This window comes from Aethina tumida, chromosome 3 (assembly GCF_024364675.1).
Source record: "Aethina tumida isolate Nest 87 chromosome 3, icAetTumi1.1, whole genome shotgun sequence".
Classification (NCBI taxonomy): domain Eukaryota; kingdom Metazoa; phylum Arthropoda; class Insecta; order Coleoptera; family Nitidulidae; genus Aethina; species Aethina tumida.
In genome coordinates, this window is record NC_065437.1 from 1,391,628 (window position 1) to 1,531,875 (window position 140,248).

Below are 140,248 nucleotides of genomic sequence, written 5' to 3' on the forward strand. Positions count from 1 at the left end.
ATTTAAACATTTATTAAACATCAAAAACGTGTTTTTTATAGTATTTTAAAGGTTACTTTACTGATTAATTAAAAAAATTTAAATAGTATCTGTTAAAAATGGATCTACAGGGGATAAAATAAATTACTTTTAATATAATCAACTTATTCTTAGAATTTATTTAATAATAATTAATTATCGGATTTGTTGCGCATTCGCCATTTTTAACAACAGTTGTAAAAATGGTGGATGCGCAACAAAAAACTTAAATAAAATATTCAAATGAATTAGGATAAGATATTTGAATACATAAAATTAATTGCCTTTTGAATGCAATTGTAATTATATAATTTGGTTGGGCATTCACGATGTTTAAACATTTATTAAACATCAAAAACGTATTTTTTATAGTATTTTAAAGGTTACTTTACTGATTAATTAAAAAAATTAAATAGTATTTGTTAAAAATGGATCTAACAGTGGATAAAATAAATTACTTTTAATATAATCAACTTATTCTTAGAATTTATTTAATAGTAATTAATTATTGGATTGGTTGCGCATTCGCCATTTTTAACAACAGTTGTAAAAATGGTCGATGCGCAACAAAAAACTTAAATAAAATATTCAAATGAATTAGGATAAGATATTTGAAAACATAAAATTAATTGTCTTTTGGATGCAATTGTAATTATACAACAGTGGTTAAAATAAATTACTTTTAATATAATCAACTTATTCTTAGAATTTGTTTAATAGTAATTAATTATTGGATTTGTTGCGCATTCACCATTTTTATAAGAAACTTATTGTATAGGTTAGATTAGGTTACTTCAATAATAATCAAGTGATTTGAAATGTTTACTTGATAAAATAACAGAGAAATAAAAAACCAATTTGCTGTAACAATACGTTATATTTAATAGATCCTGGTATATGAATATTATTACAGAATTATAATTCTGAATGTATAATAAAATAGTAATAACTATTGTATACAAAAATATAAAAAAAATAATTGATAAAATAGATATTTGCAGGTATGACAGATACTTTAAAATAACATTAAATAAATGTAACATGTACATTTAATTGGTAAAATAAGCTTGACTATTTTCAATAAATTCAACATACTATAATTTTTATCTTACACTACTTAATCAAACATAACTTGAAAACGCCAAACAAAATATCAATTTATAAAGTCACATATTCTTGCAATTGTGTTAGAGTATCTGCGTCGACAGTCTGTAACAATTGTTGATAGGGTTGGATTCCAATTTGATTTCTTAATTCACAAAGCTAAAACAGGGATAAACATGTAATTTATACAACTTAACATACACAATATAACACTTACCTGAGATTGCAAGTAGTCTCTGAGGATCACAGTATGAACTGGATCGGATAAAGTTAATTGTTTTTTTCTTTGATCATGGTCAGTTATGAAAAACCTAGTCCTATCATTCCCCTCATCGAATTGACTAGGGCTTTGACCATCAGATAAGACCAAAGAGTCGATTATTTGGCCGTCCTCCCATTTATTAGTTATATCATTTAGGGACTCGATTATGTTGATCATAATCTTGGCGAACCTTTCCAGGACTGGCCTACTTTGTGTGGTCAGTAAATTTGTTAACGCCATAGCTAAAGAACAGCAAAGTATTTGTAACAATTCCCACAACCAAACCATCAGTTAGTTACCTAATAATTTAGTATAGTCCCGTTGGGAAACGTTGGGCATCTTCTGCAGCCACTGGTCTAATAAATTACCAAGCACAACTTCTTCAGTCTTATTGTGTTTCAGTGCCACACTACTCAAAGCCCTACTAAACACGTCCTGAGACGACAATAGAACCCTAGACATAATTGCTAAATACATGGACATAACTAATGGATATTCATCAGCCAAACACACTTTTCTACAATTAATACATTAAAATTATTATCATATTTAGTGCCTTTAATCACAGATCTTACTCGAGTATTCTGGGGAGAATTGGCAAAACCGTTTCGGAGCCCATTATGGGATTGGACTTGACCAAAGCCTCCAGGAACTGTATCACCATAATGACCCCTTCGTTTTTCAAATCCGACAGCAAGTTGTCGCATATCGTCACTATTTCAATACCGTGCGTACGTATGAATATTTCCGGGTCTATCAATAGCTGCACAACGCATATATACATGCAGGTCCTGAAATTTTCAGTGGATTGATCTGAAAACATCCAATTTAGGGGGGTGTAATTAAGTTAATAATTGAGCAGTACCAAGCAAGAGCTTCATGTTGTTGAACAACTGAAGCAAGTCGGGGGTCATGGAGCTGGTGTACTCCAAAACAATGACCCACAGCTCCAAACAATCTTCCAGCATATAAACTATAGCTCCCTGTGAAGGGTCAGTGCCCAACTGGATGATGGGCAACAAAAACTGGTACAGCTCAGGCCTGACACCCTCCAAAGCTTTAACAAGCTGCACCAAGGTGGACACGATGCAGCACCTCAGCATGTTGTGGTCGTTGGACTCCTCCCATAAGTGGGGCAGGTATTGGATCAGGGTGTCAGCGTAGGGGGCCAACGAGTGCCCAATACGTTCCAGCATCAGGGTCATCACGTTCAGCACGTGCATCTAAACAACGACTTATTGTAGTCTTGTGTACAATGGTAAAATTTAATGAAGTACCTTAGTTTCACACTCGGAGGCATCACACAATAGGTTGTACAAAAGGCTGAACGTGGTGTGCAAGTACTTCTTGAACTGTTCCCCGTTGAACTCGAAGTCGTCGACGGCGTGCTTTAAGGTGGTGCACGCCATTAATCTAACTGCCATGTTCTCCTCAGGCCCCAATAAGTTAATGATACATTCGTACAAGGTTGGCCTTAGTTCGCAGGACAATTTGACACTTGTCCACTTGCCTATCATTGAGGACACCCTCCGGCGTATTACCCTGTAGTTGTTGTGCTTGATTTTAACCTCTTGGAGCAAGGTGTTGGTGAACCAGGCGTCGAAATCCACCTAGTTAATAAACAACCGGTAACATAACCACAAAATTACAAAATTAAGGTTTTACCTCGTCGTACAAGTCGAAGGCGCAAAGCCCCACCGCGTTATAGACGGCGTCCTTCTTCAAAATCCCCTGCATGTCGTCGGGGGACACCAGGACGTTTGTCTCGCTGATCAGCTCCAGCATAACTGGGGTCAGTATGTTCTTGTACTTGTGGAAAATTGTTACGAACACCGTCTCCATGCTTGGCTACAACAAACAACTTAAGTATCCCAAGCTAGAGACACAGTTAGGACTTACTCGTAAGCTATACTTCCACCCATCACCGGTTTCGTCGTTGGAGAAGGCCTCCGGGTCCTCGTCCCAGGCCAGCAGTTCCTCAGGCGTTAAAATGAAGTAGTGCCCCACTAATTTGCGGCACATTCCGGTCAGCACATCGGGCTGGAAGAACGCCTGGGTGATCTGATGGGCCTTGAGTGTGGCCTCGTGCCTGGTGGTCTCCACCACTTTAGCTGCCCTATACTCTACGCACACTAGTATGTTCTTGATCAGGTTGAAGCACTGTATGATGAAGCGTTCGAACAAATACTGGGCGCCATCATCTGTGAACAGGTAGTACACGGAAAACTCCAAGCTAGGGTGTATTAAATCAACGAAGGAAAAGGGGTAGACGTCCAGCAAGGATAGTAGGACTTTAGTTAGGTGAATTATGAACTTTTCGCACATCTCAGTGACTTGGAAACCCTTGAGTTGTTTGCGGCACTGCAGGGCGATTTTGCCCTTTTCAAACACTTGCTTTAGGAACGACATGCAGTCGGTGTTTGTCTGGGGCTGGTTGGTGCCGTTAATCGTCAACTTTCTTAAAATCCTGAGGCACAGTAACGCCTTCTCTAAGTTCACCATTATGATGTCGTTACTGTTGTTTTGAATTATGTCGTTGACGAAAGCTTCACTAAAACCGTTCCATAGGTTCAGCACGAACCTGTATATTTTGGAGGTTAGGTCTTGAAAATTTCTTCTATCACCTACAATCAGCAATTAGTTACACCCAAATGTGGCTAATTAGATGGTTTAAGTACCAGGTAATCGTTTTGTAGCGCATGATTTGATGGTGTGATGTAATGTCAACAAAGCTCTGTGTTGAATAACTGTGTCAGAACTTTCGATAGCTTGTATAATCACAGGAAACAATTGTGGCCACTCCTTGGGGAAGTCGTGCCTCGCTATTTTAGATACTAGGACTGCCCTTTGAACTGCTATTTGACTCACTGGTTCACTGAAGTTGCTCAACAGTCCTTGCCTTATACATTCCTTTTCTTCCTCGGACATTGCCCTAAAAATAAAGCTTGTGAGTTGTTGCTGTGGTTGTTGTTTTGCACAGTTGTTACCCTGGTGAATTTTTCCTCCAGTACTTGTCGATTCCATTCTTCAGATACAAAACAGCCATCCACCTGACATTTACTTCTAAATTGTGATTGGAAAACACCGTCTGCAATTGGATCAACATTAACGTTAATAAAGTCAACTTTATAATCCACTTACAAGTAGTGTACTATAGAACCCGGGTTGCTTCTCCCATTCCCTGAGCTTGGCCTCGGCAGGCTTTAGGATGTCTGGGTTTTGACTAGACGCCCGCTGAAGTATGTCCAGTATCCAAGTTTCCGGACCCTCGATATCCATTTTCGACGAATTTTAACATAAGACCGCTCAAAATTTCAAACAAAAAACACCTGCAAAACGGAACATGTCAAAGCGAGAACATGTGAGGTTATGTTTTGTTGTTGGCAACCGTAAAATTCGTCATTTTATTTTTGCGTGCGCGTTTAAGGGTCCCAATTTCACCGGTCCGGTTTTGTGTCTTTTAACACTCTTATTTAGTCTACACCGTTAATTGTTAAGTCAACATTAGCAAATGAGCACTTCGGTACAGCAACAGCGCCATCTATACGTTGCACGTCGAAGCAGTGTGACGTTCGGCAAACCGACGTTCTGGAATCCGAATTTCGAGTGGTCGTTTTCGGTCGCCACGTTCGGGGCGTATCGGTTTCCGAATCGAAAAGCGACTGTCGTACAGTGTGTTGCGTTACAAATATTCTATAAGAAAACGACAAAATACTTGGAAAAAATGGAAGCCTTTTTCCGATTCACAAACCGAGCCCTGCCGAACATGTTTAACGAAAACAATCAGTCCACAGAAAGTTAGTTTGCAGATTGGCCACATGCGTTTTGACAGTTGTCCAACTGTCAGGCAATGACGTTGATCAACACCTAAAATTTAACAATTTAAATTAATATTTTTGTAAAGTTAAACCATGGTAATACCCCTAGTTATTATTAAATAATTAAGGTAATTTTAACGTCTGTTTTAGTCAGCCATATTCAATTTCCAAAGCCTGTTAACCTGCATTTTGTTGCTCATTTGTACTTGTACGTACCTCAGAGGAATCATTCCCGGTGTAATGGACAGGAAAAAGACTGGGTAAGTTCATTGTATGTAACTAAGTAGTTGTGGCATTTAATAGATATCATTTTAGGATTATGGGAACGTTTTGGAAGTGTGCTAGGATTGGCGAAAGAAAGTCCCCCTGGATAGCAGCCAGTTGCCTACTGATGGCCATATCGATACTGTTCTTTAACTAACCTTTTTGTACATATAATTTTTTAATAATAAAAATACTTTTTTAGGAACTAACAGAAAAACTAATTAAAATTAATAAAGTCTTTAATATAAAAGTACAGATTTATAATAAAAGAAATAGTGTACAGCTCTACTATACTTGGTTACATATATTTTCTACAAAGGTAAATAAGCATAATCGCTTTAATATGAATGTATAAAACTATAAACTCTGTTGCTGAATTTTTAACAGATGCAACCTTTTTCTGAGCATATGAGTACAACAAATTATAATTTTAACGTAACAACAGCAAATACAAACTGTGCATAATAAGCTTAGAATAAAATATATTTAAGAGGATGCTGCAGGTAAATCAAACGAGCAATTGTTTTGGCACTTAGGAGGGGAACGGAACAAAAATGTGCATGAACATTAATAGTGCCAGATTTTTAAAAATTTGTTCAAAATATCACAGTTAACAAATAAACTCTCGAAAGGTTGCAATAACTGTTTTGATTTACCCACACTTTATATTCATGTCACAAATATAAGACATTGTCTATTAAATGTGTGCACAATTGAACGAATAAAATCAAATCTCGTCCTATGTGACTAGAGAACGAAGGTGCATTAAATTTTTTTAGGGTTTTCTAACTTAATGATACAACATCAGCGGTTTGTGATAAAAAACATGCACCTTTTTATAAAAATAGTTGTATAAAATACGGGGTAGTATACAAATTTTACTGGTGCAAACTAAGCGAACAGTTTATGATGCACCATGCATGAAAAATAATAAATAAAATATACTATACAAAAATCTATAATGAATGTTAATGCATTATTACAAATAATCTACCGTTATGAGATACCTACTGACTTAGAGATACTTTTTTTGAACAGTCTTTTAACGAAAGGAATACAGTCTAGATTAAATTACTTTTGATTCTAAATGAAACAAAATTAATCCCACTCATGGTTTAAAGGAGTATTTGAAACTTTTGATTACGTATACAAATGTACTGTGGTGACTAGTTGATGAATTTTTAAAAACCAATCAATGGAATTAACTCCATGTCAACTAAAATAAACTTGTACATTTCTCAACTAAAACTGGTGTTCATTAGTTTATCGCAGAGACGTTTTGCCCGTACGTCCACGTTGGTCGTCATAGCAACAAAACAAACAACTGTCAAACGGTTTTTTTTTTAGGTTAGGACACCAACATGAACGTATTTTTCAAAACAGCTCCGGTTCTCGCCGAAACCTTAATCTGTCTGTAGTATGGCCATCACATGTTTCCTCTCCTGAGTATGAATATGTATGAAGTTCACAACTTGGTATCGTACAAAGGTGTGTGAGAATAAAACGAATCCCTAGAAATATATATGTTTTGCCTTAAACTAAAGATTATGTCCATGACTTAGGTTTTTGTTTGTGTAACTGTTACCCTGTACGACGACTTTAGTTGCAACTCTACTCTGAAACAACACAACCATTAATCAAGTCACTTAATTAATGGTTCAGCCGAAGGCATACCTATCGACTATTATCTGATCATTTCAAGGTATTTCTGCTTGTGCTTCGCCAACATGTCAGTGACCGTGACCAAAGTCTTGATGTTCGGGTTGATTTTGGCCACGGCCTGCAGCTGGGTGAGGTGCGCCACGCAGATGTGATGTAGAGTGGCCAGCTCCTTGGCAGTGTCCGGTTTGCTGGTTATCCTGGGCTCCCCTGGGTCCCCTATCATGGACAGTTGATCCAAAAACACCACCATCCTCTCCTTGTTCTTCAAAATGAAAGGGTTGACCACCTCCATGTACGGCTCCTTGCCCCCGAACTCCACCAGATTGGCCAGGTTTTGCAGGCACTTGGCCACCATGACGAGGCTCCGGGTGGCCGCCGGAGAAGGTTGCTCGCTGACCAGGCCGAACTGGCGCGGGTTCAACAAGGCTGGGCACAGAAGACGAAGGAATATGAAGCCGGAGACCACGCGGGTGCGTACGAAGCGTTCGTCCGGCCATTTACCAACGACGGCCTTCTGGAGGCAGCCGCAGATGTAGCGCACGGAGCGGGGACAGGCGTCCGGCGACATGAAAATACTCAAGGTGACCTGAAACGATTGATTATTAATTATTAAAGCATATTAAAAAATTAATTTGATGTGTGTGAAATTACCTGATCTAAAATCTGGAGCAAAAATTCGGCGTTACTGCAGGCGTCGTCCAGCGATTCCATCTTGGCCGGGTTCAGTTCAGCGCTCTGCTTGCTCTCCAGCAATCGCAGGACGGTTTCCAGAACGGCGGCCTGGAGGAAGCCGCCGCATTCCGCCCTCATGTACAGGTCCATCAATGTCGTGGCCAGGGAGGCGGCCCTGAACAACGTCGACGTCTCCGTTTCTCTTGCAATCTGATTAACAATAATTCATTAAACACAATAAAGAAATGAGTTAAGTAGGTGGTTACCTCTGCAGAGTTTAGTTCCCTTAACAGCTCAGTTTCCCGTCCCTCAGCCCGGAAGACTCTCAACAGGGCGGTGGCCAGCGGCGCCCTGTCCGCATGGCAAATTTCCGCCAAGGTTTTCACCGACGCCAGCCCCGGTTCCAATAACAATTGTTGCAACGGGCTGTACTCTTCAGCCGGCATCACCAAGTCGTGTAAATATCTGAAAGGGTTACATTAAATAAACTTATATACGCTTTAGTTTAATTTACTATTACCTAGTTCTTAGTCTAAGTGAGCCCCATTCACCCATGGGTGTGAGGCCGGACAGTGTGTACCACTCTTCCCGTTCCTCGCCGTTGCCTAAGGTGGACAGTTCCACGTGCAGCTCGGCCACTTCGGTTTCTTTCCCACGTTTCCCCTTGTTATGTACAGTTAGAGTAAACGAAACAATATCACATGGCACGTCGCTGAAACAGAACAAATTTCATTCTTAATCTATCTCACTACTCTACACTTTAAATTGTCTGTATTCTGCATTTGTAGTTATACAGATTTCCTTCAGAACTGCTGGGAAAGTTTCGGAACTATCTAAATTTTTATAAAAACTGTTGGAGGAGCTTTACTTCTATCTGGATGTTGTTCAGAACTTTTTGAGGTTAGATTAGGTTAGTTAAGAGTGTTCTATCTATCCATAGCGATACAGATTTGTCTTCATTTCCTTCAGAACTGTCATAATTTTATAAAAAAACTGTTAGAGATGCTTTACGACTGTCTGGATATTGCTCAAAACTTTTTGAGGTTAGGTTAGGTTAGTTAAATGTGTTCTATCTATCTGTAGTGATACAGATTTGTCTTTATTTTCTTCAGAACTGCTGGGGAAGTTTCAGAAGTGTCTTAATTTTATAAAAAAACTGTTGGAGAAGCTTTACGACTGTCTGGTTATTGCTCAGAACTTTTGGAGGTTAGGTTAGGTTAGCTAAATGTGTTCTATCTATCTGTAGCGATACAGATTTGTCTTTACTTTCTTCAGAACTGTTGGAGAAGCTTTACGACTGTCCGGATGTTGTTCAGAACATTTTGAGGTTAAGTTAGGTTAGTTAACTATGCTATATCTATATGTAGTGATGCAAATTTGTATTTATTTCCTTTAGAACTGCTGAGAAAGTATAAGAAGCTGTTGAAATAGCTTTTCGATTGTCTGTTAGGTTAGTTTCTATATGCATCTTCTTAATATTTCATCACATCATGCTTGAAATTGATCAAAATCTCTAAACTAATTTAATTTACTCACTCGAAAACGAACTCCTCGTCCCAGACTGGGTCGGGGCCGGACTTGGTGCGGGTGCGGGCAATCCTGACCTGATTGTTCAGCTGTATGGTGACGTACGGCTGCGGCACCAGCTTGAAAGGCAGCCGATGCGCGTCCAAGATGTGCAACGTCAGACAGCGCAGCTCCCTCAGCCGAGGCACCTTGCAGGTGGCGCGGCTCAGTTGCGGCACGCACAGCGGCTTCAGCGAGTTCACCCACTCCTGGCACTCCTCGGTGGAGCGTGCAGCCAAGTGGGTGACGGTGGCTAGGCACGGTAGGGCCCGCTCCACCAGCTGGAGACAGTGGGAGCGCTCCCACAGGCTGTCGTGCACCTGATACAGGTACGCGCATGACAAGTCGATCAATCCCTTCGGCTTGGTGCGTTTCGGGTTCTCGTACAAGTACAGGTGGGTGTCGGTGCCGTCCACCAGTAGTACGAAGTACAGGAGCTTCCACTTTTTGGCCGCCTTGTCCGACTTGCGGTGCAGGTAGCCCTGGTGCTTGATGCCACGCATCTTCTTGAGACCGGCCTGGTCGCGGCACTCGCGCAGTGTGGCGTAGATCTTCTCGGCCTCGCATTTCGCCTTTTGGTTCTCTGGCACCCAGTCCAATTGCTTGCTTCCGTCCACCACCAACTGCATTATAATAATAATAATAGTTAACATGTAAAACATGTATTTTTAATTGAGGTTCTTACCGGGTGTTGTAGAGTGTATCCCTCGACGATTTGCTCCTTTCTATATCTATTGATCACAGCATCTAAACATTCAAATATCCTCCCACCCATCAGATACCTGACACCCTTCTTTTCGATTCTGAATCGTTGAATTTGATTGTTAATGTGGAAGAACAACGAATAATCGCCCGGCGAGTTGTCGCTAGGCCTGACCAGGAAACTGCCCGGTCCAGCTACAACACCACAAACAAATTAGCAACAAAACCATCAACATTAACACACCCTTACCCTTGACAAGCAGGTCCACCGCCTCGTTTTTGGTGCAGTTAGGGTGGAACCACGGGAAGACGGTGTTCGGATCGATGCTGTCGTCCAAGTCTTCGACCAGTTCACGGAATATCATGCCCTGCTCGCCCGTACGATGGGCGGTCACCCACAACCAGCCGTTGCCCATGTCGTTGTGCACGAAGAATATGTCGCCCTTTTTGAACGTCAGCTCGTCGGTGTCCGGCATCTTTGTGTAGGGCAGAATGGCCACCACCCTCTGAAATTGACATAAGAATTTGGAATAAGGCTTTAACTTCACCTAACTTTAACCTAACTTAACCTAACTTTTAAATTTAGCTGTGTTTATATATAAAATGTATAAAAGACTTTATTTTATACAATATTACTGAAATTTTATAACAATTTTATGTTCTACATTGAGTTTTGCACATTTTAAGTCATTATTTATGATAGTCGAATGATAGATAAAAAAATGAGGTTTTGTACAATCTAAAGGAACATTGAGTAATTAACTAATAAAATATGTAGAATAGAATCGCCACTACCCCCTGAAATCATCAAAAGAATTTGAAATAAGACTTCTATAAGTGACCTAACCTAACCTCACATAACATAACCTTGAAATATAGTTGAGATTATGTATACATTGTATGAATTCCTTTATTTTATATAAAATTACTGAAATTTCATAACAATTATACCTTTTACATGGAGTTTTGTCTATTTTAAGATATTATTGATGATAATCGAATGATAAATAAAAAATTATGTTTTTTCCTGTGTATGTACAGTATCTAGAGGAACGTTGAGTAATTAACTAATAAAATATGTAGAACAGAATTGCCACCACCCCCTGAAATCATCAAAAGAATTTGAAATAAGACTTCTATAAGTGACCTAACCTAACCTCACCTAATATAGCCTTGAAATCTAATTGAAATTATGTACACATTGTGTACAATAGGGCAGAACCGCCATCACCCTTTGATATCGTCAAAAAAATTTGGTATAAGACTTCTATATGAAACCTAACCTAACCTAACTTAAACCTAATCTAACCTAACTTAACTTTCACCTAACCTAACCTTTAAATCTAGTTATGTATATATATACATTGTATAAAAACCTTTATTTTGTACAAAAATACTGCAATTTCATAATTATTTACATATGGTTTAATTTCAGGTAACAATTTATGTTCTACAAGAAAGTTTTGAACCATTTTAAGTCATTATTCATATAATCGAATGATAAATAAGGAAATAGGATGGTTTTCCCTGTGTGTACGGTATTCGGAGGAACGTTAAGTAATTAACTAATAAAATATGATAATTTATGCATTAATGACAACTAATAAAATTCATAATTTGCAAATTAAAATTAAAATATACTCGTAAAATATTGACACACGTTTCCCATGAACAAATCAGTCTAATAGGAAAAACCAGTTATTTAAAGAATCCGAAAATACCGCAGGATCCCGCCAGTAACCCTGACTCATCCCAAGACGATGTCACACAACGGGGTTAGTGACTGCTTATCAATCTGCCATTAATTCACCAAGTTCTACGCAAAAAAGTGGCCGTAATTATTTTTGTTTTCGTTCAATTGCGGCTAATTGAATGTTTACAAACAATCGGCATTGTTAAGATTTTCATGAGTCATTCGTGGCAACAAACGCTTTTGATTAGTTCAAAGGTTTTATTACCGCACAAATTACGTGAAATTTAAATTGTTGTGCCTCACTGGTCGCGGAATTTTGCGTTCGACGAATTGTTTTTGATACTTTCTACGGTTCTGAATAAAATTAATCACTTAGAAACTGCTTGGAGGCGATATAGTTGGCTTTCAAATTGGCAATTAACGTAATCTAGTCGGAAATTATTGTTAATCACTCGTTTATTTATCAATAACTAGAAACAGGACAAAAGTAAATATGAGAAATATAATTTAATCGATTTTCTGCTGACAAATTAGGTAAGTAATGTTGGCTTTCTTGATAAATAATAAATAAATACTTGAAGTACACATTTGTAATTATACTTTTAAGTACACAATAACATTAATTGTTCAATTGATAACTGTTTAACACGGCAATTTTCCACAACAACCGATAATTATCTACTTGATCTTCAACCTACGATGAAACTGGTTATTAGATCATCCCTAAACGTGTCGAAACTAGTATTTAATCAACTATATAAATAGGAAACTTGTGAGTAGGCAGTATAATAATAATCAAGAAAATCTAAATAAAATTTTCTTCCAAAGTTACTCCTGAAGAAAATACAAATTTTAAAAGCTGTTTTTTCCTCATAATTCCGTAACCTTTTGTTCTATTGTGCTCAAACTTGGTATATATTATGCTAAAATACGTACCTACAACTTACTTAAATAAACTTTTTCCAGAATTATACAGTGGCGTAGTTTTAGGGGGGAGGTTCCTCTCTTTTACATACTCTATTTTCTACACCACAGGATATTTATACAAACTATTCAGTTCCTCAATTTCTTTACACAATTTACAAGGAAAAAGTACTCTTGAATAATTTTTATTATCGCAACCATTTTTGAGATATTTAGTATTAATGATCGAAGATAATCTAAAGTGGTTTCATTAAAGCTGAAATATCTTAAAAACGACTTAGACAATTGAAATTAATCAAGAGTAATTTTTTCTTCTAAATTTTACAAGGAATATAAAATGTTTAATAGTTTTAAAAAATACTCAGTGGCGTAGAAAATAGGGCCAGAAAAACAAGGAAATCCCCCATAATCTACGCCACTGTATTATTATAGAAAAAGCTTATTTAATTAAATTGTGGGTGTATATTTTAGTATAATACATATCAAGTTTAAACAAGATTGAACCAAATATAACGAAAATATGAGGAAAAAACAGTTTTTGAAATTTAGATTCCCCTCTTTTTCACACCCCATTTTCTACGTCACTGAATATTTGTTAAAACTATTAAGCCTTTTACATTATTTGCACGATTTGGAAGAAAAAAGTACTCTTAATTAATTTTGATTATCACAGCCATTTTGGAGATATTTCAGTTTTAGTGACTGAAGAAAGTATTTCACTTAAACTGAAATATCTTGAAAACGGTTGTGATAATTGAAATTAATCAAGAGCACTTTTTGTTTATAAATTGTTCAAGGAATATGAAAAGTTATAATAATAATTTTGAAAAATATTCAGTGACGTAGAAAATGGGACGAGAAAGAGGGGAATCCCTCAGAATCTACGCCACTGTATCAATATGGAAAAACTATTACTTTGAATTGTAGATATGTATTACATACCAAACATAAAAGTGATTGGACCAAAGATTACGAAAATGAGGAAAATACAATTTTTGACATTTGAATTAGAAGGGCTGTATTTTCTTCAGGAGTAACTTTAGACAAAAATTTTATTTAGATTTTCTTCATTATTGGACGTGTTCTAATTGTTCCCAAATTTTTACCATCTATTTTAGTAACGGTTTTTTATATAAGAAAATTAAATCCTAATTCTAGATAAATTGATATGATAATTATAATGTAGTTTGTTGAATTTTAAAAGCAATTTGCCAACTTATATGGCAGTAATATCTCACAAACTTATTACAGATAAGAACATAAATATTTACTTAGGGCAATACTATCTACTTATTTAAATAGTTTGTTAAATAGATTTGAATATTTTCATCAATTTTTAGTACAAATAATGATTTTCTGAGATAAGAATTTAAGTATTCATTTACATCAAACAGATTTTAAATATTATTAACCAATTTTTACTTTGTTTCAATTTTAAAACTGTATCTTACCTTTTTATCATTCACTGGTTCTGGAGGTGCCACAGGGATCACCAACCGTTCCCTCTTCAGCAAGTCACTACATTCCGTGTAATACCCCACTAAATCATTCAGAGAGACGAACTGTCTGCCTCCAATGTAAAAGTCGCCACACACCGCCGTTATCCTGAAATGGTTCATGCCTGTCCGTCCCAAGTAAGACAGTACATAGGAGCCCGGTTTGCGGTCGCTCTCCCTCACCAAATAACACCCCAGCTTGTTGCATTGCCACAGCCGCTCCTCCGCCTGATATCTGCAAACAAAAACATCGGGAACAATTAGCCGCGTCCACATCCGGCCCCGATAAAACAACGAACGCGACAAACCTGTCGAGCCTGCCGTGGTACCACAGCGTCTCCGAGGGCGCATAGTGCGCCGAGTCCCCCAAGTCCTGTTCCTCGTGTTCCGGCTTCGCCGGACCCTGGGCATCCTGCTCGTTCCCGTCCTCGCTGCCCGTCGACGGCGAGCCCAGCTTATCCTTCATCACGCCAGCACCTTGTTGACTTCCTGTGCGTATCAGATCGGCCATCGCGGCAACACACCCTTCTAAAACGAACGTCGTACACAACAAACACGATCGACTCGTCCCGTTCCCACGTCGTATGCAATTGTCGCACGCACTAACCTAGGCCATTGTCCGGTTTTTAATTTGCGCTCTCGGTCTGCGGTCTGTTATTGACGTTTCCGACCGTTCACTCGTTCCGTCTGTTGGCGAATGCGAACTGTAATGTGAATGACTCAGCCGGTATACACTGCACTTTTATTTGTTTTGTAAACACTGGCTGGCGAGGCGGTTTTGATTGGTCGCCGGAGGTGGCGCCAAGTTTAAAAATCAGTGCACCGGACGTCTTTTGAGGATTTTACTGGTTTTTACTGTGTATAGTCTTTGGTTTTAAGTATACCAAGCTGTCCAAGACACGCACTGTATTTTTTTAAAGACTACATAGTCCCAATTTTAGGGAAATGATCATTTATTTATGAATTACGAAAGATTTCCTGATTTTTCTACCTTATTAACCTCTATATCAATCATATCTTTAATATTTCTGTTAATTTATTAATAATAAACGGGAATAAAACACAATACTTAACATATATTAATAATAAATTTGAATAAAGCACAATAATTTACATAAAAGTGATTTAATTGATGCAAAACTGGTCATTTTATTGAATAAAGACTATACAGGATAAAAATTATCCTGCTTGAACCAAACTATTAAGTTTTGTTTAACATTTTTTGAACAATTTAGAAAAACAAAGTACTCTTGGTTAATTTTGATTATTAAAGCCTTTTGTGAGACATTTTTGTTTCAATAATTGTTGAAGAAAGTTAAAGTGAATATCTCAAAAATGGCTAAGGTAATCAAAATTAATCAAGAGTACTTTTATGTTCTAAATTGTGCAAGGAATATAAAAAGCTTGATAGTTTTAAAAAATATTCAGTGGTGTAGTAAATAGGACGAAAAAAGAGAGAAATCCTCCAGAATCTAGGCTAATGTATCATTGCGAAAAAAATTTATGTAATTAAACTGTAGACTTGTACCTTAGGATAATATATATCAAATTTAAACATAATTGGACCGAAGCTTTGGAAAATATGAGGAAAAAATGACTAAGACTAAAACTTTAGAACAAAAATGTATTTATATTTTTTTCATTATTGTACCTGTTGTAAGCTCCCAAATTGTAACTATCTACTTTGAACTTATTACTGTATTTGTTGTATAAATAACCAAATTATGTCATCAAATCCATCGTACTCAAAACACAGCCGATAAATAATTGCAAAATCGTGTTGCACTGATAAAAATAACGTTTCTACTTGTTTACTTCAGTATATTTTAATTTAAAAAGATAATGTACAACAATTGCTAGTGACTTCCAACAGTTTACTTCTTCTTGGGCTTGGCAACGAAGTAGGTGATGATGAGACCAACGCTAACGTAGGTGGCAAGGGCGACCTAAAAGAATAAACGTCGATAAGTTAAAATTTGAAAAATTCTGTTGTGTAACAATATCTCACATTAGCCCTTCCCCTCATGGTTTGTCCGTTGAAAATGCGGCTCATGCCGGTAAGTTTGCTTTCATCTACTGGTGAGTCTCCGGCCATTTTCTGTTAATTAAAACGATTAATAGCACGTATTCGTTTAGTTTTAATATTAATAATTGACTTACGAAGTTCTGCTGCTGTCAAGTCCAAAAGGTAACCTCTAAACTGCTGATGACTTACTCAAGTAAAGACGTACGGCGTATTTTCTGTTTTTAATTAGTGTGCGGGTGAGAACGAGACGAGAATATAAACGTATGTCTTTGATATCTTTTAGTTATGTAAGTTGTCAAGCATACCAACCTTTAAAAGTGGCGCCAAACTTTAAATTGGGATCTAATTGGATTCATTATTAATTAAAACTAAAAAGCTTTACTGGTATAAATGTATTATTAAGCATTATTTATCTGACCCGGAATTCTTATCTGACTCAGATAATTTAGTTACAAACTTCTTCATAGCATAAAGAATTCCAATAACAGTAAAAGTTGCTATTGACACCTTCAAAAACGAAAATAATAAACACTAGTAGCTGCGTTAGTTATTTATTAATTACTTACATTGGCCCTCCCTCGAATAGTGTCTGGGTTAAAGTATTCGGTTACAAACTTTGGTGCCATTACTTTTAAATTTAACATTTAGTACAATTTATACAAATTATGGTTTCTTATCTGAAGAAGCTGGTTCAAGGCTGGCCAACTCCTGAGAGTTGATTCTTTTGGCAAGTTGTCGATATACGAAGAACAAAGCAACAAATCCGAAAGTTGCTAGTGTTACCTGCAATAAATGGTGTAGTAGCACTTTATTATTAAATTAGGTGACTTACATTAGCCCTGCCTCTTATAGTCTTGTTGTTGAAGTACCTTGATAAACCCTTAAGATTTGGATCGTCATAGGGCTCGTTAGCACCGGCCATAGAAATTAGAAGATGTAAAATTTATGTCAGAAATTGTCACATTGGGTGCTTAGCAACAAATAGTTTTTTAAATCGTTTATTTATTAAATATATGACTAGATACAGTGAAAAATATAAATTACATTTTTAACATAATACTTATTAAATAATTTGTAGTACCGCAAAACAACAATAAGCTCGTTACAATTTTTTGAAGTGCCCTAGCCTTATATACAGCTGCCTGTATATTAATACACAAGTTTCGAGTTGAAAAGTGTTAATTTAAACTACATAGACGAAGCAATATAATAATAGTTTATCTCATAGAGACTAAATGCAGACATAATAATGAGTATACAATTTCCGTCATGGCACATTGACAAGATCCTCGTGAACAAGCATAACATTAAAATTGACATTGTTTAAATAGGAATGTTTGATAATAAACAATTCAAATCCTTCATGGAAACAATACAACAATAAGTAAAAAGTAATTCTATCGACAGCAATCAAAGTACCCATTTTATCAACAAGCTGAAGCTCCGTGGTGTGGAATTTTGTTCGGGCCATCCAGCAAAACCCCCTTTTTCAAGCGTTCCAGTTTTGCCAACCTCCAAACAGTGATCACAGTTACAGTCGATAAAGTAGGGAACGTCACAAAAATCTAGTCCGGGGAACCACCAAACAAAAGTCCACGCCAGTCACGAAAGCGCCCGAAATGAAATAGACAAAATCGAATAACATTTTATAAACAGTAACTACAAAATGATTGATAAATATGTGTGTGTATATACCTACACTGCCATCACATTACTTAGTAGTAACACATCAATTGAATGAGACACGTAGTGTGTACACAAATGGACGGGTGGTTGTTGCTGATGGTTCAGTTGCTGCCGTCCATTTCGGGGTCGCTTTCCGCGTCCGAGCTCGAGCTCACCGTCAAATCGCCGGCAATCGCGACCCTCGCATACTCGTCTTTGTCTATCGACTTGCAAAAGTGTATGGCGTATTTCAATTTTTGCTGCAGCACATGCTAAAACAAAACCAATGGTGATCACATTAACTTAACAGTTAAACGTGGTTACCTTGCACGAATATCGCGGCATTTTAAGCAGGAAAAAGCAGGTGTAACTCTCGGGTAGGAAGTGGTCGGGCGGGCTGTACTTGTCGAGTATTTGAATGACGAAATCCCGTCCACGGAAATCGGGTATCGTCCTTGGAAGTCTAGTCCTGCCCCACACGAAACGCAGGAACAATGACCGTTCTTGGTTGGTGAACTCCTCCATCACGTCCCAGAACCACTGGATAAGTGGGGCGCTGGCGTCAATTCCTAACGAAATAACTGGTGTTAAACTTAGGTTGTTAAAAAGCAAGACCGTTACCTTTATAAGTTGCCACGGACTTTAATAATGGTAGGGGTATGTCCGGGGAACCACAGACCATCGTTTCCAACTCGTACCCACTGAATAGTGACAACAGGGGAACCGGCACCACTTTGGACATTCCGTCTCTTACAGCCTTTATCTGTTCGTCAAATTCTGTAAGCCTGAAACGGGTACTGGGGTCAAAAACTGTCTTCTTTTACGGCACCTTAACTTACCGAAAGTTTAAAGCTAGTTTTACGTATTCCAGTCTATTCTCGTAGGTGATCCTCTTGTACCTGGTGCTTAAAGGAACGTCAGTACCGCACGACGACGGTGTGGAGAAGGGCATCTCCAAATTCTGGAACAGAGGCTCCTCAGGCCCCATGTCCCTGATGCACAACAACCCGGGCACGTAATCCCTGTCGATTTCAGTTAAATCAGCAGGCGTCAACTCGATGCCCGCCAGCTGTTTCCAGACCGGTTCGGCCAGGTTCAAACTGAGGGGGGAACCGGTGCGTATGGCAATTCCCATGAGCACACCCAGGAATCGGAACATGTTGAGGTGGAGGCAAGTTTTGGCTGACGGGTTGAGGATGAAGCAGTCCCTGTTGGCGCCCGCCTCGTCCCGACCGTTGGGCGTGGGTATCAAAAGAGGCAGGGAACCGTTCTGCAGTTCGTCACACATTTCGGCTATGCTCTCGCTGTAGCCGCCCCCACAATCGTCCACACTCTCACCTGAAGTTTTTATTTATTTGTAATTGAGTTTGCTGACTTTCCTGTAGAAAACTTACCGACAAACTCCACCTTCCACACGCGATGTGGCAACGCCAAAGTTTCAGACGTTAATAGAGGTAGTTTGGTCACCATTTGGCCGAACACCGACTTCATGCCGTCCACCCCGGCTAAACCACCCCTAGACCTAGACCTTTTGACCTGGATTCTATTCAATTCGATAACCGGCCCGTGATGCTTGTCGCGTACCATAGTGGCCTGGACCACCTTCCTGAACGTTCCCTCTTTGATGTTGTAGATCAAAATGCTGCGCAGCTCGTGCAGGGAGTCAGGGCCGGTGATGGGGAACATGGTGATGCAGGGACAAATGAGTTCCGCAAAGTGGTGCAGCAGCACAAGGCGTTGGTGCAGTACCTGGGTCGGTATGTCTTGGAGGAGGTCGTATTCTATGGGTGCCACAGTTGGCAGTTTGGCACAGGCAGAGCTGGCGTTACTCGTGGACCAGGCCAGGGTGTGGGCGGAGCCACATGCTACGTTCGTTATCTTTTTACCCTAAAACGTGGACATTTCAAGTCACATTCATTTAACAATGATTAAACCTACTTGAAGTGATGAAACTAATCTGGGTCTTTGAATGGCGTTGGTCGTCCCGTCTCCTAGTTGTCCTTCATCGTTGTCACCCCACGTGTACACCTCCCCTTCGTCGGAGCAGGCGACGCAGTGGAGGGATCCAGTGGCGATGCTTATGATCTTCTTGCCCTGCAACGCAGCCACCTTCTTTGGTCGCCTAATGTGATCTCCATTACCGTGGCCCAACCGGTGATAATCCCCTTTACCCCTGGAACAATAAAACTATTTACTGACTGTCTGTGCAAGTTACAACGTGAGCGTACCATGTGTAGACGCTTCCTGATCTTGTCAATGCTACTGAAAATTGGGAACCACATTCCACCTTGACGACGCCCAGGCCTGCGAGGCTTTCGATCTTCATGGGTATTTTACAGCCGTCGGAGCCTCCACGCCCCAGTTTGCCGTAGTCCCCGTCGCCCCACGACCACACGTTGTCGTCGTCGGTGATGCACAGTGTTTGGGCATCGCCGGAGCCGCATGCCACGTCAATTACTCTGGAAATAACTCGTATATTTCGGTTCAAGTACAAAAATAATATAAAATTGGTACCTGTATCCTAACAGGGCTTCAACTAATTTAGGTTTTAGCTGGTCCTCGCTTTCGCCAAGTCCTAAACGTCCATATCTGCCCTTGCCCCATATATAAAGTTGGCCGGAACTGGTTATGGCAGCTGAGTGGGCCCCACCACAGGCTATATCCACAATTTCGAAGCCCTGAAGGGCTTCAATCAGTTTGGGGGTTTCGCACGACCTGCAAATCAATTGTTTTTTCCTTGTTATTAATTTGTTAGTTAGTTCTTACGTTCTCAACCCGTGTCCAAGCTTTCCGTCGTCTCCCTCGCCCCACGAGTACACATCATTATCGGCCGACAAGGCCAGACAGTGTTTGCCGCCCGAATTAACGGCAACCTTCTTCACAAACACGTGCTGTATCGACTCCAGCAAGGTGGGCACCAACACGGAGTCCGTGCCTCCAATCCCTAATCTTCCACCGGCTCCGTAACCTGTGGCGTACACCTTCCCGTCCGCCGTGACGGCGAACAACGTCTGCTCCCCGCCCACCAACTGGACCGGCCTCAAGCTGGACAACGCCTCACAAGCGGTAGGCTGCTTCACTTTGGCGCCCTCTACGCCACCTAATTGGCCACGGTGATTATGACCCCAGCCGTAGATAGTACCCGAACCGCCCCACGACAACGTCCAGTCATCGGGGCGACGGTTAAGCCATATTAGTAGCTGTTCGTCGTGCTCTTTGTGGAACACCGAGTGCTTCTCGTGCTCCATGTACTTGCCCGGGGGACAGTCGATGTGGTCGCTGAGCTTCTTACGCACCTCTTCGCAAAACGTCATCGGCAGAGGGGTGCGATGGATTAGTGATTTGGCCACGCGAGCTGCGTGGCAGTACCGCCTGAACCACGACCACTTGTGGTTCTCGGTTAGGCCTATCATCTTGTCCAGCTCAAGGTCACAAGCCAGAGCAACCAACACCTTAAATTAATAAAGTAAGTATTTGAGAATACAATGATGGTTCTAAAATTACTTTGAAGAAGTCGGAATGCATTAGATGTAGTCCGGCCCGGACGGAGCTGTCCTCGTACTCGTATTGTCTCAGCAAGGCTTGAGGTAGTTCTTCCAGTAATATGCCGAGGGCGCTGTCCGGTGCCTTCAGTTGTTGGAGCTGTTGGGTGACCGCCTCGGCTTTCGTGTCTTCACCCACCAACAGTCGGTGCAACTTCTGCAACGCCCACATGCGTTGCGCAGGCGCTGTAACAACCCCACATCGTACCTTGTCATTACTACTGTTAAATTAAAGAGTTTTACCGAGAAAGCTGAGTTGGGAACAGGAGGCCAACGCCGCCGCCAATCGGGACATCAAAGCTGAATCCGCAGATCTATACAGACGTGCGTCTAGAAGGCACATCACCATGTCTATAGACGGTTGACTCAGTACAGCACGGTCGGACCCGATTTCTTTGGGTCCGTGGTTGGACATCACGGGGTAAACGGTGAAGCGCCACCCCCAGCCATTCACTGAGCTGTCGCTTTGGAACGACCATCTCAGTTCGTCACCCGGTATTCTGAGTTCCGAAGACCAGTCGGACCACTCCCGGCCCGACCTGGTGGCGAAAACTCTTCCGGTACTGTCGGTGATCTGCAGAGGGTCGTGCCGCCTCTCTGTGGAACATCGTCGATCGAACTCTACGCGTAGGGCGTCCGCCCCAGGCAACTTTACTTGTCCTACAACAAAACAGCTTTAGTCCCACGGACTTGTACGATAACCTTTGTTTACCTCTGAGGGTGACATCGTCGATGTACGGGTGATTTGATTCTTGCACCACCGGATGGGGAGTACTGGTCAGAGTTTGTGTACTGTTGGAGATGTCCTCCAGTTCAGTCACGCACAGCTCTAGCAACATGGCCCCAATTGAACTGTTACTGCTACCCATTGCTTAAGAAAACATTACTTTATTATTGAGTTACGAGAACTTTATAATAAAGACTTACAAATTAAGACAGAAGACAAGATGTCAACGGACTGTTCGTCTTCGATTCTATCAGCTACGGCCAGTTTGAGCAAGTCAACGAGCAGCCTAGCATCGTTCTCGCTTAGAAGGCTGGTGAACTCATCCAAACCGGATATGTCACCGTCACCAATAACTTCAGCGTGTGAGGTTAAAGTGGCTGCAATAACCGACATGGCACTCGTCGACATTCTAGAATGTTTGGAGCTCATGCTGGCCGAACAACTGCTGGCGGTCATCGACTGCATCAGTGCCAGAGGGTTCTCTTCGGCTTCCGGCGTTGTTTGATGGCTCTAGAATTAATATTTAGATGAACTTATGAATTTATTTTATAGAGGGCGTGGTGCTTACGTTGATTCCAGTGATTTCAGTCAGTGACACCGGAGCTTCTCCTCCACCAAAGGCGATTTCTCCTTCTTTGTTTACCAAGGAACCATTTTCCACTGATCTGTCGTGTGGTGTTGTGTCAGGGGTGCTTGATTGCTGCTGGAAACAATTAAATTACACACAACATTGGTGACCAGTACCGCACTTGTAGTACCTTAACGTTGTTTTTGATGTTGGTGTGACTGCACAAGGCCTTAACAAGGGCTTGCCTGAGTTGCTGGATGTGCATGGCGTTCAGGATGTGCTGCAAGGCTTGTTGTTTAGCCGTGTTGCTTTCCAACGACATAACAATGCTGCTCAACGATGGGGCGTTCTTGTTGACCGTGGAAGTGGGCGCCTTCTCACCATCGTACAGACCTAAAATGGAGGACCCCAAAGGATCTTTCGCCACGGGGAATATCACCGGCTCAATTTTAGACACCGTTTGGATGTCTTGCAGTGTCCAGGCTATTGAGTGGGAGCTGCCACAGGCTACTCTGTTGATGTGTACGTCTTCCAAACCATGCACCAAGGCGGGCTTTCGATTGACAACTGTCGAACCGTTGCCTTGCTGGCCGTGGTCGTTGTCACCCCAGGCATACACCTGTCCTGACTCCGTTACAGCCAAACAGTGTAGAGCACCGACAGCAACGTGTATCACCTTCTTGTCCTTGAGTGATTCGATCATGGTGGGTTTTCTGACGTGCTGATCCGACCCGTGCCCTAATCGGAAGTAGTCGCCCTTCCCCCACGTCCAAACCTCCCCCGCCTTGGTCAAGGCTAGGGAAAACTGGGCGCCACACTCAATCTGGATAACACCCAGAGAGTTCAGACGTTCGATGTTGTGAGGGACGGTGCAGCCCTCCGAGCCACCCCGCCCCAGCTTGCCAAAGTCCCCGTCGCCCCACGAGAACACCAGCCCCTCGTCCGACAAGGCCAACGTCTGGGCGTCGCGGCTCCCGCACGCTACCTGCACGATCCTGTGCCCCACCAACGCCTTCACCTGCTTAGGCTTCAGCTGCGTGACGTTGTCCCCGTGTCCCAGCCTTCCGTACTCCCCCAAACCCCACGTGTACAGCTCCCCGCTGCTGGTAATGGCGGCGGAATGTGAGCTGCCGCACGCAATGTCCCTGATTTTCTTGCTCCTCAACACCTCGATCAGCTTGGGCTTGTCCAAGTTTAGTCGATTGCCGTGTCCCAACTTGCCGTCCTCGCCCTCGCCCCACGAGAACACCTTGCCGTCCAGCGTGAGGGCCATGGCGTGCTTGCCGCCCGAATGCACGGCCACCTTTTTGATCACGTACTGGCTTAGGAACGGTATGGGGCGGGGTACGGGTACGTTATTGTTGTGGCCCAGACCCAGGCGTCCGTTGGTACCCTCTCCGCACGCGTACAACTGTAAATTAATCATTTTTAAGTAGTGTAATTATAAAATATGATTAAGACTTGATTACTTTTCCTTCCTGCGACACAACGAACAAGGATTTAGACCCTCCCGCTATGAATGTGGGACGTAGATGGTTTAGGAAGTCCGACTGGACGGGCAGCTTGACCTTGGAGCCTTTCATGCCACCCAATTGATCTTTGTCATTCAGACCCCAGACGAATACTCGGCAGCCGTTGGATTGGCTGGAAGATATGTGTGGGCTGGGTTCCTGAACTACAAAAATTAAACTTTGCAGTTTTGATCAGCTTTCAATGAATTGAATATACGTACACATTGATACCATGCATGGACCTAAGGTTTGCTCTTGACTTAAATCCCAGTCATTAGCCAAAAATGAGACTGAAGTTTTAAGTTCACCGAAGAAGTGCTTCTTCATTCCCATTATGGACATGCCATGAACTTTACAGTCTATTCCGTTATTTCGACATTTAATTATGTTAATTTCTATGATGGGGTAGTACTGGAACACAATGTGAATTAACGAAATACTCAATTAGACTCTTTAATTTACCTTATCCATGTTGGTTAAAAGTAATACACTAGTGTCTTGACTTTTTACGTTAATTATGCTCAATTCTTGCAACGTTTTCAAAGAAGTACCTCCATTAACAACAATAACAGAAGGCATGTAACTATTATCAGACGGATCCACCCCCATTCTTAAACTTTTTATCAAAATATCAGGATAAATTTCTAGTCTAATCCAATGCTGCAAGCAAATACTATAATAAAGTACAAAGTAAAAAATACATTAAGATCAGTTTACTTTTCCCTGAGTGCCCCAACTTTGCCACAAGAAGTTGGGAATTTCGAATTTGGCCACGTGCTGAGACGACACAGTAACATTTTTAACACATTGATTCCATTCAGTTATAATTTCTCCCTCTAGATCGAGTGTGTCGTGCCTGTAGTAACGTCCCGGCTTTCCAGCACAAATTTCGGGCGACCCTAAGGAACATGTTGTTAGTTAGGCAACCAACAAGGTAACAAATTAAATTACCAGGCTCGTTTATTCTGTTGAAGGCGTGCCTGTGTATTTTTCTGGTGTAGAAGCAGTTCTCGCAGTGGTCGTAGTTCTCGCACACTTTGCACTTGAATCTGGGACCCCGGATGGGGCTGACGCCGCAGCCGCTGCAGTAGATGCCCTCGTGGCAGGACGGGACTATCTCCATTTCGGAGATCAGGCCGGTCCAGTTCAGCTGTTTGGGGAAGTCGACCGTCAGGTCGTGGCCGTTGGGGGATATACCTGAAATAATTTGTATCAACCAGTTTTAATAATAAGGAACTTGTCTGTACTTACTGGTAACAATTCCAATGCTGTCATGTGTGACGTACCCCCACTTATACCTGGGGGTCGTTACGTTAGGTTTGACTCGGACCTTGTCTCCTATTTTTATGGAGTTGGGCGTAGGCACAGAAGGAGGGAATCCCAGTAGTTCCACATGTATAAACCTGACCCAATAAGTACTAACTTTATGGTGCCAATTTACCTGTAATTTTAACTTTGTAGGACGGTACCAAGGTACTGTGTTACTAGCCTTACTTGTAAATTAAGGTCGTGCAGGCCTTCCCTGTCAATTTTTGTGACTTTTCCAATATCTCCTAGTTGTACCTCTTCGTATCCTTTACAGCATCTAACCAACATTCCAACTTCAACGTTGTCCCTTACGTACATGGCGTACTCATCGTTGGACAAAAACTGAGACCTTCGGCAGTACGTTTGTGGCTTAACCGAGTCTTCTCCCTACAAAAATGATTTAATAACCACTTATTCATGGTAATCTTAACTGTAGGTTTAAGGTAATAAATAAGTACGACTTAATAATCAGTAAGCTTACAAAAGGAGCCAGTGCCTGCGCCCCAATGGCATTATCATAAGACAACGACTCGGTATCACTGTCGTAGACAGAGCTGACCGAATCGCTCTCTTCCGCCACAAAATCTGGATGCTCCAACAACCAGCCCACCACCGCCTCCGGCGTCATCAAAGACTCGGGCCCAATCGCCAACGTTTTCATGGCGTTCTCCACGGCACGTTTGGTGAAACCCATCTCGATAATCTGGGTGACTATGGGATGTGCGGGCGTCTCGTCCTCCAGCTCCGTTTGCTTCTTCGTCTTCTCGTCCACCACGCTTTTGACCGAGTACTCGCTGTTCGGGGTGGCCACCTCGCTCGTCGTGCACTTGGTGTTGTTCTTCGGCGTCGGCTTCTCGTTATTAATCGCAGACGTCGTCTCGAAGTTGCCTTCGGAAGCCAAATATTGGCTCAGGTTTAGGGCTGCCAGCTGCATCTCTTGCAGATTGAAACCTTAAACGTCACTCACGTTAATAATTACCTCAACAAATACTTGGGGTAGTACCTGGCTTCAAAGGGCTGGGCTGCGTGGCCTTGGCAAGCAGCTTCTGCACCAACAACACCGGTTGTTGATTCAGCTCTTCCTCAATCGACTGTTGCTCCTGCGACTGGTCCATGCCGTTGATGGGGTGCCTCATAATCTTCCTCAACTTGTACTGATTGCCGTGCAAAATCCTCGTCGCATTCAACGCACTGAGGATGATCTGCTGCGTCCTCAAATAGGCGGCGTTCACCTGTCCGTGGAACGACTTCCTGTCGTGATTACTGAAAGGGTTTTGACGGATTAACAGCAGGCTGGCCCACGTTTTGATGAAGTTCTCGCTCAGCAACATCTTGTCGAAGTTGAACTCTACGGGGGCGGCCAATTTTAGGTTGTTGACGGCCACCTTTTTTGTTTCGCCGGTTCCGTGAATTTGCAGGCACAGTTTGCCCTTGGGCGACACCCTGGTGACAGTGCCTTGGACGTTGTCCACTTCTGCGGTGGCTCCCACTCGTGGGCGATCGTCCCAAGCTCCTAAAATAACCCAGTAATTACCAATTTCAATTATGGAAACCACCTATTTGGTTGGTTTACTGACCTATAACGTTCAAACAGGCGGTGATCATAAAGTGTTGCTGATCCGGTACTATTCCATCATTGATTATATTCATCTGACAAGCATCACTCAAGAAGTAGGCGCCAATGTTCAACTTTTGTACCAAAATGGCGTTCAACACTTGATTCCAGCCGACTAAACCGTGCAGGTTCCTCAGGAGAGCAATTATTTCTTGCGCCAAGGTACTACTGTGTGATTGAGTGAGAAGCACCAAAGATTTGGACGAGGATAGAGGCTTGTTACCGGTGTCGTAGGAACAAGTCAAGATGATCTTGCCCAAAATTCCAAGAAGCTTCTCGACGATTGTAGGTATTTCCGGATTGTCCATGTCCCACATTTGCAAAACCGTTTGCAGGAGTCGTACCGTGAGAATCTGCAACGAACAATTAAAGGTTGTTGTCGCAAGAACTTAAAGCATCCTTAGTTCATACTTGTTTAGGTAAATTCAATTCATTTCCGCTTGTTGGTGCTGACAAAAATCCCAGGAACATGTTAATCCAAGGTTTGGTACTGAAGGCACAACATAACTGTTGGGTTTTCGATATGCTTTTGATTAAAGTTAAGCTGCACCACTCGGAATTGTTGGACGATAGGGCTGAGCAAAACAAGCTGCTTAAACCATGAACTGTTGTGGGGTGAAGATTGTCTGTTGAAAGGCCAGCACTTATAGCTATGTTTCTTAGGAAATTGATGCTTGAGTTTCGTAATAGTTTAATCAATTGATTGTCTTTCACCAGTTGAGAACCTGAAACGTAATTAAGGAGAGATTAATCAGGCAATTTAGTTAAGGGTACTTCCTGTATTTACTTTGATCACTGGGTTCTTCAGTGTCGGTGTCTGAAGTGACGGGAGACGGAGGGGAGGCCAAAGTTAAGTCGTATTTCCCCTCAATGCCCATTCTGTAACTGTTGGTGGTACCGTTACTCCACTCCACTCGTACCCAACCATCGTCCCCTAGTTGTCCAATTACTCTACCCTCACCTGGAGGGTTACCATCCTAAAAAAGTTCCCAAAATAATGTCTCATCATTTTAAATATAATAATTATATTACTTGGTCACCCCATTTCCAGTCAGCACCCCTGACGACCCTTGTACCCAATTTCATGAGGCTGGCTAACTCTGGTCCGGTAACAAAGGCATATTTGGGCTTGTTATTCTCAACCATGTCAGCATACAGGACGTAAAATTCCGACACTTTTCTGACGATACTCTGATCCGAGCCAGCCTGCTTTAACAAAGCCAAAACTGAGCTTATCACCCCGCTGTTAACGACAGGCCCCAGCTCCAAGGCGTTGTATCTATTCGAGGACAAAATGCCCAGAATGGCCAGCAACATCCTGGCTCTAGGAATGTCCCTTAAGAGCGTATAGGTGCCCAAATTGAGGCTGACTTTGGCGTTTGTTCCCTTCATTTTGCTCGACTTATTCGGTATGTCACGCAGGATGTAGTTGCGTAAGGTCTCAATGCACCATTCGGTTATGGAGAGCTGGGAGAGCAGCATTTCGGTCTTCAAAAACGGAGTTACTAGCTGTATGTCGTCTAAGCAATGGCACATGAACTCCTCACGTTTGTCCACGCCTAAATATCCGTTTATTATGGAGTATCTGACTGAACTAAGGAAGTTGTTGCTGTTCAGCAGGTGCTTGATCATGTCCAGACCTTGTTTTCTTATCTTGCAACGTTTCACCTAAACAAATACAAAATGGTAAACGGTATAGTTGGTGTATTTATTTTGCCTACCTAACAGGAGTTGATGTATAAGTTTTGCCTACCTGATAGTACATAACCTTCCTAAGTGTCTCGACGTCACAACTAGAGTGCAAAATGAAGTCCATCAAAGAGTTCATCATGTCCATGTTTTCGTAAGTGACTTTCTTCATTTTCTTTTCGGTTAATTTAAAAATAATATTGTTCAAGGCGATTTGTGATTCCAATTTCTTGGCCTTGTCTTCTTCGACTTTGTCTTGTTCCTGCCTGGTTTCGTTCTCCAGTTTTTCCACCGTCCACTTTTCGTCCAATTCGCTCTTCAACTCCGCATTACAGTTCTTCACACCTTTGGACGTATTCGTGTTGTTAGAATCTGCAGTCCTACCCTCAGCTGCAGCTTTGTGAGTTCCGTTCTTGATCTCGTTATTGACGTCGTCGGTTTCGCTTTTGGATTCGGAGATTTTGCCGTCGGACGTGGTCTTTTTCATGGCACTTTTGCCGCTGCTCACGTCTTCGGTGGACTTGTGGCGGTCGCTACTCTGCGATTGTATCGTCGCGTTCACTATGTCCTCCGGTTTTTGTATTTCCGAAGTGTGTCGGCCGCATTTCAGGTCCTTTATCACCTTCCTCACTAGAGTGCGCACCCTCGGCTCTTTGTACAGCACGTTCACCCTTTTGTAAGCCTCGGTTTCTATGCTGATGGCCGGTTTTACGTCGTACAAGAGGAACCGGCACTTCTCCAGCAGGGGGATACATATTTCCTTGTAACTTTTGTTTACCTCCTGGCGCAGCTTGATCAGGTTCCACTTGGTGGTGTGCACCAGCTTGATCAGTTCCACCACCGCTTTGGGTATCTTCAATGTGGGTTGGCTGCCGTCTGTTAACATGGGGGTTGACATTACTGTTAATGCAACTTTAATAAGTGTTTATAAGTTAATATTTAATAAGACCGGTTCCATTTAAAATTGACCAACCATGATTTTATAATTTAATTTGATGGACTGGTCAATTAGAAATGGATCAAACATGAGACAATTAATGTCTATAAACTATGTACTATCCTAGTACCTATAGAAAAAATCTAGATGAACTTACATGCATCTAAAATCGGCAATAAAACATAGCCCAGTCCTAAATGCTTCAACAAAGTGGCGTACAACACCCTACCGATCTCCTCTATTGGATGTTCAAAAGAGAAATCCACCCTTTGCAAAAAATTATTCTGCTTTGAATGCTGTTCTACGATAGCCAGAAACGCTATTACATAAGAATCCTGACGGGGGGAAAAAAGTCAAAAGTAAATAAACCATCTAGTTAGTATATTAGGTGTTGAATCGAAGGCACTTACTGACAGACGACTTTCGGCCAAGGCGTTTATGAAGCCGTTGATGCGGTCGCAGGGCGTCTGCACGTTCTTGAACACCTTCTGCGTGATGTTGGTGCTCATGGCTTCGGTGGGCGTGTTCTCCGCCGTCGAGTTGGTACTGCGTGACTCCCCCTTCTCTTCCCCGAAGGGATTGGGAGGCTGGTCCACCTCAAAAACGCATTAACAGTAACAAAAACACTTTTATTTATTTAATTATATTACTTGTAAGCCTCCGGTTAGGAACGGGGCATTCAACCACTGTCCCGCATTCATCTCCTCGGCCTGCAGGGGCAGGCTCTGACGTAAGTTGAAGGCGTGCAGCCCCAGCAAGTAGCCGATGTTCCTTTCGGCGTCCAACAGGGCGGTACACACGTACATTGCGTCCAAATTTATTTGGGGGACGTCGGGCTCGGGTTGACAGTAGTTCCCGACGATGTAGTTCTCCATTTGTTGCAGCAGATTTTGGTGCTGCGTTGAACTGTTGAAAATGTGACTGGCGTCTTTTCCTGCGTACTTTTGAAGGAGCTCTGTCATTGCTGAGTTATCACATCTAAAAGTTAATTAATTAAATATTTGTTATTAGGATTATATATATAAGATTTTCTGAACTAAAGGTGGTTAAAATTTGTCCAAAAATGAAGAAAATTTGAGGGGCTTCTTCATTATTAGACGTGTTCCACCTATTTGACATTTATTCATACCTAAAATCTTGTATATCATAAACCCTGTTGTGTATAATAAGCCACAACCCCCCATCCAAGTTGTGATTGTCGATGTCAGCCTTCCTGATTAGAGGCAAGTCGTCGTGGATTTTGTGGGAGTAATTGTTGGGCCTGGTTTGTGTGATGCCAGGCCAGGCAATGTCGTCGCTATCGAAGATTTCGATGTCTGGGGAAAGTTTACACAACTTGTCCAGGGATTTTAGTACGTCGTCGAAGATGTCCAGCCAGTTTAGGGACGTCAGGAACATGGGAACTTCTTGTTCCAGAAGGATGAGGCTTACAATCAACTCGGGAAGTAATAAACCTATAAAATAATATTATAATGTACATGTTTTATCAGATAATTGGGCCATTTTCAGTACAACAATTAACTTTATCACCTGGGTAGCTTATCAAGTTACACATTAAACTACAACAGTCATTCTAATTAAGTAGTGCAGCCTTGTTAGAATACAGTAAGTAAAACAATAGTATTGTCTTGAGAATTAAATCAATTTACAGTTTTAGGTCAAAAAATGGCTTCATCTTTGACTCCTTTGATCCCAGTAAAGATCCCACAAGTCCTATTACTAATAGCAACAAAATACAGTTACTGGGGTATCAAGATTTTATTCAAAGTAGTGAGAGTACCCTTCAGGTTTTCAGAACTATTATTTTTGCCTCTAAGACTCGTACTATTTCCATTTAAGCTTATTTTAAAACTAATTTAACCAATGTACCAATAAAGCAACTCACCAATAACATCGTTTTTTAATATCTGCATCACTGAAAGAAAGTTTCTCGTTGACGTTAAGGCAATGTCGAAGCACATGTTGAGGGTGGAACAGATGTGATTGGTGAAACAATCCAAATATTTAATAAGTAGGGTTTCGGCTGCGTCCTGACACTCCGGGTTTTTCTGGTAGATCTTCCCTATGAGCAGTCTTTGGAAACGCTTCAAAAGCTTCAAGCTTGGAGACGGTAGGTTCTTTTGGGCTGGCACCTTGCCGGACGTGGAGAACTCCTTCAGCGACGACTGGGACAAGGTACTACTATTTCTAGAACAAACAAAACATGTATTTAATTGTTACAATTCTAAAACTGTTGAGTTACCTAACGAGCTGACGGACTAGGTACAACAAGGGAATGTTAATGTGGGATGACTGGTCGAAATTCTCGTCAGAATTGGCTAGTTCACTGATATCAACACCTAGGGCTTCGTTTAAAGCTTGTTCTAGCCCACCATCAGCCATCAGGCTCCAAACCAAAAGGTCAGTCATAAAACGATGACCGGACCTACACATTTTGGGCTCCATATCCGTGTTTAACAACAAGGAACTAAGAGTCCTTGCCCTTCCGTTAGCTGTTGGAAGTAGGACAGACCAACCAGCTTGCAAGGCAGCCTGAGCAGCCTGTTGGACTGTGGGCAAGATGTTTACTGCACTTGCCAGGTAAACCACTTGGCTTTTTAAGCTACACAACAGCTTACTGTTTGGACCTAGTCCCACCGATTTTGCGTCGATGGCATTGCTTATAATACTGTGTAGCTGTAAAATTAATGCAATAAAAAAGGGAATTGAAGCCTACACATTTATGATTTACCTGCAGATGTAATAAATTTAATGCAGATATGGCCAGACACTCCTTGTCCTGGGTGGAAGGACTGGACGCCACCACAATTTCTAATATCTGATCAATATGCTTGAACGTATTTTCCGTCAAATCGATAACAAACGGCACAGACATCTTAGGAATGTAGGAATTAACGTCGGTCCACGCCAGACTCTGGTTCCTGCCGCAACAAACCCCCACCGCCTTCTGGCCCTTGAGCTGCTCCACCAGTCTTGGTTGTTGTATGAAAGCGTCGGATGTGTCGCAGATCTGACGCTTATCGTTGGCACCCCAGCCGTAAATCTCACCCTCGTCGGTCAAAGCCAAGACGTGGCTCATGCCCACACTTACTGAGACGATTCTTTTGTCTTTTAGGGCCTCCACCTGCTGAGGAAAACGGACGTGTTCTTCCGTGGCGTGCCCCAGCTTCCAACCTTCTCCCTACATATACAAAAAATTAAAACGTTAGTGGGGAAACAAGGAGGAACAACATAATTCCAACCTTCCCCCAGGTGTAAAGCTGCCCTTCTTTCGACAAGGCGACGCTGAAATGCGTGCCACAGTAAACCTCAGTGATCTCCACGTTCTGCAGCTTGTCCACGACGCGGGGCAACTTGGAACCGTCCGAGCCACCCCTGCCCAGCTTGCCGTAGTCGCCGTCCCCCCAACTGTACACCTTGCCCTGCAGCGTGACGCACAAAGTGTGGGCGTCGCCCGCCCCGCACGCCACCTTCGTCACGAACTCTCCGGACAGCGCCAGCACCATCGTGGGCACCGAACAGTCTTCGGAAGTGCCGTGACCCAGTCGGCCGTAGTTGCCCCGCCCCCATGTGTACAGACTGCCGTTGGCTGTGATTGCGGCACTGTAGGTGGCGCCGCACTCGATGTCCACCACGTCTTTGTTCTTTAAGGCTTCTATGAGGGTCGGTTCTTCTTTGAATGAGTTGTCGCCGTGGCCCAGTCGGCCGCCATCGCCTATGCCCCACGAGTAAACTTCGAAGTCGGACGTGAGGGCCATGAAGTGTTTGCCTTCGATGTGGCTCGATATTTTGATGACTTCTTTGTCTTTTAAACCTGAGGCACATCGATCACACATTAAAGCTGACATCTCAAAAACAGTTTTGACAATTAAAATTATTCACTTCTAAATTATACAAGGAATAAAACTCATTTGGTTGATCACACATCAAAATTGACATATCTCAAAAACGGCTTTGACAATCAAAATTAATCAAGAGTGCTTTTTTCTTCTAAATTATGCAAAGAATGTAAAAAAGTATGATTAATTTTGATTATCGCAGACGTTTTTGAGATATTTCAGTTTTAGTGAAATGCCTTATCTTTCTTCAAGCATTAAAACTTCTATCCCCATAGAATTACCTTCCACAAACTGAGGACACTGCAACTCCGACGTGTAATACATAAAATAAACGGTCCCTGATCTGGTCAGAATCAGCAGTCGTCTGTCAGAGCAGCATATTTGTTTTATCGTCAGCTCGGAGAGGGAGTCGCAGTTTTGGGGCCCGGGGCCCTGCAGCCACGACAACGACCCCCAGCCCCAGGCCCTTTGGCCGGAGTAGAAGGACGTCGACTGCAAAATTAACACTGTTAACCACCCGAACGTCACCACCTTTAGGTGTTTTACCTTCGTAAACGATAGAGGAGGTATATGCGGTAATGCCAGTCTGTCTAAGTGGGCTATGATGAAGACGGCAGCCTGTCGAAGGTCAATTTCGACCCCGTCTTCGTCGGGCAGTTCTAGCAGATCTAAAAATATTTTGGTGCAAGATGGAAGCTCTTCAGACTCATCCTTGGGGAACATATTCGACTTTTCTGGTTGGATGTCTGAGAAACGTTTAATGAAAGGTAGTAGAGGGGCACTGGGGTCATCGAGGTTTGATCTGGAAACGGAGGCTATAAAATTTAAGATAATTTGTGGCCAAATTACAAAACCTATTGTCATTAAGGTGTGATCTTTTCTCCCAGATGTTCAGTAGTAAAAGTACCATTTCTAAAATGCTGCTCAGACTTCCTTTTTGCAAGGCAAACTCCAGTAACAAATTCAAGGATGTGTGTTGATCCTCTAAAGGTACATTGCAGTATTGTCTCCCACTTGTTACATCTCTATAAAGTCACACATATTAAATTGAATTGAAAATTAAGTATTTCCCTTGTACCCTGTGATAACTTGTCGTAAAAATTTCGAGGATCTCTCCACGACTTCCAACCAGACTGGTGACACATTAACCTGCCCAAACAAGGTGGCCACAGGCAACATTCTTAGTGCCTCAAGTGATTCGCTCAGAAGTTCACTACACAGGTCAGTATCTTCCCCTAAGTTTAAAATAATTAATAATGCTATAAATATGGACGTAAATTAATGTACCTAATCTCCAGGCCCTCCTTAGGAATGCAAAGGAAAAGTTTAAGGCTGCTCTAGACCCAACCCTGGCCAAACCAATGGCCGGATCATGCTGTGGCTGTTTATGCCTTTCATCCTTGGCAACTACTTTGGTCTCTGTTTCTATACTAGCCTTGCGTTTGTATATTCCATTCTCAAACTCAGGGGAATTAGGCACTCTGTTTAAAGCAATGAAGTACCTTTTATATATGGACAGCCTGTAAGATAATCGAGTGGCTGATAGAGTCGAACTAGCTGCCTCATAACAGAGGGTTTTTTGTTCATTGTTCAAGCTCAACAAGCACAATGATAATTGTTCAAGTGCTGCAAAGTTACCAGTTAGTTTATTTATTAAAACAACCAAGAACAGCTTACATGGTTGAGGCCCCCAAGCCCATTTATTCAACAGACTTTCCATAGAAGGAATCGGCACTTTCTCTTGTGTTTTCTGCGCCGATTCCTCGGCATCCAGTTTTTGACAAGGCTGGCAATTGCAACCGCTGTCCGGGCCGCAGATTCCATCGCAGCACGTACAAGTTAACACCTGACAAACAACAGTTATTAACTAACACTTCAATTGTTGTTGGTGCGGCGTACCCTCTGTCCGCAGTAGTACTTGCCGAATTCCCCCTGCTTGGCCGTAACGCCCGCGCTGTTCAACAGGCCCACCGAAAAGTTACCAGTGAGCTCTCCGTCCGTTATGAGGCCGTTCCAGCAGTTCGCCAGGCTGTCGTGGCCGTTGAACAGCGACTGCAGGTCGGTCTTCAGCCATTTCAGGTCCAGACGGGGCTGCGGCCTCAGCGTGGTCTCGCAGTGAGACATGGTTTACCTAGAAATCTGATAGGATGCATGAAGTCTTCACTTCTTTCCCCATTGACAGCTGACTGACAATAACAAATTTGACATATGGGTGCAATGTACCGGATTTTTCGACTTTGTTAAATTAAATGGGGGTGGTATTTTATGGTGGTGCAAACTTTGTGCTGTTACGTGCGTCCCTAGTGCCATCTAATTGGATATTTACCGGAACTGATGGACTTTTTTAAACATTATTTATTGACAGAGCCGACAATGCCGCCATATTTTCTAAACAATTATGGGGCACGTTCCGAAAACATTTTCTAAATAATCACCGCTGAACAGTCTTATTGGACAAAATTGCATAAACTGTTTTTATTATTGTTAATCAAATGTATAAACCTAATTATCCTAATAATTATCGAAATAAAGCCTAATTATCGAAATAAAGCAGACCAAAGTCTAGTAAGGTAATGTTAAGTCATGCAACCAGGATTACACCAATAGTTAATGTCAAAACATTTTCATTAAATCAAATTTAAATGTTGTTAAGTATGTGTATTATAATAAACATAATTATAATTACAAAATTAAATGTATCTATGTAATTTATTTCGTTTTAAACAATAAAAACTAATAGTAAAGTAATGTTATGGTATGCAACCAACATTACGCCAATAATAAAAGTCACAAAACATCGTTATTAAATCAAATTTAAACGTTATTAAGTAATGGATGGTTAAAATTTACGGCACACAAGTCGAGACAAATAAAATTCGTAAAACCGGCGTAAGGCGCGTTTCGCCATCAATTCGAATTTGTCAGAAGCCCGCGCCTTTGAACAAACAAAATGGCACGCGCAAACTAACAGATACGATGTGTTTATACGGGCCCATAAATCGATTTTCCTTCAGTCACCTAAAAGTCGTGTGCGGGCGTGTTGTAACATGACCGGAACGTACACGGAGATCTTCTTCGCCGTCTGCATTTTAATATTGCCGTTCTTGTACGAGTCCAGCCATGTATTTAGGTACCATTTGAAATTTTTCCTTTATTATGGGATTACGATGGTCAATTCGGTCATACTCATACCGGTGTTTTGCTTTCGGCCCAAGGATGTGAAGAATTTATTGTAAGTCGGCTGTCGTAGGGGTTAGTCGAGTTATTGATGGTTTGTTGTTGTTAGGCTGGCGTCAACCTTTTGTCGCATCTGTTCTACGTTAATTGGCATACGATGGATTCTCAAGGGACAGGAGAACTTGGAAAAGGATCAGTCCTGCGTTATCGTGGCAAATCACCAAAGCTCACTGGATATTTTGGGTGAGTGTAGGCACATTATAACAATGACGTTGAGTGAGACAAAGGAAACCACCAATAAAAGATCTAAATTTAATCTCTTGGGCATTTCCTAATCTGGAAATTATCAAATACAAAGAAAAAACAACTATTTGTCCTAGAATAATTGTTGCACTGTTGAGAAATGTGTGTGGAAGGGAAATATTAACAAGTTTCAATGTTAAATAACTAATAACTAATAATCTACAGAAACTTTAAGTTAGATAATATATAATTACCCAGTTTAAAATGTTAAAAGTTGAACTAGAGCATTTAAATATTAATAATAAAATATAAATATGACAAATTATCATAAATTTAACAATAATTTTTATAAATATTCAATGGTATATTAATTTACTTTCATCATTTTTAAGGGTGCAATTAGTTTTCAATAGAAAAATTATCTAATTATCACAATTATGTTCAAAATTTGGTGGTACTTTTAATAATTACATAAAAGTTACTTTGTATTTTAACTTTAACTTTAATATAACATAACAATCATATATTTACACAAAATATTGTTTGAAAGACGATAAAAAATAAGACTGAAGGTATTTTAATAAGGAAAATAAGGTCGAAATATGTTTTAAATTTAATTAGAGTCTAATCATTAATTTTTTATGTGTATTTGGTGCATTTTTTAAGTATATAATCAATTAGAATATTTAATTTAGTTAATGGATAAAATTGTTAATGTAATTTTAAACATTTTAAGGTGACACATGATTATTGTCACAATGGCCAGTGAAAGTAAAAACAACAGAAAATAATTAATAATTTTCACAATTATTTGTAATATTCAATAACAAATTCATGTTCCTTCATCATTTTTTAGGATTCAATTACTCTGAAAGCCACAAATTATCTAATTACCATAATTATGTTCAAAATTTTGTGGTTTCTTTATCATTTTTAAGGATTCAATTACTTTAAAAGCCAAAAAGTATCTAATTACCATAATTATGTTCAAAATTTGATGGTACCTTTAATAATTACATAAAGTTATTTTGTTTCCTTAACTTTAAACAGGTAAATAAAGGAAAAAATTCAAATAAATTTGTTTATTGATAAGATCATAATATTTTTATAACAGAACAAACATTTATTTTCACAGAGTATTGTTTGAAACGCAATAAAAAATAAGATCTGGAGGTATTTTAATAAGAAAAATTTGTTTCTTAATTAAATTCTTGAAACTTAATGAATAACAATAATCATAGAGTATTCAATTTGTTTAAAAACTTTCGGATATATTATATTTTAATTACCTACTTGAAAAAGTTAAAGGTCGAAATATGTTTTAAATTTAATTAATATTTAATCACTTAATTTTTGTGAGTAATTGGAGCATACTATAAATACCTAATCTATTATAATATGTAGATATCTCGTCAGATTAATGGTTAATTTTAAAGATTTAAAGCTGATAGATGATTATTATCATTGTAGTGAGTGAAAGTAAAAAACTGTATAAACAGTCCCTGTTAAATAATTAATGTGCATGCTTAGAATGATAAAATATTCAGTGACAGTCACAGAAAAGTAACTCAATACATTGAAATTATCATTTATTGATTTTTTAACAGTTTTAATTTCATGTAAATTTAGTTTTCAACTAATCTAATCTCAAGTTATTAAAAACACTAAAGCAAAAACTATAAAAATTACGTATTTACGTAATATAACCCAGTTAAAATCTAAACAAATAATAATAACTTGGGGTTTATGATAAAATGGGATAAAATTATCAGCTTAATCTTAAATACTATTTACTTCACTACATTTATTTGTCAATTTTATCAATTTAATGAGCAAAACAAAAGAGCCACGTTTGATTGTTAGGGAATTATCAGCAAAAATTACTATAAAAGTAATTTTTATTGACTTTCTTAGTTTAAATATGTATAAATATGACGTTTCAAGGTAATACACACAAATTGCTATTTTACCTAAAATTTCTTGATAATTTTTTATGTTTACCAGCCATTAATTACGTAAATTGGCACAATTAAGAAATTTTAGCTTGGCAAAAATTGTCGTGTGTTACAACAGTGTCGAAACAAAAAGTATTGTTCATTGTTTGTAATAAACACTTCAAAATTTCAGATTTTGTACTTGAATTCAATCTGATATTAAATTCTAATAAGCAAAAATTATTCTAATTATAGTTGTAGTGGTTTAAGTTTATTTTTGTTCAACTTTGCACTTTTCGATATCGTTTAATCTGGGACACGATTTATTTTTTGATTGCTTGTCGTTAATTTAATAAATTATACTATAAAATTCTTTGTGGCAGATTAAATCAAATAATAATTTAATTTTTAAAGGTCCTAAATTTGTATATTTTTTTCAAGCTAATTTATTTATTATTTTGATAAATATTTCGTCAATTAATTAATTACACAAATTAGAACGACATGAGATTTAATTTTAATATACAAACATGACATTTAATTTTAATTTACAAACATGAGATTTAATTTTAATTTACAAACATAAGATCAAAATATTTTTATTTAAGAATATAAATAAGACATTTAGTATAAAATTATACACAAAATTATATATATTTTTAATTGTAACAATTTTTGAAAGTCAGTAAAATGATTGAAATAAAATGTAATGGTTAAAACTTAAATTTAGACCAACTAAATTCTAATAATTTTGAATTTTGTCTATTATGTTCAACTTTGTACTTTTCGATGTCATTAATTTAATCTAGAACACGATTCATCTGATTACTTGTCATTAATTTAATAAATTAAAACAAAAGAATATAACAATTAAATGGTCAACAACGTTATGAAGTATAAATATCAATTACTAATAATAATCACCCTTTTGAAACGGTTAAAAGTTGAAGTATATTTTTCCTTCAGTATTTACACATTAATAATTTATTTTGTGTACTTTGTCCAATGCTTTAATGTGGACATTTCATTAATACCAGGCCAAGGTATAACTTTGTACTGATTTATAAACATAAATGGTCGAAGTTCTGGAGGAAATTTAACAAAACTAACGTTTCAAATTAGATAATAGCCACAGAGAATAATTATTTTCGTAGTTAATGAAAGTTAAAATATTGTGCCAAAATTTAATAATAAATATTTATAATTAGAACAGTTAAAATGTGCAGTGGCAGCTTCAGTAAAACAATAATTTAATTTTTAAGGGTATAAAATATAAAGTATAAAGTATAAAGTATAAAGTATAAAGTATAAAGTATAAAGTATAAAGTATAAAGTATAAAGTATAAAGTATAAAGTATAAAGTATAAAGTATAAAGTATAAAGTATAAAGTATAAAGTATAAAGTATAAAGTATAAAGTATAAAGTATAAAGTATAAAGTATGAAATATAAAATAAATATGTATGAATATTTTTTCAAGGAATTCAAATACTGAAAAATGATTTAAATCAAATCGAATCAATTAATTTCTAATAGTTTTGATTTTTGTGTATTTATTCTATTTTGTACTTTGTAATTTAATCTTGAACACGATTTATATTTACCTGTTGAATTTTTATCATAAACTTAATCAATAGTAATAAATTTGTATAAATATATTTTTACGTTTGAAATTAATCAATCCAGTTTTAAATTGTCAATATCTTCTTTAATATTTTTCCATGTTTTTAATAACATTAATTGACAAATTACCAAAAAAAGGGAGCAGCTAAATCCAGACAAATATAAGTTGATGATTGATGGATTAACCAAAATATTTTCCCCAAGGTGCTAAAATAAAACTTACATAAACATTTCTACATAACAAAATCAATGTTTATTTATTTTATTTCAGGCATGTTCGAGCTGTGGCCCCACATGAACAAGTGCACCGTAATAGCCAAGCGGGAGCTCTTCTACATGTGGCCCTTCGGCCTGGCCGCCTGGCTGTGCGGCCTCATCTTCATTCCGAGGGTGCAAAAGGACAAGGCGAAGTCCGTCATGAACGAGGCGGCCGAGGGGATCAAACAGACCAATGTGAGTGGGTCACCTGATTGATGTTTTATTCAGGGTTTTAAAAAACGATTTTATTGTTTGCCGACATTGATTTTTATCTATGTTGACCAACCCACGGCGAATCTGGTCTAGAATGTCGCACGAGATAACACGTTTTGTCGACTCACAGTGTAAACACAAGAAGTTATGAACAATAAAACATTAGTCGTCAAAAAAATATTAATAATAAAATCAATATCACAGTTTAAACACAATTAATCAACAATTAATTATGTGTTGCATGTAACAAAGCTCCAATCATTAATGTGATAATGAGTATTGAACTTGAATAAAATTAGACGTAATTCATTTAATGATTTTGCTTTAAATAACCGTTCCAAAATAGTGTTTGGCAGACCACCAACCAAGGAATGCAGCAATCAACTCCCAAAAGGTGCCTTATAGATAAATCTTATCCACCCAGGCACTTTTTAAAAAAACATTGAAGGGGGTGGAAGATTATACAATTAACAGTGATTTAAACAAAGAAGGCTGACAACCATTATTAAGCACATCCTGTGTAGATACATCTTTCAATTAACGGCATAAAACAAGTGTTCCGATTTGTTGCACATGTTCAACGTGTAGTTTTCATTTGAATTAACGTTATTTGTTTAACTTGTGCTTTGATTAGTCAGATAAAAATGATTGATTTTGACGTAAGACCGTAAAAAATTGGGTTAATGCCTGACTTAATAATTTATTTATCTTTTATTTTGCTTGTAATGGAATATTGATTATTAATTCGATGAAATATTAAATGTATTTCAGACCAAATTATGGATATTTCCTGAAGGAACTAGGAGGAACACAGGTGAAATCCACCCTTTTAAAAAGGGGGCCTTTCACCTGGCCATAACGTCCCAACTACCCATCGTACCGGTGGTTTACAGTCAGTATTACTTCTTAAACAAGCCAGCGAAGAGGTTCGACCACGGTAACGACGTCATTGCTCACATGTATGGCACAATCTAATGGTTTTTTTCTTGGTTTCAGGTAAAGTGATTATAAACGCATTACCGCAGATCGAAACCAAAGGCCTGACCGTCAATGACATAGACAAACTGATGGACCAAGTCAGGGACGTGATGACGACCACATTCCACGAAAACAACAAATTCCTCAAAGAGTCCCTGAAGAATCCGGCAATCTGTCGGAGTTAGTGCCCATTAAACAGTATTAATTTGTAAGGGCCTAACTGTATCAAGCAATCGAAACTTGTTGGAACATTTTTTGTACTGTTGTTGTTTAAATTTTAATCGGTGATGATTTTAGCCACTGTTTAAAACAAGAAACATTGCTCACCTTTTTATTTTTTAAATATTGAACACGTAAGGTAAATGTGCAGGCATTTACCTCAATTATCTAACACTGAATTGCTTTAATTACGTTCCGGACACACCACAAGATGTGTAAGTGATGTAATTGAATGAGCACCAAAGAAAACTCGCAGCAAAACTACAGTTTTGTGATATTTAAAATGTTTTTATATTTATTATGAAATTGGCTATTTAGTTTGTATACAAATATATTTTTACATTTATCCTTTATGTATTTTTATATTTAAACGTGCCATATTCTTCTAAATTACCAAACTGAAATTACATGTGTCAAAGCAGTGTTACAAAGAGTAAATTCGGTTCTAGTGTAGGACAAATGTGATTACATTTTATTATTATATTTTTATTATTTTTGTCACACTTTTGTTAGTTATAAAACCATGAATTTTGAAAAGTACTATAATAAATGAAGTCTGTGAAGTGTCTTATAAATTTTTGTACTCTTTATATCGCCACTATTGAAGTATTGACTTGTATTTTTTACATATCAGTCAGTTTTAGCTATGAACACCAAATAAACTTCAGTTTTTGCCTAGATTTATAATTAAATGCTATGTAAAATGTATTAAATTAACAATAAATGAGTGCAAGACATATAGAAACTCTCATTCTATCTTTTAGCGTTCATTCAACTTACCTAAGCAAGTTTATGAAGACTTTAAGCAGAATATTTTCATTCCACCGAATTTAAATGACTATTAAATAGTGTAAATATTTTGATCATGTCCTTTGGAAACACATTCAAATTTAGCTCGTTGTTGTTATTTCAAATTTATTTATTTATTTAAATATATATCAATTTTTTAAATATCAAATATCAAGTTTAACTTAAATTACTCCACAATTTTATAGGTTATGTGTTTAATTATTTTTATTATTATCTTACCTTTGATACAGTTTATAACTTTGATCCCAACAACAGTAGTACAAATAGACGAAAAAGTAGCAAATTACGTTAGTTTTCAACATATTAACAGCAAAAATTAAACAACATTAACATAAATAAATAAAGGTAGCAAGTAATATGGATCTATGCAACTAACATCACACCGAAGTCTCCAAACATTGTATTCAAACCTGCCGACCGTTTGCAACACTGCAATTAGCCTAACATAACCTATTAACACAACAGAACAATTAATTTAAACTTTCCGTTTTTCTATGGAACCTCATAATTAAACCGTCTCAAAGCCACACGATGAAATCTCAAACCGAATACAAACTAAAGTCGGCGCCCGAGGACGCCGTCTCGTCCGTCAAGTTCGGCCCCAACAGCAACCAGTTTTTGTTGGTGGGCGCCTGGGACGGCTACGTACGATTGTACGACGTTACCGCCAACAATTTGCGGCACAAGTACCACCTGGACGCGCCCGTTTTGGACTGCTGTTTCACTGTAAGTGTGAGTTGTGTTGGTACGATGAAGTAACTACAATGTTTATGTGGTTTTAGGACGCCGTTCATTCATACTCGGGGGGCCTGGACAGTAAGCTCAGGACGTTCGACTTTAACACAACCACAGGTTAATTAATTATAAGTCACTTGTTTACTTTAGTTACTGACTGACATGTTTTTACCCCCCAGAGAGCACCATCGGAAGCCACAACGACGCAATTAAATGTGTGGAGTACTGCAGCGACGTGAACGGCATACTGACGGGCAGCTGGGACCACCATATAAAGCTGTGGGACCCGCGAACGCCGATGTGCAACGGCAACTACAACCAAGGCGACAAAGTCTATGCCATGAGTGTGTGCGGTGAAAAACTGGTGGTCGGGACTGCGGGTCGCAAAATATTAGTGTGGGACATACGGAACATGACCTACGCCTTGCAAAAACGCGAGTCCTCGCTCAAATACCAGACCAGGGCCATCAGGTGTTTCCCCAACAAGCAGGGCTTTGTGCTCAGCAGCATCGAGGGGAGGGTGGCCGTCGAATACCTGGACACGAGTCCAGAAATACAAAAGAAGAAGTACGCCTTCAAGTGCCACAGGATTAAGGAGGATGGGACTGAGAAAATATACCCAGTTAACGCCATTAGGTGGGTGAAATTAATACATGTTGGGTGGGTTAGTGTTTTAATTGTTTATTCGGTTTTAGTTTTCACCCCATTCACAACACGTTCGCCACTGGGGGCTCGGACGGGTACGTCAACGTGTGGGACGGCTTCAACAAGAAGAGGTTGTGCCAGTTTCATCAGTACTCAACTTCCATCACGTCCCTTAGTTTTAGTCATAATGGTATGGTGTTTACTGTGGGCATTTTACAAATCTAATCTTGTTGTTGTTGTTGTTGTTGTAGGTTCTGTGCTGGCTATTGCCTGCTCATATTTCTTAGAAGAAGACAATCCTCCGAACCCGCTTCCGGAGAACGCAATTTACGTACGAACAGTGACTGATCAAGAAACAAAACCCAAATACAATAGTTCATAGTTTATTTTATAAATTTTATCCATTTACGTTTCGATTGCATTTTAGTTAAGTATTTATATTTTTACTTATTTGTATCTTGAGTTGTATTATAAAATGTGTATAATTAAATCTAACACAAGAGACTTATTATTGTACAGATGAAGAAAGTTATTGCTGGAAAACTCATTGCTGAGCCTTTATTGCAGGCGTCTGCGTCGTCGCAGCTTTGTACGCAGCCTCTGACGTATCTACAACAACGTGAAAAACATTTTTATACTTGGATATAAGGGAATATTATTTTGTCCACCTGTCTCCATAGAAAAATCCACCACAATGCGACATTCTGACTATTTCTGTGTCGGTTGTTAACGTTCCACTGTCTAAGGCACACCCCCTAAGAGTTATTGTATCTTGATTGTCATCTAAAATATAATTATATATAAAACAAAAACAGTATTTTATTTATATTTGGGCATGATTAACAATATACAATTCGAATTATCAGTTGTTTAATACACACAATCAAATAGTATTTGAAACTGAAGTATCGGCAATGTTCGGGAACGAGTTACCTCATTGGCCAAAGACAAGCCACACCTCCCTTACAATTTTGAAACAATCTGCGCATGCGCAGATGTCGGCACCAAATAGGAACATTCAAAATTTACTTACGAAACGAATAGGTGCACAAAACATTCGTTGGAATTTAATATAAAACTGTTTAATTGTCGGTTTTTACCCTTCAACGGTTGTTTAATTACTATTTTAATGAATAAAAGTGTAAAAAATGGATTGTTTTATTTACATACCAAATACTCCTGTTATTTTAATACAAGAAGTTGCTGGAAACAAACCGTCCCGTCCTTTCCTTCCACCCATACAAGGTGATTGAAAAATATCAGTCGTATAGTTGTTATGAAAAGGATCCTCGCAAGCTTGATAGTCGTTATTAATTGATATACACTTAAAACAATCAATGCCAACGACTAAAAATAGGAATTAGACTTGTTAAATTTAAAAAAACTTACATGTAAACATTAAATATTTGCCCACTCACCTGCAATAAACGAATTAATAAATATTAAAAGCAGAACGCTCAACCAACCCATTTTATAATCGAAATGAAAAGTAATATCATTAATTATTAAATGAGCAGCATGGTGAGGTTCAAGGTTTGAAAACGGTCAAGAATATGTGTGCCACAGCGGAATATCGAACGCCGTTTCCTCAAAATAATCAATAATTTTCCGTGGAACGCTCGTTAATTTATTTTTAGACGCATCCTTGGTTGCATACTTTAAAAATATTAATCGAGATCAAGTAATTAAGCGGTGCTCATTAAATCAGCGGCGCATATTTTAGGTTTTTATTATTTAAAATAATATAAAACTTTAATATTTAAATTAAAATAGAACAATAATATGTCGTAAATTCGATAAATAACTGTATTATATTCAATTTCAATGTGCGCTCTTTTAAATGTGGCTTTTCGCGCCATAAGTAAATCTTAGGTTTTTGATTGGTTCGAACATTTGCGCATTAAGGCCGGGCTATTCTTTTAATGGGAGAGTTGAGGCGTGCCTCTAGCCAGTGAAATAACTCCAAACAAAGTTCCCGAACATTGCCAATTCTTCAGTTTCAAAAAATACTTGTTCGTCTGTATAAAAACAAGAATTGTATTGTTGTTAATATTATTTTTGTGTTTTATACATAAACGAATCACCATAACTGCATAAGTTATAGCATAGAGTTTAAAATAAAACTTTACGAGCAATGTAACTCAAATCTTTGACGTTTAACTATTTAATTATTATAAAAGATTAATTAATCTGTTTTAAGTTTGCTAGATAAAGTTACAGTCGACAAAGGAAAACGAAATGGAACTTGTTTGGGATGGAATTTCATGCTCGACCACGAATTACCTTCGTTTACGCTCTTTTGTCCATGATACCAATAAAAACATGTGCTCAACGTAAAATTAATTTATTTACGACAATCAATTGTGCCAATGGTCGAATTACAGTTATAAAACTGTTCATAGTCTATTTATTTTTACTTATTTAATATAATAAGTCAGTTAATTAAAACAGTTTACTTAAAAGAGCAATTTTTACTAGGAAGACATTGGTTCGTCATGGCAGCACAATTTATTTTTTTACCTTGAATGCGTCGTGATTCAGATTCTTCTGCGTCACTTTAAAGCTGTACGATTTCCGCGTAATACGAAATGATTAATCCAAATCCATTCAGCATTCAAAGGTCGGTGAAAAAAGAAAGTGACATTCATTCATGCCGAATACGTTTTTGACACGTCCATTTGCTGCACAATAAATTAATCTACGTAATAAATTGGATGTTATAAAATCGATCTACAATCGCACAGTTATTTTTACAGCTAATTTAAGTGGGCAAAACTAATGATGGTGAACAGTTTTTTAAAATAATCATAGTTACTAAATAAATGTTACAATAATACAATATTAAAGACAAAATGTTAGGTTAGTTTAGGTTAAAAGTTTTAAATACAATATTAAAGACAAAATGTTAGGTTAGTTTAGGTTAAAAGTTTTAAATTCAATATTAAAGACAAAATCAAAAATGTTTCAGGATAATTTTGTTTATTTATCATTATAAAATAGATCTACAACCACATAGTTGTTTTTAAAGTGGGTAAAAATAATTATAATGTTTACCTACACAAAAACTCTCATATTAAATGAGCAGAACAAGTAGGATAATGTACTTTATCGACAGATTATAAATTAGTGATTCCAAATAACCAATTAAAATCCGGCTAAAATTACAGTTTTCCTGGAATTTATTAATAGTTATATATCCCATGGGAACTGCTTATTATGCAGTGTGTATGGAAGTAATCTTGTTGTTTTAGTTTGCAATATTTATGGTGTTATTTATACTGACGTTACACATCCTCTCTAAATTATAGTATTCAATTACAGATTAAAATGTATGTTATTTTATCTATATGTGGAGATAACTAAATGTTTAATAGTTGTGTGTTTCTTCCTGCAGCACTAGAAAAGTTATTGTTGAATATTTGTTAATATTATCTTGTCTAGCAACAAAAACCAATGTAAATTTCATTGTTTAGGAATGTTTTACCCATTTATCAGTGTCTTCTTCGCTGATAACAAATCGGGTTTTAAAATGGCACGTAGCCTCTGATAATTAACAGTTTGCTCACGTTTTTTATCTGCAACGTTTTCTTGAGGAACTGAAAACATCAAATAACATTCGATTATATTACATTATTATTTTTTATTACAGTTACGTAAGTTTATTTACTTTTAATTTATGTTATGCCATCCCGTATATAAAAAAACATCAAACGGATAATTAATAAGTCGTATCACTATTCAATCACAAATTATTATAATAAAAAAAAACGTGTCGAAGGCCGAAAAAATGTTTGATTTATCTGCAACATGCCAGAAGTTAATGTCGAATAGCATATGCAGTCATCTGGAAATCTTGTCGATCACTTTCGAATTAAGTGAGTTTTTATGAAATTCAATCTGTTATATCATATATAAACTAATAAAAATAATTAATATTCATACATGTATAAATTATATATAAAACTTAATTAATTACTTCTTTATTTAAGTTTTATTCGGTAACAATTAATTAATTAATGTAATAACATGTTCCTAATTATAAATTATACTATATTTAATAGTAATAAATGTTAGGTTAGATTAGGTTAAGTGTCATAAATTATAAATGAAAGGCAACACATCAATAATTTAGTTAAACACCATCAGGTTTATTAAAATACTTACTTCTTTATTTGTGCATGTAAAAACAAGTTCCAGGTTATAAATAAAAGACAACACTTGTATATTTAATAGTAATAAATGTTAGGTTAGTTTAGGTTAAATGTTTTAAATACAGTATTAAACACAGAATCAAAAATATTTCGGAGACTTTATTTTTCATTATATTTTATTGTCGAGGAAAGTAGAAAGAATAAACCTTCATTTATTTTGTTACTCCAACTTATATTTTGTATTTGAAGTTTGTATAGTATGTTACAAATTATAAATGAAACACTACACATAAATAATTTATTTAAATACTATTGGCTTTATTGAAATATTTATTTCTTCATTTGTGCACCTAAAAACAGGTTCTGGGTTATAAATAAAAGACAACACTTGTATATTTAATAGTAATAAATGTTAGGTTACTTTAGGTTTAATGTTTTAAATACAGTATTAAAGACAGAATAAAAAATATTTAGGAGACTTTATTTTTCATTATATTTTATTGTGGAGGAAAATAGAAAAAATAAACCTTCATTTATTATGTTACTCCAACTTATATTTTGTATTTGAAGTTTCTATAGTATGTTACAAATTATAAATGAAACACTACACATAAATAATTTATTTAAATACTATTGGCTTTATTGAAATATTTATTTCTTCATTTGTGCACCTAAAAACAGGTTCTGGGTTAAAAATAAAAGACAACGCTTGTATATTTAATAGTAATAAATGTTAGGTTAGTTTAGGTTTAATGTTTTAAATACAATATTAAAGGCAAAATCAAAATTGTTTTAGAGTCTTCATGATTTATTATACTTTATTATAGAAGAAACTACAAAAAATAAATTCCAGTTTTATTTATAACCCTATTTAATTAAATATGAATTGATTTGTAGACAACCAATAAAATAAACCAACAATATCAAGATCTAACAAGTAGAGATTCAACATAATAAGGGCAAAATAAACCGTTACGATTAAATCCCCACAATTGAACGATCGTTAGGGGATGAAACAGGGTGACATATATCACGGCGTCCAATCGGCTGCCGTGCAAACCGTCCCCACTAAACCAGTGAATGGTTCGTCGTCGAATCAACCATCGCAACACTACGAAGTGATTCAGCGTAGCGCAAACATTTCAAAATTTCGAGCGCGATCATCGGTTTCACTTACTGTGATGTGAATAATTAATTATTATTTTGGTGTACGAGTGTTTTTGTGTGTGGTTTGTGCCTTTGTTTATTTAGATTTCTTGGATTATTTATAACTTGCGGTGAGTATTTTAATGATGTAATTACTTATTGTTATAAAAATGTTTAAAAATAAATTTTAAAATTGTTTATTAACATAAGAACTAGCTAAAATTAATTAATAACTAAAACTATTTTTATTAAATTTTAAAATTTAATATTAATAGAATTTAATATTAATAAAATTTACTAACAATTTATAATAATTTCTAAGCATATTGAGGAAAATGGCGTTTAAAAATGTTGTTATTGAGTTTTTAATAAATTATTCAAAAAAAGCTTTAAAAAATCCCTTAATATTATTAGAAAATTGTGGGAGAAGATTAAATATACAAATAAAATGTTTCTCCATTAAAAAATTATAAAATTTATTAATAATTTATAATAATTTCTATGTTTATTCATGGAAATGGCATTTAAAAATGTTGTTATTGAATTTGAAATAAATTATTCAAATAAAAGCTTTAAAAATTCCCTTTATAATATTAGAAAATTATGGGAGAAAATTAAATATACAAATAAAATGTTTCTCCATTAAAAAAGTTATAAAATTTACTATTAATTTATAATAATTTCTATGTTTATTAATGGAAATGGCATTTAGAAATGTGGTTATTGAGTTTTTAATAAATTATTCAAGTAAAAGCTTTAAAAATTCTTTTAATATTATTAGAAAATTATGGGAGAAGATTAAATATACAAATAAAATGTTTCTCCATTAAAAAAGTTATAAAATTTATTAACAATTTATAATAATTTCTATGTTTATTCATGGAAGTGGCATTTAAAAATGTTGTTATTGAGTTTTTAATAAATTATTCAAGTAAAAGCTTCAAAAATTCCCTTAATATTATTAGAAAATTATGGGAGAAGATATAAGTATCCATCAAAAAAGTAATAAAATTTATTAATAATTTATAATAATTTCTATATTTATTGAGGGAAAGATTCCATCATTAAAAAAGTTACAAAATTTATTAATAATTTATAATAATTTCTATGTATATTAAGGTATTTAAAATTTTTTTATTAAGTTTATTGAAGCATTTAAAAAAGCTTCAGGTACAGTTTGCAGTAATATTGTTTATCTTTACCAAATGAAAAAAGTATAAAGTCATAAAGTCATGTATTAACTAACAAATGAATAGACAAATAAATCAATGGGGATGCCAATTTCAAAATCGACCAAAAACTAACAATAAAATCATCCACAAAATGGACAAACATGAAAACACAGTGGATTGTGTACTAATAAAAACACCAGGTGGACACGTGTGGCACACGTGCCTGGAAAAAGTAATGCACCCGCGCACACCCCTATGATTTTGCCCCTGAAACATCTGTCCCACGCTCCCATATGCCACTGCCTCAATGTTTTGAATTTTAATCGTGTTTCGGACTCTTCTTACTGTTAAAGATAGGAATATTGTTTGAAACACATAAATTGATTCAGTACGAACTAATTAATGCAAAATTAATCTGTGAGGCGTTCAATTTATGTAAATCCGTTGATTATTTGCAGATTTCAGATTATTAAATCTCAATTAGAGGTTAATTAATAACTTATGCAACGTTCCTTTTGTTTGTGCTTTGTATAATATGAGTGTATGTAAACGTGAGACTTGTTTAGTTGCAAAAACTAAAGCAATAAATATTAAAATGTTGTTCTTTCCTCTTCCAGTATATTTAAATGAAACAAAATTGCAGAGAAATATGTTTCATTCTGTTGGTAATCAACCTTCTACCCAAACTAACCTAACTTACTGCGGTCAAATAATAAACGTCAGTTTTAACTAGCTTTGGAGAATTTAACACATAACATTTAAATAATTGATAGGCACATGAACAAATATCAGGATTATGTGGTGGATGAGGCAAAACTTCCCATTTAACAGTTTGGAGGTACCCAACCTAACCTAACTTTCTACAGTCAAAGGATAAACGTCCATTTTGTCTTGAACAGGAATATTTAATTAATATTTATATATAATTAAGTCTCTTGATACACACATGGCCCAATAATAACATTAATAGTCTATTAATATTTCAAGTATTTAAAAGCTTCCTTTCCGTTCAATTACTGCATTGATAACGGTCACAAGAGCCTCTTCAAAATCATTTTAATACGCACAAATACAGTCCAATTACTTTGGAACGACTAATATTAGTCAAAGATTGAATCTGATAATAACTGAAATAAAACTAATGGAAGTTTTGAACATACTTTTGATGTGACCACACATTCATAAACACAAAATCGTTGATTACTCAATCGAATCACCGATTTAATAACGACACACCGTCGTACAAGTCAATTATAACAGTTCAAGGCATATGGGTATATCGGCCCATTGTGCACTGTTCGACTGGTCCATTGAACGCGTGTAAAAAGGAACACACACACAATCGTCGATCGGAACGTCTCAAGCCTCTCGCAGCTGTCCCGATGTTCTCGCGGTGGTTCCAGGTGCGAGATGCCGATTACAGATGTTCCGGGGATGAATCGATACCTTCTCGGAGTGTGCTGAGATTTTGAATTTTAATCTTTATGCCTATTGTTTGGTTTTGCATATCCTGGGATCATTTTTAACTGTGATAAATTTATATTTTTTATGATTATTCTTTTATTTATCAACGTTTTTTATATTCTTCACACAATGTGGGACGTTTTTAATATTATATTTATTGGATTGTCTGTTAAAAAGACAGTAGTAACTATACTTCTCTAATAAGTGATACATTCTATACATTTTTAATGATATAACATTTTGTATTTCATCTTCTCCCATAATTTTCTAATAATATTAAGAGAATTTTTAAAGCTTTTACTTGAATATTTTATTAAAAACTCAATAACAACATATTTAAATGCCATTTCTGTGAATAAACATAGAAATTATTATAAATTATTAATAAATTTGTAATTTTTTTAAAGGAGAAACATTTTATTTGTATACATATTTAATATTCTCCCACAAAATTAAAGGAATTTTTAAAGGTTTTACTTGAATATTTTATTAAAAACTGAATAACAACTTTTTTAAATGCCATTTTTATGAATAAACATAGGAATTATTAATAAATTTGTAACTTTTTTAATAGAGAAACGTTTTATTTGTATATTTAGTCTTCTCCCATAATTTTCTAATAATATTAAGGGAATTTTTACAGCTTTTACTTGAATATTTTATTAACAACTCAATGACAACAATTTTAAATGATATTTCAGTGAATAAACATAGAAATTATTATAAATTGTTAATAAATTTTATAATTTTTTAATGGAGGAAAATTTTATTAGTATATTTCATCTTCTTCCATAATTTTCTAATAATATTAAAGGAATTTTTAAAGCTTTTACTTGAATATTTTATTAAAAACTCAATAACAACAATTTTAAATGATATTTTCTTGAATAAACATAGAAATTATTATAAATTGTTAATAAGTTTTGTAATTTTTTTAATGGAGGAACATTTTATTTGTATATTTAATATTCTCCCACAATTTTCTAATAATATTAAGGGAATTATTAAAGCTTTTACTTGAATATTTTATTAAAAACTCAATAACAACAATTTTAAATGATATTTCCTTGAATAAACATAGAAATTATTATAAATTGATAATAAGTTTTATAATTTTTTTAATGGAAGAACATTTTATTTGTATATTTAATCTTCTCCCACAATTTTCTAATAATATTAAGGGAATTATTAAAGCTTTTACTTGAATATTTTATTAAAAAATCAATAACAACAATTTTAACTGATATTTCCATGAATAAACATAGAAATTATTATAAATTGTTAATAATTTTTATTATTTTTTTAATGGAGGAACATTCTATTTGTATATTTTATCTTCTCCCATAATTTTCTAATAATATTAAAGGAATTTTTAAAGCTTTTTCTTGAATATTTTATTAAAAACTCAATAACAACAATTTTAAATGATATTTCCATGAATAAACATAAAAATTATTATAAATTGTTAATAAATTTTATAATTTTTTTAATGGAGGAACATTTTATTTATATATTTCATCTTCTCCCATAATTTTCTAATAATATTAAAGAAATTTTTAAAGCTTTTACTTGAATATTTTATTAAAAACTCAAAAACAACAATTTTAAATATCATTTGCCTAAATAAACACAGAAATTATTAATAAATTTTATAATTTTTTAATGGAGAAACCTTTATAACTATAGTTTTCACTTTTGTCCATTTTGTGGACGATTTTAGTTGGTTAAAACGTCAAACAATATTATTAAAAATTTAAAACATTTCTTTAATATTAGTAATCAACCTCAAAATTAACTCCTGACTCGACTAATGACGAATAAATGTCTTTCCCCGGCGAATTATTAAGAAACAATTAAATTTCTTTCAACTCTTACCAAGAACATTAAGTTAATAATTAATTGGAAATCGTTTCGATCATCATTAAAATCGTATTTTTACAATAAACGTCAGGAATGCGAAAACGTAACTGTGTCATCCAGTTATTGGCCGAAGTGATGGAAAATCGACGAATTTTACGTAGACAGTTGCCTTGAAGTGCCTGTAATGCAATTACGCTAATAAGAATAACCGCGGTGTTAAATTAGACCGTTGTGCAACTGTCGGATTCAATTACTAAGCAGTTGACACAATTTTTGTTTGTTCGTGTTGAATCACTGAAGCAATTTGTTACTAATCAACATTTTTCGATCACACCTTCCACACTGCATAATATAATTGTGTTTTTTCATCAGTTTTGAAACACCAGCAGATTATTTATATATAAATATTTATTTAAACACGAACGTAACGTATTTTACAAAGTCATACGGGCGTTGATTATGAACCATTAATTAAGGTGCTCTTGATACGGGTGGTGAGTACGTTTAACCGATGGCTCGTGCTTAAGAGCAAGACAAACTTTACAGACACGCGTCCACCCCATTTGAAAGTTCACGGACTCCGACCACAGGACCGGAAGGATGTCCCAAACGTCGGGGAAGCACCCAGCCATAACCTCCTAACTTTCTTCTTAATATTTTATACCAAAATTATGGTTGTTTTTGTAGTAATATGCCACAAAATCTTACTTTTTATTTAGGTTTGTAGATAATAAATTTGTGTGTGTACTAAAATTTCTCTTTCACAGTGATATTTAATCGTAAAAGTGAACCTAACGAGATATCATAATTGTTCAACAGTTTTAAATAATTATGTTAATGTGATTTCACTTTTTTTTTTTAAATTAGTATTATTATTAGACAGACAATATTTTATTATTAACTTTCAGATAAAAAATGAATCATGTTTGTTTTATGCTTTACTTTAATTATATTTATGGTTTAGTTTAGGCGTGTCAAGAATAAATAAATCACTATCATTTAAGTGGTTTATTGATAAATAAATACCTACCTTGCATTCCGATGTATTACACAACTTTATCAAGTTGTCAATATTATATTGTTTTAGAGCAATTCGTGTTGGATTTATCACAAGTCAAGAATTTTATGATTATCGATTTCATTTTTAGTATTTATGTCGTTACATGTACAGCTGTTTGAAAGTTTGTCGGTTGTAAAATGAAAAACTTACAAGTTTATGCCAGATTGGTAAGTTTTTCTTCAGTTTAAACACATATTAACATCAATACATAAAAAATAAGGTTGAAATTAATAATAATCTATGCTTAAATACATCTAAATACTTATTTTTATTATTAATTTCTTAGAAAATTTGTAGTTTATTGTTAATTTATTGAATTTGCAACAATAAACTGACAATGCCTTACTTTAGTTAATGATTTGTTGTTAAATTTTACTTAATTTAAGTCCAAATTTCAGAAAATTAATGTTGTTTCTAAATAATAATTTGTCATTTTTGAATATTTGACAATAAACTGACAACGACTTACTTTGGTTACTGATTTATTGTTAATTTTTACTTAATTTAAGTCCAAAGTTAAGAAAATTAACATTGTAATTGAATAATAATTTGTCATTTTTGAATATTTGACAATAAACTGACAACGACTTACTTTGGTTACTGATTTATTGTTAATTTTTACTTAATTTAAGTCCAAAGTTAAGAAAATTAACATTGTAATTGAATAATAATTTATCATTTTTGAATATTTGACAATAAACTGACAATGACTTACTTTGGTTACTGATTTATTGTTAATTTTTACTTAATTTAAGTCCAAAGTTAAGAAAATTAACATTGTAATTGAATAATAATTTGTCATTTTTGAATATTTGACAATAAACTGACAACGACTTACTTTGGTTACTGATTTATTGTTAATTTTTACTTAATTTAAGTCCAAAGTTAAGAAAATTAACATTGTAATTGAATAATAATTTGTCATTTTTGAATATTTGACAATAAACTGACAACGACTTACTTTGGTTACTGATTTATTGTTAATTTTTACTTAATTTAAGTCCAAAGTTAAGAAAATTAACATTGTAATTGAATAATAATTTGTCATTTTTGAATATTTGACAATAAACTGACAACGACTTACTTTGGTTACTGATTTATTGTTAATTTTTACTTAATTTAAGTCCAAAGTTAAGAAAATTAACATTGTAATTGAATAATAATTTGTCATTTTTGAATATTTGACAATAAACTGACAACGACTTACTTTGGTTACTGATTTATTGTTAATTTTTACTTAATTTAAGTCCTAAGTTAAGGAAATTAACATTGTAACTGAATAATAATTTGTCATTTCTGAATATTTAACAATAAACTGACAATGACTTACTTTGGTAACTGATTTATTGTTACTTTTTACTTAATTTAAGTCAAAATTTAAGAAAATTAACATTGTAACTGAATAATAATTTGTCATTTCTGAATATTTAACAATAAACTGACAATGACTTACTTTGGTTATTGATTTATTATTAATTTTTATTTAATTTAAATCCAAAGTTAAGAAAATTAGCATTGTAATTGAATAATAATTTGTCATTTCTGAATATTTAACAATAAACTGACAATGACTTACTTTGGTTATTAATTTATTGTTAATTTTTATTTAATATAAGTCCAAAGTTAAGAAAATTAACATTGTAACTGAATAATAATTTGTCATTTCTGAATATTTAACAATAAATTGACAATGACTTAATTTGGTTACTGATTTATTATCAATTTTTACTTAATTTAAGTCGAAAGTTAAGAAAATTGATATTGTAACTGAATAATAATTTGTCATTTCTGAATATTTATCAATAAACTGACAATGACTTACTTTGGTTACTGATTTATTGTTCATTCTGACTTAATTTAAGTCCAAAGTTAGACAATGAATATTGTAACTGAATAATAATTTGTAATTTAAATTCTAAATTAAGAAAATTAATACTTTTACTAAATAATAATTTGTCGTTTCTGAGTATTTAAAAAAAAATGACAATTTCTTATATTGGTTATTGATTAAATGTTAATCTTTAATATAAATTAAATTCAATTAGGTGAATTAATATTAAATTACTGATTAATTAAGTTAATTGTTCATCTAAAAAATTGAAAATTAATGACAGGTACATTTTTTTATTTATTAACTATCATTCAGTTAATTAAATCGTCAAAATAAATATTGTTAATACATTGTTAAACTAAATTATTCAACACGTGTGCTTAATTGCTCACATTTATAAAAAATCTGAGAAATTAATGACTAAGTTAACCAAGTGAATAATTGTTTACCATAAAATAAATTATAAAAAATAATTTGGCCTAATATCAACAGGTTTCCATCGGTTAACGGACCACAAAAATAATATGTATGTAAAATAACGGAGCTGTTAAAAATTTCAAATCAAATTATTGCATATTGTTCCCATAACTGAATTACCAATTATTGTTAATTATTTCTATTTAAATTCACAGTCATCCGAATGATTCAGAACTGATTAAATTAAAACAACCGGTGTTTATCTACACCTGACGATGATAATGGTAAACAAATATTGACTAATTATTTATGAATGTTCGATATAGATTTATGAAAATATTCAGTTATTGGATCAGTGTTCACCATTCCATTTTATAACAGTAAGTTTATTTAATTTAATTCGCCTTTAAACGTTTCACGGATTGTTGTTTTAAATGGCATGACTGAACCAGTAAACAATAGTAAATGTTTATAAGCCACGAATAATTAAGAAAAGTAATTAATACACAACGTTACCGGATTTAAAACAAATAAAACAATACAGTTACACCAAAGATTTAAGTTTAATTTTTTACAATTTTCTCATCTGGTACTAATTAGAGGTTGACCCAAGTTGATACAATTTTTAAGTGGTCCAACAATAACAATAACCCACATTATAAATAAGTTGGTGAGGTTCTTGAACTGGTAGATGCATGTTTTTACTAAGTGTTTGTTTAATGATAATGGAATGTTTATGTTAACTTAACAATTACATTGTACACTACGAAGATGTCAAAGAGTTGTGTCGTAGAAAGTTATGTACAATGTTTATAGTGAAATTAGTTCATTAAAACAAAACAGTTAGACTACTTTTGCTGGTTAATCTAAAGTAAATTGCATCTTATCAGTACGGTACTCAAAGGGTACCATTCAATAAACCTGGGGGACTGTTATACGGCAGCTGTGCAAATTCAAAACATGTCAAACGTTTGATTTTAGTAAACATTCCCGTTACAGAACAACATGGGAGAGTTCCAAAGGAGCCCCAGCAAAGTCTGGTGGGGCAGCGAGGCCCTGGAATGGCGTGAACACTCGGCCAGTCCCGGAAGCCAAGACTCCGGGTTTTCGGACACCGAAAGCTCCAACAACTCCGAAAACCAACAAAAGAAGGAAACCCCAGCCAAACGCATACCCAAGGAGATCTTCAAAGAACTGAAATCCGACGAGAACTTGTCCAGCAACTTCAAGGAAAAGACTACGCCCAGCAAAGTACTACTCAACGGCACCACCCGCCTGGCAAAAACCGAAATTAAGAAAGACCCACTCCCGGTGGGCACCAACAGTGAGCCCAGCAAGAAGCACAGGTACACGAAACATTCACCCAAAGTCAGCCGGAACTTGTTCAACACGAAACCGAAGGAATCCTCGAGGAACGCGACGGATAATCAGTATGCAGGCGACGTCACCACGAACACATGCGACGACAGCATCGAATTACAAACCCAGAGTTTACCCATCGTCGAATCGGACAAGTACTTCGTCCGTGTCGTTAACAAATCGGCGCCGCCCGACCTGGACGCGGAGGATGAGGCGGTCACCTCCTTCAACAGTCTGTCCAGCGATGACGAGAGCGAGCTCGAGTGTCTCTTCGGTCCGGACTCCCCCAAGCACACGTCCACGCCCAAGGCGCCGAACATGAGGCACTTCAGGCAGAAGCTGCCCTTGAATCTCTATCTCAAATACCAGGAGGAGAGGTGAGTCTAATTAAAACCATCACCGCTTAATTGACCGTAAAATTGATTCCACTACAATTGTGTTCAAGGACTCCACACACAAAAACGTGAGTTGTGTAATCGTGATTGAATTGGAATTAATTTTGTTTTCAGGGTACCACCGATAAAAACAGAAACTGACTTACCAGACAACAAGGCGGTACTGAAGTGGATGGAGGAGGCTAAGTACAGCTACGAACAGGAGTGCATGACAACCCTCCAATGTAAATCGATAATGAGTGACCTGGGGCACAAGGTGTCCCAACTGGCCGCCGCCACCACCGAAAACATCCGCGACATCCTGCAGCACGCCCGGACCATCGAACTTGAGTACCAAAACCTCAACAGGTAAATTTAACACCAACACCCCAACTAAGGTACTAATTAGCTTCATTTTTAGTGAGACAATCCACCTGGAGCCCCTGATACAAAGCCTGGCGGGCAACATTTTGGACTTCCTCAAACGCCACACTCAGCACATCAGCTCCAACATCTTAGTCCTGCACGACACCATCAAAAAACCAAAGACGGTGGAAACCCTGAAGCTGGTGTCCAAGTTGTTCACCTCCTGGCAGGACGTCTTGTCCGAGTTACTAACGTCAGCAGTCAAAGACCTAGTTGACAAGCTCGAGTGCCCCAAATCCGACCTAGACCTAAGAGCCACCACCACAGGGATCACTTCCATAGCCCTGCGACACGAAGAACTCATCGAAACCTTCACAAAGCTGGACGTGATCCCCATATTGGTGATCCTGTGCGAGAAGTGCGAGGGCTCATCCCTCAGGAGTCTCCTGCTCCGCTCCCTGACGACGATGTGCATGAACGCCTCGGCGGTACGGCAGTTCGAAAAGTACTCGGGGGTGGAACTGATTGCTGATACGGTAGAGGAGGAGTCCAGGCCTGAGCCGGAACGTTCGGAGGCCGTGGCTCTGTTGGCCCAGGTCACCGCCCCTTGGATCGAGGACAACCACAACGTCAAGGGCCTGGCCGAGTACTCCCACCGACTGGTGGAGTCGTTGACTAAGTTTGCGGGTGCCACCAAGTGTTGCCAGAACTTGCTCCTGTGTGCTGCCGCCTTAGCCAACCTCTCCTCGATGGACCCCACCAGCATCATCTACATGGTGGAGGCCGGTACCATCGATGTGTTTTTGATGGCTGTTAAAGTACGGGGACCCGGGGCTTCGTTGTATTTGCTGGAGCAGGTCGCCACTTTGATAGCGAACATGTCGGCTGTGGAGTCGGCCAGGAGGCACCTCAGCCAACTGGACACGTCGGCCGCCTTGTTGTACTGCCTGCAGGCGTGCAGGTCCGGCGAGGACGTCGAGAGGAGGCTGCAGCAGAAGACGATGATCGCCCTGTCCAGGCTGTGCGGAGACCCGGACGTCGCCGGACAGATTGTCAGCATGGGGGGCGTGGACAAGTTGGTGAACATGTGCAGGGAGAAGAAGGACCGATTCGACAGCGACGCCGTCTTGGTCGCCGCTCTGGTACGTTGATTCCTTATTGGGTCGGTGTTGTATCGTTCTGTAATAACCGAATGGACGTAAAAAATACGATTATAACTGAATGCGGCATTAAACCGGTGCAAAGTGCTGAGGAATTTTCTTTTACTGGTTACATCATAAAGCTATAATAAATTACGGGGAAATTAAACTGAATGGGAATATGTAGTGCTTTTTACTCCATCAATTATAACAGGATACGCTTCAAACTCGGATATTATTAAAACCGTGTATACAACGTTGAACTATATTACTCAGTAGAAAAATAAGCTGTTTATTAACTGAACGTTTTTATTTTACAGGCGACTCTACGTAAAATCGTAGACATCTGCGGCACCGACATATTGAGTGCCCAGGACGCCCAAGAGTTGGTTGAACCGAAGCTGTTGGACTCGTTTTTGGCATACTCGACGCAAAACGAAAGCTACGTCTAGATGCCAAAAGACAAACCTTCTTGTGAATCTGTACGTTGATGTGTTCCCTTACAAATTTGTTACAGTACTTCAAACTTACAGTTAATACATAATTTCACACATTTTTCTTACATATTATTATGTAAATTTATTAATTATATTAATTTTTAGTACTGTAATAAAAATACTTTCTAGTCTCAAATACATTTTATGTATTATATAATTTAGAACCAATAAGTTTCCCCTGAATATATTATACAATATATTCTTACAGGATTAACTGAATCAACTAAATGATTTACATACTACAAAACTACAAACATATGTAAATCCTTTAATTATAAACTTGGTTCTAATTTATGTACTTTTCCAGTATTTGTAATAATTACAATTTATACTAGTTATAGTTTGTTTATTAGTATTAAACACTAATTATTTATTAACAATTTTATGCCAATTGTATAATTTGAGAATATATTAACTTTTATAAATGTTTATTGTTTTCTTTATTTATTTATGATATTTTAATTGACCATGTATAATAATTATTATTTTTAAAATGCGTTTAAATTTTATGTTTTCTACTTAAGGCATAAATTACATGTAATTTACATAATGTAATGAAGTTATTATAATTTGAAACTGTGTTTCCAAAATATAGTAACTCCGTTCTTTTAATTACGTGTGAATTGTATTAATTAAGATGTTACCATATGTGTAGTTTAATAAATACATATCTAATATATTTGATTGTTTTATTTAATTAATATAATCTTTAACAAATATTTAAATGGATCAGCATCAGATCATATAAGGAACACTTCTTGTTGGGGTTAATCACTTAAAGTCGATGAGAAAGCTTCTTGAACATCTTAAAATTTAAAAGAAACCCACTATATTTTATAACCATTTCTTTGGGCTATTCTACTGCCCTTAAGTACTCAGAGATTTCTATTATATTTCTGCACCTTGAACCTTGAATACGATGTATTGTGCTCAAAGGTATTATTAAACAGAATAAGAATAATCTATAATATCTATAATAAATAGCTACTAACACCAAGAGTCTTGTCCGGAGTCAAAATTTAAATGAGGAGGAGCTTGGATCCTTGGATCAGCATCAGATCATATATGGAAGACTTCTTGTTAGGATTAATCATTTAAAATCAATGAGAAAGCTTCTTGAACATCTTAAAATTTAAAAGAAACTCACTATATTTTATAGCCATTTCTTTGGGCTATTCTACTGCCCTTAAATACTCAGAGATTTCTATTATATTTCTGCACATTGAACCTTGAATATGATGTATTGTGCTCAAAGGTATTATTAAAACAAAATAAGAATAATCTATAATATCTGTAATAAATAGTTACTAAAACCTAGAGTCTTGTTGAGGGCCAAAACTTAAATGAGGAGGAGCTTGGATCCTTGGATCAGCATCAGATTATATATGGAAGACTTCTTGTCAGGATTAATGAGTTAAAATCAATGAGAAAACTGCTTGAAATAAAAAAAATACCTACTATGTTTTATAAGCATTTATTTTAGCTTCCATACAGCTCTTAAAAGCTCAGAAGTTTCTATTACATCTGTGCCATGAACCATGAATAACACATATTGTATTCAAAGGTAGACAAACCAGATCTCACCTTTAAAAAATGCTTTGTCTAAAAATAACACAATACTCTAGTTACAGTTTGCTGTCGCTTCTACGTTATACATTACATCACAAAATAAATACAAATAAGAAAACATGTTTTTGTTGCTTCGCAAGTTTATCACATGTGACCTCTGACTATTGCTTAAACAATACAAATAAAAGTTCGCGGGAGATCGACCCCTACTCACTTATAATTAAGCAATTGCTTCGAGTAGTGAACCTTTCAGTGATCAGTGTTGAGTGTTCTTAAGTGTACTAATTGTTACAGCAACCATGGCAACAGGTGGAAATCTCGGTAAGCACGTGTATAACCTCATAAATTTAATATTTTACATAAAATATTATTAATATTTCAGTAACAAGCCGGAATATTTGTTTATAGTAACATAATTTAATTGATAAATGTTTTAATAGACCGGAAAATAATGATTTTGATCATTTTAAATTTATGTTTAAGCACCTAAGCACTTTTAAAAATATCAATTTTAATTTATTAACTAAGAGTTTTGAATTTGGTACATGATTTTAATTAATATTAATGGAAATTTTCAGCTTTGATCTCAGTGTCAAATAAAACTGGCCTCCTGAACTTGGGAAAGAACCTCTCAAACTTGGGATTCACACTTGTGGCCAGTGGTGGTACCGCAAAGAGTCTTCGTGATGCCGGCTTGGCCGTTAAAGACGTGTCAGACATTTCTGGGGCCCCTGAAATCCTTGGGGGAAGAGTCAAAACCCTCCACCCTGCTGTGCATGGTGGAATTCTTTCCAGGTAACTGTCACAATCAATATTCTAATAGGATTCTAATTGTATTAACTGTTACAGATTGATCCCATCAGATTTAGCAGATTTAAAGCAGCAAAATATCGACCTAATCAGAGTGGTGGTGTGTAATCTGTACCCATTCGTCGAAACAGTATCCAAACCAGAAGTAACAATAGCAGATGCGGTCGAAAACATCGACATCGGGGGCGTCACACTTCTGCGTGCCGCCGCCAAGAACCACGCCAGGGTGACCGTAATATGCGACCCCAACGACTACGACAAAGTAATCAACGAGATCAAAACCTCCCCCAACAAAGACACCACAGAGCAAACCAGACAGTCCCTCGCCCTGAAGGCCTTCACCCACACCAGCGAGTACGACCTGGCCATCACCGACTACTTCCGCAAACAGTATTCCGCCAACACCTCGCAGATGACCCTGCGCTACGGCATGAACCCACACCAGAAGCCGGCACAGATCTTCACCACCTTACCCAACTTGCCTTTGAAGGTTGTCAACGGGTCGCCAGGGTTTATTAATCTGTGCGACGCCTTGAACGGCTGGCAACTGGTCAAGGAGCTCAAGGAGGCCTTGGGTCTGCCGGCCGCCACCAGCTTCAAGCACGTGTCGCCCGCTGGTGCCGCTGTCGGTGTCCCTCTGGACGCCACTCAAGTAAGTACGACCTAAGACAATATTCATCTTATCGTGGAATTGTTTTCCTAATTTAATTTTGTTTTTATCAATGTGATGCAATTTTTACTCAACAGTTATCACAGTAATTATTTTAATAGACGTACATTCGACTTATTTTTAACGCGGGTTGGCCAATAAGTATGTTTTTATCACTTGTGTTAAACCTTTGACCTTTTGTTGGGATTCTTGGTTATTACAAATAGTACTTTGAAAGAACTATTAACTTTTTGTTTTATGACATATTTTCTGCACAGGCCAAAGTATGCATGGTCGACGACGTGTTCGATCAACTGACCCCCCTTGCCACCGCCTACGCGAGGGCCAGAGGAGCAGACCGCATGTCCTCCTTCGGCGACTTCGTCGCCCTCTCCGACGTGTGTGACCACTCCACCGCCAGACTCATCTCCCGTGAAGTCTCCGACGGCGTCATCGCTCCGGGCTACACGCCCGAAGCCCTCGAGCTATTAAAAAAGAAGAAGAACGGAAACTATTGCATCCTCCAAATTGACCCGACCTTCGTACCAAGCCCCATTGAACGTAAAGTCTTGTTCGGCCTCACGTTGGAGCAGCAAAGAAACAATGCCGTCATCAACAGCAGCTTGTTCTCAAACATTGTGACTGACACCAAGAATCTACCTCAAAATGCTGTTAGAGATTTGATCGTGGCCACCATAGCTCTCAAGTACACTCAAAGTAACTCAGTGTGTTACGCCAGAGATGGACAGGTGATCGGCATTGGAGCCGGACAACAGTCCAGAATCCACTGCACCAGACTCGCCGGCGACAAAGCCGACAACTGGTGGCTGAGACAGCACCCCAAAGTCCTCAACATGAAGTTCAAGAAGGGCGTCAAGAGGGCCGAAATCTCCAACGCCATCGACAACTACGTCAACGGCAGCGTGGGTAAGGACATGGACACCGCCTTCTTCGAGTCCATGTACGAAGAAGTACCCACCCCCTTCACAGAAGCTGAGAAGAGGACCTGGTTGGAAAAGTTGTCGGGAGTGTCTTTGGCTTCCGACGCTTTCTTCCCCTTCCGCGACAACGTGGATAGAGCAAGACTGGTAAGGATCATTATTTATTATTCCCTTTATGTTTATGTAACCTTTTTTTTTTCATTTTAGAGTGGCGTTTCCTACATTGGAAGTCCATCTGGATCGACCAACGACGCCGATGTTATCAAGGCATGTAACGACCACAAAATAACTTTGGCACACACGAATTTACGTCTGTTCCATCACTAAACCCTTTATTGTATTTTACACAATATATTTTTTATAAATATCTTGTTGTTTTATTATTATAAGCAGCACAAACATTTTTGAGAACATCCTGTTTTTAGATTTATATTATTTTATTAATAACTTTCTCCGGTTTTAAATTTTCATGTCCAAATAAACAGTCTGTATCACAAAATATATGTCAAAGTCCAATAAAAAATACAAATTTTATGGGGATTGTCCCACTTTTAAATGGGTCACTCTGTATATAACATTTAAATAACCACAAAATTATTATAAAATTATCTGTAATCTAAGAGTTCAAAAAGTTATCAATAGATGGCTCCATGTGTTCTCTTGTGATTTGATTATCTATAAAGTAACAGTTCAAAAAGTCGTCAATAGATGGCGCCACTTTTACTTTTTTGAAAAGTGAAAGTATTTGAAAAGATTGAATATTTACAACGAAAAAATCAACGTATATAACACAATGTTGGAGCTCCCGTAATAAATTTTTATTAGACAGGCCCCGGAACGAGTTTCGATGCTTAATCTTTGTCCGACGGACCTGTTTTATATTTAAATATTTGATTTCAGGTTGGCTGTATGTGCCCTACTTATCGAAACGTCTTCGAAGATTAAATGTCTTTTAATACGGCTCATATGTGATTCACTAGGCCCCAATTAGAGATATTTTGATTATTGATCCGGGCCAATTAACCGTGCGAATAGGTCACACAGTTTGGAAATGTTGATAGCAACCTTGGGTTGATGTCATCATCACCCATAATAGATTTTATCGTTTCCTTTCGGTAGGAGTGTGTTGAGCACTCCTACTTTTACATGTTTTTTACGATAATTTTTCTTAATTATTCACGATGGTGTTCGAGAGTGTCCTAACCTATTTTCTGAACAAGTATTTGGGGCCCTATGTGGAAAACTTAGACACAAATCAGCTAAACGTTGGAATATGGGGGGGTAAGTTGTGTGAAATCTAAAAACACAGCCTTAGTGACACGTTTATTTGTAGGGAACGTCGAATTCACAGACCTAATATTAAAAAGAAGTGCTCTTGACTCCCTAGACTTGCCGGTACAAACAGTTTTTGGCAAAATTGGTAAATAAACTGGGTTACATGTTTCACAATCATTACAAAACTATTTTTATAGGCAAACTTGCCCTAAAAATACCGTGGACTAATTTATACGGTGCCGAGTTTTTGATAACCTTAGAAGACATATATTTAGTTGTACAACCAAATGCTCAGGTTGCCTACGATGCCCTCAAAGAAGAAAAACGTGAATACGAAAGGAAATTACAACAACTACTGGCGGTTGAAAACGCCAAGAAATTAGAGGCTGAGAAAGGTCAGACTGTTTATAAAATTAGCCACCGTGATCCAACTAATATTTTTAGATAAACCAAAGACCGACTACACTTTTGTCGAAAAGCTCTCCATACAAATTGTAAAGAACATCCGCTTCTCAATCAAAAACATTCACATTAGATACGAGGATGAAATCACCAGTCCCAATCCTTTTGCCATCGGTGTCACTTTGGGGCAACTCGAGGTGGTATCCACAGATGAAAACTGGCAGAAAGCCATTTCAACAGCTGACATCACCAAAATATTTAAGGTAAACAATGACTATTGTATGACAACAACAAGTGTTTCATTGTAAATTTTTAGATACTCGAATTGGAGTCTTTATCACTTTACTGGAATACTAAGACTACTTTATATGGAGACTTATCAGTACCTGAGCTATGTAAAAAGTTACCTGCCGATATACAATCTAAAAATAATAATACTAACAACAAATTCAGTAAGTATTATTAGGACATCTAATTGGATTAAGATCCTTGCTTTAAATTAGCGCAAATAAACAATATATAGATAGTGTTTGTCATTGGAATATTTGCACTAATTAATGTTAATTGTGCACATTATGACTCAAAAGATACACAAGACGAAATTAGTCATTTTAGACACAGATAAACAGTCAATAAAATAATAATTATAATTTGAGGTTAGGTTGGGCTGTTTTGTTACAAAAATATAGTTAAATCGACATTGGAATAATATTAATTGTGCATATTATGACTCAAAAGATGCACAATATGAAATCAGTTAATTTAGAGGTAAATAAACAGTTAAAAAACTATTAAAATATTAGGTTAGGTTGGGTTGTTCTGGTATTTTTTAGGCTTACATACAAAAATGAAATTCTAACCCTCTGTTTGTAGTTTTGGGACCCATTAACGCCATGGCACGTGTCAAGATCAACCAGAAACCGGAGCTGGACAACTTCTCCGAGCCCAGCATCCAGCTCAACTTCGACATGCAAAAGCTGTTCGTGGGCGTCAGCCGCACCCAGTACTACGACATCATCGCCCTGACCGACTCCATGAACATCATGAGCAAGGGTATACCTTTCAGGAAGTACAGGCCCAACGTGGACTCTTACAAGGTGAGTAAATCAGCGTTGCCCCCTCTGGAGTGGTACAATTTTGGTTCGTGATTTGAAGGGTCATTACAAAGAGTGGTGGCACTTCGCATACACGTGTGTGCTGGAGTCGGAAGTGAGGAGGAAGAAACGGAACTGGGACTGGGACCACATGAGGCAGTATCGAGACCTGCTGAGGGAGTACAAATGCCTTTACTTGAAGAAGCTGGACAACAAAGTATGTGGGGAACCACTATGTAGTTAATTCAAACTGATCAACGTTTGTCTTTGTAGATCGAAAAAGCTGAGCAATGCACTTTAGAGGATTGTGAGAAGAAAATAGACGTAACTAACATTGTTATAATCAGAAATCAGTGCGACCTAGAGTACGAACGGGTGGTCAAAACGAAGAAGAAATCTGGTTGGCTCAATTGGTTGTGGAGCAGCTCATCAAATGAAGAACCAAAGAGTGACATAAGTAAGTATTAACAGGTAAAAATATATGAGGAAATTAACTCACTCATTACAAGTCAGTTATCTTGATTCATACAAATAATTAAATAAAAATTGTTTATATGGGGGACCTAGAGGAAGAAATTAAATCTTGGATGTGGTGGTTTGCTGGTTACGATTCTGCAACCACAATAAAACAACCACAAAACCACAGTAACGAACTTAGTAAGTTGGGAACGTTAACAAATTCGCTGCTAACAACAATCTTCTAAAAATTTTTGGCTTCTTGAACCACCTAAATTACTAAATTGAACAACTCAAATTACTATTGTTGTTTGGATGTACCTTGTTAACATGCTTCTTAAAAACTCATAACGGCACCAAATGATGTTGTAGTTTAATTATTTGTATAATTATTTAATAACAGTGCATGAAGCACCCTGTACAATAGACGTACGTTGTTAACACTTCATGATTGTTTTAGTGAAAATGATGCAGGAGGCTCTGACGCCGGAAGAGAAGGCCAAAATGTACAAAGCCATTGGTTATCAAGAAAACGCCGCCCCCACAATTTTCCCCAAGGACTTCATCGAAAACTCCCTGGTGTTCATCTTACGAACCCTCGAAATCAGCCTGTTCGACGACAGTCAAGACGTGGTAACCAGAGTCCTCAACACCCAGCTCACCGGCGTCAAGTCCAAAGTCGAAACCAGACCAACAGGAAACGGCTTAAAGTGAGTCGTTGCCCCATTAAAGAGTGCAATTAACTACTTAAATACTTCCAGAGTGAGCGTACAAATCGACAACTTCACCACCTACGGCTTACCTCAAGAAGAAGACTTCATACCCCAGCTAATTTCGTCCGATGCAAAAGAACAGGGGTTGCTGAAGGTCGACTTCGAGATGAACCCGTTGAATTCGACGTGCGACCAACGAATCCACATAAAGGCGCAGCCGCTGAGGATCGTCTACGATGCGCAGACCATCATTAAAATCACCGACATTTTTACGGTGCCTTCCAACGACACAATCGATGAGTACGTATCATTTAAATCATTTAATATCTAATAATAACCTATATTCTGACTGAATATAGCCTTATTTTTTGTTAATTAGTCTTCTCTGTGTATTAACAAGATGAGCCGACGTCTGCGCATGCGCAGTAAGCTACTCCAAATCCTACTGCACTACTGATAACATTTTATAACTATTAAAAATGTTCATATTCGTATTATATTCACCTTTCTTCAATATGAATGTTTAAATAACTTTAATTTTTTTATAAAATTTTGAGAAAAAATACATAAAATACTTATTAAAAGTATTTTTATCCTTTATTAATTAATTTGAAACTCTTAAATTAATTAATAAATGTGATTTTCATTCATTTTTCAGTTTTAAACTATTCTTATTCTTCATTATTTAGTTTAAATTTTAAATAATTTTCTTTCTTGTGTGAAAATTTAAGAAAAAAATTAACTTCTTCACAGAATGGCCGCAGCAGCCGGCGAAAAACTAACAGACGTCAGCCAGAAGACCGCCACCGGCCTCCAGTACGCCATCAACAAGCAAATCCAACTGGACCTGAACCTGGACTTCAACGCCCCCTACGTCATAATCCCCTACGGAGGCAAGTACACCGGCTCCGAAAACGTGCTCGTGGTGAACCTCGGTAACATCAAGATGTACTCGCTGCCCCGCAAACTGGACCGGCTGGACGTGAAGCAGCTGCACGCGCAGGGCAACACGCAGGAGGAGATCCTGGCCAGCATCACGGAGAACGCCTACGACCAGTTCAACATCGAGCTGAACAACATGCAGGTGGTGGTGGCGCAGAGCGACGAGAAGTGGCTGGAGGGCATCATGTCCTCCACCACCACCTCCATGCACCTGCTCAATCCGGTCAGTCTGCAAGTAACTTTGGCCAAGTCGCTGATACAGGACGACCCACGCATCCCTCTGCACAAGTTCTCAGGAGTGCTGCCGTCGATACAGGTCAACATCGCCGACTCCAGGATCATGCTGCTCATGTCGCTGGTCTACAGCATTCCTTTGCCCAGCTCTGCGGCTCAGGAGACTGTCCCTTCGTTAACTGTACGTCGTTTTACCCTAACCACTGTATTTTGGTAATAAGCACGTTGTTTATTTGCAGAGGAGTTTGAGCCGCAGCTCAGTGAATCAATTAATACAGGCGGCCATCCAGGACCCGCACGAAAAGGTCAAGGAGGAAGTTAAGGAGTCTGATGTGGCGCAGCAGTTCATTAAATTCCTGGCCAACTTTGAAATGTCAGGTAAATCACCAGCCCCAAAACTTGAGACGTTATTAATTGGATTAATAACTAATTTCCAGAGCTGTGCATCACTATTAATCGTCAGGAGACGGTCCAGTCCCCCATTACTCAGCTAGCAGTCTTCGAGTTGAAATTGCTGACAATTGGGCTGCGCCAGAAGATGTACACCACCGAAGTGTCGGTCTCCTTGGACAGCGTCAACCTGTCGCAGAACAGAAGTGGAAAGGTCGTCCAGTTGGTCACCAACAAGACGGCCAGTTCCGCCGATGCCTTATTTAAAGTCAACTTCATTCAGGTTACCATTGTAGTCAATAATAAAATGTGCTTGTGGGGCTAAATATTGACTTGTAGGCTAGCAAAAAGTCGCCGGACTTCCACACCTTGTACAAGTCTTCAGAAATAACCCTCAACTTGGAGCTGGGCACCTTATTGGTGTACGTCCACCAGGAGGCGGTTACGTCGCTGCTGCACTTCACGAACGACATACAGGAGTTAATGAACGACAGCAACCCGGAAGTGAAGGGGTTGTCGAAGAGCTCACTGACGAAGAGCAACACCAGCCTCGCCTCCAGCATTCGTTCTTTACGAGGTTAGTTTGGCACATAAAAATTTGAACCACACACATATAATTAATTTTGTTTGCTTCAGACAAAACTGGCGGGTCGTTGTCGAAGAAGAAAAAGGTGGTGGACGCCATCAAGTTTAAACTGTCGGCGTCCTTCAACGAGTTGAAAATGATGTTCGGGTCGGACACAGGGGAGTTGTTTGGTTGTGCCATCAAGGGGGTGCAGTCGCAAGTCATAATTAAAAATACGTACACTCAGGTGAACGCCAAGCTTAAGGAACTGTCGGTGGTGGACACCAACGCCTTCACCGTCCACTCCAAGGTAACACTCTAATTTTGTAATTTTCTTGAAATGTTTTAGTGGAAAAATGGACTTTTCTTAGCTGAAATTTGTCTTTAAATTCACAATTTTATTGGTTGTTTACAGATAGTGCAGTCATTAACGCAAGAAACCATGAAGATAGACCTGGTTATGAACAACATCGAAGAAGGAGTCGAGGACGAAAGGCCCAATATGCTGGTTCATTGTTCTCTGGGGGCCATTCGTATCGTCTTTCTGAACCGTTTCGTCTCCACCGTTTTGGTACATTTACCTCAACAGTTTTCAAGATTACACATTAAACTCTGAATATTTTAGGGCTTCTTGAACAACTTCCAAAACGCCCGCCAGTCCATCATCACCGTGTCCCAGGCGGCCGCCCAGAACGCCAAGGAGAACATGAAGTCCGCCTACGAGTCGGCCGTCAAAATATCCCTGGAGGTCAACCTAAAGGCCCCAATCATTTTAGTACCAGTCGACTCGAAAAGCTTCGAAGTCCTCTACATAGATCTGGGTGAAATAGCCTTGACCAACAAGTTCACGGTGCTGGCGGAGAAGAACAGTGTCGGCAACCCTGCCGTGATCGACGAACTGAGTGCCAAACTCAGCAACCTGAAAATCTCCACCGTCGTCTTGAATTTGGAACGGGAGGTCGGTTCGGAGACGACCGTGCTGAAGCCGCTGACCACCACCGTGATGGTCAAGAGGAACCTGTCCACGTCTTGGTTCAGAGGCGTCCCAGACATCGACATCACAGTCCAAATAAAAACCATAGAAGTCAGTTCCTAACGTAAAATTATCAGTAATAAAATGTTAATTAATTGATGTATTTGTAGGTGGTGCTGCACGACACGAGCTACAACAAAATAATGGGGGTGCTGAACGGCAATCTGGCAGAGGGCGACGCCCAGCCACAACCCCATTCACCGACAATCAGCAATACAGCGGCCAACGAATTAATCTCCGAACAACAGATCGCCGTAGTTCACAACAAGGACGAGGAAATCCATGAATTTTTGAAATTCACCTTTGCCATGAACACGTTGGACGTTAAGCTGCTGCAGGAGCAGTTCATGCACAACACCACCAACCCCACCAGGTCCCGGTTCAGCTCGGTAAGAATTAATACAATGATTTACCCCTGAATTGGTCCAATTTAAATTTGTTTTGTGTTTATTTTGGCTACAAGGAGGAGGATGAGGTATTTATGTTGGTTTGCTATTAATAACATCAAATAGTTAGTGTGCTGTGTAGCTATAATATTAATTAATTGTTAATTGTTAACTGTGCACGTGTTTCAAAACTCCTCACATTACATTTATATAGTTCTGAACTTCAGAGTCCATCTGATGGATGCTGCTTGTGCCTCGCCAGGCCGCAAATAACCCCTTACTTCTTAACCCCCAAACCTATTGCTTAAAAATATCTAATAACGCCGCTTAAAATAAGCTTTCTAACACCCAACAAAATGATTTAGTTTGTCGAGAACGCACTGAACGAATCCCAACAATCCAACACCGGAGGCACCCAAGGCCTGGCCCAGTTCACACTCAAAGGACTCTCGAGCAAGGGCCGAATAATGACGGACGGCTCCATCGTGGCCAGCGTCCTCCTCGTCGACTACCTGCTGACCGACATTCGCCCAGGCCGTGACGGTAAACTCAACCGCCTGATAGAGAGGACTCCAATCCCCTACGGCAGTCAAGAAAGCTTGACCGGCAGGAGCATGATCGACCTGACGTTCCAGAAAAAGGACCTCGACACCTTCGGTGGGTTTACCTCTCAAATGATTCAATTGTGGTGTTTCAAAACGTTTGAATTCCAGTCGATTTGAGGGTGTACAGCATCACGTTGATCCTCTCGATGGACTACCTGATGAAACTGGCCGCCTTCTTCAAGCCTCCAGTGGACGAGCCGGAATCGACGACGAAGATACAGAAGTCCCAGGCTGCCACTTCGGTGCACAAATTGGCACAGGCCCAACAGCCGCCCAACCTGGCCAATAAACAGCAAATGACCATTAACCTTAAGATTGAGAAACCTGACATAATCCTGATTGAAAAGACGGACGACATCAACACCAAAGCCATTGTGCTGAATGTAAGTAACTGGAAATTGAATGAAACAAAATGTTCATTCTTAAATTTGTTGCCTAGAATGAAGTATTATTGAAATACCGCATCCACGACGAGCATCAAGTAGTAAACGGCTCCATCTCCAACTTGCAAATGTACATATGCACCTACAACCCGGAGCTGCGTGACGCCTCCAAGAAGAACATCTTGCACCCCCTCACAATCAGCCTGGCGGGCTCCACTCCCGAAGACAAGGGTCTCCACTTGGAGGTTTGTCTTGTAGAATTTTTAGAGTGTTATGAGCTAATTTGGTGGCTATTCTAGTTGATAGTAACGGACGTGCACCTGAGCGTGTCCCCCGCCATCATAGAACTACTGTCGAAAGTCATCAGCACGGCCACCGCCAAGGAGGAGATCACCCCCGAGGTCGGCGAGGTGCTGGTGAACCTGAACACGATCTGGGAGGAACAGTGCTACGAGGACAACGAGCCGTGGTACCTGAAAACCGGTACGACCCTCTTATTTGTTGTATTGGTTTTGTCTTGTAAACGTTTGATTGGTTTCAGCGGACGCCGCCTCGGAGGTCACCGAAGACTTCCAGCTGCTTAAGAAGAAGTGTTTGGATGAGATGTGCATAGTGTCCGTGTCGTCCGTTTCTATAACGTTGGAGGCCGGTGTCGGCAATCAAACGTTGCCCATGATCATGGTCGAGACCTCTTTGAGGGGTTGCGTCCGAAACTGGAGCTCCCAGGTAACTTCATATAATAATAATTTCCATACATTTTATACATATTTATTTGTAGATGGTGATGGAAGCAAGCTTGACCTTGGAAGTGGGCTATTACAACAGCAAATTAGCCCTATGGGAACCCTTAGTCGAACCCGTGACTGAATTCGACTCAGCCGGCCAGCTAAGCTACGTCCCTTGGGAACTGAAAGTCGAGGTAACCAAACACCAACAACACCTTCTACAAGAACAACTAAATAACCGATTAATAAATCCACACAGATGGCCATCAACGAACAAGAGGACGTGCTGAGCGGCACGAGCAGCGACGACATCAACCGAGAAGACAAAAGCTCCGTTGTCGACATCGACGTCATATCCGAGAACCGCCTCGAAATAACCGTGACGAAGACGTGTCTGGAGGTGCTGACCAACCTGGGCAACGCCTTCGCCAACGCCCTCAAGGTGGACTTGGAGCACAAGGAGGACGACCGCACCGACGCCTCCTACAAAGTCGTCAACGAAACCGGCTTAACGTTGACGTTGAACCTTAAGGAGGGACCTTTCGCCATGTACAACGAAGGAAGGAGCGTCATTGACTTGGAAACGGTCGTGTTGGAGGGTACGGCCTCGGTGTTCCTCCAACTTAAAGGGGAGCAACGTCTGATGTCCACGGTCAGGCTGCGGGAGCAGTTCTCCCAAGCTTTGGCTCCGGAGGATTACATTTTAGAAGTGGAGGTCAACGATAAAAATACAGTTTTGTCGCTGCCGGTTTTGAGGTCAGAGATGCGATACTTCCCACTTATTTACAAAGGGGACACCAACGACAATTGGGGCATAATCTCCCACGTCACTTTGGAAAACGGTTTGACGGTCATCACTTTACGCAGCATAATTCAAGTGAGTCTCATAATTTATTCATTAAAATTGTTATATTAATTGTCCCGGAAGGTGTACAACCACTTCAGACAACCCATAGAGGTGTACCACATGACCGACAAAGGCAACGAACTGAAATTCATCTCCTCCGTGCCGGCCGAGGGGCACATCAACGTGCCAGTGCCAGCCGTCTACACGCAGACCAACGAGCTGTTCTTCGCCGTGCCCAACTTCTCCGTCAGCACCACCCCCTACGTGTGGAAGGACCTGCAGAACAACCTGGTGGTCACCAAGCTGCTGCAGTGCCCGCCCAGGTCACCCGAGTCCGGGTCTCAAAACTACATAATCAAGGCCATGGGGGAGATGCAGCAGGTGTACATGGAGTCGACCAACAAGCACACCATGGTCAGCAATTGCTACAACATCCACCTGCGACCGGTCATCGAATTCACCAACTGCCTGCCGGTCGACATTATCTTGAATCTGGAGTCTCGTTCGGACGAGTACGAGATCAAGGCGGGTCACACGTGGAACTTGCGCTTCGCCATACCCGGAAAATCGGCCCTGATCATCCGGGTACGTGTACTAATTATAAATTCAGAGGATTCGTTTCAATGTTGCCTTTTTGTAGATCCCCAACTACTTGGAGAAGGAGTGGGTGTGCAGGAACGAAATACTGGAGGTGCAGGAGGAGTTTGCTGTGTGGACGTTCACCAGTCACGACAGCCAAAAGTCGATGAGCATTGCCTTGGGTGTGCACTGCATTAATACCAGTGGATCTGAGATTATGCAGTTGTACTGTCCTTTCTGGATGCTCAACAAAACCGGAGTGTCTCTTGGATATATTGTAAGTATTTTTACTTTAAATTAAAATTCAACTACTTAAAAGTAAGATATTACAACAAAATCATTCATAATTATGATCAAAATCGATTATAAATTGAGATTATATCCTCAAAATCTTTGTCGATTAATGTTTTATCTAAATAGGATTGGTTAGGATTAAAATACACCAAATATTAAGATTTTATAATCAGTAGGAGTATAAAAAATTAATTAATTTCATCAATAAAATCATCAGTAATATCTAAATCCACTTTTTCTTAATTTCGTTTCATTTTTTATCTTAAAAAATGGTGAAATTATAAATAAATAAGTCAGAAATAGTTCTTTAAAAATTTATGTGTAAATTGGCAATAAATTGTTTTGTAATAAAGAAAATTATCGTCTGGTATTCTTCCAAATTAACATCACTGACAGTTTTATTTAAATTTTACTTCCAGAAATCAAAAAAGGCAACGAAAGAAGATCCCCAGGTATCCTAGTCAATTAATTGGCACATTTTGCTTATTTATTCAAACAAAAATGATTTTGTTTTGCTTCAATCTTTAATCACAAGATGGATATTTAAATTATCTTAGTTAAAATTCAAAAATAAGACAATTTTGGACAGTGAAGAAGTAAAACAAAACCTACCAAAGTCTGTTCATTGATGGGCACACATTTAAAGTATATTTATAAAGGTTTTTGGGACAAGGAACAGATTTTTAATCAACATCCAATTGTAATTAATATTATTTGCAGATCAGCCAAGCATGCATGATTTATTATTATTATTTTACTAACGAATTTTATTTAATTTTGATATACATTGTGATGGTAATTCAAGATGAATTTTTCAGCAAAACGAAGAAACCAACTGCATCCACCACCCACCGGACTTCAAGGGCCCAATAATGTTCTCATTCAACGCCAAAAACTTCTTCGGCAAGAAAAAGGCCTCAATATGCGTGGACCAAGGCAAATGGTCCAAGAAGTTCTCGCTGGACGTCGCCGGCTCCTCCGGCACCGTCATATGCGAGGCCAATGACCAAACCTACCAGGTAACCCACTTTAATTAGCTACCAAAGACAAGGTGAGCCACATCCTTATATAATTGCAGATCGGCGTCCACAACCAGCTCACCTACAACGGCCTAACGAAACAAATCACCTTCACCCCCTACTACGTGATCCTGAACCAGGCCAACTACGCCATCGACTGTCAGGAGTTCGACCGACCGGCCGACCCGTGGATCACCGTCGAGGCCAAGTCGTGCGCCGCCTTCTGGCCCCGCAGCGACAAGGAGGACAAGTGCATGAGGGTGCGGGTGCACGGCACCGAAGAGGTGACCGCCCACTTCCTGTACACCGAGAGCCACACCACCTTGCTGAAGCTCAAGAACATGGTACGACCCCCATAACAATTAATAACCTTAATTCTAACATAATGTGATTTATTACGGCAGTACGGCGGAATTAGTGTGGACGTGCAGCTAACCGAAGGGGCGGTGTACGTCAACTTCGCCAGCTGCGAAGAGGGTATAGCTCCAGCCTTGATAGTGAACGACACCAGCGACACCATTGAGGTGTGGGAGAAGGAGCACGTACAAAAGTGGAACATACCCCCCAAGCACTGCCAACTGTACACCTGGGAGAACCCCTCGGGACCCAGAAAGCTCGTGTGGCTCAAGAGCCCGAAGAAGGAATACGAGGATGACCTGCGCAAGGACGGACTGGGGGAAATCACGTTGGAGGACGAGAGCCTCATTTACTGGGCTTCGTTCCTGGATGGGATGCAAAGGGTGCTGCTGTTCACCGGTGATAAGACTATAGCGGAACAGGCCCAGTCGTCGAGCATGATGGAGCTCATCCAACAAGACATCAACGTCCAGATCCAAGGCATTGGTGTGTCTTTGGTAAACAACACCATCAGACAGGAAATATTGTACGTGGCCATCGCCAGCTCGGGCATCATCTGGGAGACGTGCAAGCTCAAATCCAAACGATTCAAGCCGGTACTAATTAATTAAACCATCAAATCATTAATCAAACCTCTGACCTCAATTCTTTTTGTGCAGTTGTCCAGCAAGGACAGCGAACACATCGAGGAGGCCTACCAGTTGTACCAAAACCGTGTGATGGCTGGCGACAAGCCACCGCATCGAGTCTCGGTCGACGGCAAGACGGAAATCGACTTCGAAACCATGGAGTACTACAAGCCGGGCAAGAGGAACATCAGACGTTGCTACCAAACCGGATTGTGGCTTAACCTGAAGACCAGTCCCAATCAGATGCAGCTCCACATCAAAGTTAACAGGATTCAAATCGACAATCAGATGTTCGATTGTCTGTTCCCGGTTATCCTGGCCCCGGTACCGCCACCCAAGAGTGTTGCTGCTATTAACGACTGTGAGTTTCAATGGATCATAATAATATTCTATGTTTAACATTATTCTATATTAAATAGGTATGAAGCCGTTCATTGAAGTGAGCATAGTACAACTATTAATGAAGAACAGCCAAATCAAACAGTACAAGTACTTCAAAGTGTTGGTGCAGGAGTTCCACATCAAAGTAGAAATGGGTCTCATAAACGCCTTGTTAGGGTTGTTCGAACAAAAACCCAAGACCTACGAAGAAGAAGTACGTACTTAATACAATCTAAAGCCTTTTAATAATCGAATTAATTTTTGCAGCGTGACTTGTTCTTGAAAGACGTCAACCTGGTGAACGAAAACCTGTACTCGCACGCGGCCGAAATGTCACTTAAAGAACAGAAGAACTTCTACGATCTGCTCCACTTCTCACCCCTGAAGGTGCACGTCAGCTTTTCGTTGGGAGGAGGCGAGTCTCAGATGTCCGAAACTAATAATTTCATCAACGTCCTGCTTCAGGGTGTCGGTGTTACTTTGACCGACATGAACGACGTCGTCTTCAAGTAATACAACTCTCTAAATATCCGATGGGTGTGATTAAAGTGTATTTTTTTAAGGTTGGCGTATTTCGAAAGGGACTACATGTTCCTGACCCGCAACCAATTGATCAGCGAGACCACGACTCACTACGTGGGTCAAACCATTAAACAATTGTACGTGCTGATTTTGGGACTTGATGTGCTGGGCAACCCCTACGGACTTGTTTTGGGCATCACCAAAGGGGTAGAAGATCTCTTCTACGAGCCGTTCCAGGTAATATTTATTTTTTATGTACTGAGTTAATTTCTTAGACATTTCAATAAGATATTTTACTTGTTTTATCAGTATTCTCAATTTAAATTAATTATATTCATATTTCATAAAGTTCAAATCGTTAAAATAATAATCATAGTGGAGAAGAGATCAAATTAAATCCACCAGTCTTGTTTTATATGTAAGTTAAAAGATATCTGACTAAAACTTTAAAAAAACTACAAAACAACACTGAAAATAGACAGTAATTTGTTCTGTCTAGAAAAATTACCTAAAATAATCGATTGACATAGTAAAAACTGGAGTTATGTGGTGATGTAATGACTAAAAAAACCTGTATTGATACGTTCAAAAACTTACTTTGCGTTGCCAGTTGCCAAGTTAACTAGTCTCGTTCTGGACCTACCTGAAATAATACAAAAACATCCAATTAATATCATTGTTTAATTGATGAGTAAAATTAATATTTAATACCTTTATTGCCCTTTCCCTGTTGCCTTGTCGTCTTTCCAATGGTTGGTTGGGTCCAGATGTGTGCAAGGCCTTTGTTCTTATCCTTTTCCACCATTCAATCAACGAGAAAATAAATAAAAAATCTCTAAATGTGTTAACCAAAGAAAGAACTTTTGAGAGACTTATTTAATAACGTAAAACTTGTTGATGAGGTTCAAATTCAGTTTCTGAAGTCTTAATTTATATTGAAATATTTTTACCTGTTTTTGTTTTTCCCAAAATTAATCAAGATTTCTTTACTTATTTAATTATGTCTATATTTTCAAGAATTTATATTGGTAATTCTTCTATTTATTTTTGTTTCTGTAATATGCTCTCAATATTTTACTTATTCAAGTAAAAATTAAATTCTATATTATAAAAAAAATATTTGATATAGTTATTGTAAAAAGTTGTTCTTTCAATGTTTAACACAAGTAAAGCTTATTATTTATTTATATTCCCAGTGACTCCAAAAGATTCTGTAATATAAATAAAAAGATAAATAATAAGATAAATTTGTTGTTAATGTCTACAAAATTAAATGTTCTATCAATAAAATAAACAACTGAACAGTCATGTTACCTTTATATTTTTTGATAAAAATAACACAATAAAGAAAACATGTTTATCTATTTTAATATTGATACAGTACTCAATGTTTTTTATGACATACGATTGAAAAAAGTCATTCTTTGAATAATACTCTGTTTTCAATGTCAGTTACACAACCAAAGTGAGAATTATTTCCTTAATTGTTTATCATTTAATTTACTAATTCATTTATTTTATGTAACTGTTAATTGCTTAAAGCCCAAAATTTATATTTAATTTACATTGTAAAACATCGTTATAAATAAATATAATTTAGAAAATATTTATAAAAATAAAATAATAATAAATAGATAATAAATAACAAATAATAAATAAATAATATATAAGAAATAATAAAAAAATAATAAGTAGATAATAAATAATAAATAATATACATATAAATAAATAAATAATAATAAATATTAAAAAATAAATAACAAATAATAAATAATACAAAAATAATAAAAATTAACAAGTATATAATAAATAATTACTAAATAATAAATAATAATTAAATAATAATAAATAGATAATAAATAATAAATATTAAAAAATAAAAAAATAATAAATAATAAATATTAAAAAATAAATAAATAATAAATAGATAATAAATAATATTAAATAATAAATAGATAACAAATAATAATTGAATTAATATTATATAAAGATATAAAATTTAAAAATAGAAATAAATGATGATAAACAATTAATAAAGAATTTCAACAATGGTTTAAATGATCATAAATATTGTTATGCAAAGTAAATAAAATTTAAAAATTGGAAATAATGTAACGAAATAAAAATAAATAATAAAATATTTAATTCAATAAGGTTTAAATATTAAACAGTAAATGTATGTAGCTCTTAAACTTTTAATTTAATAAAATAAATTAATATGACATAATCCTATAATAATGAAAGAGAATTAAATGTATAAAATATTTCATTTAAGTTTCAATTAAATAATTAAAAAAATCCATAAACAAATGGTTTATAATAAACCTACCTTGAAGAGCAGTAATCCATATCCAATAAATAGGGCACTAATCACAACACTGATTAACCACACACTAAACTGTTCATCACAACCGAATTAATTTGACCGATCGTCCGATCGATACGCGCGTCGATAACAGACTGACTGATATTATGACGCCACTCAGTGACGAATCACTCCATGCGTATGCACTCATTGCGATTGGTCAACGCTTTGTTTTTTGCAATTACGTACACTCGGCGACAGAAATCCACTAAAATATCTCATTTTATGTCAACAAATTTTACCTATTTGATTGTTTAAAACCTTTATTATGACAATTAATAACAATTTTATGTTAAAGTATAGTAAATTTTAAATAAAACGTACGTTTAAATCCAAGTTTAGTTTAAAATCAGTTAATTTTACTGTAATAAATTATAATTAGTACAATTTCCATTGTTAAACATTTATATTATTATTCAATTAATTAAATATAATGATGGAAAATCTAAATAATAATAAATAATTATAAATATTGTTTTAATGTTACTATAAAATTGATAAAAGTCAATAAAAATAATAAAAACATTCATTTTTAGGGTGCCATTCAAGGTCCGGGCGAGTTCGCCGAAGGTCTGGTGCTGGGCGTGCGCAGTCTGTTCGGGCACACGGTGGGCGGGGCCGCCGGTGCCGTATCCAAGATCACCGGTGCCATGGGTAAGGGCCTGGCGGCGCTCACCTTCGACAAAGATTATCAGCGTAAGCGACGTGATCAGCTGAACAAGAAGGCCGGGAATGTGCAGGAGCACTTTGCTCGTGGTGGAAAAGGGTTGGTTATGGTGAGTTACTGTGTTAAGCCTTAGAAATTTGTGCTATTTTAGACAATTTGTAGGGTGTTTTTGATGGTGTGACTGGAGTGTTCACTAAACCTGTTACTGGAGCCAAAGAGGAGGGTGTGGAAGGCTTCTTCAAGGGGCTAGGCAAGGGTGCCATTGGCTTAGTTGCCAGACCCACTGCTGGCATTGTTGATTTTGCCAGCACATCATTCGACGTAGTCAAAAGGTACATCCTAACCAATTTGCCCTAATTAACCACTAATTAAATTTAATTGCAGAGCCACTGATAGTTCAGAGGAGGTCACAAGGCTGCGCCAACCAAGATTCATCTCAGAAAACAGCCTGGTTAAGCCGTACAACACCAAAGACGCCCGAGGACAAAAACTGCTGGTCGAACTGGAGAAGGGCAAGTTTGCTGTCACAGACATCTACGTCTACTTCCACGAGATCAACAAGAAGGAAGTGGTCCTGCTGACCGACAAACGCCTGGCCTACATCAACTACGTTGACGTCTTTGGAACCTGGCAGGTAATTCATTGAATTAACCCTCTTGTCCTCAGCAAACTAATTAATTTACTTAACGTTTTTTAGATTGACTGGTCGTTCACTTGGGACGAACTGAAGAATCCGGCCAAAATCGTGCCGAAGGGCATAACAATCACCGTCTCAGGGAGTAAAAAGAAACTGTTTAAGTCGAACGAAACAAGTAGGCTTATCGCTGTCAGTGATGCCCGCTCGCAAAACGAATTGTACACGAAGATAGAGGAGCTAAGGGGAGCTTAATAATATTCCTTAATTGTTTTTAAGTCAATATATTTTATCACTATATATATATACGAATATATATACGTTTGTTCTTGCTTTTTGATATATTTTACATGTTAAATTCTTCGAGGTGTTTGTGCGCAATGTGTGTGACTGTTTTTGTAACTTTTTTTTATTTTTTATTATCTATACATACACAATATGCACAACTACTAGTCATTACAAATTGTTTTTAATTTTGTTTATTTTTTACTAGAGAAGTTAATTTATTTTCTATGAGTTTTTTGTATTGAAATATTAATGTATTTTTGCTTTATGGTGCTTTGGGCGTTTTCACTTAATGGAATTCACACCACTTTCGTTTTTGTTATGTGGCTTTAAAAAATTAAAATGCGTACTTTTTTAATAAAGCTTTACAGCTTAATGTTGTTTTATTTATTACCTAAAACTACTCAAAATTGCCTCACAGTTAAATTGAAAGAAAATAATATTTTAATAATATAAATGTAAATTTTCTTATTTAACTTAAACCTTAAATTAATTAATCTTAAATTAATATATTTCGTATTTTGTATTACTAAAAACTTTTAAAAGATATAAATAATATTAATAAACCATTCAAATAATTTATTAATAATTTTATACCTTAATAGCGTTAAATTAATTGATTAATTCATTTTTATTTCATACATTATATATCAAATTATTTCAGGGTAATAAAGTAAATTAAAAAATAGACAATAATAAAATTTATACTTTATAAAATATTTGTAGATTATAACCTAACTAGAAAAATCATAAAAAATTGTTTTACATTGCCTTAAATTATTATTTTTTATATTTTATATTCCTAAAAACTTCTATAACTATTAATTAATATTTTTAAAATATTTAAACAATATTTTTTTAAAAGAATTTTACACCTTTATAACATAAATATACAAATTTTCTTATTTTTAATAATTTCAACGTTAAATATACGTTTATACTGTTTTAAATTTCTTATTTTTTAAAGCTTAAACATTAAATTAAATATAGAAAATTAATTAAAAAAATAGAGAAAAATCATAAAAAAATATTTATATTAATTAAAAATATCAATTTATTTATTTCATATTTTATAACAATTTTTATAAAATGCTTCAATAATATTCTATTAATTTTATCTTTTAATAATGTAAGAGCATAAAACTTCATTATTTTAAATAAATTAAATGTAAATTTATTAGTTAATTAATTTTTATTTATTAAAATATAAATTAGTTACAGAAAATTAATTAAAAATAGAAAAACGATTATAAAAAATTATATCAGGGGTAAAATTTATTTATTTCTTATTTTATGACAATTTTTAATTAATTAATCAATTAATTTAATGTAAATTTATTAGTTAATTAATTTTTATTTATTAAAATATAAATTAATTACAGAAAATTAATTAAAAATAGAAAAAACATCATTAAAAATTATTTATATCAGAAGTAAAATTTATTTATTTCTTATTTTATAAGAATTTTTATAAAATGCTCCAACAATATTTTAATAATTTTATTTTTTAATAATATAAGAGCATAAAACTTTATTATTTTAAATAAATTTAATGTAAATTTATTAGTTAATTAATTTTTATTTATTAAAATATAAATTAGTTACAGAAAATGAATTAATAATATAAAGATCATAAAAAATTATTTATATCAGTGGTAAAATTTATTTATTTCTTATTTTATGACAATTTTTATAAAATGCTCCAAAAATATTTTAATAATTTTATTTTTCAATAATGTAAGAGTATAAAACTTTCTTGTTTTAAATAAATTAATTACAGAAAATTAATTAAAAATAGAAAAAAATCATACAAAATTATTTATTTCAGATGTAAAATTTATTTATTTTTTACTTTATAATAATTTTTATAAAATGCTTCAATAATATTCTAATAATTTTATATTTTAACACTAAATGCAGATAAAACTTTCTTGTTTTTAACAGATTAAATGTTGTTAATTGATTAATTAATTTTAATAAATTATTGTATAAATTTAGGGGTAAAATTAATTTATTTTTAGTTGTTTATTAGAAATAATTTTTATAAGAATTAAATATTGTACTGAAAATACAGTTTATATTTAAATTAATATTCAATTTTATTATACTTCCACAAATTTATTTGTAACATTATTATAAAGTTGAACAAAGGGACATTAATTATTATTAATTAACCTTATTTCCATTTTCTTGTATTACTAGAAATCAATTCACAAATTATTCTGTTAATCTGTTAAAATTTTGACATTTCATGTCACATTCATTTAAAATTTATATAAGTAAATATACACATTTATGGATGAAGATGAATTGGGAGATTCCCAAGACAAAAGTTCCAAAGAAGAAATATCCTATTATTACAGCGAAATAGTACAAAGACCAAAAACACAAGTTCCCCCAAAAAGAAGTAAAAGTGCATCAATCCATCCACGAATATCCGTATCTGAAGAACTGGCAATAATCAACGAATCAAAGAGCATATCAATCGTAACCAAATGTAACGAAAACGAACCAGAACCCATCGAATCAGTTAGTTATGACAACTTATTGGAGCCTGCGGTTAAGTACCCGATTGTGAGGTACCACAGTGAAATACAGTATGACAAAGGGGAGTTCAAGTCGAAGGACTTCCCCAACTACTCCAATCCATTGCTTGCCCCGGACGAGTCGAAGCTGACTCCAGACTTGCCTGAAGACCTAAACGCAGTGCGCACCTTACAGAACATCTACAACATCAACAAAACCAAAGAGCCCGACTCCAAGCCCGGCCCCTCCAACCGCAAAGTCAGTTCCACGAGCTTCAAAACGGCCCACGAAGTAATATCCGAAGACCTGGAGACCATCAGGAAGAAAATCATCGGACCAGACCCACTCCTCACCAAATTAATAATAAAACAAGGCCTGCTAATGGACTCCAAAATGGAGGCGTTGAACAAGGTGCAGACCCAGGCCATCCACTTCACCAGCGAGTACTACCAACCGCCGCCGCCGTACTACGACCCAGCCGTGGAAGGGGGTGGGCGAATAACGCAGTCCAGGCAAGCCCAGGTGCCTCCACGGAACCCAGACCTGCCCCCGTACTCCAGAGTAAGCCCGACTTAAGCGTTAGCCAGTAAAAGGCCACAGCTTCGTTTCAGTACGACCGGAACATGCAGCTGCACAACGACGAGGACGAGCTGGGGTTTTTCAATCAGAAGATCAGGCACAAGTTCATACAGAAGGTGTACACCATCCTGGCGTCGCAGCTGAGCATCAGCTTGGTGGGTATTTTGGTGGCGACATTCGTGTAAGTAGGTAACGGCGCCCAACTAGTTGCACGGTAATTATTAAGAGTTTCCGTTGTAGGGAGCCGGTCAGGGAGTTCATCCAGAGGGACATATTCGTTTATTACATCGCAATGTACACCCCCCCAACATAATTAATTGGTTGTTTGACTTTAAGACTTGTATTTTAGGTCATTTATGCTAATTTTATTGATCATGTTAGCTTGCTACCAACAAATCAGAAGAATATACCCCTTAAACTTTATTTTGCTGTTTTCTTTTGTAAATCCCCCAACTTCTACCCTACTTTATTTTATCGAGTCACATTTTTTAGACCATAGCAAAGACCTACTTATTAATGTTCCTGGCAGCTACCACCCAACCCTACATAATACTAGCAGCAATTGGGGTAACAACTCTGAGTGTTGTTACCGTCTCAGTTTTTGCCTGCCAAACCAAAGTAAGTCCAGGCTTTGCAATTAGAAAATGTTACACTATTTTTTTCTAGTGGGATATAACAAGTTGCGGATTTATGCTGGCGTTAACCCTGATGGTGTTCATGATGTTTGGACTAATTGCCACAATTGTGTACATGGTAACGCATTCACGGTTGTTATATTTAATTTTATGTGGGCTCGGAGTTGTAATGATGAACTGGGTAAGTTTCTACGTAATTAGCAATGTAAATGGCTAATTATAAATTATAAAATTGTATTATTTTAAGTAATATAAAGCAATTGTTTATATTTAATTGGACAGGTTTGGGTTTATTTGCTCTCATTTAAGAATTGAAAGTAACTTAACTTTACCCTCCATTTTTTAGACTAAAACTTTAAATAAATTTTACTTAATTTATTAATTAATTTTGATTTCTTTGTGTATTTTTCAAGAAAATAGTATAAAATAATTATTAAAAATAGTAAAAGGACGTTTTTTCCTTTTTGAAATTTTGATATCAAAATGTAAAACAATTATTAAAAGTACTCTTCATTTTTTAGTTTAAGAGTCAATATATTAAAATATTTTGTTTTTCAATGTACTTTTCAGAAAACAATATATAATAATTATTGAAAGTACTTTTATCTTTCATTTTTTAGTTTAAAACCTTATTAAATTTTTTTAGTGGACTTTTCAGAAAATAATATATAATAATTGTCGAAAGTACTTTTATTTTTAATTTTTTAGTTTTATATATTAAATTATTTATTTTTAGTGGATTTTTCATTAATAATGTATATTAATTATTGGAAGTACTTTACTTCTCATTTTATTAGTTTAAAACCTTAAAATATTTTGTTTTTTAATGTATTTTTCAGAAAATAACACAATAAATATTAAAAGTACTTTTATCTTTCATTTTTTAGTTTAAAACCTTAAATTATTTAACTTTTTTGGTTACTTTTTAGAAAATAATGCATAATAATTATTGAAAGTACTTTTATCTTTCATTTTATTAGTTTAAAATCTTAAAATATTTTGTTTTTAATGAACTTTTCAGAAAATAATACATGATAAATATTAAAAGTACTTTTATCTTTCATTTTTTAGTTTAAAACCATAAATAATTTAATTTTTAGTGTACTTTTCTAAAAATTTTATACAATAATTATTGAAAGTACTTTTACCTTTCATTTTTTAGTTTTATACATTATATTATTCAGTTTTTTAGTATATTTTTCAAAAAAATAATGTATAATAATTATTGAAAGTACTTCTATCTTTCATTTTTTAGTATAAAACCTTAAGTTATTAAAATTTTTAGTGTACTTTTCAGAAAATAATATACAATAATTATTAAAAGTATTTTTATCTTTCATTTTTTAGTTTTATACATTATATTAAACAGTTTTTTAGTATATTTTTCAAAAAATAATGTATAATAATTAATGAAAGTACTTTACTTCTCATTTTATTAGTTCAAAACCTTAAAATATTTTATATTTTCATGTACTTTTCAGAAAATAATACATAATAGATATTAAAAATACTTTTATATTTCATTTTTTAGTTTAAAACCTTAAATTATTTAATAATAATTATTGAAAGTACTTTTACCTTTCATTTTATAGTTTAAAACCTCAAAATATCTTGTTTTTAGTGTAGATTTCAGAAAATAATATATAATAGATATTAAAAGTACTTTTACCCATAATTTTTTAGTTTAGGACTTAAATTATTTAATTTCTTAGTGTGTTTTTCAGAAAATAATGTATAATAAATATTAAAAGTAGTAAATAATATTTTCTTTCAGTGTAATTTTTTAAGAATTTGTTGTAGTTTTTAATGTACGACACACAACAAATAGTTGGAGGTCGTAGAGTACAACTATCACCTGAAGAATACATTTTCGGAGCATTGACGCTCTACATCGATATAATGTTGATGTTTTACTACTTAGTGGAACCAATGAGACAATGTTAGATCTACTTGTAAGTTGAACATATAATAATATTAACAAAACTTTAAGCTTTATCATCATCAAAGAAAATAATCCGGCCAGGATCGACAGAAAACTGTTGTTAACACCCAACAAGCACAAAAAACTTCGGAGACACCATTATAGGTAATAAATGATGCAGGAGGTCCAGTCAGAAAGCGTAAGAAAAACATTTTTCAGTATGAAACTTAATAAATAATATTTATTTTTCAGTGAATTTTAGAAAAACCCAAAAAACAAAATAATTATTTAATGTATACTAATATAATAGTTATTAAAAGCAACTTTAAGCTTGATATTTTAAATTAATTTACTTTTTTATATATTTTTAAGAAAATATAAAATATTAAGTACTTTCATTCTTTCAATTTACTGGTTTAAATCTTAAATAATTTTGTTTCTGAGGGTACTTTTCAGAAAATAATATATAATAATTGTTGAAAGTACTTTTACTAAACATTTTTTCAATCTGAAACTTCAAATAAATTTACTTTTTTTAAGTTTTAAAAAAAAAAATATAAAATAATTATTAAGTACTTTCATTTTATTGGTTTAAATCTTAAATAATTTTGTTTCTGAGGGTAATTTTCAGAAAATAGTATATAACAATTAATGAAAGTACGTTTACTATACATATATCAGTCTGAAACTTCAAATAAATTTACTTTTTTTAAGTTCTTTAAGCAAAAAATATAAAATAATTATTAAATACTTTCATTTTATTGGTTTAAATCTTAAATAATTTTGTTTCTGAGGGTAATTTTCAGAAAATAGTAGGTAATAATTATTGAAAGTACTTTTACTAAACATTTTTCAGTCTGAAACTTCAAATAAATTTACTTTTTTTAAGTTCTTTAAACAAAAAATATAAAATAATTATTAAATACTTTCATTTTATTGGTTTAAATCTTAAATAATTTTGTTTCTGAGGGTAATTTTCAGAAAATAGCAAGTAATAATTATTGAAAGTACTTTTACTAAACATTTTTCAGTCTGAAACTTCAAATAAATTTACTTTTTTTAAGTTTTTTAAGAAAAAAATATAAAATAATTATTAAGTACTATCATTTTATTGGTTTAAATCTTAAATAATTTTGTTTCTGAGGGTAATTTTCAAAAAATAGTATATAATAATAATTGAAAGTACTTTTAATCAACATTTATCAGTCTGAAACTTCAAATAAATTTACTAAGTACTTTCATTTTTTCATTTTATTGGTTTAAACCTTTTGTTTCTGAGACTACTTTTCAGAAAATAATATAAAATAGAGATATTATATTTAATTGCAAGTTGAACATACATAGGAATTAACAATACTCATAATAATCATTATTATTACCCCAAGAAGTAACCGCAAGGATCAACAGAAGACTGTTATTAATACTTAACGGCAGTAATTAGCAGGCACGGAGCCTCCAGAACCACCATTACACCCAATAAATGATGCAGAGGCCCGTCCACAAGACGTAACAAAAGCGGTGCGCGGGTGTCGAAAAAAATCCGAATTTTCCTCGGCCGTCGTTTCAACAGGTAATCGACCGGATCGTGTGTGTGTGTGTGTGTGAGTGCGGGGCGAGAGCGAGGCACGTAACCTCCGGTTGGGCCGTCGCATCATAGATCGCGGACAACGTCTTGCTTTGGTACTCTTGCTTGTTGTCTTCGTACGGGGGACTTTGTTCTGCTCGGCCGCACTGGTAACGCCGCCGAACCGTTCCTGTCGTTTCTACCGTTTCCAACGTTTTCGTCGTGTCCGGTTCGTATTTTTGAAATGTGCGGTCGACGGTGAGGGTGGTTTTACTGACGACTGTGACAGGTGGATTTTTAGTTATGTGCCCCCCGTGTCCCATTGGATTTTTAGCACGTGTCTGATGTTTACTTTGTGGGACAGGTAGTCAAAATTTTGAATATTTTAGTTTTGGGACTAATTCCTGAGAGATAAAGATATTCAGGGTATTCCATTATCAGTTAGAACACATATTTAATTTATATTTTTTGTGTCTTTTCTTTTTGTTTAGTCCGCACTTTATTCAATGGTTTAGTTCCCTTTGCAATATATTCTTGTGTCAGATTTATATTATTTTTTAAAAAAATACTTGAATACCATTTGTAGTGTATTTTTTATAATTAAGTAAATATGAATTGTTGATGAAATTGTATTTATTCTTTGTATGTTAATAGTTACTTATATTTAAATGCACTTTTACAATTTAATTTTCTAATTTAAAACCATAATTAATTTTGATTTCAATTATTAGAGTACTTATACCGTCCATTTTTAGTTAGAATCCATAAATATTTTAGTTTTTTAGTATAATTTTCAAATGATAATAAAAAATAATAAATGAAAGTACTTTTATCTGTCAATTTTTAGGTTGAAACCTTAATTAATTTTGATTTTTACTCTACTTTTCAGGAAATAGTATAAAAATATTATAAAAAGTACTTTTACCCTTTAATTTTTTTTGTTTAGAACTTTCAATAACTTTATTTTTTAGTGTATTTTTAAATAATGATATAAGACAATTATTAAAAGTACTTACATACTCCATTTTTTAGATACAAACCATAAATAATTTGTTTTTTAGTAAATTTTCAAGAGACAATATAAAATACTAATTGAAAATACTTTAATCCTTTAATTTTTTAGATTAAAACCTTAATTAATTTTGATTTTTACTGTACTTTTCAGAAAATAGTATAAAAATATTGTAAAAAGCACTTTTACAATACTACATTTGTTTAAAACTTTAAATAACTCTATTTATTAGAGTATTTTTTAAATAATGATATAAAACAATTATTGAAAGTACTTACATACTCCATTTTTTAGTTAGAAACCATAAATAATTCGTTTTTTAGTATAATTTTCAAAAGACAATATAAAATAATAATTGAAAGTACTTTTACCCTTTAATTTTTTTGTTTAAAACTTTAAATAGCTCTATTTTTTAGTGTATTTTTCAAATAATGATAAAAAACAATTATTAAAAGTACTTACATACTCTATTTTTTAGTTAGAAACCATAAATAATTTGTTTTTCAGTTTAATTTTCAAAAGACAATATAAAATAATAATTGAAAGTACTTTTATCCTTTCATTGTTTAGATTGAAACCTTAATTATTTTTACTGTCTTTTTCAGAAAATAGTATAAAAGAATTATAAAAAGTATATTTACCCTTTAATTTTTTTTGTTTAAAACTTTAAATAACTCTATTTTTTAGAGTATATTTTAAATAATGATATAAAACAATTATTAAAATTACATACATACTCCATTTTTAGTTAGAAGCCATAAATAATTTGTTTTTTAGTATAATTTTCAAAAGACAATGTAAAATAATATTAATTGTTGTATATATTTGTGTTTTTTAGGGTAAATTTCAAAATATAATACAAAATATTAATTAAAAGTACTTTTATTCTTTAGTTTTTTGTTCTAAATCTCTTAAAATTAGAGCATCTTTCATAAAATATTCAAATAAAATGTTATAAAACTATTATTAAAAGTACTGTTACCCTTTTACATTATATTTTTAAATATATAATTTTTTTGTTGATAATCTTGTGTCTTATTAGATTTTTCTCACATGCACAACCGTTGCTTAAAAGGACAGATATAAAAATCTAATAAGGCATTTTTGAGTTTATTTTTTATAGTTAAATTATTGTAGGTTCTAAACAATTAATTAAATAAGAATTGTTGATGAAATAACAACGTAATAAAATAATAAATTAATCTAAACTTGAGTATATTCTGTTTCTCTTACCATTTTATTTAAATAAATATTTCATTTGTGCTGGTAACATTTTTATTTTAAACGTATTTTTGTACATTATTTTTATAATTATTTAGATTTTTAATAAATAAATATATAGTTGTGTCTTATTAGAGTGTTCCCACATGAACAACTTTTACTTTAAAGAATAGGTAATAACATATAGCATTTAATAAGCAATATATTAATTTATTCCATGTACTTAAATGTTTGAAGGCTTTACAAAATTACAAAAATATGAATTGTTTATGAAATCTCAATGTAATAAAACTGAAAATGAAACTAAATTTTAATTTATTCTATGTCTTATCTTTTATTATAATACAAGATAATTTATTTGTAGGTAAAATTTTTATTTCAAATGTAGACATTAACATTTATTTTTATAAGTATTTTTTAATTTTCAATTCTTTACATTATTTGAATATTATTTTTATACATATTTGAATTTTTAGTTAATAAACTTGGGTCTCAGTAGAATTTTTCCATAGAAACAGCTTTTACTTCTGTGTTTTATATTATTATTTTAGTAGATGATTTATTTGTTGATTATATTGTTTTAAAACGAATTCTTTACATTATTTGTACATTATTTTTATAAATATTTGAATTTTTAGTAAATAAACTTGGATCTTATTAGACTTTTTTCTACAGGAACAACTTTTACTTCAGTGTTTTAGCTCCTATTATTGTACTCAATAAATTTATTTATTTTTCATTCTATTTTAGTACCATATAGACTTTATTTTTTAAGTATTTGTTAATATTTACCATTCTGCACTATAATAAATTGTATTTAAAGTCTCCCATTTTGCTTAAAAACACATTAAAAACACCATTATCACAAAATGACTCAAGTTAATGATACTTTTGGGAATGGCATTAAAATTCCAATTTTATCGAATCGATACTTATACACTATACGTTCCATTCTATTGGTTATTGTTACGAAAGTCTTGTGGGAATATATCTAGTTCTGTCAGAGTAACGAGATCTTCATAAAAATTATAACTCAGCCAAGATTCAATACTCGTGAAATGTTCAAGTTCCAGACTAAAAACGTACGAGCAGGTGGTACTTACCGAAACAGGTCACGAGCAGGTTCCTTTGGCCAGGTCCGGTTGGTCGAAGGGTTCCTCCTAATCGGTAATACGGAAATCGTACGCGGGGCCACGTGCGCCTTAAAATACTGTAAGGCACGTAGAAACGGGACAATAAAATTTTATTGCTTCGTTACTCTTTAATTCTCTGTATTTAGAAACGTGGAAACGCCGAAAAATTTTTTGGGCGTCATGAAAAGTGGATTGGAGTGGGCTCCACGCCTCCATCTAACTCTAATGTGTGTGTTTATTTTATTTGTACAATAATTATTCGTCTTTGCTCAGGTTTTTCAACTTGAAATCATTCAATGTGAAGGCGTTTGTTGAATATAGACAACGGTTATAATAATTTACATAATAAGTTGGAGAAAATATTCATATGTCATTTTTAAAAGTAGATGTCGCTGCGCAACTTATCACAATTTACTATACATTTATCCCCTCTACTTTAAAATGTATTGGTAATCCCACAATAACTAAATTTTTTAAATCATTTTATTAAAAACTACAACGAAATGTTTATTTTTATTAATATTGTTAATGATAGTATTTAATCTAATCTAATGGCTGTCAATTGACTTTTTTTTATTATTTTGATGCTTTAAAGAGCTTTCAAACTTTTACTTTTATCTAATTTTCAGAAAAATACACAAGATAATTATTGAAAATAGAGTTTCACATCTCATTTTTGTGTTTAAAACTTTGAATAATTTTTTACTTTTAGTTAATTTTCAGATAAATATACAAAATAATTGTTAAAACTATTTGTACCTCTCATTTTTAAGTATTAATATATATTTGACATCATGACTGATGTTTTTAATATTGAGGGAAATGATTTTAATACTGTAATTTAAATTAATTTATAACGTGTTGTCTAAATAATAAGTAATATTATTACATAAAAAGCAGACGTAACGTTACTCTTTACGTTTGAAAGCTGTTGTTCACAGAGGAAAGATTTAGTTAATGAGCATTAACTTTAATTAATTGACAATGAACAGCAACACATCTGTTTGGGGTGGGTAATTTCCTGACTAAAACATAAAATTGTACTTAACATTACAGGTTTTCGGTGTGCGGTGATTGAAAATATAAAAATTACTTTGAACATTGACTTCCGCACATTTTTTGGTGGAACACGTGGATTATAAATAGATTAATGGTTTATCCAAGTATATTGGACCGATGCAGGTCAATAATGTTGTGTGTTGTGCGTCCAAAAATAGACTCCCAAATGAAACGTTATTAGCGAAATACACACCGACGTCGAAAACATAATAAACATTAAGATTCGGTTTTGTTTCTGTTGAAAACACGTTCAGTCTGACTCATGATTTATTAAGTGTTCGTACTAATAATAAAGTTCAAGATAATAAATATTAAAATTGCCAAAATAATTAACTTGAGAACACTTTAAAACTAATAACTTTCTTTTGTATTAATTGTTTTAGAAACCATGTAGTGTGATGCGAACAATGACCACCTTCGTTTGAAAAGGATAAGACAATGAATCCTGCCGCCATGCCAATGTCTATAGCGTCGCCGTGCCACAACATGACCTTTACCAGCACCAAAGGTCTGCTAAATGGGCCGGGACAGAATAATTGTTTTCTCAATAGTGCTGTACAGGTAAGTCGATATTTTTATATGATTTATTACTCTATTTAGCAAATTATTGGAAGAACGAAGCAGCTCTGGTTTTTTTTTAAAATGTAGAGTAGTTTTACATTTTAAATGGATGTGTGGAAACTAAAAAAGAATAAATATAGTTAAACATTTTTTTTGGAACGACTTAAAAACAAAGAAACTCCTTTAAGAACGTGTCAAACAAAAAAAATCACGTCCGATTTGGACTGGAACGCCCGAACTATTTTAGATTATCGATCAATTCAAACAGTGCATTGTTCAAAGTGGCTGCTCCGTCTAGTTTAATGGAAACAATGGAGAAGATAATTGGCCCCTCCGTGTTCTCACAAGAAACAAAAACGTTGTTCTAATTAAAAAGCCGACAAGAGGATACATACACTAATTCTAAACAGTCATTACGACATAATTGCTTTTTTTCGCCGTTCAGTAATTAAACGGATATGACCGTTAAAATGGGGCAAAATATATTTTTTGAATGTACGCTATGAGAGTTCTTGAATACTGACCTTATGCGACACGCATTCGAAAAATCACACGCGAAAGAGAAAGGTCCACGGGCACGAGCCAGTCAGAACGGCCTGGGGACATCCAGGCTTTTCAGGGCCGTTCAACTCGTTGTCTCCTCAACCTTCGTTTCGAACGTTTAAATAACAAAACTTACATGGGGGCCTGGGTTGCCAGCACTGCACACCGAAATTGAAATTAGGTTAGGAAAAATTTGATTCCTGTTTTGTGAAATATCGGGAAAACCGGGACTCGTTGGTACAATCGAACAACAGATTTCATTAGATCAATGCCCGGGCATGCTAATAAGCGTATAGTCGTGTAAATCTACACTTTATTAGTTTAAAAAATGAGACTAATAAATATTGCCCGGGAAGCGCATTATTTCGTCAACGGGTCGTGTAGGTACATTAGGCGCGTGTGGTTGGCAGCACTGCACACCGAAGCAGCACAGTTAGGTTAGAATAACATTGTTTATGTTTATGTTTATGTTTTGTTTTGTTTTGTGTAGAGATTATCACAAATGTCTATTATATTTGTAAGTTTATTATTGTTATTTAAAAAATGTTTGAATGTCAAAAATCACTTGTCATTATGTCATTATAAGCCAAAAACTTTACAATTTTTATACAAATATGACCCAAACTCTGCCCCATCATTTCTAATCGCGTCGCAAAAATGTGGATATTCGGCTACGGCTCGCTGATGTTCCGCGTCGACTTCCCCTATGAGGAGAAACTGACCGGCTACATCACCGGCTTCCAGCGCAAATTCTACCAGTACAGCATCGACCACCGGGGAACCCCCGAGCGACCCGGCCGCGTCGTGACGCTGCTGCAGGGCGAGCCGGACGCCCGCGTCTACGGCATCGCCTACCGAATAAAGGACGAGAACACGACGGAGGTGATAACGCACCTGGATCAGCGCGAGGGCTGCGGTTACGACCGGAAAGAGGTCACGTTCCATCCGACCCAAACTGACCGCGAACCGTTCGAGATCGTCGTTTATTTGGGCAACGAGTCGAATCCGCAGTACGCCGGTACGGCCAGCTTGGCTGAGATAGCCGGGGAGATCGCCACCTCGGTGGGTGCCACCGGCTTGAACACAGAATATATTTTCAGTTTGGCGAATGTGATGAGGGATGTGTTTCCCGACGTGGAGGACGACCATCTGTTCAAACTGGAGAAGGAGGTGCGCAAGCTGGTCGGCACCACCGCTGGGAATGTTTTGACGAAATAACACTTTTCAAACTCAAAGCAATAAAATATTTCGGACCTATATGTGTACTAGTTACTTCCTTCAATTGACTAGACTTATTCTTAAAATAAATTTAAGTTTTAAGTATGAACGTCTACAAAAGCCATTAATTCTCCCAAACTTTAATACTTAATTGTCTGACCCAATTAACAAAAATTAACAGATTAATTTACAATTTAAATGCCGACATAAAAACGTAAAGTGCCCAAATTAAATGGTAATGGCCAAACAAATATAATAATACGTTTCAATTTTAAAAGTAAGTAGTGAGTCAGTTCCGTTTTTCCCAAGAAGCGGTTGTCTTACAATGAAACCACCAAAAAATTCAAAAACAAGACGTTTCCGTTCTATTGTGTCCATTGTGCTGACGAATGTTATGGGAAAGTTAATTTGAATTTTTGTACAACTTAACTATAATATAATTCTTAGGTTTTGCCTTCGGCAAATTTTATTTTTAAACGTCTAAACTCGTTGATCCAATTGTTTCGAAGATGCGCACCGAAGTCAGGACAGGATTTCCTTTCGCATTTCAGGTAATTACCAGATGGAAATTAAAGTAGAAGATTGCAATTTCCCAATCATCGATTTTTAAGCTCAACTAATAAAGGCTTTTATTTGAAAACTCAGTTTAAACGTTGAGTTGTTAAATCACCAATAACTGTTTACCATTATAAATTGATAAAAACACCCATCCACCCATCAAGCGTGTTTATCCGCATTCCGTGGTAATTACTAGAAAAAAAATGAACGTCCCCGCGTTTGATGCATGCCATTCATGCCACCGAGGCCTGTTGATTATAATTACCTATTTCACGTAACATTATAGGAAATGTTTCATCAGACCGAGCCCATTATAGTTTATAACAACCAGCACAGTTTCTGTGTTTGCTTGCTTGTGTATGAAACTGATCGATAAGTCAAACAATGGTGAATAAAGATGAGATAAAAGAATTGTTTAAATGGGAAATCGTGTGTTTGGTCTTAAAATAATTTCAAAACTAGTTATTCAGGTGTTTTTCACTTTTGAAAGCTCAGTGATGAAGATTTGGCCAAGAAGATCTTGACTCTTCTGTCAAAAAGGTTCCTTTTTGTCAATGAAATCACCTAACTAAGTTCTGAAGTATTTTCCCCCTATTTTAAAGTTTTCTTGCTCACTGAACAAGAGTGGTTTTCGACAACCCTTCCGTTTAGTTCCTTTACAATGTAAACCAAGATCTTTTCGTCAATCTTTAAGAACCTAGAAACAGGAAGGTGGTTGATTATGCAGAACTAACCTGTTCATCTGTAATTATTATTTCCGGCCATCCGGTGACCCGTGACTTCACAGCAACAATGGCTTGGCAGGTCTTACAATTAAACTATCGCTTTTGACCCTTCATTTCGTTTCACCATCTGATTATACCTTTCGACGTTTTTGGATCTATTTTAAATTGCACTAGTTTACATGAAAATGAGCTTAATCAAATTGGAGTGAATGAAGGTACCTATTTGGCTGTTAAAAGGATACTTCTGATGGGAATTACTTCTGGTTTCTTTTAAAATGTACAAGAAAGATAGATTAACATTTTGAGCCAGTCATAACTATGATAATTGGATGTGAACAAAGCTATTTGTTTGATCAGTTTGCAAAGATATATCCATGTCTTCACACCGGATTAATGACAAGTGTACGCAGCATATTAATATCAATATTAAACCAGTATCAAGCAATAAGTTGGAAAAAAGCGTCTGGCGTTGAGAGCCGAAGAAGGGAAGTATGGGAAAGTGAGACGGACCGTATCTTCCTCCCATCATGTGAACCCGCGATCAAGGATGGCTCATTTTTTCCTTGGGAACTGGCTTCGCCCTTCAGTGAGTGCGGGGCTCTTAATCATACGCGGTTTAATATCGAGATCTTATCTCGGCTACTTATGACACATTAATGCGGATAAATTGAGGCATTCAAACTAACAACAAAACTGGTAGAACTCATAGTTCTTTGGCTTAAGTGACTTAAGTAAGTAAGTAAGCTACACAATGAACGATTAATTTAATTAGAATTCAAGATGTGACCGTAAAAGGAGGAACAATCTCGATTTACGATCGATTGATTAGTATTGCAAGTCGCACAACATGATCGAGTACAATCACTTATAAACATGTACTTAACTCATTATCGATGCATGTAACATAACGTTTGTGTGCGTGCTTGTTTATGAATGAATTCGTATGATTTAAACGGTTTAATAATAAATAATAAGAAAAATACGGGTTGCATTGGAATGTTCGCTGGCAATTCGCAGGAAGCCTCGACGAATGAGATCAGAAGTGAAAGTGCCCGCATTTGTCGTGTATGGATTTGGCTAACACTGTGATAATTTTTGGGACAACAGTTAAAGGTTAACCTATGTTATGTGTTCAATAACAATTGTCTACACACCTTTTTTTAATAATGTTTAGTTGTTAGGTTTATTAACTTTGATATTTATTAAAGATATGTCCTAGAATATGGAGTACAATGAGTTCTTTTAACATTAATCCACATTTTCAAATATTAATTAAATATTTACAAGACTTTTTGTAAATTTTCATAATAGTCTTTGTTTAAATTTTCATAGATTTAATTACTTAGTGATTTTATGCCTATAAATTATTACTTTTTAGGAAATAAAACAGGAAATTTAATTATTTTTAATGTATTTTTAATTACAGTATAATATATTAATTGTTAATTATTATAATTATGAAAATTTCATTTTACATTTAATTAAAATTATGTTTTATGTTCTCAGTTTAAACTAAAAATATAAGAAAAACATGCAATTATTAATATATTCATTTATTATTTTGATTTAAAAGAAATTTCTGCTTATTATTATTTTTATTTATTACTTTGGGAGTTTTTCGTTCAAAATTTTGACTAATTTCTCCAGTAAAACAAAATTTTTATCGCTTTTTATTATCTTTTACAAGAAAAAAACATTTTTAAATTACAATGTAACAAATTATACGAATTTTTGAAGTAAATAAATTATAATTATTTAATTAAAATTATGTAATATTTAAAACAAATATACATTTAAAATATATAATTATTAGAATCTACAATTATTATTTTGATTTAAAAGATATTGTGACTAATTTGTGGTTGCCAGCACTGCACACCCAAATAGAAATTCGGCTAGGAAAAATTTGATTCCTGTTTTGTGGAATATCGGGAAAACCGGGACTCGTTGTTACAATCTGACAGTACAGTTTATTAGATCAATGCCTAGGCATGCTAATAAATGTATAGTCGTGTAAATCTACACTTTATTAGTTTAAAAAATGAGACTAATAAATATTGCCCGGGAACCGCATTATTTCGTCAACGAGTCGTGTAGGTACATTAGGCGCGTGTGGTTGGCAGCACTGCACACTGAAGCAGCACAGTTAGGTTGGGTTAATATTTGTTTATATTTATGTTTTGTTTTGTTTTGTGAAACAATAAAGAGATTATCACAAGTGTCTGTTATATTTGTAAGTTTATTATTGTTATTTAAGATATATTTAAATCACAAAAATCACTTTATCATTTATTTTGTTTTTAAAAAGATATTTCTGCAACTTATTGTTTTTATTTTACTTTGATGGTTTTTCATTCATAATTGTGACTTTTATCATTTTTTATTACTTTTTATAGGAAAAAACCACTTTTAAATTACAATGTAAAAATTATATGAATTTTTTGAAGTAATTAAATGATGATTTTCAAATTTTTTAATGATTTTTTCATTATAAATTATTATTTTTTAGTAAATAAAACAATAAGTTTAATGATTTTAAATGTATTTTTAATTACAATCAATTACATTAATTGTTGATCATTATATTAACTGCAGTTTTCATATTTTTGAAGATTTTTGTATAATTTTTGTCACTTTTAAAGTTAAAATCATAATTATTATATTTTACATTTATTTAAAATTATAAAATACACTTAATTTATACTAAATACACATACAATGAAAATTTACATTATATATATATTTATTATTATACTAGTTTTTTATTTAAAATTGTAACAAATTTCTTAAGAAAAACAAAGATTTTATTATCTTTTCTTGTTTTTTAAATTAAAAAGTATTTTTAAATTATACTAAAAAAGTTATACGAATTTTTTGGAGTAAATAAGTGATAATTTTCATATTTTTTATTTTATAATTCATTATAAATTAATATTTCTAAAGAAATAAAACAATAAATTTAATGATAATTAATTATAATAATTAAAACATTATATATGTTGGATAACATATGGATTTTTTTCTGCAGTATAGGTAGAATTAATTAATTATTTATTAAATTTATATAGTCGACCAAAATCGCAGGAAGACGACGACACCATAATTAATTGCAACATTGCAAATAAATGTTCGAGCTTGGGCACGCGACCAACGTGCGGACAGAAGCTGCCGCTTTGTTCGCCGCCGAGGGCAGGAATCTTCGGTGCGGCCCAGCCTGCGGGCCATCGGTCCATCGGAGCATCCGAGAAACCGGTCCGGCGACTGCCGGGCATCAATCCGACGATGCTTTTGCCGGGAACGTGTCCGCAGGATTATCCATCCGATCGTGTTTTTTTTTTCTTCTTCTCTTCTTCTTTCGAAGTGATTTACAACCGACTGGATCAGTATATTTATTTATGTTTACTGCTAACGTTAGATGTGTTTTTCGATTTGCCGTTATTCCTGCGTTATTGTTCTTTTTGCTGATGTAAATTGTGGCTTGATTCATTAGTGGTGATGGTAATTGTTTATTGTAGGAAATTGGAGAATGTTAAATAGCAATATAATTCAACGAAAAACCGACGACTTTCTACACATTTTTATAACAATTATTAATAATTAGAAGATATTTATTTTAATAATTAAAAGAAACTATTCTTGTTTATATAATTTATATTTAATGTAATCGACATAATGTAAAATTAATAATTTTCTCTGAACAATTGTTACAATGCACAATGCAGCTGAAGCAATTCAATATTCTTTTCACATGGAAATGAAATTTTTAAGCTTTTACTTACAATTAGCTTATTTATAATTCTGCTGAAATGATTTTAAATCTATTAAAACATATTTTTTTCTATTAATGTTGACCAAAAATAAAAATTATTACCTTTAAAGATACATGTACAAGTACTAAAGTACTAAAGAAGTTTTTTATTAGATCATCTAGAACCAAAAGCATCCTTTTCCGTTCACTCAGAACATTTTAATGTCTTTCGTCTTCCTTTGTTTTATTTCGTGTACCAGTACAATACAATTATTACGTAATTTAGTGCAGGTAATAATTTATAACCCGTAAAAATCTCCGCCACCAATATCGAGAAGGCCCAGGCCGCCGATCGTGTCACGTAATCACGAAGCGACCACACGGGCACGCGCACAAACCGGTTCCATTTCAAGAGACCGTGTCTCGAGAGTCCATTATCTCCGAGCTGGTTCCACACGGACGGTACCATTCGCCGGGAACCCGAGGGATGTCCGCATAGATGGGCACAAAGCGCGGGATTTCGTTCCCGCCAAGCGAGAGCGGTACTACAACTACTTGTAGTAGTACGAACGGGTCTAGTATGAGAAATACCGGTTCCATGTCTTAATGCTTATTTGTTGTCATTTTTATGGTACACAACTTCGATGCGGGAATGAAAACATTCAAGACGTCGTACCACATGTCTTTGGAAAATATTTTCTAGATTTCAATTTAATTAAGACATTAATAAAGGTTGGAAAGAAGAAGTTTTCACCCTCTAAATTTCTTGTTTTTAGTTTTTTTTGGCACTTGTTTAAGTACTGGATTATAATGGACTTAAATACAAAGTTAGTTGGTACTTCCTTCATTAGAACAATTCATATTTTGATTGTTATTAGTTGGCACTATTGTGGTACCATCTTCTACAAGGGAATGGAAACGTAGCAGATGTGGTACCAGATGTCTACAATGTTAGTTGGTAATTCCTCCATAGAACAATCCATGTTTTAACTGTTACTAGTTGGCACTATTGTGGTGCCATCTTCTATATGGGAATGAAAACGTTGAAGATGTGGCACCACATGTCTTCAAAAAAAAATGTTCAAGTCCTAAATATAGTTGGTGAAATATTAAAACATTAATAAATGCTGAAAGGAAGAAGTTTTAACCCTTCCAACTTCATGGTTTTACCTATTATTGTGGTACTTCTTTAAGTACTATAACATAAAAGATTCGAATACAAAGTTACTTGGTACTTCCTCCATTAGAACAATTCATGTTTTGACTGTTATTAGTTGGCACTATTGTGGTACCTTCTTCTACAAGGGAATGGAAACGTTGAAGATGTCGTACCACATGTCTACAATGTTAGTTGGTACTTCCTCCATAGAACAATCCATGTTTTAACTGTTACTAGTTGGCACTATTGTGGTGTCATCTTCTATATGGGAATGAAAAAGTCGAAGATGTGGTACCACATGTCTTCAAAAAAGATTTTCAAGTCCTAAATATAGTTGGTGAAATATTAAAACATTAATAAATGCTGAAAGGAAGAAGTTTTAACCCTTCCAACTTCATAGTTTTACCTATTATTGTGGTACTTCTTTAAGTACTATAACATAAAAGATTCGAATACAAAGTTACTTGGTACTTCCTCCATTAGAACAATCCATGTTTTAACTGTTACTAGTTGGCACTATTGTGGTGCCATCTTCTATATGGGAATGAAAACGTTGAAGATGTGGCACCACATGTCTTCAAAAAAGATTTTCAAGTCCTAAATATAGTTGGTGAAATATTAAAACATTAATAAATGCTGAAAGGAAAAAGTTTTAACCCTTCCAACTTCATGGTTTTACCTATTATTGTGGTACTTCTTTAAGTACTATAACATAAAAGATTCGAATACAAAGTTACTTGGTACTTCCTCCATTAGAACAATTCATATTTTGATTGTTATTAGTTGGCACTATTGTGGTACCATCTTCTACAAGGGAATGGAAATGTAGAAGATGTGGTACCAGATGTTTACCATGTTAGTTGGTACTTCCTCCATAGAACAATCCATGTTTTAACTGTTACTAGTTGGCACTATTGTGGTGCCATCTTCTATATGGGAATGAAAACGTTGAAGATGTGGCACCACATGTCTTCAAAAAAGATTTTCAAGTCCTAAATATAGTTGGTGAAATATTAAAACATTAATAAATGCTGAAAGGAAGAAGTTTTAACCCTTCCAACTTCATGGTTTTACTTATTATTGTGGTACTTCTTTAAGTACTATAACATAAAAGTTTCGAATACAAAGTTACTTGGTACTTCCTCCATTAGAACAATTCATGTTTTGACTGTTATTAGTCGGCACTATTGTGGTACCATCTTCTACAATAGAACTGAAACGTTGAAGATGTGGTACCACATGTCTACAATGTTAGTTGGTACTTCCTCCATAGAACAATATATAGGAATGAAAACGTTGAAGATGTGGTACCGCATGTCTTCGAAAAAGATTTTCAAGTTCTAAATCTAATTGATGAAATATTAAAACATTGATAAAACAATTACAGTGGTACTTGTTTAAGTCCTAAAATACAATGACTCTAATTTAGTTAGTTGAAATTTACTCCACTAAAACAATCCAATTTTGCATTGCTACTTTTATGGTACCACCTTTGATGTATACATGAAACATTGAAGATAGTAGTACCACATATATTCAATACAGAGTTTCATTGATTTATATTGGAGGTAATAAATTTTGACTCATTTTTTGTTGAGATACTAATACAATTTGTTGGTGCTACCTTCATTACAACAATCAGTAACTGTTTAGAAAACAGTGAACGACTTAAGAGAAAACACAAACAATAAAAGTGTTGTCCATTCAATTTATTGTTACAATTAGAACATTTAAGACGAATTCAGCCAATTCTTCCCCTTTAATTGCTATGGTACTTTTCTAATACCCACCAAGATTTATGGGCCACAGTGTTCATTGTTCTGCAACAACGATTCCTAACGTAAAAGACCACCTGACATACTGTGGGAACATCTTTACGATACACAGCTTCACCCACACATAATATTGTACATCAGGCAACATTTTCTAAATATGCAAGTGTGCAATGTTGGACGTATTGCGGAATATTGAAGAGGCAAACAACGATCCGTGATGAATACCTAATCAAATCTTCAATTTAAAACTTTAACATTGTCTTTGCCTCTTCTTCAACGTTTCCATTAATCGTTAATCGCCCAATTTCTATTCCAAAGTTTGTTTGGCTCGTGTCGCCGAAACGACAAACACAAATAATCTCTTCGTCAAGACAAACGCTTCCTTCCTTTCAACTCTCGGCTCTCGTCCCCTCCGGCCCCTCCAGCTAACAATGGCGGCCGGCGTCCCCGCGCCTCCCCACGCCCGACACCGGAACACCTGTGCGTCCAGGTACTACTCTGCCTTACTGAGCGACGTATGAGCGTACTGCGCGGCTTGCGACTTTCGCGTTTCTTGTGTGCTATTTTCGTGGATTTTTTGGTGAATTATGTGCCGATGACGGGGTGACTTTGGCGAGATGACGAAGGGGAAGACGAGCCATAGGCCGAAGGCCCTGTTTCAAATATCCAAGGTACTGTGTTTACCAGTAGATTGCGGGGCAACAACAGGTTGTGGAGGCCATGTTGTCTTCGGGATTTTAAATTTGACAGTGCTGACACGAATATTTTGGTTCGTCTTGGTGAAGATGTTTAATTAAAACGTGTTGAGGGGGTGCAAACTTACTTCGAGTGATACTCACAGTTTACAGTTTAAAATCTAACTGTTTATTTTATTATATAACTTTTTTCTTCCAACTTAGATGTTCTAAGAACAATTATTTTGGTTAATTGCTGTGCAAATTTGTACATCATATATTTATTTAGTCGTTAAAGTTTAGTTTTATCAACTTCCTCTTCAATTAATTGTCAAAAATGTATTCTTAATAAAAAATGTTATTTGATTAAATTTTTATTTAAATGAATTTTAATTGGTAAATTCAAAATCTAATTAGATTTTTAAATATATTTTAAAAAAATATTTAATTAAATTTTCTAATTTAGATTAATCAAAAAAAAAAAAAATTGATTAAAGCACCAAAATTCAAATTTATTTTTAGCTGAATTGTAAAAATATGATTAAATAAACAAAATATTGTGCCTATTTTCAAATTTATTTTCAGCTGAATTGTAAAAATATGATTAAATAAACAAAATATTGTGCCTATTTTCAGTTGAATTGTAAAAATTGGATTAAATAAACAAAGAATTGACTGTTTTCATATTTATTTTCAATTGAATTTTGAAAATTTACTTATATGAACAAAATATGGCCTATTTTCACATTTATTTTTAGTAAAAATTTTGAATGTAGGTCTAAATAAACTAAAAATAATTAATTTTCAATTTAATATTTCATTGAATTTTGAAAATTAGATCAAATTAACTAATTATAGCCTATTTTCAAATTTATTTTCAGCTGAATGAAAAAATTTGACCGATTTTTTTGAAAATTTATTTGTATAAATAAAATATGGCCTATTTTCACATTTATTTTTAGTAAAATTTTGAATATACGTCTAAATAAACTAAAAATAGTTAATTTCAATTTAATATTTTATTGAATTTTGGAAATTGGATCAAATTAACTAATTATAGCCTATTTTCAAATTTATTTTCAGCTGAATTGTAAAAATTTGATTTAATAAACAAAATATTAGGCCTATTTTCATAAATATTTTCAGTTGAATAGTAAAAATTTGATTAAATAAACAAAAAAATTGACTGTTTTCATATTTATTTTCAGTTGAATTTTGAAAATTTATTTGTATAAATAAAATATGGCCTATTTTCTCATTTATTTTTAGTAAAATTTTGAATATACGTCTAAATAAACTAAAATTAGATAATTTTCAATTTAATATTTCATTGAATTTTGAAAATTAGATCAAATTAACAAATTATAGCCAATTTTCAAATTTATTTTCAGTTGAATTGTAAAAATTTTGATTAAATAAACAAAAAAATTGACTGTTTTCATATTTATTTTCAATTGAGTTTTGAAAATTTACTTGTATAAACAAAATATGGCCTATTTTCTCTTTTATATTCAGTAAAATTTTGAATATAGATTTAAATAAACTAAAAATAGCTAATTTTTAATCTAATATTTCATTGAATTTTGAAAATTAGATCAAATTAACAAATTATAGCCTATTTTCAAATTTATTTTCAGCTGAATTGTAAAAAATTGATTAAATAAACAAAATATTAGGCCTATTTTCATAAATATTTTCAGTTGAATTGTAAAAATTTGATTAAATAAACATAAAAAATGACTGTTTTCATATTTATTTTCAGTTGAATTTTGAAAATTTATTTGTATAAACAAAATATGGCCTATTTTCTCACTTATTTTCAGTAAAATTTTGAATATACGTCTAAATAAACTAAAAATAGTTAATTTTCAATATAATATTTCAACGAATTTTGTAAATTAGATTAATTTAATAAATTATAGCTTATTTTCAAATTTATTTTCAGGTGAATTGTAAAAATTTGATTAAATAAACAAAAAATTGACTGTTTTCATATTTATTTTCAGTTGAATTTTGAAAATTTATTTTTATATACGATATATGGCCTATTTTCATATTTATTTTCAGTATAATTTTAATTACACGTCCAAATAAACTAAAAATAGTTAATTTTCAATTCAATATTTCATTGAATTTTGAAAATTAGATAAAATAAACAAATTATAGCCTATTTTCAAATTTATTTTCAGTGGAATTTTGAAAATTTATTTGCATAAACAAAATATTGTGCCTATTTTCAAATTTATTTTCGGTTGAATTGTAAATATTTGATTAATTAAACAAAAAATTTTCATTATTTTCATATTAAATTTCAGCTGAATTTTCAAGATTTACTTCTGTAAACAAAAATGGCCTATTTTCACATTTTTTCACATTTTTAGATTTTTGAATATTCGACTAAATAAACCAAAAATAGCTAATATTCAATTCAACATTTCTTGAAATTTTGGAAATTAAATCAAAAAATTAATTATAGCCTATTTTCAGATTTATTTTCAGTTGAATTTTAAATATTTGGTTTAATAAACAAAATATAGCCTATTTTCAAATTTGATTTAAGTCGAGTTTTGAAAATTAGCCTATTTTCAAACTTATATTGGGTTGAATTTACGTCTTATGTTTAAATATATCTTCACCAGATTTTATTAAAGTAAATTATTATTTTATCCTACATATTTTATTACTTTTAACCGCTAATAGTGATGGTACACTTTCGCACTATTTAATTGAAAGCAGACTAATTAATGTACTGTTAGAAATTATGTAGATGATATTATAATTATTATCATTAACCGATTAACAAGTGCACGCAAACTGTTTTACATATTAGTAAAGTATATGCGGGGGAATATTATACATGCAAAACACCAATTTCGAAATGTACTACATCCTTCACCCACCCTAAAATGGGATCAGTTCCCAGTAAAAAATTCAAGCTATTTTTATAAAATTAAAAATTAAATTGCACGGTGGTTAAGGCCCATTAATTGATTAGCCACAAAAGTAATAAATTCGAGAACGTCCGAAATGTGTGTTGTTCAATTCAACATGGTCGTTTTGTGTTCATTCTACCGTTCAGGGTTTATTATTCCGACTTCTGAAAACGAGGCGTTATTGTACAACTGAAGTTCCCACAATCAAGAAATACGGTGGGAAAATGGTGCTGCCGAGATAAGACGATCCATTCATTAATCGTTGGTCTTGGTCTTGAGTTTTTTAATTCAATTTAATGTGTTTCAACCCCCTGGAAAAAATTGTGGACAATGATTTAGTCGCGAACAGGTGGACTGACATCTGTTGTTTCTGCTTTCAGGTGCTGTGGCATCTGGACATCTTCCGAAGGAGCTTCCGGGACTTATCCGGGCACGCCTGCATGGCGGACTCTTGCATTTTCTGCGCCCTGAAGGTAAGAAAGTGTCGAGAGTGGCGCGTGCCAAGTGCTCCGACATTCGATCTATTGTTGTCTAATTGATAAATGAAGGGAACAGGTTAATTGGACTAGCTTTGGAAGGGCTTCTCCTATGACGAATGTTTCGACAGCTTTCCAATCATTTTTCAGGTCATTAATCAACAGTTTTTAAGGAGGACAAGTTTTTACTATTTAAAAATATATAAATTTTATAATTGACGATTGTTTTCTCTAAATTTTAAGCTCAATATTCAATTTAAAGTCTTTAAAATTAGTCATTTTTTACCAAGTTCTTAATAATTTTTATATAAAAATATGTATTTTTTATAATTGACTTTGAATAAATAATAAGCTTTTGAGTATTCACATTATTTTCCACTTTAAAAACTATTTCAGGGTCTTTGAAATTCAATTAATTAATTAATTTTTATCAATTTCTTTAAATTTTTATATAAAAATATATAATTTATATTCTTTGTTTCAATATTTCTTTGAATAAATTAAAAGTTTTTGGGAAGTCACTGAAATTCAATTATTTATTAATTAATTTTTCTCAATTTCTTTGAATTGTTATATAAAAATATATATTTTGTATTCTTTGCTTCAATATTTGTTTGAATAAATTAAAAGCTTTTGGGAAGTCACATTATTAGAGTCTTCATATTCAGTTAATTAATTAATTTATCCTAATTTCTTTATAACTTTTATACAAAAATATATGTTTTTATATATTTTACTTCAGTATTTCTTTAAATAAATTAAAAACTTTTAAGTAGTCTCATAATTTTCCATTTTAAAAAGAATTTAACGACTGTTTTTCATAATTTTAGACTTAATATTCAATTCAGGGACTTAAAATTCAATTAATTAATTAATTTTTCTCAATTTCTTTGAATTGTTATATAAAAATATATATTTTATATTCTTTGCTTCAATATTTCTTTGAATAAATTAAAGGCTTTTGGTAAGTCACATTATTAGAGTCTTTAAAATCCAGTTAATTAATTAACTTTTATACAAAAATATATGTTTTATATATTTTATTTCAGTATTTCTTTAAATAAATCAAAAGCTTTTGAGTAGTCTCATAATTGTCCATTTTAAAAAGAATTTAACGACTGTTTTTCAAAATTTTAGACTTAATATTCAATTCAGGGTCTCTGAAATTTAATTAATTAATTAATTTTTTCCAATTTCTTTAAATTTTTGTATAAAAATATGTATTTTTTATACATTACTTCAATATTTCTTTGAATACATTAAAAACTTTTGGGAAGTTTTATTATTTTTAAGTTCAAAAGGTATTTAACGATTATGTTTCTAAATTTTAAGCTTTAGAATACAATTAATTGATTAATTTTTACCAATTTCTTAATAATTTTTATAAAAAAATACGTTTTTATTTCAATATTTTCATCAGTAAATTAAAAGCTGTCAATAGTCACAATTTTTAACAGTTTAAAAAGTATTTAACGATTGTTTTTCGAATTTTTAAGCTTAATATTCAATTTTAAGTCTTTAAAATACAATTAATTTATTAATTTTTACTAATTTTTTAATAATTTTTGTAAAAAAATACATTTTTGTTTCAATATTTCCTTCAGTAAATTAAGAGCTTTGAGTAGTCACAATTTGTAACAATTTAAAAAGTATTTAACGACTGTCTTTCGAAATTTTAAGCTTAATATTCAATTTGATGTCTTTAAAATTCAATTACTTTATTAATTTTTACCAATTTCTTAATAATTTTTGTAAAATATACATTTCTATTTCAAAATTTTCTTCAATAAATTAAGAGCTGTCAATAGTCACAATTTTTAACAGTTTAAAAAGTATTTAAGGATTGTTTTTCGAATTTTTAAGCTTAATATTCAATTTGAAGTCTTCAAAATTCAATTAATTGATTAATTTTTACCAATTTCTAAATAATTTTTATAAAAAACTCATTTTTATTTGAATATTTCCTTCAGTAAATTAAGAGCTTTGAGTAGTCACAATTTTTAACGGTTTAAAAAGTATTTAACGATTGTTTTTCGAAATTTCAAGCTTAATATTCAATTTGAAGTCCTCAAAATTTAATTAATTGATTAATTTTTACCAATTTCTTAATAATTTTTATAAAAGAATACATTTTTATTTCAATATTTCCTTCAGTAAATTAAGAGCTTTGAGTAGTCACAATTTTTAACAGTTTAAAAAGTATTTAACGACTGTTTTTCGAAATTTCAAGCTTAATATTTAATTTGAAGTCTTTAAAATTCAATTAATTGATTAATTTTTACCAATTTCTTAATAATATTTATAAAAAAATACATTTTTATTCCAATATTTCTTTCAGTACATTAAAAGCTTTAACGATTGTTTTTCAAAATTTTAAGCTTAGTATTCAATTTGAGGTCTTTAAAATTTAATTAATTGATTAAGATTTTCCATTATTAATAACATTAAATGTTAATATCAATTATAATTATTAATAATTGATAGTTTGGATTATTCTTATTTAAGTTATTGGGCAATAAAACTAATTTAGAGCTTTTAAATTTCTTTAACGGTGTGTATAAGTTGCCTACCTTAAAAGCTATTAATTAATATCTGTTTAATTAAGCAATATGTCTTTTATTCACGTTTGTTCCTTACATTTAATTATATTGTAATAAACAGTATTTCACTTTCAAAAAGCCCACAGAAATAAACAGATGGCGTTATTTTACCATAAAAGTTAACCAGTAACTAACTGTTAATTTGAAAACCTGACGTCTTCACTGTTTTACATAAATACTTTTTGTTGTTCTTTACAACAAACATTATTAGGTTAAATAATATTAAAAAAAATTGTTTATAATTACTAATTAAAATGTAATCTATACCGTTGCATAAGTTCATTTACAATTCTAAACGGTTAATTGACTGACAACTTTGAGTCACAGCAAAGTAATCAGTTCTTTGTCTGATCCGTCGTTAAAATCACCCGATGATTTCGCACCACAATTACCAACTTTATCTTTATCGCACGAGATTCAGTTTTAAAATTGGTGGCTTGAATAATACTTAAGTAAAGGTACAGGCCTTACTTACGCTACTCTCGCAGCGTCGTAACCGGTTGACCTCGTTCGCCATTGGCCAGGAAAAGTTCTCAAAGTGGAATACAAATCACCGCTTACTTTTGCTGCGGAACAATCGGAACGTTCGTCGTCGTTCGCGCCGTTCGCGTCCAACAATCAGCTGGCCGGCTGGTTTAAAGGTCCGACTAGTTTCGAGCACAAATTTCTATGTAATGTTTTAAAGTTTAAGGCGTGACAAATATATAAAAATATTTCGCCCGATAATAACGGAATATTGTTGATTTGTTGGAGGCGCCGTCGTGCTTTGTTATATTCGACGTTTTCGGTTTTTGTGTACGAAAGTCACTTCCTTTCGGCGTTACATCATGTATTTATGCAGAACTTGTTGATTAGCTACTCGGAAACGTGCATTACGAAGAACCAACTTTGTGTACAGTAAAATTTTAGACATAATTCCAAAATGTATCATACAGTATCCTGTATTTTTTTTTATTATTTTTATATCTTGCCCTTATTTCTATCGAAAGAACGGGAGAAGAAATTGTCTTTATCTATTTCGTGCCCTTACCTGTCTCTTATCTTTACATATCTCTTTCTTCACATTTCTTACTTTCACATATTTTTTATCTTTACTTATTTCTTACCTCTACATATCTTTACATTTCTCTTACCTTTAAATATCTATTACCTTGTCTCTACATATATCTTACCTTTTCATAATATAAAATGACAAGATGTATGTAATGTCAGGAACTATGTATGGGTAAGATATAAATTTAAAGACAAGAAATAGGTAAAGGCAAGAAATATGTAAAGGCAAGAGATAGATAATGGCCAGAGAGTTGTAAAGACAAGAAATATATAAGGGTAAGGGATAAATTAAAGACAAAAAATATGTAAATATGTATGTAAAGTCAAGAAATATGTATGGGTAAGGGATAAATTAAAGACAAGAGACATGTAAAGGCAAGAAATATGTAAAGGCAGGAGATAGATAATGGCCTGAAAATAGCAAAGACAAGAAATTTATAAGGGTAAGGGATAAATTAAAGACAAGAGAAAGGTAAAGACATGAAATATGTAAAGGGAAGAGGTATAAAATGACAAGATGTATGTAAAGTCAAGAAATATGTATGGGTAAGAGATAAATTAAAGACAAGAGACATGTAAAGGCAAGAAATATGTAAAGGCAAGAGATAGATAATGGCCAGAGAGTTGTAAAGACAAGAAATATATAAGGGTAAGGGATAAATTAAAGACAAGAGAAAGGTAAAGACATGAAATATGTAAAGGGAAGAGGTATAAAATGACAAGATGTATGTAAAGTCAAGAAATATGTATGGGTAAGAGATAAATTAAAGACAAGTGACATGTAAAGGCAAGAAATATGTAAAGGTAGGAGATAGATAATGGCCTGAGAATAGCAAAGACAAGAAATTGATAAGGGTAAGGGATAAATTAAAGACAAGAGAAAAGTAAAGACATGAAATATGTAAAGGGAAGAGGTATAAAATGACAAGATGTATGTAAAGTCAAGAAATATGTATGGGTAAGAGATAAATTAAAGACAAGTGACATGTAAAGGCAAGAGATATGTAAAGACAAGAGATAGATAATGGCCTGAGAATTGCAAAGACAAGAAATATATAAGAGTAAGGAAAAAATTAAAGACAAGAGATGGGTAAAGGCAAAAAATATGTAAAGGCAAGAGATATAAAATAACAAGATGTATGTAAAGTCAAGAAATATGTATGGGTAAGGGATTGGTAAAGAAAAGAAATAGATAATGGAAAAAGATATGTAAAAGACACATTAAATTGAAAATAAAAACCGTTTAAACATAAAAAAGAAGGCGTGACCATTTTATTCAATTTAACACATTAAACCAATGTTATTAATTGTTAATATTAATGAAGACAAATTAGAAAAAAATGGAGCTGATTTTGTGAATCAGTTGCGAAAATCGGTGTGGGCTTGAATGTCATCGTGTAGGACATTGATTGCAGTGGGCACGTTTATTTATCGAACCAAATCCGGAGAAGTAAACGACATGATCATTTTTCTTTTGGGTTCTCCATTCCCACCACATCCATACACGTTGTCGAATTAAATAATAGTACTCGATTTTATAATTTGATAATGTTTATTTATTGTTTGGCCATGTTTGACAAATGTTACATGGGAATAAAATAAGTTAAAGTTGTGGAAAAATAGTCTGGACTTGTAATAATTTGGCTAAATTGTTTGTAATTTAAGTAATGTGTGTTATTAGCCTTCATTTAATTAGCAAATTTCTGCTAAATGGTTATTATTTAGCAACAGGGAATGTTTATTTACATTCCTCAAATAATTACCCACATTCGTTATAATATTATTTAAAAAATTACTACAACAAATATATAAATTTGTTCAAAATAATCTGTTTAATCAAAATTTTATATCAAAACTAGTAAAATTAATTTATTTTTATCAATACTGTTAATTTAAATTAAATTGAAAAATACCTTAAATAAACATTTTCTATTATTTAACTAATTCATTTATTTATCAATTAATTTTAATTAAATTCAAAAATTTCACAAAATTGTCTGACAAAGCTGTTACATACTGTAATTTACAATAAACACAGTTAATTAAATTAATTTAATGTAAATTTTAATCTTAGTAAAGACTAATTTACCCATTTAATAGTTAATTGATCTGATGTGATCATTTATTTGTTCTCTCCAATAATCATTAAAATTTAATATGTTGTTTTCTATTTTAGATTAAAAGATTTTTATTATTAGAATAGAATATTTATGTGGGATGTTTGATCTAAGAGTATATACCGTAATAATATATAATATAAGAGAAAGTCACGATATCATGACGAACGTTTCATGGAACTTTGTTGTTTGCAAAAAGCATCATAGACGCAATACAATTTAAACGTAATTGTATATAGTAAATGATCACGATTTTTTTTATATATATATAAAACGGTCCTATTCTTAAATTCCCATACAATTAGTCACTTGACTCATTATTAATATATTATTTTATTTTATCGGTTCAATCTTATAATTATAAAGCACTTTTAAATTAAATGTGACATTTACTTTTGTCGATGTTGGTATTTAGAAAACAATAAGTTGTCATTATACTCCTACAATGAAACTGTCATTATTGGAAGCCATTAAAAAATCATACTGGTTTGTTCGAAATTAGTCACTGTTTTATTAATTATTAAGTTTCATTTTTGAGTTACATTTGTGTAATTATTATCATATGTTTTATTTAAGACAAACACATATCTTTAAAATATTCTCCCAAAGAGAAAAAAATATTTATTAATTAACTAAATACTAAAAAAAATGTTTTTAAATCAAATTAATAAAAATAATGTAAAATTCACATTAATTAATTAAAATTATATTTAATTATTTATTTAATATTAAAGAAAAATAGATATTTATAACATTAATTAATTAAAAAAACTTGTATTACATTTATGGTATTTTTATATAAATTTATTTAATATGAAAGAGAAAAAATGTATAAAATATATATCCAATAATTTTTAAAATATTTCTTTAAAGACAAAAATAATTTCATTTATTAATTAACAAGATATAATTAAAGAGATGTGTGAAGTTATTTTTTATCAAAATAATAAAAATAAATAATAATTGAAAATATATTTTGAATACGATAAATTTTGAACATTATTTATAAAATTAAATAATTAAAAACTTGTTTTACATTTATGGTATTTTTTTACAAATTTATTTAATATTAAAGAGAAAAAATGTATAAAATATATCTCCAATAAAATTTTCCAATAATTTTTAAAATATTTCTTAAAGACAAAATTAATTTCATTGATTAATTAACAAGATATAATTAAAGAGATGTGTGAAGTTATTTTTTATCAAAATAATAAAAATAATTCAAAATTGAAAATATATTTTGAATACAATAAATTTTGAACATTATTTATAATATTAATTGATTAAAAAACTTGTTTTACATTTATGGTATTTTTTATACAAATTTATTTAATATTAAAGAGAAAAAATGTATAAAATATATCTCCAATAAAATTTTCCAATAATTTTTAAAATATTTCTTTAAAGACAAAATTAATTTCATTGATTAATTAACAAGATATAATTAAAGATATTTTTTATTCAAAATAATAAATATAATTCAAAATTGAAAATATATTTTGAATACAATAGATTTTGAACAGTTAATTAAAAAACTAAAAAGATTTATGATAATTTTATATGAATTTATTTAATATTAAGGATAAAAAATGTATAAAATGTAAATCTAATAAATTTTTTAAAGTAATTTTTAAAGTATTTCTTAATTAACAAAATAAAATTAGAGAAGTGTTTCTATTCCAATTAATAAAAAGAATAAAAAACTTTATATTAATTATATTCTTGATACAAATTCATAACATGAATTAATTTAAAAACTTAAATGCCTCTGTATTATAAATAATAGTTGACTTTTTAATTAAATAAAGAGCAATTATTTGTGCACGAATTTGTTAAGAACAAAAATATTACCACACAAGGTTACAGTTGCATTATGATAATCCTTGAATCAAACAGCAAGCCGATCTGAATAAGTATTTTTATCTTTGTTGCTATTGAATTACCTTCCATTTAAATTATAACATTTACCACACGATACTTTCACGCAGCCGTTCATAATTGTCGGTAGTCAGTAGTAAAATGCGTTCAGCTGTTTTTACAACAATTTCGATGACATAACTCCCAATATAATGTTATATCAGTTCAGTCTCCATTGTTCCAAACCACATATAACTAAGAAAGAACCTATTTTGACATTTAACAAGGTGCATTAATTAAAATAATAATGAATGATAAATCAATTACGCCTTAGTGATTAACTCCGAACATCTAATTAATAGTTTTTTTGGCTAAACAACCATCATGTAATCGTTGCCCAATCCGATTGAAATGGACAAAGAGGCTCCGGACTGTGGCCAAATTTGGCCGGTTAACATTTGTGTCCCACGCATTTCGTTGTGAATTATATTATTTATAATTTATGTCGATAAATAAACAACCGGGCGCCACATCGGAAAGTGCATTCGCTCCGTTCATTAATAATTATGGTTTGAATCAATTAATTAACGGTTTGGGGGTAATTTAAATGATGATATGGAATCATTTGATCTCACAATTAGAGGATCTCATGAGAATGAGACTATTGTATTAATTGTGTTCTGTGTTAATTTCAGTAATTGTTGCTAGAGAGCTCGACTAACAAATATGTCAGAAATCTAGGTGGAAACATAAAATAAAATAATAAAGTTATTTAAAAATATTTAATAATCAAATTTTTATTTAATTAATAAATTAATTTGTTTTTCTTGTTAAAATTTGTGTCATTTTTCAAACAATTAAATATTTATTTATTATTTTTAATATATAATTTATAAAAAATCATAAATTTTTAATGTCATTTTTAACTGAACAATTAAATCTTAATTTATATCATCAAAAATAATTTTATTTAATTTTTGATTATTTTTTTCTTTAAATGACACAAATTAAAAAAAAAATATATTTTCTTAATTTTTTAGTTAATTAAATTTATTAGTGTAATTAATTAAAAATTTATTTTTTTTTTTTGTTTTTGATAATTTTCTATTAAATTATCTAAAAATATTTATTATAGTTATTTGTTTTTCTTATTAAATCTTAATTTAAATCATCAAATATTGTTTTATTTAATTTTTGATTAATTTTTTTGAAAATGTACTAAAAATACAAATTAAAATAATAAATTTTCTTAATTTTTCAGTCAATTAAATTTATTGGTGCAAATTTAATTAATTAAAAATATATTTTTTAAAGTTTTTGTTAATTTTCTATTAGATTAACTAAAAATATTTATAGTTAGAGATAAATAAAATTTTAAAAATACAAATTTTAATGTTAATTTATTTGTTTTTCTTATTAAATCTTAATTTATATCATCAAATATTGTTTTATTTAATTTTTGATTTATTTTTTTTTAAATGTACTAAAAATACAAATTAAAACAATATATTTTTTCTTAATTTTTTAGTCAATTAAATTTATTGGTGCAAATTTAATTAATTAAAAATATATTTTTTAAAGATTTTGTTAATTTTCTATTAAATTAACTAAAAATATTTATAGTTAGAGATAAATAAAATTTTAAAAATACAAATTTTAATGTTAATTTATTTGTTTTTCTTATTAAATCTTAATTTAAATCATCAAATATTGTTTTATTTAATTTCTGATTTATTTTTTTTTAAATGTACTAAAAATACAAATTAAAATAATATATTTTCTTAATTTTTCATTCAATTAAATTTATTGGTGCAAATTTAATTAATTAAAAATATATTTTTTAAAGATTTTGTTAATTTTCTATTAAATTAACTAAAAATATTTATAGTTAAAGATAAATAGAATTTTAAAAATACAAATTTTAATGTTAATTTATTTGTTTTTCTTATTAAATCTTAATTTAAATCATCAAATATTGTTTTATTTAATTTTTGATTAATTTTTTTGAAAATGTACTAAAAATACAAATTAAAATAACATATTTTCTTAATTTTTCAGTCAATTAAATTTATTGGTGCAAATTTAATTAAATAAAAATATATTTTTTGAAGTTTTAGTTAATTTTCTATTAAATTAACTAAAAATATTTATAGTTAGAGATAAATAAAATTTTAAAAATACAAATTTTAATGTTAATTTATTTGTTTTTCTTTTTATATTTTAATTTATATCATCAAATATTGTTTTATTTTAATTTTTGATTAATTTTTTTTGAAAATTTACTAAAAATACAAATTAAAATAATATATTTTCTTAATTTTTCAGACAATTAAATTTATTAGTGCAAATTTAATTAATTAAAAGTATAAAAAAAATAAAAGTTTTTATTAATTATCTATTAAATTAACTAAAATGGTTTATATTTAGATGTAAATAAAATTTTAATGTTAATTTATTTATTTTTCTTATTAAATTTTAATTTATATCATGAAATATTACTTTATTTAGTTTTTGATTATTTTTTTTTTGAAAATGTACTAAAAACACAAATTAAAATAATATATTTTTTAAAGTTTTTGTTGATTTTCTATTAATTAACTAAAACTATTTACAATTAAAGGTAAATAATAATTTAAGAATACAAATTTTAATGCTAATTGAATAATTAAATATTAATTTATATTATTTTATGTAATTTTATTTAATTTTTGATTTTTTAATTGCTCTAATAAATACAGATTAAATTAAATATATTTTTTTAATTTAATTAATATAATTTATTTTTCTATATAAATTTCTATAAAAATAGGTAAAAATTGACACAAAAAAATAATTTATGGGATTTTAAACACTTGAATAAATTTTTATACAAACTTCTTTATGTTGTACATAAATTATTTGTTTCGTTGGAATGCATCCAGGTCACATGTGATGGTGTCTGTCTCTCATCACTTTTAGGCTCTAAGGTATTTTTATATGACGCCTAAAATCCTTTCTCGAGGTCACCACAATATATTTTAATATTTTCAATAATGAACGTTACTTATTTTACGTTGTAAAAATAATTAATTAATTATTTGACCAAACCCTAATGCTTTAAGTTGTTGTTTATAACTTGCCAAAATAAAAATTATCTAATAGCTGAAGAATTTCCATTGATGTGCACGTGCAAACCATGAATTAATTAGAAACCAAACGTAATTAGTTTGATCAGAAAAAAATTAAATAATAATAATAATAGTAAAATAAATAACGGTTCACGTGTGTCGGACTTTTATGTGGAACGACTAGTCACATTAACATAGTCATCTTATAATTATCATCGAGATTGTATTACAAAACACGGTGTTCGGTTCATAGAAAGTGACTCTGTACCATTCAAAAACCGTGTCGAAACACCACGACCCACTTTATCGTAGTAAACTTTAAATAAAACCGCCAAAATGTAAAATGAAAATTGGTAAATTTTATGATTATTCATGAGTCATTGGTTAGAACTGTAACGTTGTTCTTGTACACGACGTATTTCTGTAATGAATCATCCAGTTACCAAACGCAGGGAACAAAGGCTCTGAGGAAATGTTGGCTGGTTGACGGACGTCACTGGTTGTCTATAACTTGCACCTTGACAACGTGCCCTTTTGTCCGTTTGTTTCGTAACAGGTAGATTAGGCAGGTAGTTTTACGGGGCACCAAACTAACTTTCTTGGTCTTTCCTCAAAAACGTTATGTTTTCGACGCCAACAGTAATAAAACTGAAAAAATTGTCTTTTTGTCAGTTTATGGCTTAAGATGTCAGTTTAGACGTGGCGAAATGTGATGGAAATGTCATTTAATTGGTGTAATTTATTGTATCCTGTAGACTTATTACACAAAATAATTTCCTCTTGGTAAATAGCTCTTGAAGGATACACATCCGGCGAGTGCAAGAACAAATCATGCCTGAAACAGCTGTAAGAAACATTGTCTGCAATTTTAGAATAATCACTATACTACAATCAATATTAAATTATATTATATCAATGCCTGTGGCACTATAAAATTAAAATGAACCCCAATTTGTCCACCAATTGTATTATGTCAATGATGAAAGTTGACTAAACTTCTTCTTAAACTAAAGATTATTGCCAAATTCTACAGGAAATATTACTGTATAAAAGTTTATTCCATCAAAGCTTTTTTGAACTGTATCAATGTTTGTGGAACTCTTAATTTAATACGAGTATCAGTTGTCTAAAAAGTTTTATTCTTATATTATATCAGTGACAAAAGTTAACTCTTCATAAACTGTCTGAAGTTCCTCTTAAACTAAAGAATGTTGTCGAATTCTGCAGAAAATTTTACTATAGAAAAGTTTATTCCATCAAAGCTTTCTTGAACTGTATCAATGTGTGTGGAACTCTTAATTTAATAAGAGTATCAGTTATCTAAAAAGTTTTATACTTATATTATATCAGTGACAAAAGTTAACTCTTCATAAACTGATTGAAGTTCCTCTTAAACTAAAGAATGTTGTCGAATTCTGCAGAAAATTTTACTATAGAAAAGTTTATTCCATCAAAGCTTTCTTGAACTGTATCAAAGTTTGTGGAACTATTAATTTAATATGAGTATCAGTTGTCTAAAAAGTTGTGTACTTATATTATATCAGTGACAAAAGTTAACTCTTTATAAACTGTCTGAAGTACCTCTTAAACTAAAGAATGTTGTCGAATTCTGCTAAAAATTTTACTATGGAAAAGTTTATTCCATCAAAGCTTTATTGAATTGTTCAATTTTGGTGGAACTCTTAATTTAATATGAGTATCAGTTATCTAAAAAGTTTTATACTTATATTATATCAGTGACAAAAGTTAACTCTTCATAAACTGTCTGAAGTTCCTCTTAAACTAAAGAATGTTGTCGAATTCTGCAGAAAATTTTACTATAGAAAAGTTTATTCCATCGAAGCTTTCTTGAATTGTATCAATGTTTGTGGAACTCTTAATTTAATGTATCAGTTGTCTAAAAAGTTTTATACTTATATTATATCAGTGACAAAAGTTAACTCATTATAAATTGAATGAAGTTCCTCCTAAACTAAAGTATATTGTCGAATTCTGCAGAAAATTTTACTATAGAAAAGTTTATTCCATTAAAGCTTTCTTGAACTGTATCAATATTTGTGGAACTCTTAATTTAATATGAGTATCAGTTATCTAAAAAGTTTTATACTTATATTATATCAGTGACAAAAGTTAACTCTTCATAAACTGTCTGAATTTCCTCTTAAACTAAAGAATGTTGTCGAATTCTGCAGAAAATTTTACTATAGAAAAGTTTATTCCATCAAAGCTTTTTTGAACTGTATCAATGTTTGTGGAACTCTTAATTTAATACGAGTATCAGTTGTCTAAAAAGTTTTATTCTTATATTATATCAGTGACAAAAGTTAACTCTTCATAAACTGTCTGAAGTTCCTCTTAAACTAAAGAATGTTGTCGAATTCTGCAGAAAATTTTACTATAGAAAAGTTTATTCCATCAAAGCTTTCTTGAACTGTATCAATGTTTGTGGAACTCTTAATTTAATATGAGTATCAGTTATCTAAAAAGTTTTATACTTATATTATATCAGTGACAAAAGTTAACTCTTCATAAACTGTCTGAATTTCCTTTTAAACTAAAGAATGTTGTCGAATTCTGCAGAAAATTTTACTATAGAAAAGTTTATTCAATCGAAGCTTTCTTGAATTGTATCAATGTTTGTGGAACTCTTAATTTAATGTATCAGTTGTCTAAAAAGTTTTATACTTATATTATATCAGTGACAAAAGTTAACTCATTATAAATTGAATGAAGTTCCTCCTAAACTAAAGTATATTGTCGAATTCTGCAGAAAATTTTACTATAGAAAAGTTTATTCCATCAAAGCTTTCTTGAACTGTATCAATGTTTGTGGAACTCTTAATTTAATATGAATATCAATTGTGTAAAAAGTTTTATACTTATATTATATCAGTGACAAAAGTTAACTCTTTATAAACTGACTGAAGTTCCTCTTAAACCAAAGAATATTGTCGAATTCTGCAGATAACTTTACTATAGAAAAGTTTATTCCATCAAAGCTTTCTTGAATTGTATCAATGTTTGTGGAACTCTTAATTTAATATGAGTATCAGTTGACTAAAAAGTTTTATACTTATATTATAACAGTGACAAAAGTTAACTCTTCATAAACTGACTGAAGTTCCTCTTAAACTAAAGAATATTATAGAATACTGCAGACAATTTTACTATAGAAAAGTTTATTCCATCAAAGCTTTCTTGAATTGTATCAATATTTGTGGAACTCTAAAATTAATATAAGTACCAACTGTCCAAAAACACTTCATGAGTTGGCTAAACTTTTTTATATATAAATATAAAAAAAAATAATTTTAAGAACTTTTTATATAAAAACCTAAACTATGTTCTTGGAACTATAAAATTAAAATGAGTACCAATATTCCTAACAAGCTTTAATTGTATCAAACCAGCAATAAAATTTAAGTCCCCATAATTCCGGTAAATTCGTTGTCAAAACCGAATCTCCAGACAAAATAGGTAATACAATAATGATTTATTGGAGATTAGAACGGCGGCGTCGGCCTGACGGACACCACTGCCTTCCTCAATCCTTACCTGATAGATTCGCAAACACATCTGTGTGCCCCCGAGTGTGCACCTCTAACGAAACCTCTCTCGTTCTCTCTCGCCATTGCCCATGCAAAGTTCAAACCCATCGGTCGCGCAGTCAGTGCTGGTACCATCGGTCGTTGCGTACCACCATAGCCCCGTTGCGCACGTTCGGGTGTTTGCCAGTGTGTTTGTTATGTCGATCCGGTAATATGATCAACAAGTTTCGGTACAAGAAGCCGTCCGCGGGCGCCGGCGAGGGTGCTAATGATAAAAACGGTGCTGGTGATAAGAGTGATGCGGTGACCAAGGTTAACGGTGATAAGGATGACGGGGATTACGTTTTCAGTGCGGTGCTTACGGACGAGCAGAAGCGGAAGCTGAAAGTGAGTCCTGAAATTTTAATTGATCAATGGCGACATATGTTTTGTTGTAATCGAAGCCCACTATCGATAAAACTTGATTGTTGTAAATCACCTTTCTGTGTGGCGGCAAAGCGCTTTATCTTTGGCTGGTAACAGCAGACAAAAGATCAAGTACGGTGTCTTTGTTGAATGTGTGTCATTCTAACGCGTTTATGGTTATTGTTCAGGTTTGTTTCGACATTGGTATTCGGTTTTTGATTTTATTGACGGTGGAGTAGGTTTCTAAAACTGATATATAAACAAAAAAAGCTATAAATTAAATATTCTTAGTTTTTTTAATCTGTTAAAGTATTAGATTTAAACTGAAAATAGGCTATTTTTGTTTCAATTCTACTGAAAATAGGCTCTCTCTCTTTTAGGATTCAATTGAAAAAACACTTGAAAACAAAATTTTCTCTTTATTTCATCAATATTCAATGAAGGAAAACACATTAAATTAGGCTATTTTTGATTGTTTATTCAATATTTAAAAATTCACCTGAAAATAAATGTGAAAATAGGCTTCTTTTGGGTTCTTTAATCAATTTTTGTGGATTCAATTGAAAAAACTTGCTTATTCAACGAAAATAAATTTAGAAACATATAATTTTCTCTTTTCATCCAAACTCAGTGAAATAAAAACTTGAAAATAGGCTATTTTTTGATTATCTAATCAATTTGTTAAAATTCAATAGAAAACAATTTTGAAAAGAGGCTCTTATTCCTTTGTTTAATCAAAATTTGATAATTCAGCTGAAAACAAATGTGAAAATAGGCTCGTTTTAGATTATGTAATCAATTTTTGAGGATTTAATTGAAAACACCTTAAAAAATATTTAAATTTTTGCTTATTCAACGTAAATAAATTTAGAAACATAAAATTGTCTCTTTATTTCATCAATACTCAATGAAGGAAAAGGTTGAAAATAGGCTATTTTTTGATTACCTAATCAAATTGTTAAAATTCAATTGAAAATTATTTTGAACAAAGACTTTTGTCTAAATTGGATAATTCAGCTGAAAATATATATGAAAATAGGCTCTTTTTAATTTATTTAATCAACCTTTTAGTCTCAATTGAAAAATAACTTAAAAATATGTTAATTTTTACTTTTAATTCAGCATAAATAAATTTGACAATATAAAATTTTCTTTATTAATTCAATCAAATTATTAAATTTCAATTGAAAATAAATTTGAAAATAGGCTAACCAGTTTAATTTTTTAGTTTTTTTTTTCAGTTTATTTGTTATTTAATTGGTTTTATAGCCATTATTCTGACTTATTAGGCTTCAAAATAAAAATATAATATATATTATAAACAATTTATTTAGGTATAACAACAAATAAACCGTTAAATTGGTTTAATTTCTTCAATGGAAGTGTAAAATCTATCAACAGAACAATTTTCTGTGAAATTAATGAAAGAACATCAATAGCTAAGTTTATAACCGAAGAAAATTACTAATGACAAGCCTAATAAATAAACTAAAACGTTGATTAACAAAAAAAAATTATACAGTTTTGCCAGGAAAGTGCAAATTTATTTATTTATCTAATAAACCAACAAAGCATGTTTACATAAACAGTTTTATAATCAAAAACAATTAATGCAAAAAGAAAACAGGTTTTATTTCTTGCTTTTGACATTATTTATTTATTGTTTAATTATATTTCTTACGGTTTTTCTTACTTATTAGCCTTTAAATTGGAAAAAATACATAAACAGTCTATTTAAATTATGAAAGCTTTAGAACTATTTAATTGTTGTTTAATTGTATTCCTTAAGGTCTTAATTAAAAAAACAAGTAATTAAAGACTATATTAACTAATTTATTTTATTGTGTACAGTTTTTGTCACATACATAACTTAATAAAGTAACAATTAACATAAAAATGTATATAAACGTCGTAAATAATAAAAATAAATTGTATTTAGGAATGACGTATAACTTCTCAACATTTTATATATTTTTAAGGTGTTTCTGTTGATTTGAAAGAAATTGGTCGTCGTCGTTAAATAAATATTTGCTCCTCAGGTTAATATTTGATTTAAGTCGGGGAAACTTTTATCTTATTTATTTATTTATTTACCTCTGTCAGATTGTTCTTTTAAATAATGTTATTACCCTGTGAATTACTATAATCTAAATTATTTATAAAGTGCATAATTATACTGTGGCTAATTTTATTATAATTGTATTAATCCCAACTAATTAGCGATACCAAATGATTTATGTATAATCATTCTATCTACACACACTCAACAGTGCTTTCCCACGACATTTTAATTGTATTGTATATTTCAATTTCAGTTCTATGAACTTTTAATTTAATGCACTGCTCTGTTTATAAATACTACAGTTATCTGGAAAAGTGCCTCTTATCTGTGTTTGTAAATCTACTCCTCCTGATTTATACGGTTTAAAGTTACGATATCCATTGTTAACAGCGAAAGAATTAAACGTTTTAGAACCTAAAACCTGAAGAAAATATAAACATTTATCTACCTAAGAGTTCAGTCAAGGATATCAGGTTCTATTTCGGAGTATTGCGTCGCCATTCTCTGGCACACTGCATCTAATTGTAAAATCTTCGTTTTCAATCAATAAACAATAATCGTTTTATCCTCACAACAATTAAACCTATTGTGTGTTTTTAATTTAACAAGGCATTACTACAATGGTCAATTTATAGGTTAGGTTAACGTTAACAATTATGTTTTGGGCCTACCAATTTTAAGTAATTGAACTACTACGGGGTTTATACGGGAACGATTAGAAATACACTTTTCACACACAAGATAAACAAATCAGGACCGTGTGAAACCGTTACATACCAGAACAACCTACTTTCCGGTAACGTAAACGTAAAATCAAAAGGCAGACGGGCAAAAATTCACCATTCGGGTCGGGCCGCCTCGGGCTCCAGGTCATACAAGACGCGACGAACCGCTTCGATTTCTACATAAGATATTTAAAAAATTGTAGACTCACTGTGTCACCATACAAGGCTGAGGCTATCATAAATTTAAATGTTTTTAAAAACGTGTTCTGTAATAAAATTGTCAAAAACGTGTAAGAAAATTTGACAGCCTGTAAGTAAATGTCATTAAAATTTGAAATTCTGTAAGAAAATCAACTTTCAGTACAAATTTTGAGTATTTTCTCCAATTTTATTACATTTATTCACAATTTTATATAAAAAAATTGTTAAAATTTCATGTTTTTGAAAAAAATAGTACTAAAATCTTACAATGTAAGAAAGAAATAAAAAAATAAATGGCAAAATTTTACATTATTAACATTTTCATGGATAAACATCTATTTAAACAGTATAAAACATCCATTAAATCTTGAAATTCTGTAAGAAAATAAACTTTTAGTGTCAATTTTGAATAATTTCATAACTTAATATTTTCAGTTGTTTGATAAAATTTATGAATTTTAAAATATAAAATTCAATTTATTTACAATTTTATATGAAAATTTCCAGTTTTTGAGATAATCATTACAAAAATCTTACAATGGAGGAGATATGGCAAAATTTTATATATTTGACATTTTTATGGATAAACATACAGTAAAAAACATCAATTAATCTTCAAATTCTGTAAAAAAAAATAGAATTTTAACTTAATATAACTAAAATATTACAATGGAACAAAGAAATAAAAAAAGAAATGGAAAATTGTACATATTTGACATTTCTTGTATTAAATGACTTTTTGTACCATGTGTTACCTTCGTCACGTCACGAAGAATTTAAAGATACATAATTTATTAAATTCCATCAAGCCTCAACATACGATTGAATAAAAAGCCAACCATGGAAACAATTAACATAACTTCACATTTCTAATCTGTTTAATCGATTACATCAATTCTCAGAACATAAAACACAAAACTTATATAGATTGCGGTTATGATAATCTGTGTGTACAAAGTGGTTCTTCGAAGCACCATCCGGAAATTCCTCTCTTAGTCACTTCTTCATTCACAGAACCTTTCACAAGCCTTTCATATTGACCGACGTCGGTTCGAAGAACTCAGTTATTTAACGAATTACTTCTAATTTTCAGGAACTCTTCTCGCAGCTCCAGTTCTCAACGGAAACAGCCCTGCCTCCGGATGCCTTGCGCAGGGCGTTGGCGGAGAGCTTCTTCGACCAGCAGCGCTTCCAGCTGGGCTTCATGGACGACGCCGCCGAATGTTTCGAAAACATGTTGCTCCGCATCCACACGCACATCGCCTACGGCGAGGCGGAGGACATGTGCAGCGCCAGACACTGCATCCCTCACCAGAAGTTCGCCATGACTTTGGTGGAGCAAAGTGTTTGTGGACAATGCGGCGCCAGCTCCGAGCCTCTGAGTTACACGCAGGTATGAAGACTACGGTCACCCTCTTTTGGGCAATAGATTTATGAGTGTTTTATTGTTGCAGATGGTCCATTATGTGTCCACGTCCACTTTGGTGTACCAAGTGCGGGCCAACAACAATCGTACAATGTCTGAAAGTTTTGGACAGTTGCTGAGGAAGGCTGACAGCATGGGGGACGTTCGAACGTGTCCGGTAAGACCTCGGCTTTTAATCACCAGGCTTGTTGTTCATTGTTTTCGTTGATTTGTTTCAGAGCGCCTGTGGAGCTGTCATCCAAATCGGCAGGTCGTTGATGAACCGTCCGGAAATCGTGTCGGTTGGGTTGGTGTGGAACTCAGAGAGGCCCACCTTGGAACACATCATGGAGGTCTTCTCCACCATTGGTACGACTTTAAGGATGGGCGAGGTCTTCAACTCAGTTATAGACACTCGATGGGCCGACACTTCGGTCCATCAACTAGTCGGAGTTGTTACTTACTACGGAAAACACTATTCGACCTTCTTCTTCCACACCAAACTCAGGGTGTGGATCTACTTCGACGATGCTACAGTACGGGAAGTGGGGCCTAGATGGGAGCAGGTGGTGGAGAAGTGTCGCAAAGGTCGCTACCAACCACTGTTGCTTTTGTATGCCTTGCCTGATGGTACTCCGGTGAACACCGATAATGCCCCAAAGCAAATCACGGCCTTCTATAATGATAAGTTGAAGAAAACTCCTTCACAGTCGGTGCTAAGGAGGTCAATAACTCCCAGCCCGGAGAAGCCCATAATAGGCAACACTCGGAGGGCCATAACCCCTAACCCAGATGGTACCCTCAACCAAAAGCCTCCACTTCCAAGGCCATGCAACGAGTACCAAAACCTTTCAATCATCCAGAAGAATATTTATGGTAATCAGCCAGCTGATTGCGACGTAGTGGACGGCTGCATCAGCCGAAAGGAGCCCGAATATGTGACCAGGAAGTCCTTAGATTATAACTATCCGAAACCTCAGGTCAACATACACAGAACCTTGAGCAACAGCTCCTCCTCCGGGGTGGAGGGCATGTCGATCCCCGATCACATGAACATCCCCCGCCGAAGGGACTCGGGCAACTGGAGCGGCGACCGGAACAGCGCCTCCTCCGCCTCGTCCACCACCATGGAGAACCCTTACCTGTACTTGGTGGGCAAGGTGCCCAATTCGGGCGGAAGCATACCGGGCAGCCCCACCAGGTCCAAAAGCGACTCAAGTGGCGACGCCGGCTACGACTCCTACTCGTTGTCGTCCAACGACAGCTCCACCATGACCACCCTGCAGCACCTGATGAAAATGGGCCACCTGGCCAAAATCCCCGAGGACTACAACAACGTGTCCACTCAGGTGTCGCTGAACTGCGACGCCTTGTGCAACGAAGCCGACGACTTGTTGGTGAAGTCACGTCAATTGGAAGACGAGCACGACTTGGTGTTGGCATTGGCGTTGTGCAACGCAGCCGCCACCAAAGCCAGGGCGGCCATGAACGCCCCCTACAACAACCCACAAACCTTAACCTTGGCGAGGATGAAGCACAACACGTGCATAATGAGGGCCAGGAGCCTGCACAGGCGGATGACCCAGACGCAGAACCCCAACAAAGAAAACCCTCCAGAAATCAGGCACACCAGGGAAGGAAGTAGCGGCAGTGGAAGGCACTCACGTCAAAACTCCAGAGATAAAGGGCTGCACTCCAGACAAAACAGTCGGGAGTTGTTGGTGGTAGAGAAGGAGAAGGCGCCACACAGCACTAAAAACATTGAAATATACGCCACCCTGCCTAAAAAGAAGGACGTGCTGAAAAGTAAGCTGGATGAAATCAACATTGGGGAGAACGCCGAGTATATGCTTTATGACAAGCCTCCAAACAGGGAATCCAGAAGCATTTTTTCGAGGTCCAAGAACAAGGAAAGCCAAAAGGTGAGGGAGAAGCGCTCGCGAAGCGAGGACAGGAACAAGCTCTCCAGGGACTTCTCCATCGCCCCGGAAATAATCACCGGCAAGGACACCCTAAAGAAAGCCAAGGAAGAGAAGGAAGACAAGAAGGATAAAGATGGTAAAACAAAGAAGCAACACAAAATCCGCAGGAAACTTCTGATGGGTGGGCTGATAAAACGTAAGAACCGCAGCATGCCAGACCTAACTGACACAGCTGCTGACGAGCCTGCTCCTCCCACCACCACAGTGGACGACAGCAGTGTTGGTCTGAAGGGTAGTGAGACGCCCAACGGAATGTGTGGTTATCTGTCGGAGGGACACTTGGAATTCACCGGCAACAACGCGAACCCCAACTTGGAACGCAGCAAGTTGATGAGGAAGAGCTTCCACGGCAGCGCCGGCAAAATATTAACCGCAGCCAAGGTGCCACCACCTCCGCCCCTCAGGACGACTTCCACACTTAGCAAGGCTAAGTCGAACGGTGGTGAAGTGTGTAACGAGAGCGAGAGGAAGTATTCCACCCCCAACGACATATCCTACTATCAGAACCAGCAGCAGTTTATGAACAGCTCACCAGTTTACAACCAATCTTTGCCCTACATTTCCAACTACCAAAACGCCTACGATTCTCACACGTATTACGGCAACAACACGGTTATCACCAAGGCTGACGTGCACCACGAGCACACCCCCCCTAAGAATAACTACAACTCAAGCCACATTGATAGTGGGGTGGATGAAGTCGATTGTCTACCATCACCGGCTGAGCATCAACTAGAACTGCCGCCTTATCCAAGCCCGATGGGGTCAGCCATACACTCCAGACAAGCTAGCGAGGAGTTCCCTCCTCCACCACCACCACTTGACTTGTCAGCCCTGGATGAATACCTGCAAAAACCCACACCCCCCGAAGAGCCATCACCCAACAGTCTTTTGGCACAACTTCAGAACAAACGTAGGGAGATTTTAACTAACGAGGGCGGCGAGGTGAAGACCCCCACCACAGAAGTCAAGTCTTCCGGTCACACCTGGCTGAAGGAGCTGCAAGCTAAACAAGCGGCACTGCGCATGAAGAAGTCCCAAGACTTAAAGGAGAACGCTGATTCGGACAGCATCAAAACTGTGCCCTATGAGAAACATCACTCAGTCAAGTCCGTTAAGGATCTGGCGTCGAAGTTCGAAATCACCGACAATGGCAGCTTCAACTTGAACAAAGCTCCCACTAACAACAACAACAACAGTCACAACGTGGAGACAACAGTTGTTAAAGATGAACCCATACCTCAGAGGCAAATCGACGAGGAGATTTTGGAGGTGGAGATGCTGAGCGCTGCGGTCAAGAAGACTTTGAACATGAGCCACGAGGATGATGGCCGAAGGCCACGCCAAAAGAAGAAGAGTGTGTCCTTCTGTGATCAAGTCATATTGGTGGCGACGGCGGAAGACCAGGAAGACGACAGTTATATTCCAAATCCAATATTGGAACGAGTACTTCGTACCGCCATGAATAAGCCTGAGTCGGCTGCCATTCGCCAGGAAATCATTGCGTTGAGGGAGAACGAGATGAAGAAAAATGAAAGCCAAACTGAAAACATTCAGGTGTGTAATGAGGAGGTTTTCAATCAACAGCCGTTGTATGTGAGGCGCAATTCCGTGGATAATTTGCTTAATCAAGTTGCTTGCGAGGACTCCCCTAAGAATTATGGTCAACCTGTGATTGTACAACGACGAATTTCTGACGGAGGGCAGTACCAGCCTCACAATGGTTATAATAATGCTCCGGAGCAGCATGTGGTGATGCCACAGCAAGTACCACCCAATGGTTATTGTAATGGACAAGTTAATTCGTACCATCAAGTACCGCCTCAGTACGTTGAATATGGTCAATATAGTAGTCCAAGTCAACCCCAATATAAAGAACAAGAGCATTGTAATCCTCAGTACAGTCCAGCCTATGGTAATCAACCACATTATGGTAACACCAGCCAACTACAAAATTCACCTCAAACTCCCTCCCCGATGTTAATGCAAAGCCGTCAGATGCAGCCCTCGCCCAATACACCTCAGAACAACCAATACAACGGACACACTCCCTTCAGACAATCACCATATCAACCCATACCCCAAAATTCACCCGCCTACGCCTACTACAATCAAAACCGTCCTCAAAACGGGTACCGCCAAAGTCCTGCCGACTTCACGCAGACCGGTCAGTACTCACCGGTCAATCGGCCTTACGTGCAGCAACACAGACAGACGCCCGTGAACCAGCAGAACATCTACGCCAACCACCATTCACCGTCACCAGCCCCCTCCAACGCCAGCTACAACTATCACCCCGCCATGTACAAGGGCCCGAACAACAACTACGACAACCAACGAACGCCGGAAGCCAACCCCAACCCCAACTACCGGATGGAGTACGACAACCAGTCGCCGACGTACCAGCGATTACCGCAGTACTACCCGGAACGTTCGGATGTGTACCAGCGGGTACCCATGCCCCACCCCGAACAAATGTACCAACCCAAAGCCCTGCTGAAGAAAACGGTGAGCTTCGAGCCGGGCACGAAGGGCGGCGACTCGCCGACGCCCAAGGCCATGGTGACGCCCATCGTGGTGAACAACGCGAACAACAGCGTGCCCACGGACAAGACGAAGTGCAATCTGTGCCGCAAAAAGAACGTGGTCGCGCTCAATCTGTATTGTACGGACTGCGAGTTCTACATGTCCCGATTTAAACCTAAGAGCTAGTATAGGGTTAGATATGTGTAATTAAATTATTGTCGAGAATTGTGATATTATGTTCAAATTTTTAAGTTTATTTGCGTATAGACGATGTAAAAGACGGATCTCATGTGTAATTCCCGAAACGATTGCGTTTGTATATATAGAAATATTTTTATTAGATTAATAAAATAAAATAATTTAAATTAACTTGTGGGTTTTATTTTAAATCGGCGCATGCGCGCGTCATAAACGCTTGCGCAGTAGGCAATATGTTTGTGTCCAAAGTAAAGTTGTTGATTTGAAGGTGAAACAAAAATTTAACTTATCACAATGAGTCATAAACTAATTAATTCTACTTATTACGTTAATTAAAACCATTAAATTAATTCTATTTTGTATTAATAGAAGTCGTGTGCGCATGCGCACGTTATCTCATTAGAAGTACTTGCGCAGTCTATTTGTTCTGTGCTGACAGTTACCAATTGATCTTCACGCAAAGCTGTTCGTTAGAGGGTAATAAAACATTTTAACTATTGCAATGATTCATGAAATAATTAATTCTGCTCATCACATTAACTAATACCATAAAGAATTACTCAGTCTTTACTACTTAATTATTTAATAAATAGTTTGGAGATTATACAAATATTTAGGGTTTTTAATGAGTTACAGTTGGTGACAGTGGATCACACACAAACTAGATTTAAACGAACAAAAATCAGACAATAAATATTTTTGTGACAATTGACACAATGATGGAGTTTCAAGAGGCACAACTTGTCGAACAAACGAGGCAGGAAACGTTGGAGCACGGAGAAAACGAAATGGCTCAGCAAGGGGAAAAGGAAAACGAACAACTTGATGTTTCGTTGTCCCAAACGACTGATATGGACGAAGATTTGATGCAAATGACCAAAACTTCCCATTGTCAGCAAGTCTTGATGATGAAATCGTTGGAGATTGCCCAAATTAAGGTAAATTTTGTTAATCGTTTGTCCCTATACCTTTAGAAGCCTTTTTATAAATTAAGTAAATTGTCTCACATTGAAATATTCAATTTGGGACGTCCTGTACACTTTTAAAATATATATTCCATCAAGAAAACTGAAGCTTTTACCAAAAAGGACAAGTATAAAGTAAAATATTTGATTTGACCCAATAGTTATAATGAAAAAATGACTTTTTACAGCAACACAGTGATTTACTGATTATCTCTTTAGGCTATGACCGACATTCAGATGCAAGAACTCCAGTCAGACATGGAAGAATCAATATCCAAACACAGGAACCTAAGATCCCAACTGAAGGAGACGAAGATAATGCGCAGCAACCACGCCAAATCTCAGATTGAGCACAACAACATCATAAAGGACTACACTGCACGTCTGGCCTCCATCAAACCCATCATGTGCAGCTTGAAGGAGCTCGTCCACAACACGGACCGGGAGAACAGCAAGGAAAAGTCTGCTCTGGATGACAACTGGAAGAAGTTCAAGCTGGCTGAGGATATGAAACAGTTGAATGAACGCTTAAAATCGGTTACCGAAATGAAAAGGAATATTGTGGCCGAACAGACGGCCGCCTTAGACAACAAGCAAGCAATTTTGGACGCCAATAACGCCAAAATAGTTGCCATGGAGCCGCCCGTAGACAAAATGAAATCTATAATCCTAGACATAAAGGCTGAAACTGATGCTCATCAAGTAGATAATGAGACCTTAAAGGAAGAGCGGGAAGGGTTGATGCGGAGCCTCGAAGTTTTGAAGGAAGAGCTTATGAATTGGGAAGTGGTGGTGGAGGAGGAGGGTTTGGATGACAAAACTGAGGAGCAAGTTTCTGATGAACTTGAAGTGGCGTCTGCCACGTAAGCTTAAAACATCTAAATAAAAAATTAATTGTTGCCTTATTTTTTTTTAGCTTAAAAGAAATTCAAGAAAAGCACTTGGAAGACAGTTGTCTGCTCAAGTTTGAGGAGCGAACCGCGGCCGAATTGGTCGCCATGAAACTCGGCACGGAACAAGATTGTGTGGAGCATGAGAAACACCTGCTTGAACTAAAGGACAATTTGCTAGCCAAACAAAAGTCCCACGACAAAGCAGACGCTGAACTTAAGGAGAAACTTGAACAAATAACTAAGGACGTATTGCAAAAGAGGGTACAAGTTAATAGACAAAAAGAACAGAAAAAGGACCTAAAAATGGTAACACAATTTTTGTTGTTGATTTTATACAATCAGTTTTGTTTTTCCAGAAACTCTGTGCCTTAAAGGCAGAACAGGACACGCTATGCGACCAAAGGTATGCGCTTGTCCAAGAACTGCGCAGTTCGGAGGGGACATTGGTTTCACTACAAATTGAGAAGGTGGCTCAAGAAAGGGCCATGAACGAGCTAAAAAATGATGTTGGAAATCTTCTCAAGGAACGAGACAAACTAGAAACACTCATAACAGATCTGGAGAATCAGATCACAGCAATTAAAGAAAGCGGGACCTCAACCGTTGAAAGTCTCCAGAAGGAGATCGAGACTACAAAGTCAGATCAGCTGAATTCCTTGGAAAAAGTGTCCAAAGATATCGAATACTGGTCCGCAACGTCCGGCTACTTGGACAACAAAGCCAAGCAGATGCACGAGGAGCATCTGAAGCTGCAAGATGAAGTCAAACAAGCACATGACAAAATGATCAAATTACAAACCGTGCGTGAAATCAACGAGGCTCGCATCTTGCAGATCAACACTGGGTTGAACAGATTGGACCAGGGTGCCGGCAAAACTGCTGGGTCAAAGAGGGGCCCTTCCAGCACCTTTAGTGCCTCCGGGAAGAAGGTTAAGTTTACTGGAGTGGAGCTGTCGGACGAGTCCCTTAAGGAGCAGCTCTCGAAGGTTTACCTTAAACGGTTTTAATGTTTACACAACAAATAAATGGTTTGTTTTAGGTAAAAACTATGGAGACTCTCATTGGGGAGGTCAAGGAGAAGGCTCCCTTGGACAACGTTTCAGATACAACTCCTTACAATTAATATTGTTTCATACTGACCATTGTTCTAGTTTATTGTTAGGTGTTTATTCAGTTAATATAGTTATAATGAAAAATTTGATTTAATGTGAAGTGAGGTTAAGTCTCACACTAAAAATTAAATGTGTAATGTCTTAGGATACATATGTAACAAGTTGTTTAATTAAATAATTTTCTTTATTGCGTTTTATTGGAGGCTCCGATTAAATAAAATAAAGCCATTCGTTATTTATTTTCAAACTTATAAATATAAACAAATATGTGTACCTGATGGGTGCGCCACCTATTAATAAAATTGCATAACACAAATGGATAGTTTTTTATGAAGTAAACCCTTAGTTCTGTAACCACACAAACGATGGAGCCACACTTAGTAATGCGAACAGATTTGGTCAGCGGTGCAGAAATCTGCACTATTTTTGTGTCCTGTCAGTTTACAAGAACTGTCAGTGTTGTGTTCAGTCAGTTGTGTGGTCGGTGCCCCGTTAATGGCGTGTTTTCGTCGCCTTCCCGTTCGCCAACAGTTAAGCCTGAACTAAATTCGAAATGAGCGTGACCCAAATACTACCCGTGTACCACCGGATCGTGAACGGCGTCCCGGTGCCGTTCACCCGCCGTTCCTTCCGGGCCAAGGAAAAATACGTAATATTCCTGGTGTTCGTCACCTTCGGCCTGATCTGCTTCGGCACGTTCTTCTTTTTGCCGGAGTTCAGGGGCTCGAACGGCCCCGCCGACAGTATGTACAAAGTGTACGATCAGATCAAAAGAGCGGGCCCGGAGCTGCTGATACCGCCGCCGCCGCATCTCGAGGACAGCCGCGAGGCCCAGAAGATAGTGCGGCACGAGACGGATGCTCAATTGGACCCGCACATCATTGGGGACCGGCAAAAGTTGAAGGCGAAGATCGAACAGGACTCGGAGCTGAAGGTGTTGGAACGGCCCGATTTGGGTGTCAGGAAGACGTCCTCGACGGTCGGTAGGTTGAACGTGCCGAATCAGGTGGACGAGAATGTGGGGGCGGAGGATTTGGGGCCCAATTATCCGGTGGTGGTGACCGTGCCGCCGGCCATGAGCGACAGTTATCCCCTGATGAAGGGGGGCGAGGACCTGGCCCAGCAGACCAGGGAGCGCAGGGACAAAGTCAAAGAGGTAAGATTCGTTACGGTCTGACCGTTGTTTACTCGTTTAACTGTTTGTCGAATTGTTTATGATGAAACCAAACAATAAACAATGTAATTTCATAATTAATTAAGTGGGATTTCGAAACAATTGTCTTGATTTTATCTCTTGTTTAATTAAGTTTGTGCCGAAACTGTTCTGGAATATTCTTTTAAAAAGTATTTACCATAATGTTAACTGTAAAAAACATTAACATTATTAGCAGAAATGGTTAAAAAATAAATGGCAATCCTTAAGACCATTATAACTTGTTTTATATGCAAATAATGTTGACACGTCTCTTAAAAATAACTTGTGTTTACTTCTCTACAATCTTGAATAGTCATTAATTAGTCCAATAAAATTAGATTCCAACTTTTATCACAGACCCGCATTTAAATATTCCAAACATCATCTTCATTTAAACTATGGAAATTTTATTTTCATCGTGAAAACATAAAGTTTTCTAAAAGTCTAGACAAAATCAACAAAAGATTTGTACTCTTTCATTGCCAGTATGACTAAATTTAACTCTTAAATATTCAATTAATCTGACTACAGAAGTACCCACCATTAAAATCTGAATGATTCATGAACGTCGTGAACTTTAATTTATGATGATTTAATTTTCATACAGTTTTTTTATACGGAAATGTTAATACATATGTTTTTATTATAATGTAATCGTATTATATAACTTGACATTGAAGCTATGGCTTCAGATTACGTGTATTAAACTTCATAAGATATAGGTCAATATTAAATATATCAATATCAAGTTCAAAATTCTAGATACAAACATTAAAACGTTAATCTTTAATTAATTATTATTGTTTATCACCAACTTTTTGGGAAATTTAATTTAAGTATAATTTTTACTTAAAGACACAATAGTCTTAAGAGTTTTGATTATTTTGATTAACAACGATAAAACATATTATTTATTTATTTTTCTAATTAATTTTTAATGTAATTTTTGATAAAATTCGATGACTTTAAAGGTGATAACTTATTTTTTAAAGAAATACGTAAATATCAAAAGGATAAGAACAATAAAAAGTATCACCAACTTTTTAAAAAATACAAAAATTAATTTTGTAGTTAGTTTTTAGTTAAGAATTTGATCTTTTTCAAAGAAATACGTAAAAAATTCAAAAGATTAGGAACAATAAAAGATATCACCAACTTGTGAAAATGAAAAATTATTGTGATTATTAATTTTTAGATATAAATTGTCTGATAATTTCCCTAAAGAAATCCATACAATTCAAAAGCTCAGTAAAATACATCACCAATTCAAATTTTAATTTGATGGATATTTTTTAGTTAAATTAAAAGCTTCAGAATTGCTTATATTTTTTTAAAAATACTTAAAATTCAAAAGATTAAGAACAATAAAAGATATCACCAACTTCTTGTGTAAAATGAAAATTACTTCTGAGTATAATTTTTAGTTAAAAATGAAGTTCTTTAAAGATCCTAATAATTTTTTTAAAAAAAATCTGTGTAATTAGAAATATTAAGATCAGTAAAATACATCACCAACTTTTTATATAATTCAAAATTTAATTCGATGTATGTTTTTTAATTAAAAATGAAAACTTTCGGGTTACTAATAAGTTTAAAAAAAATACGTAAAATTCAAAAGATTAAGAACAATAAAAATATATAGTAGTATAATTTTTAGTTAAAAAATGTAATTCTTTAATTTCTCTAAAGAAATCTATGTAAAATTAAGATCATAAAATATAACACCAATTTTTTAAAAATTAAAAATTAATTCGAAGTACGTATAATAATTACGTATAAATAAAAAGGTTAAGAATAAGACCAACATTTTGTGAAAATCAAAAATTAATTCTAAGTATAATTTTTTAGTTAAAAATGAAATTCTTTGAAGGTATTGATAATTTTCTGAAAAAAAAATATCCGGATTATTCGAAAGATTCAGTAAAATACATCACCAATTTTTTAAATGTTTCAAAATTTAATTCTATGTATATTTTTTAGTTAAAATTGAAGACTTTCAAGTTGCGAATGTATTAAGAAATACGTAAAATTCAAAACATTAAGAACAATAAAAGATATCACCAATTTATTGTGAAAAACATAAATTAATTTTGAGTATAATTTTTAGTAAAACAATGAAATTCATTCATTTTTCTTAAGAAATTCGTGTAATTTGGAAGATTAAGATCAATAAAATATATCACCAACATTTTAAAAATTCAAAAATTAATAATAAGTATAATTTACAGTTAAAAATCAAAGGTCCAAAGTTGCTAATGTGTTTTTTTTTTTAATTTTTAATAATTTATGTACAATTTAAAAGATTAAAAACAATAAAAGATATCACCAACTTCCTGTGAAGATCAAAAATTAATTTTGGGTGTAATTTTTTTAGTTTAAAATGAAATTTTTTGATGATAATGATAATTTTCTGAAAGAAATTTATAAAATTCAAACGATTCCTTAAAATATCACCAATTTTTTTAGATAATTCAAAACTTAATTAAGTGTATAACTTTTAGTTAAAAGTTAATTACTTAATTAAACGTAGTTTGCATATATTTTTAAGCTTCCAGAGTTTTACCAAGTATTTAAATTCACTTGCAAACTCAACCTGGTTTTAACTGGGACAAGCATTTTTATTTTAGACGATTAGCTGTACACATGTGCTGTTTTGAATTTGAAACACATTGCTAATCGATTACTTATATTTTATTGACACAGTCGTAACACTTATAACGTGCACGTTTCCCATAAAATAATCTAAATAGCCCAATTAAATTAGTCAGTGATTGAAACATACTTTATTTATGACGAATTTAGTTTAATTGTTACATCGGCCCGTTAAACTTGTACTTTTTCCAACGCCTTCTGTATGTTCTGCCCCAACTCCGGGTGCACTTTGGTGAACTGATCGATGACCCGATCGATGATACCCTGGACGGTGACGTTGACCAAAGTGCCGGCGATGTTCTCGGCCAGCCTCGACCTCGCGCCAGCGTCCAGGACGTTCTCGTACATGCACTTGGGCTGGCTGTAGTTGTCGTCGTCCACCAAGTCGAAGTAGGTCTCGTCGCCGCACACGTTGGCCGGCGGGTTGGTGCCGTTCTGGGCGCCCGGCTCCACCTCCGGACCGCCGAAGCTGTTCGGGTGGTAGTTGGGGGCGCCGCCTTGATTGTTGATCACCATTTTGCCGTCGCGTTGAAAGTTGCGCACGCGGAACGGGCAGTTGACCGGGATCTCGTTGTAGTTGACGCCGAGGCGGT

The 140,248-nt window shown here is 34.6% G+C and overlaps 16 protein-coding genes and 1 long non-coding RNA gene across 30 annotated transcripts in view; 10 read left to right on the forward strand and 7 right to left on the reverse strand.

Annotated features, from left to right (window-relative positions):
• Positions 1-875: 875 nt before the first annotated feature.
• On the reverse strand, positions 876-4,927 carry LOC109604544 (importin-11). Of its 2 annotated transcripts, XM_020021077.2 has the most exons (12): positions 4,773-4,927; positions 4,526-4,713; positions 4,372-4,472; positions 4,063-4,316; positions 3,284-4,008; positions 3,050-3,232; positions 2,662-2,994; positions 2,250-2,607; positions 1,960-2,197; positions 1,684-1,901; positions 1,340-1,626; positions 876-1,281 (listed from the first exon to the last, which is right to left on the reverse strand). In XM_020021077.2, exons 2-12 carry the CDS (start codon positions 4,661-4,663, stop codon positions 1,177-1,179), a joined length of 2,940 nt encoding a protein of 979 aa, XP_019876636.2. In that variant the 5' UTR covers positions 4,664-4,713; positions 4,773-4,927; the 3' UTR covers positions 876-1,176. The 2 variants fall into 2 exon arrangements, with proteins under 2 accessions (XP_019876636.2, XP_049821606.1); XM_049965649.1 differs by lacking the exon at positions 4,773-4,927 and having other exon boundaries at positions 4,526-4,764.
• Positions 4,928-5,178: 251 nt separating this feature from the next.
• On the forward strand, positions 5,179-5,759 carry LOC109604553 (protein kish-A). The gene is made up of 3 exons (XM_049965652.1): positions 5,179-5,298; positions 5,353-5,462; positions 5,518-5,759. Exons 1-3 carry the CDS (start codon positions 5,296-5,298, stop codon positions 5,621-5,623), a joined length of 219 nt encoding a protein of 72 aa, XP_049821609.1. The 5' UTR covers positions 5,179-5,295; the 3' UTR covers positions 5,624-5,759.
• On the reverse strand, positions 5,688-14,863 carry LOC109604552 (ras GTPase-activating protein 1). 3 transcript variants are annotated; one of them, XM_049965651.1, is made up of 11 exons: positions 14,789-14,862; positions 14,490-14,709; positions 14,137-14,416; positions 10,319-10,574; positions 10,052-10,263; positions 9,337-9,989; positions 8,321-8,512; positions 8,067-8,265; positions 7,780-8,010; positions 7,141-7,714; positions 5,688-7,082 (listed from the first exon to the last, which is right to left on the reverse strand). In XM_049965651.1, exons 2-10 carry the CDS (start codon positions 14,690-14,692, stop codon positions 7,151-7,153), a joined length of 2,790 nt encoding a protein of 929 aa, XP_049821608.1. In that variant the 5' UTR covers positions 14,693-14,709; positions 14,789-14,862; the 3' UTR covers positions 5,688-7,082; positions 7,141-7,150. The 3 variants fall into 3 exon arrangements, with proteins under 3 accessions (XP_049821608.1, XP_019876643.2, XP_049821607.1); XM_020021084.2 differs by having other exon boundaries at positions 14,490-14,863; XM_049965650.1 differs by having other exon boundaries at positions 5,688-7,077; positions 14,490-14,862.
• A 1,118-nt stretch (positions 14,864-15,981) lies between these two features.
• On the reverse strand, positions 15,982-16,495 carry LOC109604548 (uncharacterized). The gene is made up of 3 exons (XM_020021080.2): positions 16,342-16,495; positions 16,190-16,279; positions 15,982-16,127 (listed from the first exon to the last, which is right to left on the reverse strand). The coding sequence occupies exons 2-3, from the start codon at positions 16,274-16,276 to the stop codon at positions 16,056-16,058; spliced, it is 159 nt and encodes a 52-aa protein (XP_019876639.1). The 5' UTR covers positions 16,277-16,279; positions 16,342-16,495; the 3' UTR covers positions 15,982-16,055.
• A 694-nt stretch (positions 16,496-17,189) lies between these two features.
• Positions 17,190-36,214, reverse strand: LOC109604550 (E3 ubiquitin-protein ligase HERC2). Of its 2 annotated transcripts, XM_020021082.2 has the most exons (44): positions 35,508-36,214; positions 35,286-35,454; positions 34,896-35,234; positions 34,687-34,843; positions 34,463-34,633; positions 34,155-34,410; positions 33,890-34,100; positions 33,012-33,583; positions 32,501-32,950; positions 32,012-32,445; positions 31,655-31,956; positions 30,899-31,223; positions 30,420-30,747; positions 30,180-30,365; positions 29,927-30,104; positions 28,897-29,708; positions 28,176-28,811; positions 27,931-28,120; positions 27,555-27,868; positions 27,106-27,496; positions 26,532-27,041; positions 26,010-26,479; positions 25,715-25,915; positions 25,472-25,661; positions 25,172-25,417; positions 24,938-25,119; positions 24,683-24,880; positions 24,442-24,631; positions 24,179-24,384; positions 22,900-24,120; positions 22,710-22,844; positions 22,342-22,651; positions 22,127-22,285; positions 21,658-22,074; positions 21,377-21,600; positions 20,639-21,324; positions 20,387-20,587; positions 20,101-20,331; positions 19,811-20,045; positions 19,267-19,759; positions 18,712-19,210; positions 18,494-18,657; positions 18,197-18,441; positions 17,190-18,144 (listed from the first exon to the last, which is right to left on the reverse strand). In XM_020021082.2, the coding sequence occupies exons 1-44, from the start codon at positions 35,730-35,732 to the stop codon at positions 17,995-17,997; spliced, it is 14,409 nt and encodes a 4,802-aa protein (XP_019876641.2). In that variant the 5' UTR covers positions 35,733-36,214; the 3' UTR covers positions 17,190-17,994. The 2 variants fall into 2 exon arrangements, with proteins under 2 accessions (XP_019876641.2, XP_049821207.1); XM_049965250.1 differs by having other exon boundaries at positions 33,890-34,410.
• Positions 36,215-36,337: 123 nt separating this feature from the next.
• On the forward strand, positions 36,338-42,989 carry LOC109605670 (1-acyl-sn-glycerol-3-phosphate acyltransferase alpha). Its single transcript, XM_020022266.2, has 5 exons — positions 36,338-36,840; positions 36,895-37,028; positions 40,856-41,037; positions 41,827-41,992; positions 42,052-42,989. The coding sequence occupies exons 1-5, from the start codon at positions 36,656-36,658 to the stop codon at positions 42,216-42,218; spliced, it is 834 nt and encodes a 277-aa protein (XP_019877825.1). The 5' UTR covers positions 36,338-36,655; the 3' UTR covers positions 42,219-42,989.
• Positions 42,990-43,475: 486 nt separating this feature from the next.
• On the forward strand, positions 43,476-45,097 carry LOC109605668 (mitotic checkpoint protein BUB3). The gene is made up of 5 exons (XM_020022264.2): positions 43,476-43,788; positions 43,845-43,914; positions 43,977-44,433; positions 44,493-44,632; positions 44,694-45,097. The coding sequence occupies exons 1-5, from the start codon at positions 43,594-43,596 to the stop codon at positions 44,822-44,824; spliced, it is 993 nt and encodes a 330-aa protein (XP_019877823.1). The 5' UTR covers positions 43,476-43,593; the 3' UTR covers positions 44,825-45,097.
• Positions 44,810-47,216, reverse strand: LOC109605669 (uncharacterized). 2 transcript variants are annotated; one of them, XM_020022265.2, is made up of 4 exons: positions 45,861-46,012; positions 45,613-45,789; positions 45,111-45,225; positions 44,810-45,051 (listed from the first exon to the last, which is right to left on the reverse strand). In XM_020022265.2, exons 1-4 carry the CDS (start codon positions 45,910-45,912, stop codon positions 44,934-44,936), a joined length of 462 nt encoding a protein of 153 aa, XP_019877824.1. In that variant the 5' UTR covers positions 45,913-46,012; the 3' UTR covers positions 44,810-44,933. The 2 variants fall into 2 exon arrangements, 1 of the variants encoding a protein (XP_019877824.1); XR_002191995.2 differs by lacking the exons at positions 45,613-45,789; positions 45,861-46,012 and adding an exon at positions 46,963-47,216 and having other exon boundaries at positions 44,810-45,225.
• Positions 47,217-49,733: 2,517 nt separating this feature from the next.
• On the forward strand, positions 49,734-61,803 carry LOC109608181 (protein inscuteable homolog). Of its 2 annotated transcripts, none has more exons than XM_049965183.1 (5): positions 49,734-49,870; positions 58,543-59,279; positions 59,412-59,645; positions 59,698-60,784; positions 61,102-61,803. In XM_049965183.1, exons 2-5 carry the CDS (start codon positions 58,549-58,551, stop codon positions 61,231-61,233), a joined length of 2,184 nt encoding a protein of 727 aa, XP_049821140.1. In that variant the 5' UTR covers positions 49,734-49,870; positions 58,543-58,548; the 3' UTR covers positions 61,234-61,803. The 2 variants fall into 2 exon arrangements, with proteins under 2 accessions (XP_049821140.1, XP_049821139.1); XM_049965182.1 differs by lacking the exon at positions 49,734-49,870 and adding an exon at positions 55,367-55,462.
• A 1,207-nt stretch (positions 61,804-63,010) lies between these two features.
• On the forward strand, positions 63,011-65,614 carry LOC109605665 (bifunctional purine biosynthesis protein ATIC). Its single transcript, XM_020022259.2, has 5 exons — positions 63,011-63,168; positions 63,426-63,642; positions 63,697-64,309; positions 64,585-65,394; positions 65,455-65,614. Exons 1-5 carry the CDS (start codon positions 63,147-63,149, stop codon positions 65,572-65,574), a joined length of 1,782 nt encoding a protein of 593 aa, XP_019877818.2. The 5' UTR covers positions 63,011-63,146; the 3' UTR covers positions 65,575-65,614.
• Positions 65,615-66,203: 589 nt separating this feature from the next.
• Positions 66,204-83,405, forward strand: LOC109605002 (intermembrane lipid transfer protein Vps13-like). Of its 3 annotated transcripts, XM_049965710.1 has the most exons (40): positions 66,204-66,528; positions 66,581-66,667; positions 66,720-66,917; positions 66,967-67,187; positions 67,241-67,376; positions 67,798-68,021; positions 68,080-68,235; positions 68,292-68,475; positions 68,586-68,675; positions 68,935-69,184; positions 69,236-69,487; positions 69,941-70,544; positions 70,603-70,741; positions 70,801-71,036; positions 71,093-71,330; positions 71,390-71,628; positions 71,734-71,889; positions 71,944-72,402; positions 72,462-72,740; positions 73,103-73,394; positions 73,451-73,725; positions 73,782-73,970; positions 74,025-74,208; positions 74,267-74,451; positions 74,504-74,644; positions 74,710-75,327; positions 75,379-75,882; positions 75,938-76,153; positions 76,590-76,622; positions 76,989-77,189; positions 77,249-77,533; positions 77,594-78,142; positions 78,206-78,536; positions 78,595-78,770; positions 78,824-79,065; positions 79,120-79,315; positions 81,980-82,219; positions 82,273-82,442; positions 82,495-82,744; positions 82,808-83,405. In XM_049965710.1, exons 1-40 carry the CDS (start codon positions 66,429-66,431, stop codon positions 82,997-82,999), a joined length of 9,717 nt encoding a protein of 3,238 aa, XP_049821667.1. In that variant the 5' UTR covers positions 66,204-66,428; the 3' UTR covers positions 83,000-83,405. The 3 variants fall into 3 exon arrangements, with proteins under 3 accessions (XP_049821667.1, XP_049821668.1, XP_049821669.1); XM_049965711.1 differs by lacking the exon at positions 76,590-76,622; XM_049965712.1 differs by lacking the exon at positions 68,586-68,675 and having other exon boundaries at positions 66,205-66,528.
• A 1,865-nt stretch (positions 83,406-85,270) lies between these two features.
• LOC109605003 (protein lifeguard 3) lies at positions 85,271-89,082 on the forward strand. Of its 2 annotated transcripts, XM_020021560.2 has the most exons (9): positions 85,271-86,116; positions 86,167-86,315; positions 86,375-86,428; positions 86,484-86,574; positions 86,627-86,752; positions 86,801-86,950; positions 88,570-88,721; positions 88,777-88,889; positions 88,943-89,082. In XM_020021560.2, the coding sequence occupies exons 1-7, from the start codon at positions 85,325-85,327 to the stop codon at positions 88,711-88,713; spliced, it is 1,506 nt and encodes a 501-aa protein (XP_019877119.1). In that variant the 5' UTR covers positions 85,271-85,324; the 3' UTR covers positions 88,714-88,721; positions 88,777-88,889; positions 88,943-89,082. The 2 variants fall into 2 exon arrangements, with proteins under 2 accessions (XP_019877119.1, XP_049820437.1); XM_049964480.1 differs by lacking the exon at positions 88,570-88,721 and having other exon boundaries at positions 88,760-88,889.
• Positions 89,083-90,457: 1,375 nt separating this feature from the next.
• Positions 90,458-133,009, forward strand: LOC109605007 (uncharacterized). Of its 5 annotated transcripts, XM_049964078.1 has the most exons (6): positions 90,458-90,618; positions 95,063-95,240; positions 108,954-109,046; positions 127,821-128,120; positions 128,182-128,310; positions 128,372-133,009. In XM_049964078.1, exons 2-6 carry the CDS (start codon positions 95,118-95,120, stop codon positions 132,824-132,826), a joined length of 5,100 nt encoding a protein of 1,699 aa, XP_049820035.1. In that variant the 5' UTR covers positions 90,458-90,618; positions 95,063-95,117; the 3' UTR covers positions 132,827-133,009. The 5 variants fall into 5 exon arrangements, with proteins under 5 accessions (XP_049820035.1, XP_019877127.2, XP_019877125.2 ...); XM_020021568.2 differs by lacking the exon at positions 90,458-90,618 and having other exon boundaries at positions 94,990-95,240; XM_020021566.2 differs by lacking the exons at positions 90,458-90,618; positions 95,063-95,240 and adding an exon at positions 105,503-105,637.
• Positions 119,591-126,820, reverse strand: LOC126264783 (uncharacterized). Its single transcript, XR_007547422.1, has 3 exons — positions 126,579-126,820; positions 123,342-123,715; positions 119,591-120,630 (listed from the first exon to the last, which is right to left on the reverse strand). It is a non-coding gene; the product is annotated as an uncharacterized LOC126264783 (long non-coding RNA).
• Positions 133,010-133,451: 442 nt separating the features above from the next.
• LOC109605006 (paramyosin) lies at positions 133,452-135,995 on the forward strand. The gene is made up of 5 exons (XM_020021564.2): positions 133,452-133,776; positions 134,023-134,666; positions 134,720-135,002; positions 135,053-135,682; positions 135,736-135,995. The coding sequence occupies exons 1-5, from the start codon at positions 133,555-133,557 to the stop codon at positions 135,817-135,819; spliced, it is 1,863 nt and encodes a 620-aa protein (XP_019877123.2). The 5' UTR covers positions 133,452-133,554; the 3' UTR covers positions 135,820-135,995.
• A 274-nt stretch (positions 135,996-136,269) lies between these two features.
• The window catches only part of LOC109606581 (mannosyl-oligosaccharide alpha-1,2-mannosidase IA-like), a 21,441-nt gene continuing 17,462 nt past the window's right edge, over positions 136,270-140,248 (forward strand). The window contains exon 1 of the mRNA XM_049965550.1: positions 136,270-136,964. Coding sequence (XP_049821507.1) covers positions 136,362-136,964 — 603 coding nt within the window. The 5' untranslated portion in view covers positions 136,270-136,361. The remainder of the gene's footprint in view (positions 136,965-140,248) is intronic.
• Positions 139,772-140,248, reverse strand: part of LOC109605005 (catalase-like) — a 7,774-nt gene continuing 7,297 nt past the window's right edge. The window contains exon 5 of the mRNA XM_020021563.2: positions 139,772-140,248. This exon is cut by the window's right edge and continues 66 nt beyond it. Coding sequence (XP_019877122.2) covers positions 139,827-140,248 — 422 coding nt within the window. The 3' untranslated portion in view covers positions 139,772-139,826.

What these genes read in the sequence shown, in the direction of transcription:
- LOC109604550 (XM_049965250.1), bottom strand. Translation starts at nt 35,732, where the DNA reads ATGTCTCACTGCGAGACCACGCTGAGGCCGCAGCCCCGTCTGGACCTG. An exon ending in AGTACTACTGCGGACAGAGG is followed by an intron (nt 35,455 to 35,507) that starts GTACGCCGCACC and finishes GTTGTTTGTCAG; the next exon opens with GTGTTAACTTGTACGTGCTG. An exon ending in TTCCCAACTCAGCTTTCTCG is followed by an intron (nt 21,601 to 21,657) that starts GTAAAACTCTTT and finishes GGGTTGTTACAG; the next exon opens with CGCCTGCGCAACGCATGTGG.
- LOC109605006 (XM_020021564.2), top strand. Translation starts at nt 133,555, where the DNA reads ATGATGGAGTTTCAAGAGGCACAACTTGTCGAACAAACGAGGCAGGAA. An exon ending in CTTGAAGTGGCGTCTGCCAC is followed by an intron (nt 134,667 to 134,719) that starts GTAAGCTTAAAA and finishes ATTTTTTTTTAG; the next exon opens with CTTAAAAGAAATTCAAGAAA. An exon ending in TTAAGGAGCAGCTCTCGAAG is followed by an intron (nt 135,683 to 135,735) that starts GTTTACCTTAAA and finishes GGTTTGTTTTAG; the next exon opens with GTAAAAACTATGGAGACTCT.
- LOC109605665 (XM_020022259.2), top strand. Translation starts at nt 63,147, where the DNA reads ATGGCAACAGGTGGAAATCTCG. An exon ending in TCCCTCTGGACGCCACTCAA is followed by an intron (nt 64,310 to 64,584) that starts GTAAGTACGACC and finishes TTTTCTGCACAG; the next exon opens with GCCAAAGTATGCATGGTCGA. An exon ending in ACGTGGATAGAGCAAGACTG is followed by an intron (nt 65,395 to 65,454) that starts GTAAGGATCATT and finishes TTTTCATTTTAG; the next exon opens with AGTGGCGTTTCCTACATTGG.
- LOC109604552 (XM_020021084.2), bottom strand. Translation starts at nt 14,692, where the DNA reads ATGGCCGATCTGATACGCACAGGAAGTCAACAAGGTGCTGGCGTGATG. An exon ending in GACGAGGAGTTCGTTTTCGA is followed by an intron (nt 8,513 to 9,336) that starts GTGAGTAAATTA and finishes GTTCTGTTTCAG; the next exon opens with CGACGTGCCATGTGATATTG. An exon ending in GGGAACTAAACTCTGCAGAG is followed by an intron (nt 8,011 to 8,066) that starts GTAACCACCTAC and finishes ATTGTTAATCAG; the next exon opens with ATTGCAAGAGAAACGGAGAC.
- LOC109604544 (XM_020021077.2), bottom strand. Translation starts at nt 4,663, where the DNA reads ATGGATATCGAGGGTCCGGAAACTTGGATACTGGACATACTTCAGCGG. An exon ending in CAACATGAAGCTCTTGCTTG is followed by an intron (nt 2,198 to 2,249) that starts GTACTGCTCAAT and finishes GGATGTTTTCAG; the next exon opens with ATCAATCCACTGAAAATTTC. An exon ending in ATTCTCCCCAGAATACTCGA is followed by an intron (nt 1,902 to 1,959) that starts GTAAGATCTGTG and finishes TATTAATTGTAG; the next exon opens with AAAAGTGTGTTTGGCTGATG.
- LOC109605002 (XM_049965710.1), top strand. Translation starts at nt 66,429, where the DNA reads ATGGTGTTCGAGAGTGTCCTAACCTATTTTCTGAACAAGTATTTGGGG. An exon ending in AGAACCAAAGAGTGACATAA is followed by an intron (nt 68,476 to 68,585) that starts GTAAGTATTAAC and finishes TGGGGGACCTAG; the next exon opens with AGGAAGAAATTAAATCTTGG. An exon ending in AATCGGCCCTGATCATCCGG is followed by an intron (nt 75,883 to 75,937) that starts GTACGTGTACTA and finishes GCCTTTTTGTAG; the next exon opens with ATCCCCAACTACTTGGAGAA.
- LOC109608181 (XM_049965182.1), top strand. Translation starts at nt 55,433, where the DNA reads ATGAAAAACTTACAAGTTTATGCCAGATTG. An exon ending in TACAAGTTTATGCCAGATTG is followed by an intron (nt 55,463 to 58,542) that starts GTAAGTTTTTCT and finishes TTCCCGTTACAG; the next exon opens with AACAACATGGGAGAGTTCCA. An exon ending in CTCAAATACCAGGAGGAGAG is followed by an intron (nt 59,280 to 59,411) that starts GTGAGTCTAATT and finishes TTTTGTTTTCAG; the next exon opens with GGTACCACCGATAAAAACAG.
- LOC109604548 (XM_020021080.2), bottom strand. Translation starts at nt 16,276, where the DNA reads ATGGCCGGAGACTCACCAGTAGATGAAAGCAAACTTACCGGCATGAGC. An exon ending in CCATGAGGGGAAGGGCTAAT is followed by an intron (nt 16,128 to 16,189) that starts GTGAGATATTGT and finishes TTATTCTTTTAG; the next exon opens with GTCGCCCTTGCCACCTACGT.
- LOC109605668 (XM_020022264.2), top strand. Translation starts at nt 43,594, where the DNA reads ATGAAATCTCAAACCGAATACAAACTAAAGTCGGCGCCCGAGGACGCC. An exon ending in CGACTTTAACACAACCACAG is followed by an intron (nt 43,915 to 43,976) that starts GTTAATTAATTA and finishes TTTACCCCCCAG; the next exon opens with AGAGCACCATCGGAAGCCAC. An exon ending in TACCCAGTTAACGCCATTAG is followed by an intron (nt 44,434 to 44,492) that starts GTGGGTGAAATT and finishes ATTCGGTTTTAG; the next exon opens with TTTTCACCCCATTCACAACA.
- LOC109605670 (XM_020022266.2), top strand. Translation starts at nt 36,656, where the DNA reads ATGACCGGAACGTACACGGAGATCTTCTTCGCCGTCTGCATTTTAATA. An exon ending in AAGGATGTGAAGAATTTATT is followed by an intron (nt 36,841 to 36,894) that starts GTAAGTCGGCTG and finishes TGTTGTTGTTAG; the next exon opens with GCTGGCGTCAACCTTTTGTC. An exon ending in AGGGGATCAAACAGACCAAT is followed by an intron (nt 41,038 to 41,826) that starts GTGAGTGGGTCA and finishes AATGTATTTCAG; the next exon opens with ACCAAATTATGGATATTTCC.
- LOC109605003 (XM_020021560.2), top strand. Translation starts at nt 85,325, where the DNA reads ATGGATGAAGATGAATTGGGAGATTCCCAAGACAAAAGTTCCAAAGAA. An exon ending in TTCGTTTATTACATCGCAAT is followed by an intron (nt 86,429 to 86,483) that starts GTACACCCCCCC and finishes CTTGTATTTTAG; the next exon opens with GTCATTTATGCTAATTTTAT. An exon ending in TTATTTTGCTGTTTTCTTTT is followed by an intron (nt 86,575 to 86,626) that starts GTAAATCCCCCA and finishes CACATTTTTTAG; the next exon opens with ACCATAGCAAAGACCTACTT.
- LOC109605007 (XM_020021565.2), top strand. Translation starts at nt 123,275, where the DNA reads ATGATTTATTGGAGATTAGAACGGCGGCGTCGGCCTGACGGACACCAC. An exon ending in AGCCTCTGAGTTACACGCAG is followed by an intron (nt 128,121 to 128,181) that starts GTATGAAGACTA and finishes TTATTGTTGCAG; the next exon opens with ATGGTCCATTATGTGTCCAC. An exon ending in GGGACGTTCGAACGTGTCCG is followed by an intron (nt 128,311 to 128,371) that starts GTAAGACCTCGG and finishes GATTTGTTTCAG; the next exon opens with AGCGCCTGTGGAGCTGTCAT.
- LOC109604553 (XM_049965652.1), top strand. An exon ending in ATGGACAGGAAAAAGACTGG is followed by an intron (nt 5,463 to 5,517) that starts GTAAGTTCATTG and finishes ATATCATTTTAG; the next exon opens with GATTATGGGAACGTTTTGGA.
- LOC109605669 (XM_020022265.2), bottom strand. Translation starts at nt 45,912, where the DNA reads ATGGGTTGGTTGAGCGTTCTGCTTTTAATATTTATTAATTCGTTTATT. An exon ending in TATTAATTCGTTTATTGCAG is followed by an intron (nt 45,790 to 45,860) that starts GTGAGTGGGCAA and finishes TCCTATTTTTAG; the next exon opens with TCGTTGGCATTGATTGTTTT. An exon ending in TAAAATAACAGGAGTATTTG is followed by an intron (nt 45,226 to 45,612) that starts GTATGTAAATAA and finishes ATTATATTTTAG; the next exon opens with ATGACAATCAAGATACAATA.